Here is a 144,179-nt window from a genome sequence, read left to right on the forward strand (position 1 = left end):
AAGCACACACCCCTGAAGGGCCCCTGTGTTGATGATCAGTGTGGCAGATGTGTTGTTACCAACCGTCACCACCTGGGGCCGGCTGTCAGAAAGTCCAGGATCCAGTTGCAGAGGGAGGTGTTCAGTCCCAGGGTCCCGAGCTTGGTGATGAGCTTGGAGGGGACTATGGTGTTAAACGCTGAGCTGTAGTCAATGAACAGCATTCTCACATAGATATTCCTCTTGTCCAGGTGGGAGACAGCAGTGTGGAGTGCAATAGAGATTGCGTCGTCTGTGGATCTGTTGGTGCGGTATGCGAATTGGATTGGGTCCATGATGTCGGGGATGATGGTGTTGATGTGTGCCATGACCAGCCTTTCAAAGCATTTCATGGTTGCAGATGTGAGTGCTACGGGACAATAGTCATGTAGGCAGGTTCTTGGAACATGTGGTCTGCTTGAAACATGTTGGGAGATTACAGACTGGGACAAGGAGATGTTGAAAATGTCTGTGTAGACACTTGCCAGAGGGTGTGTGCATGCTCTGAGAATCACATCAGCCACGGAGAGAGCGATCACACAGTTGTTTGCCTCGAAGCGAGCATAGAAGGCATTCAGCTCGTCTGGGAGGTTTGCGTCACTGGGCAACTCATGGCTGGGTTTCCCTTTGTAGTCGATAATAGTCTGAAAACCCTGCCACATCCGACAAGCTTCGGAGCCGGTGTAGTAGAATTCTATCTTAGTCCGATATTGACCTTTTCCATGTTTGATGGCTCGTCGGATGTCGTAGAGGGCTTTCTTGTAAGTGTCCGTGTCCCGTTCCTCGAAAGCTGTAGGGGGAGGGACAAAAGCAAACAATGCCCCCTCCCTGATAGTGGAGTGGTAGATGCCCACTTTACCTTTTTTCTCAGCTCAGGTGCCTAAATACAACATAGACATATACACTGAGTGCACACAACATTAGGAACACCTGCTCTTTCGATGACATATACGAACCAGGTGAAAGCTATGATCCCTTATTGATGTCACCTGTTAAATCCACTTCAATCAGTGTAGATTAAGGGGAGGAAAGCCATTCAGAGGGTTAATGGGAAAGACAATATTTGTGTGTCTTTGAACGGAGTATGGTAGTAGGTGCCAGGCGTGTCAAGAACTGCTGGGTTTTTCAACATTTTCCCGTGTGTATCAGGAATGGTCCTCCACCCAAAGGAGATCCAGCCTACTTTACACAACTGTGGGAAGCATTGGAGTCAGCACGGGCCAGCATCCCTGTGGAACACTTTCGACACCTTGTAGAGTCCATGCCCCGATGAATTGAGGCTGTTCTGAGGACAAATGGGTGTGCAACTCAATATAAGGAAGGTGTATATAATTTACACACACATACACACACGTCAGCTCAGACAGATCCAGGTCAGAGAGGCCCAGGTCATGAGCTCCATCAGCAGCAGAATGAAAAATTAATGTGTTTATGCAACAAATGTTAGTGCATTGAATTGTATCGCGTCAAACCGAATCGCATTGATTCGTTCCTCTAATCAAACCGAATCGCACCGAATCGTTTCAGACTAAAATGTATCGTTCCTGTATATTATCGGAGTCCCTGTATCTAATCATCTTGAAAGGCCTTTAGTCTCCCATTGACATCAATGCATGCTGAAGCCAATAATTTGTTATCGTCCCCTTTCGGTCTGTAAACTTGTCATTGATCCTGCGGTAGGTAGCACGTCAATTCTCTCACTATCTCACATTAGATAATGGAATGTTAATTATGCAGTGTCTCAACATGAGAAAGTGCTGCGGTGACATGCTGTAGACTAGGTGGCTGCTGTAGCGCCAGTGTAATACCAGTGTCTATTCACTAGACACCAAACTGAAGAAAACAAACCAAAGCGGGGTTGGACTACCTTGTCCAATAAGAAAGGTGCATTTATGTTTTCTGTAGCAAACTGTTTTTCAACTGAAAATGTTTCGCAACAAAAATGAGATTCTTATTGCCTCCCACAATTTACCATTTGGCTAGGGTTCGGGTTGCCTAGGGTCCGAGACTGTTAATAAATATGACCCTGGTATTAAAGCTCCACTCTGGAGACTAGGAGCTAATGTTTGGTCTGGGGTGGGGGGTGTATTGTGAGCGCCGTGGCTCCCCAGCTGACAGACAGATAAACACGCAGCACCAGGCTGATGCTTATCTTCTGTTAGGCTGGGGAAATGCCAGCAGCAGCAAAATGAGACACACACATTCTCTCACACACACATATACGCACGCACGCACGCAAACACAGTCACAGTAATACATGCACACTCGTACACACGTCACTGCTGCTGGAGTCTGAGGATGAAAGACGCCCACAGTCACGGCTGCTGAAGTTTGAGGTTGAAAGTGCACTTTGAGCCCTAGTCATGTGATGAGGTAGTCTGCTCTACAGACAAACGCAGCACCAAACTCCCTCTCTTGCTAGACTATGTGAAAGACTTTCTTGGAGTGACTATTCAATGCCCTGGTGACAGCATGTTTCCTAGTCAAAGCTGTTTGTAGTGTAAATGTATCCTCAGTACTGGGCGTTGTCACTTTGAACACTGTTCTTCTCACTGAGAAATTGGACTAAACAGAGAAGTGGTATGGTGTCCACGACACTAAGGTTCCAGGTCTGAATTGTAATTACGCTTTAATTCGCCGTTGATGTAGAAATACCCTCATAGGATATTCTGAATGGTCTGGTACCACAGAAGGTTGTTAGTGTATTGTGAATGTTACTTGCAGGTCTAGGGAATAATAGAAGCATGCCATTTAAGCCTAACAATATATAGTATATATCAGTGTTTCTCAACCTCCGGTCCATGGTATGGTGCTGAACGGTCCCTGAGACTCTAATCTGGTCAGTTATACAGAGCTAGTTTTAATGTAAGCTGTCCCGCAAGGAGGGAAAAACGGATACAAAAAAGGTTGAGAAACATTTATCATTATGCCTTCGTTTTCTTTGTATGAGCGCCATTTTAGGCCTTCCTCAGAATCATTATTCTTTTGAATATTGCTAATCTTTTTTAACATTCATACCCTCAGTTACCATTTCAGTTTTGTTTGTTTTCAAGGGTGCGTTATCAAAAACAAGTACTATTTGCAACAAAATTCAGACTGTAAGGTGCATAGTCACACTGGGGAAGTGTCTTTTTTTCTGTCATTGTTTATTTTCGCCTCCCTCCCAATGTTTCCTTTTTGATTTTCTTGGCTTTTGGTGTTTTTTTCCCCTCTGTGTGTCCTGGTTGTGTTACTTTACCATGTGTACTGTCTGTCGTGTTGTACTAGACGTGCCTGTGCAGCAGACTGGCTGTGTAGTAGCCGAGGGAATCCCCTCCGAGTCCTGTGGTAAGATGGTCTAAACGGCTGTGTTTCAATAGTCTTTGAAATGACCTCCTTTCCTTTTCCTGTCATTTCCTTCATCTGACATGCGGTAACTGGCCAGTGGACAGGTGAAAGCCAGATTCACCAGGACTAGGCTTTTTTCACATTTCACCTATCACTTATCCAATCTGTTAAATTCAGTGCAAACTAAGGGAGGCAAGTAAAAGTGGACATTTTGCTCTCCTATTGAGATATACCCCGTTAGTGTGTGGTGACTGTTTTGTGTGGTGAAGTTCCCAGTCCTTCTGCCATTCACTCACGCCCTAACACGAGTCCTACACCTCCTTTGTTCTCAGTTTATTTTATTTTGATTACACTCAGCCTTGCCTTTTATTGCCCTGGCAGTGAACTTTCCCACAGTGTTTGACAAACATTGTCTGGATGTTTTAGTGTTACCTGGCCAGAGTAGCGTGAAGGAAGATGTTTGGGTTGATGAAGGAACGCTACCAGGAGGGTTTGAGGGGGTAAAAATGCACCTGTTTAAGTCAATGTATGAAGACTCCTATTTAGGCCTGAAAATACATTTCACTCTAAAATGTTAAAGGGGCAGTTCAGCCAAATGACCTATTTATTTACATGCTTTGCTGTCATTAAGCTAGCTACTGCCACCAACCGTTAATGTTAGCATTTTGTAACCAAAAACCAATGTATGTCAATGTCGCCCAGTTGGCATGCTTTCAATTTCATGTCCAGCTCATATCTGAAAGGGATTGTGTAGCCCAATAACTTTGTGATTTGGGCATGACATTTAATTCATGCTAACTGGGGGACTTGTGAATTTGAAATGTGAATTTACTTTGGTTCTTGGCTAGAAAATGCTATTATAGCAGGGGTTTTTCTGGTTCAAGGGGGGGGGGCTTAGATGGTGTCTGTGGCGAATGGCGTGGTCACCCACCACATTTTTTGACGTCCTCCTCTTGGCTGCGGAGATAAAATGCAACTCAAACAACTCCAAATCTGTGTTCAAGCAAACATGACAGGGGGTGTTGTTGTCACTTATATCAATGTTCCCCAAACAATGTGTCCTTATATGAGTGTCAAACTGGGTTCTTAGAGGATCATGTGTTATGCCATTATTCATAACAGCCTATCTTGGGATCCTACTGATATTAAAGGGATAGTTCAGCAAATTTGATTAGATATTTGTTTCCTTACCTTAAAGCAGTCTATGGACAATGAGTGACTGCAATCCACACATTTGTGTTATTCTGTCCTTGTGCATAGACTGCTTTCAAGTTCAGGGAAAAATATCTAATATGCAATTTAGCTGAACTATCCCTTTAACAACAATAAGCACTTTTCAAAATGCATCCATGTGTTAAAGGCTTTTGAAGAAGAGAGTGAAGTGCTATAATAACTGGGGCGTATTAAGTATTTGAAAACGGGTATCAATCATTCATTGCTGCCACTCAATAGAAGCTTCAAAAGCAATTTGTCAGGCCTCGTCAACATTTTATAAAAACTACTAGCAATAAATACAGAGCTGAGCTATTGAAAGAGTACCTCCGCCACCAAGCAGACACAGAGCGCGTATTATGCCCCGTCACACGCACCGTGTCCCACATCGCCAGCCTTGTTTCCTCTCACTGTGCCAACCCGTGAGTTGTGTTGTGATGGTGTGTAACCCACCATATCTTTCTCTTCTGTCTGTGTAGGGCTTGTCCAGCGTTGTGTGATCATTCAGAAAGATGAGAACGGTTTTGGGCTGACGGTGAGCGGAGACAACCCTGTATTTGTGCAGCTGGTCAAAGAGGGTAAGGCCTTTTCCATCCTATTCTAATCTACACCTTCCTGTGCTGTAGTCAAGGAAATGATGATGATACCTATTGCGCTAACGCTAGTTAGCATTGGCCCTCGAGAAACTACCTCTAACTTCCTTCATTCTGGACACAGAGACATAAATGGTATCCACAAGTTCATCTGACTCTGGGGAAGTAGATAACGGCCCTCATTGCCAATAATCCCGAAGTATTCCTTTAATTGGTAAAGCATGGTGCTTGCAACCCTAGGGTAGCTGGTTCGATTCCCACTAGGGCCACCCATATAAAAATGTATAATATATATAATGTTTTAAGGAAATGTAAGTACATATCTTGGGGGTGTAAACCTTTGACGTTAGATCAACATGTTTGATTGGGAACAGAATATTAATATATATTCTACATCATATAGTCTTGATATCCAAGGCAACAATACAATGTATTGGATTTATCTCTGAATGTGTCATTACACAGTTGGATACAGTAATATCGCTAACCGTTTATAATTCTCATTCCCATTACGTGTCCTGTCCTGTACTGTCTTCTTCTGCAGATGGCTCTGCCATGCGAGCAGGCGTCCAGACGGGTGATAGGATCATCAAGGTGAGGCTCATTCCATCTCTGGGGCCCATTACATTCTTCCTAGACATTACCCTGGGCCTAATCTTTCATTGACAGATGCATGTAATGTAGTGCATGTAGTAGCATCTGTCAATAGACTGTAGGATGGGACAACTAACGAGGAACTTTGTTCCGGTACACTACTCGTGTCTGATCATTTTGGACAAATCACAATTTCGCAGGTTCTATTTGGCCCATAGACTTGCCCGAAACTTGCTGAGAGTTTTTGTTTAGAGGGGTGGAGACTTCGCTAGTGTCATTAGTTAGTACATTTTCTAACATGTCTCCCCCCAGAACTTAATTAAGCATCTGACGCAATTCCACAATAATTTTATTATTGTCCGAGATAAACTGATCCTAGATCTAAGGGTTATCTTTCCAAAATCTTACCTTATGCATTTCAACCAAAATGCTTAACCAAACTTAGATCAGTGTGAAGGGGGAACTTCATTCTGCCACTGTCTCTTAGAGAGAGACCGATCAGGGTGAAGTTTCCCCTAGGTACAGATCTAGGATCAGTGTCCCCTAAACTTAACCATTAGCAAGGAAAATGCTAAACTGACCCAAGATCAGTGTGTTGTGGCAACTTCATTCCGCCTCAGACAAGAGAACCCTGCAGGGTACAAAGGTAGGTTGTGGGTCATGGATTAGGCCCCCTGCATACTTTCCCACTCTGCCCCCTGCTGGGTTGATGAGGAGCTACACCATAACATGGCAATGTATTCCAATGTCATTGGAAAGGGCAGGATGCCTTCATGCTGTGCGTAGTGTCAGTGCAGAAAATGAATTGTTAGTCTGTGAGGGGGAATCCCAACTTTCTCCTAATGGGTTAGTGTGAGACTTTGGCAATCAAGCCATTTTTCTACTTACCCAGAGTCAGATTAACTCATTGATACTATTTTTATGTCTCTGTGTTCAGTTTAATGAAGTTGAAGGTAGTTTTGCGAGACATTGTTAATTAGCGTTTCTGCTATGAATGGAAGTCTATAGGTACAGCTTTCCTTTAAGTAAAATCTTCACTTAGTCATGCATGGATGTATGGATATTTACACTTGAATGAGCAGGTTGGGCCAGTTTACCGAAAGGTAGCTGGTTCGAATCAAATCAAATCAAATCAAATTTATTTATATAGCCCTTCTTACATCAGCTGATATCTCAAAGTGCTGTACAGAAATCTAGCCTAAAACCCCAAACAGCAAGCAATGCAGGTGTAGAAGCACGGTGGCTAGGAAAAACTCCATAGAAAGGCCAAAACCTAGACAGGAACCAGGCTATGAGGGGTGGCCAGTCCTCTTCTGGCTGTGCCAGGTGGAGATTATAACAGAACATGGCCAAGATGTTCAAATGTTCATAAATTACCAGCATGGTCAAATAATAATAATCACAGTAGTTGTCGAGGGTGCAGCAAGTCAGCACCTCAGGAGTAAATGTCAGTTGGCTTTTCATAGCCGATCATTAAGAGTATCTCTACCGCTCCTGCGGTCTCTAGAGAGTTGAAAACAGCAGGTCTGGGACAGGTAGCACGTCCGGTGAACAGGTCAGGGTTCCATAGCCGCAGGCAGAACAGTTGAAACTGGAGCAGCAGCACGGCCAGGTGGACTGGGGACAGCAAGGAGTCATCATGCCAGGTAGTCCTGAGGCATGGTACTAGGGCTCAGTACCTCCGAGAGAGAGAGAGAAAGAGAGAATTAGAGAGAGCATACTTAAATTCACACAGGACACCGGATAAGACAGGAGAAGTACTCCAGATATAACAAACTGACCCTAGCCCCCCGACACAAACTACTGCAGCATAATACTGGAGGCTGAGACAGGAGGGGTCAGGAGACACTGTGGCCCCATCCGATGATAACCCCGGACAGGGCCAAACAGGAAGGATATAACCCCACCCACTTTGCCAAAGCACAGCCCCCACACCACTAGAGGGATATCTTCAACCACCAACTTACCATCCTGAGACAAGGCCGAGTATAGCCCACAAAGATCTCCGCCACGGCACAACCCAAGGGGGGGGGCGCCAACCCAGACAGGAAGATCACGTCAGTGACTCAACCCACTCAAGTGACGCACCCCTCCTAGGGACGGCATGAAAGAGCACCAGTAAGCCAGTGACTCAGCCCCTGTAATAGGGTTAGAGGCAGAGAATCCCAGTAGAGAAGCTCCAGAGCCTTTCCGTTCACTTTTCCGTTCGAATCTCTGAGCCAACTAGGGGAAAATCTGTTGATGTTATCTTGAGCAAATCACTTAAGCCTAATTGCTCCTATAAGTCGCTCTGGATAAGAGTGTCTGCTAAATGACTAAAATGTCAATTTAAAATGAATGAACATTTAGAAAGAAAGAAGGTATTTCTTTGCATGGAAAGAGTTATGTACGCCTGCTCCTGTTGAATGTACCCATTAACTAATATGGGGCTTCTAATCTGGGACAGAATGCATAGTCCTCCCATAGAAAGTGTTGTATTTCATTTGATTGATGTTGTGACATATAGCAGATGTTCTGTTTTTGTTGCAGGTTAACGGGAGCTTAGTAACACATTCAAACCATGTCGAAGTCGTAAAGTTAATCAAATGTAAGTCAAAGATGCAGTTTTATATCTAATTGTTCATAGACATGAAAAATCACAGGCTCTTCAAGAGACACACCTTCTTAAAGCTAACAAGTACTGCTTGAACTGCTTATAATGTAACCAAACTCTCTTGTCTCTCTGTGTCAGCGGGCTCCTATGTGGCTCTCACAGTGCTGGGGAGGCCCCCGGGACTGGCCCAAATCCCCCTGTCAGAGGGCGAGGGTGTAGACCCAGGGGTCCTGTCGTCGTCCCTCTCCTCACCCCACTCTCCAGGAACAATGGGGGGAACAGGGGAGCGCTGCTCCACCTCCACCAGTCCCCAGGACCACATCATCTCCCCGCTGCCCCTCTGGGTACGATCGACGGCCACCTTGCTCTGTGGCTGCAACTGAAGTGGCATCCTTTTCACTATATAGAGTAGGGTGCCATTTCAGAAGTGTTTCTCTTTAGTTCTCTCTCTCTCTCTGTCTCTCTCTCTCGGCCTCCACAGTTCCACATCCCTTCTTCACCCCTCCCCATCCCCCCGTCCTCCACCCACCCCCACTCACTCTACCTCTTTCACTTTCTAATTGGATCTGTATTATCACGCTTCTCTCACTAGTTTCCTCAATTTTTTCATAAAGCTGTCACTCTCCCTCTGCTGCACTTGTCGCTGTCCTGTCCGGAAGCAAACACTCTTATAATTTCTGTTTTTCTTCATTTTGGTTGGTCCCTAAGGAGGAGAATAACGCTGTACACAGCCAGAACGTGGACATCTTACAGAAGATGCTGTCCAAGGAGCAGCAGGACGTACAGGCAAGTCACACACACATAGTATCACCATACTCTGAAGTTTTCTACATGAGGAGATGAGACAGTCATCTAGTCGAACTTTTAATCTTTGATTTGAATGAGATAATTCAAATTCCGAGTATTCTTTGGAATTGACAGTGTTTTTTATATAGTTAGGTTCATAGGCCCTGGAGCCATGTTCATAAAGCATCTCAGAGTAGGACTGCTGATCTAGGATGAGGTCAGCCCTGTACATCTATGATACTATATGATTTCTATTTTATTTTTTACCTTTATTTAACTAGGCAAGTCAGTTAAAGAACAAATTCTTATTTTACAATGACTGCCTGCCCCGGCCAAACCCTCCCCTAACCCGGACGACGCTGGGCCAATGTGCGCAGCACTATGGGACTCTCGATCACGGCCAGTTGTGATACAGCCCGGGATCGAACCAGGGTCTGTAGTGATGCCTCTAGCACTGAGATGCAGTGCCTTAGACCGCTGCGCCACTCAGGAGCCCAAATACAGACCCAGATTAAATAAAAAATCATTCACACATTAAATTGTCATCAAACGCTTAATGATGTCATTGCGCATGTTGCTGCTTATTCATTATGTTAATTTACAGCACGATTCAGTTCCTAGCCGCATCCATAGCAGTGGCATCATTCCAGTGTAGCATAGAATACTCACTGAGTTTCCTTGAACGCCATGTGACCGCCCCCATCTCTCTTCAGTCTTATGTTCCAAAATGTGAAATTGGGGAAGTTATGCTGCTTTAAAAATGTATACATTTGTAATCCCATTTTGGAGAAAAAGGCATAAAAACATTTTTCTCCGATTTTTACGCTTGCTCTACATGAATCCTTGGGAAACATATATTTAGAGAAGGAATACTTTCACCAAATTGCCTAAATGGATTCTCTGAACATTCTCACCAACTTCCCCCACTAGGCAAACCATTAACAGTATTAAATTGTCTATTGTTGTATAATAAAGATAACCTTTCACATTGAACAGCTACAGTGCTGCTCTTTGTTTATGCCCATTTAGCATTGTTCACACCCTCTTAAGCCTTAGACTCACCTAGGGTTGTTGCGGTGACCTTATTACCACTATACATTTACATTTTTGACATTAGCAGACGCTCTTATCCAGCATCTGCTGGTCCCTCATGGGAATCAAACCCACAACCCTGGCATTGCAAGCACTATGCTTTACCAACTGAGCCACACGTGACCGTCACGGTAATCTCCTCTAATGCCCTCTGGACATGCATTGGTAGTACCCAACTCGCTTAAAGAGTTAGCCTACATTTATAGTGAATTTGTATTTGATTTTGAATAGCCTAGTAATAGTTTTTATTTTTCCTCATACAGGATGAGACATTACCTTTAGCTACAGAATATCTGAACACCATGCGTTTCCATCTCTCTCTCCTTCATTCCTTTCTCGAGCATGCAGAGAGAGGGGCTGTCAACAGTTGAATTAAATATGTTTCCTTGTGAAAACATGTTACTATCAATGTTCCCGAACATATTTCACTTGGTTTCCCAAATTAAGCACAGGGTAGCTGCAGGAACAGGGTTGGAGAGCCCATGACAAACAGAGTTTGGGAGGAATATCACCCGTCGCGTAGCGAGAGGCTACATGCTCCTCAAACAGTGGTTGATACATGTAGTGAAATAACATGAGTAGCCTACCCAGCATGGAAAAACTAACTGTCAGGAAAGCGGCCTCCATTCGCTATTCGAGTGCATATGAATGTCCTGCCCATTTCTACACACAGTATTAATAAAGACAAGATTAAATTGAGAATAGTCTGATGGTTGAAAATATTATCACTTGATAAGAGAACAGTGTTTGCAGCCTGAGGCAAGGAACATAGTGCAAGCTTTTTTTTGTGACTTTTTCAAATCATTAATAGCCTACAGTCGCATCATGCAGCCCATATATGTTTTGATTTCTAAGGTTTATATCATTCACAACTAAAGTTGCCAAATAATTCTAAATCTAGCATATAGGACCTGTTTCAAATGATCACTTTTATGCTCCAGGTAGCCACTTCATATGCAGACTTGCTCCTGAATAGGAAGAATATCCTCTTTTATTTTATTCAGCTAAGTTCAGTTATATTCTTCTTACTGTAAAATCATATAATATAAAATAATGACACGGGACTTACAGTGCATTCGCAAAGCATTTTTACAACATTTTGTTACGTTACAGACTTATTCTAAAATGTATTAAATCGTTTTTTCCCCCCTTATCAATCTACAAACAACACCCCATAATGACAAAGCAAAAACTTTTTGGGGGACATTTTTACAAATGTATTATAAAAACCAGACACACCTTATTTACCTAAGTATTCAGACCCTTTGCTATGAGACTCGAAATTGAGCTCCGGTGCATCCTGTTTCCATTGATCATCCTTGAGATGAAAAAGCGGAGGGGTCTGAATACTTTTCCGAATGCACTGTATAAGCGTATCTTGTCTGATAAATGAACAAGCCTATGGCATGGCGCATAGCCAGATAACATACAGTAGGCCAACTCATATTCTGTTCTCCTGAAAAAGTATCTTAAACAATCCTCCTGCTCACCTCAAATAATACATTTTTTAAAAACACTTAATCAACACTTGCACTTGACCCCCCCCCCCCCCCCCCCCCCCATTCATTGACTACAGCTCAGTATTCACCACCATAGTGCCCTCAAAGCTCATCACTAACCTAAGGACCCTGGGACGGGCCGCCCCCAGGTGGTAAGGGTAGGCAACAACACATCTGCCACACTGATCCTCAACACGGGGGCCCCTCAGGTGTGCGTGCTTAGTCCCCTCCTGTACTCCCTGTTCACCCATGACTGCATGGCCAAGCACGACACCCAACACCATCATTAAGTTTGCAGCCGACACAACGGTGGTAGACCTGATCACAGACAACGACGAGATAGCCTATAGGGAGGAGGTCAGAGACCTGGAAGTGTGGTGCCAGGACAACAACCTCTCCCTCATCGTGATCAAGACAAAGGAGATGATCGTGGAATACAGGAAAAGGGGGCTGTGGTGGAGCAGGTTGAGAGCTTCCAGTTCCTTGGTGTCCACATCACCACCACACTATCATGGTCCAAACACACCAAGACAGTCGTGAAGAGGGTATGACAACACCTGTTCCCCCTCAGAAGACTGAAAAGATCCTCAAAAAGTTATACAGCTGCACCATCGAGAGTATCCTGACTGGTTGCATCACTGCCTGGTATGGCAACTGCTCGGCCAATGTGCTACAGAGGGTAGTGCGTATGGCCCAGTACATCACTGGGGCCAAGCTTCCTGCCGTCCAGGACTTCTATACCAGGCGGTGTCAGAGGAAGGCCCTAAAAATTGCCTAAGACTCCAGCCACCTTAGTCATAAACTGTTCTCTCTGCTACTGCACAGCAAGCGGTACCGGAGCGCTAAGTGTAGGTCAAAAAGGCTTCTTAACAGCTTCTACCCCCAAGCTATAAGACTGCTGAACAGCTAATCAATTGGCTACCCTGACTATTTCTATTAACACCCCCCTTTTGTACACTGCTGCTACTCACTGTTTATTATCTATGCATAGTCACTTTTCCCTTACCTACATGTACATATTACCTCAATTACCTCGACTAACCTGTACTCCTGCACATTGACTCGGTACCGGAACCCTCTGTATATAGCCTCTTTATTGTTACTTACATTTTTTAAGTATTTTCTTAAAAGGATCGGACCCTTTTTTTTCAATTTTCACCTAAAATGACATACCCAAATCTGTCTGTAGCTCAGGACCTGAAGCAATATGCATATTCTTGATACCATTTGAAAGGAAACAGTTTGTGGAAATGCGAAATTAATGTAGAAGAATATAACACATTAGATCTGGTAAAAGATAATACAAAATAAAAAACATGCGTTTTCAAAAAAAAAATGGTTCTATCATCTTTGAAATGCATGAGAAAGGCCATTATATGACTTAGGACTCTAGGTGCAATTTAGATTTTGGGAACTAGATGGCAGCAGTATATGTGCAAAGTTTTAGACTGATCCAATGAACCATTGCATTACAGTTCAAAATGTTGTATCAAGTCTGCCCAAATGTGCCAAATTGGTAAATTGATACATTTTCAATTATAGAGAACATACAAAAATGATATGGTAATACAAAATTTAAGTTTACACAATCCCAGGAATATAATAAATGATGTTTAATTAGCTTCCCTACAGAAAAGGCACTAACCTTCACACATCTAGATGGGGGGTGTGGGGCCAGACACAGCAGGGGTTCAAACTGTAGATCCAAGGTCCTACATTTGAATATAAAAATGTATTTTATCAAACAAAACTATGCTACATTTTATCTCTGGGACCCTCAGGATGACAAATCAGAGCAAGATTACTGAATATAAGTATATTATTTACTTTCAGAGGTGAATGTATCAAACCAGTTGCTGTGATACGTTTTTGTTGTACTCTCCTCAAACAATGGTATTTTTTCACTGTAATAGCTACTGTAAATTGGACAGTGCAGTTAGATTAACAAGAATTGAAGCCTTCTGCCCATATAAGACATGTCTATGTCCTGGGAAATTTATTTTTACTTACAACGTCATGCTAATCACATTAGCGCATGTTAGCTCAACCAGCCCGCAGGGGAGACACTGATCCTGTAGAGGTTTTAACTCGTATTTTTCTTAAAATTGCATTGTTGGTTAAGGGCTTGTAAGTAAGCATTTCACGGTTGTATTCGGCGCATGTGACAAATAACATTTGAATTGATTTTAGCGTCGGAGCTGGTGTAATAAAATTCCACCTTCCTCCTAAATATTCCTTTTGCGTGTTTGATGTGTCGTCGGAGGTCATAGCAGGCTTTCTTGTAAGCTTCCATGTCCCGTTTCTTGTAAGCGGTAGCTCTAGCCTTTAGCCCAGCGTGGATACTGCCTGTAAACCATTGTTTTTGGTTTGGATACGTTCGTATAGTCACTGTAGGGATGACATCGTCTATGCACTTACCTATGTACCTACATCGATTCGGCCAAGGTCAATACTTGTAAATTAAAACATTTCAATTATTAAACGCTCACCTTGTACCTATGGTTGTGCTCTGTACAATGGTTCCTCCTGTAAAAGCTGCGTCATACTGCAGCACACCTTGCGGGCTGCCGCAGAATTATATGGCACGTTATTTAAGTGTCAGTCATTGTTTCCATTAATGCTAGTTAGTGCTAGTTTGACCACCAGAGGGAATCTTTGAGAAGCATTTGACAGTCTTTAATATTGGCTGTACAAGAGAATTTAAAACCTTTTTTGTAAGAACATAGTATATGAGATTGATTTTAAGAAATGTAGCTTAATTTGATAAATATTAGGGTGTTTCTATTACAAGAAAAAAGAAAAATTAAACCCTCAGAAAATATGGCGCTGTATAACGTGACCGGTCGGGAGTAGGCTACAGTACTAAGAGTAAAATAATAACATTTCCACACCCTAATTGTAGTCTAACCAATACCCAAACGGAGATTCAGTGAAAATAAAATCTCATTGATTTATCAAGACCAGTTGCCATGCTTGTCCCAGAGCAGTGTGAAAAGGTGCTGAAATAGTTGACCACACGTGGGTAGGCTATTTCTTAAAATCCTATTGCACTGCATATTAAACTGACATTCTTATTGCTATATTCCACGCTATATTCCACACGTTACTCTCTCTCTCGCACACACACTTGCTGTCTTGAACTCTGAATGCTCGGCTATGAAAAGCCAACTGGCATTTACTCCTAAGGTGCTGAACGGTTGCACCATCTATAACCACTGTTTATATTATTTGACCCTGCTGGTCATTTATGAATGTTTTGAACAGCTTGAAAAATGATCTAGCCTTCATGGCCATGTACTCTTATAATTCCCAACCAGTTTGGATTTAAGTATAACTTTTGTATGACTGACGCCTTTAGTGAGAGGCCTAATGCTTTAATATTTAATAACTTCTACCCTGTGAATTCATATTCATTTTATAAATAGGCCCATGTGCACCTTGATATTGGGGGTGCGCTATGCAGCCGTGCCTAACGGGGAAAGGGGGTGCGCCATGCGGCCGTGCCTAACGGGGAAAGGGGGGATGGAGCCGGTCGGGCGCAACCCAGGCGACATGGCGATGCGGGGATCGGAGCTCGTGTGAGAGCCGAAGCCACCCTCCCGACCCAGAACACCACGCCGAGGGAAGGGAGAAGCGGAGGGTGTGGGCCCTCTACCCAGTCCTCAGAGTCATAGATACTCCCGCCGTTTATCCGTGCTTCATTGGTCTGTTTCGCTTGATGGCCCTCCGATCTGTACTTGTTAGATAGCCCTCCGACCTGCAACCGTTTTCTACGGTTATATACAGTTGAAGTCGGAAGTTTACATACACTTAGGTTGGAGTCATTAAAACTAGTTTTTCAACCACTCCACAAATGTCTTGTTAACAAACTATAGTTTTGGCAAGTCGGTTAGGACATCTACTTTTTGCGTGACACAAGTAATTTTTCCAACAATTGTTTACAGACAGATTATTTCACGTATAGTTCCCTGTATCACAATTCCAGTGGGTCAGAAGTTTACATATACTAAGTTGACTGTGCCTTTAAACAGCTTGGAAAATTCCAGAAAATGTCATCATGACTTTAGAAGCTTCTGATAGGCTAACTGACATAATTTGAGTCAATTGGAGGTGTACCTTTGAATGTATTTCAAGGCCCACCTTCAAACTCAGTGTATCTTTGCTTGACATCATGTAAAATCTAAAGAAATCAGCCAAGACCTCAGAAAAAAATTGTAGACCTCCACAAGCCTGGTTCATCCTTGGGAGCAATTTCCAAACGCCTGAAGGTACCACATTCATCTGTACAAACAATAGTACGCAAGTATAAACACCATGGGACCACGCAGCTATCATACCGCTCAGGAAGTAGATGTGTTCTGTCTCCTAGAGATGAACGTACTTTGGATGTGAAAAGTGCAAATCAATCCCAGAACAACAGCAAAGTACCTTGTGAAGATACTGGAGGAAACGGGTACAAAAGTGTCTATATACACAGGAAAACGAGTCCTATATTGACATAACCTGAAAGGACGCTCAGCAAGGAAGAAGCCACTGCTCCAAAACCGCCATAAAAAAGCCAGACTACGGTTTGCAACTGCACATGGGGACAAAGATTGTACTTGTGGGAGAAATGTCCTCTGGTCTGATGAAACAAAAATAGAACTGTTTGGCCATAATGACCAGCGTTATGTTTGGAGGAAAAAGGGGGAGGCTTGCAAGCCGAAGAACACCATCCCAACCGTGAAGCACGGGGGTGGCAGCATCATGTTGTGGGGGTGCTTTGCTGCAGGATGGACTGGTGCACTTCACAAAATAGATGGCATCATGAAGAAGAGAAATTATGTGGATATATTGAAGCAACATCTCAAGACATCAGTCAGGAAGTTAAAGCTTGGTCGCAAATGGGTCGTCCGAATGGACAATGACCCCAAGCATATTTCCTGAAAGCTGAAATAAATCATTCTCTCTACTATTATTCTGACATTTCACATTCTTAAAATAAAGTGGTGATCCTAACTGACCTACGACAGGGAATTTTTACCAGGATTAAATGTCAGGAATTGTGGAAAACTGAGTTTAAATGTATTTGGCTAAAGTGTATGTAAACGTCCGACTTCAAATCAAATCAAGTTTATTTTATATAGCCCTTCGTACATCAGCTGATATCTCGAAGTGCTGTACAGAAACCCAGCCTAAAACCCCAAACAGCAAGCAATGCAGGTGTAGAAGCACGGTGGCTAGGAAAAACTCCCTAGAAAGGCCAAAACCTAGGAAGAAACCTAGAGAGGAACCAGGCTATGAGGGGTGGCCAGTCCTCTTCTGGCTGTGCCGGGTGGAGATTATAACAGAACTATGCCAAGATGTTCAAAATGTTCATAGGTGACAAGCATGGTCAAATAATAATCATGAATAATTTTCAGTTGGCTTTTCATAGCCGATCATTAAGAGTTGAAAACAGCAGGTCTGGGACAGGTGGCGGTTCCATAACCGCAGGCAGAACAGTTGAAACTGGAATAGCAGCAAGGCCAGGTGGACTGGGGACAGCAAGGAGTCATCATGCCCGGTAGTCCTGACGTATGGTCCTAGGGCTCAGGTCCTCCGAGAGAGAGAAAGAAAGAGAGAAGGAGAGAATTAGAGAGAGCCAAGATTTTCAAAATGTTCATAAATGACAAGCATGGTCAAATAATAATCAGGAATAAATGTCAGTTGGCTTTTCATAGCTGATCATTAAGAGTTGAAAACAGCAGGTCTGGGACAGGTAGGGGTTCCGTAACCGCAGGCAGAACAGTTGAAACTGGAATAGCAGCAAGGCCAGGCAGACTGGGGACAGCAAGGAGTCATCATGCCCGGTTTGCCGTGACGTATGGTCCTAGGGCTCAGGTTCTCAGAGAGAGAGAAAGAAAGAGAGAACGAGAGAATTAGAGAGAGCATACTTAAATTCAAACAGGACACTGGATAAGACAGGAGAAGTACTCCAGGTATAACCAACTGACCCTAGCCCCCCGACACATAAACTACTGCAGCATAAATACTGGAGGCTGAGACAGGAGGGGTCAGGAGACACTGTGGCCCCATCCGATGATACCCCCGGACAGGGCCAAACAGGAAGGATATAACCCCACCCAATTTGCCAAAGCACAGCCCCCACACCACTAGAGGGATATCTTCAACCACCAACTTACCATCCTGAGACAAGGCCGAGTATAGCCCACAAAGATCTCCGCCACGGCACAACCCAAGGGGAGGCGCCAACCCAGACAGGAAGATCACGTCAGTGACTCAACCCACTCAAGTGACGCACCCCTCCTAGGGACGGCATGGAAGAGCACCAGTAAGCCAGTGACTCAGCCCCTGTAATAGGGTTAGAGGCAGAGAATCCCAGTGTAGAGAGGGGAACCGGCCAGGCAGAGACAGCAAGGGCGGTTCGTTTCTCCAGTGCCTTTCCGTTCACCTTCACACTCCTGGGCCAGACTACACTCAATCATAGGACCTACTGAAGAGATAAGTCTTCAATAAAGACTTAAAGTTTGAGACCGAGTCTGCGTCTCTCACATGGGTAGGCAGACCATTCCAAAAAAATGGAGCTCTATAGGAGAAAGCCCTGCCTCCAGCTGTTTGCTTAGAAATTCTAGGGACAATTAGGAGGCCTGCGTCTTGTGACCGTAGCGTACGTGTAGGTATGTACGGCAGGACCAAATCGGAAAGATGGGTAGGAGCAAGCCCATGTAATGCTTTGTAGGTTAGTAGTAAAACCTTGAAATCAGCCCTTGCCTTAACAGGAAGCCAGTGTAGGGAGGCTAGCACTGGAGTAATATGATCACATTTTTTGGTTCTATTCAGGATTCTAGCAGCCATATTTAGCACTAACTGAAGTTTATTTAGTGCTTTATCCGGGTAGCCGGAAAGTAGAGCATTGCAGTAGTCTAACCTAGAAGTGACGAGCATGGATTCATTTTTATGCGTCATTTTTGGACAGAATATTTCAGATTTTTGCAATGTTACGTAGATGGAAAAAAGCTGTCCTTGAAACAGTCTTGATATGTTCATCAAAAGAGAGATCAGGGTCCAGAGTAACGCCGAGGTCCTTCACAATTTTATTTGAGACGACTGTACAACCATCAAGATTAATTGTCAGATTCAACAGAAGAGCTCTTTGTTTCTTAGGACCTAGAACAAGCATCTCTGTTTTGCCCAAGTTTAAAAGTAGAAAGCCATCCACTTCCTTGTGTCTGAAACACAGGCTTCCAGCGAGGGCCATTTTGGGGCTTCGCCATGTTTCATCAAAAAGTACAGTTTGTGTCATCCGCATAGCAGTGAAAGTTAACATTTATGTTTTCGAATGATATCCCCAAGAGGTAAAATGTATAGTGAAAACAATAGTGGTGCTAAAACGTAACCTTGAGGAACACTGAAATTTACAGTTGATTTGTCAGAGGACAAACCATCCACAGAGACAAACTGATATCTTTCCGACAGATAAGATCTAAACCCGGCCAGAACTTATCCGTGTAGACCAATTTGGGTTTCCCATCTCTCCAAAAGAATGTGGTGATCGATGGTATCAAAAGCAGCACTAAGGTCTGAGCACGAGGACATATGTAGAGCCACGGTGTGACGCCATTAAAAGGCAATTTACCACCTTTACAAGTGCAGTCTCAGTGCTATGATGGGGTCTAAAACCAGACTGAAGCATTTCGTATACATTGTTTGTCTTCAGGAAGGCAGTGAGTTGCTGCGCAACAGCTTTTTCAAAAAAAAATTGAGAGGAATGGGAGATTCGATATTGGCCGATAGTTTTTTATATTTTCTGGGTCAAGGTTTGGCTTTTTCAAGAGGCTTTATTACTGCCACTTTTAGTGAGTTTGGTACACATCCCGTGGATAGCGAGCCGTTTATTATGTTCAACATAGGAGGGCCAAGCACAGGAAGCAGCTCTTTCAGTAGTTTAGTTGAAATAGGGTCCAGTATGCAGCTTGAAGGTTTAGAGGCCATGATTATTTTCATCCTTGTGTCAAGAGATATAGTACTAAAACACTTGAGTGTCTCCCTTGATCCTAGGTCCTGGCAGAGTTGTGCACACTCAGGACAACTGAGCTTTGGAGGAATACGCAGATTTAAAGAGGAGTCCGTAATTTGCTTTCTAATGGTCATGATCTTTTCCTCAAAGAAGTTCATGAATGTATTACTGCTGAAGTGAAAGCCATCCTCTCTTGGGGAATGGTGCTTTTTAGTTAGCTTTGCGACAGTATCAAAAATAAATTTTGGATTGTTCTTATTTTTCTCAATTAACTTGGAAAAATAGGATGATTGAGCAGCAGTGAGGGCTCTTCGATACTGCACAGTACTGTCTTTCCAAGCTAGTCGGAAGACTTCCAGTTTGGTGTGGCGCCATTTCCGTTCCAATTTTCTGGAAGCTTGCTTCAGAGCTCAGGTATTTTCTGATGCACGGGGGATATGGTCACTAGTGTAAACAGGAGCCGAGGCCTCAATTAACACAGTAAATTCATCAGGCTTAAGTCATGTTTCAGTCAGGCCAATCACATCAAGATTATGATCAGTGATTAGTTCATTGACTTTAACTGCCTTGGAAGTGAGGGATCTAACATTAAGTAGCCCTATTTTGAAATGTGAGGTATCACAATCTCTTTCAATAATGGCAGGAATGGATGAGGTCTTTATTCTAGTGAGATTGCTAAGGCGAACACCACCATGTTTAGTTTTGCCCAACCTAGGTTGAGGCACAGACATGGTCTCAATGGGGATAGCTGAGCTGACTACACTGACTGTGCTAGTGGCAGACTCCACTAAGCTGGCAGGCTGGCTAACAGCCTGCTTCCTGGCCTGCACCCTATTTCATTGTGGAGCTAGGGGAGTTAGAGCCCTGTCTATGTTCGTAGATAAGATGAGAGCAGCCCTCCAGCTAGAATGGAGTCCGTCAACAGGCCAGGCTAGGTCCTGTTTGTGGGTGAGTCCCAGAAAGAGGGACAATTATCTACAAATTCTATCTTTTGGGAGGGGCAGAAAACAGTTTTCAACCAGCGATTGAGTTGTGAGACTGCTGTAGAGCTCATCACTCCCCCTAACTGGGAGGGGGCCAGAGACAATTACTCGATGCCGACACATCTTTCTAGCTGATTTACACACTGAAGCTATGTTGCGCTTGGTGACCTCTGACTGTTTCATCCTAACATTGTTGGTGCCGACGTGGATAACAATATCCCTATACTCTCTACACTTGCCAGTTTTAGCTTTAGCCAGCACCATCTTCAGATTAGCCTTAACTTCTTATGGCTGCAGGAGCAGTATTGAGTAGCTTGGATGAATAAGGTGCCCAGAGGTGCCCAGAGTAAACTGCCTGCTACTCAGTCCCAGTTGCTAATATATGCATATTATTAGTATATTTGGATAGAAAACACTATGAAGTTTCTAAAACTGTTTGAATGATGTCTGTGAGTATAACATAACTCATATGGCAGGCAAAAACCTGAGAAAAAAATCCAACCAGGAAGTGGGAAATCTGAGGTTAGTCGTTTCAACTCATTCCCTATTGAAGACACAGTGGGATATTGGTCATGTTGCACTTCCTAAGGCTTCCACTAGATGTCAACAGTCTTTAGAACCTTGTTTAATGCTTCTACTGTGAAGTGGGGGCGAATGAGAGGGGAATGAGTCAGAGGTCTGACAGAATGCCTTGAGCACGTGATGCTCGTTCACGTGAGAGCAAGCTCTGTTCCATTGTTTTTCTACAGACAAAGGAATTCTCCGGTTGGAACATTATTGAAGATTTATGTTAAAAACATCCTAAAGATTGATGCTATACTTCGTTTGACATTTTTCTACAGACTGTAACGGAACTTTTTGACATTTCGTCTGCAAATAGTGAACGCGCTTCGTGAGTTTGGATTTGTTTACCAAACGCGCTAACAAAAGTAGCTATTTGGACATAAATGATGGACATTATCGAACAAAACAAACCTTTATTGTCGAACTGGGATTCCTGGGAGTGCATTCTGATGAAGATCATGAAAGGTAAGTGAATATTTATAATGTTATTTATGACTTCTGTTGACTGCACAATATGGCGGATATCTTTTTGGCTTGTTTGGGCTCTGAGCGCCGTACTCAGATTATTGCATGGCTTGCTTTTTCCGTAAAGCTTTTTTGAAATCTGACACAGCAGTTGCATTAAGGAGAAGTGTATCTAAAGTTCCATGTATAACACTTGCATCAACATTTATGATGACTGTTTCTGTAAATTGATGTGGCTTTATCGAACAAAACATACATGTATTGTGTAAAATGAAGTCCTATGAGTGTCATCTGATGAAGATCATCAAAGTTTAGTGATTAATTCTATCTCCATTTCAGATTTTTGTGACTCCTCTCTTTGGCTGGAAAAATGGCTGTGTTTTTTTGTGACTTGGCTCTGACCTAACATAATCGTCTGTGGTGCGTTCGCCGTAAAGCCTATATGAAATCGGACACTGTGGTGGGATTAACAAGAAGTGTATCTTTAAAATGGTGTGAAATACATTTGAAATACGAAATATGTTTGAGGAATTTGAATTATGAGATTTCTGTTGTTTTGAATTTGGCGCCCTGCACTTTCACTGGCTGTTGTCATATCGATCCCGTTAATGGGATCTCAGCCATAAGAAGTTTTAACGTTGGTAGCCCTGTTCCCTGGTAAACAGTGTATGATTGCTGGATGATTCGTTTTAAGTCTAATAATGTGGGTAATGGAGTCGCCAATGACTAGGGTTTTCAATTTGCTAGCGGTGGGAGACTTTGCAAGCGGTGGGAGACTACGGGTCTCAGACCCGTAACGGGAGGAGTAGAGACCAGAGAAGCCTCGGCCTCTGACTCCGACTCGCTGCTTAATGGGGAGAACCGGTTGAAAGTTTGTCGGCTGAATGAGCGACACCGGATGAGCATTCCTACAGCATTTCCCTCCAGAAGCCATGAGAAAGTTGTCCGGCTGCGGGGACCGTGCAAGGGGATTTATACTACTATCTGTACTTACTGGTGGCACAGACGCTGTTTCATCCTTTCCTACACTGAAATTACCCTTGATCTGCAAAAAGCCAAAGAGCCCAGTCTTAAACATATGATGGGCCTCTCTTAGTAGCTTACCTAGAAACCCCATTTGGATTTAGATACAATTCATTTTTGGTCGCATTTTTATATTGAAGGTTTAGGAAAAAACATTCTCCATCAAATGTTCTCTTTTATTTTTTATAAATGAAAGCTAATTTTCCTGAATAAGTTCCTCAAAGTCCTTTTGTTTTGCCTCTAGAATATTCAGTGCTTCTGTATTACATGTATCTTCACCATTGATGTGTAATGTTAGATTTTCTATTTCTGCTGTAAGTCTGTAACTGTTTGTTGTAAGTCTTTTTTATTATGAATTCCTTTCGTTTTTGTTAAGAAAGTAGTGGTTACATTTCCCAAAAGCCAATAATTCTTCCACTGATAAACACTGACCACATCTTGCCCTCCCCTTAGTTTCACTTCTTTCTATGATAGACCATGAACTAAAACTAGGACTGTGGGAAATGGACACACAAACACGCATGTACACTCACACACACTCTCCCTCTCTCTTTCACTGACTGACTGACTGTCTCTCTCACACACACACACACACACACACACACACACACACACACACACACACACACACACACACAGACTTAGAATACACCTCCTCTTCTCTCTTCCCCCCCGCTCCCTCCCTTCCTACCTAATTCCTCTCTTAACCTGTGCTCTGTCCTGTGTTATGTCACGTTATGTCCAGGCTATGAAGGAGGAGTACAGCAGGAACCCCACAGCCAAACTACTGAAGGACATCCAGGAGGCCAAGAAACACATTCCTCTGCTGCATGGCCAGCTCAGAAAGACCACAGGCACACCTCAGGTATACACACCTACGTATACACACATACATATGTTCACACACATGTACGTGCATATGTATACAAGCACACACAAAAACAAACACACTCTCCCATAGACACAAACACTCTCTTGCTGTCTCTATCTCACAGGTACAGACGCACTCTCAAAGGGACAGCGCAGTTACTGCCACCCATTTATAGTAGGTGTGTGTGTTTTCAGGATGGCTCCCTCTCCCCCTGGAACGGTGAGGGGGGGGGTGTTGGGGCGGCCGATGGAGAGCAGACCCCCTCCTCGCAGGTAGAGAGCGGCAGCAACGGAACCTGGACCAATAACACTGTGAGTCAACCTGGCCAATTAGCCTGTCTGTTATTATCACCACCAGATGCTCCATGACAACTACATGTGAATTGGCATTCTCAATACAATACCATTGTACTGGAATAAAGAAAAAAGTAATCATCATATGTTTTATTGTCACATACACCCAATAGGTGCCGTGAAATATGCCTTATACAGGGTCAGCCAGGCGCCCCTGGAGCAAATTAAGGTTAACTGCCTTGCTCAAGGGTACATCAACAGATTTTTCACCTTGTCGGCTTGGGTATTCGAACCAATGACATTTTGGTTACTTGGCAAACGCTCTAACCGCTAAGCTACTTGCCAACCAGGGTTGGGGTCCATTCCATTTTTAAATTTGGTCAAATCAGGAAGTACACTGAAATGCCAAATCCTATTTTCCTCCATTTTTTAACTAGGCAAGTCAGTTAAGAACTAAATCTTATTTATAATGACGGCCTACCCCGGCCAAACCCAGACTACACTGGGCTAATTGTGCGCCGCCCTATGTGACTCCCAATCACGGCCGGATGTGATGCAACCTGGATTAGAACCAGGTACTGCAGTGACATCTCTTGCACGGAGATGCAGTATTTAGACCACTGCGCCACTCGGGAACCCTGAATACTTTTCTATCAGAAAATGTGAGTGGAACGTGTGGTATCACTACCACAATGCCCATTCAAAATCGGAGACTGGCAAATTTTATACAGTATGTGAATGGTGTGTGTGTCTCTGTATTTCAGGTGTCTCCCAGTCCCCTCCCTGAGAGTCCGTGCCAAAGAGAGACCCCCTGCCATTGCCCAAAGACCACCCCCCGAGACAGCCTCAACTCCTGCACCTCGCCTGACGCCGAGGACACGCTGGACTTGGTGAGACAGAGACGCACACACACAGTATATTTGTTGTTTACTCCCAACACTAGATTTAGAAGGAAGTCATGTTCATGTCTGTGTATGTGTGATTCAGAACTGTAACTTCCAGTGTAGTGTGGGCAGGCCCTTGTCCCGTCTCAACCCCCAGATCATCGGAGCAGAGGACGACTACTTTGACACCGAGCAGGAACAGGTACTGGTGGACTACTGCTAGACTGCTGGCTAGCTGTCGTGTCTGTCTGGCTCTGACTGTCTGGCTCCGTCTGACTGTCTCCGGTTGTCTATTTCTTTCTATCTCTCATTTTGTGCCTGTCTGTCTCATTCTCTCGATGACTCTCTCTCTCTCTTAGCAAGCTTGGGAAAATAAAGCCAAGCCAGTAGCATGAGGCAGCTTGATGTAAAAGTACACCCCCCGGACAGGATGCTAGTCACAGCACCTTACCGCAATCCATCTAATTAATGCTGAATGCCAAGCAGAGAGGCATCAGGTCCCATTTGTATAGTCTTTGGTATGATTCGACCGGGGATCAAACCGCCAACCTCTCAATCTCAGGGTGAAAAACACTTTAACCACAAGACAACGGAGTTGGTATCTCTCTCTTACTCAACTCTATCTTTCTGTTGATCTCTACCCTGTCTCTCTATCTCCCTGTCTCTCAGATCAATGGTCAGTGTTGTTGTTTCCAGAGTATAGAGCTGCTCAAGTCTCGGCCCGCTCACCTGGCCGCCTTCCTCCATCACGTGGTCTCTCAGTTTGACCCTGCACCTCTGGTAAGACCACCACATACATACACACTCACTGTACATATACACACACACGCGCACACCAAGGTTATTAAAGTGTTGTGTTTTTCTATTAGATTCTCTAGTTACGTTGTATAAAAATAAAATATATTTTTCTATAATTTAGTTTAGGTGTTAGGGACATAACATAGCGTGGAAGGCTAGGAAACATTTGGGTTGTATAGTTTTTTTGTGTTTTTTTTTTTTTAGATGTCACTTCTTTCAACGGGGGGCAGTAATACATAAGGTGACGGGTCATGTCATAGGTTTGGTTAGCCCTTGTCATGAATCCAATACTACATTGGACTCATTCTACGCCCCTTTTGATTAGCTGAGGGGATCTGGTCGAATGTGAAACGCTCTTTCTAGAAACGTTATCTTTGGTTGCGATATGGTTTTGGAAAAAAAACATTTGCTTTTCTTTCAAAAACAAAGACATTTCTAAATGACCCCACACTTTTGAATGGTAGTGTATATATTGGATCCAGCTACTGTGAAAAGTTTGGATGTGTGTAAAACCCTCCATAGTCTGCGTCGTTTTAATATTTTATACCCACGAAAAGAAATGATGGTGCCTGTAAGTGTGACATAGCCTATTTAAAACAAGTTGTTGTTTATTTTGTTTAGAATTTGATTAAAATTATTATTTAATCTTGCTTATTGACAATGTTTGGCATGTTCATGCTCAGCCATAATGCAATTGACAGTAGGCCTAGCCTCTATACCATGTGATTAATTAGAACAATGTGGACTGCAAATTGGTACAAGTTAACGTATTTAGCAAACATAGTTCTACATTTTGTTATTTCATTGCTGTAACCCATTTAACAAACTATAATGGAATAACATTGGAATTGGGGTTGATCCCAAAGCAATACATAAAAGACCGTAAGTACACAACTTGAAGCAACCACATATGTGACCGACCGCCTCGATTCGGTCTTATGTAGCAACATTTGAAATTGTGTTTTTTACATTTGATAAAAGTACAGACTGAGAGCTAGAAAATGGTATATCATATACTGCAGTTGAGGAACAATGGGAAAGTTATTCTGCTTTGAAAGTTAATAAACTTGTAACCCCAGTTTTGAGAAAATGTTTTGGTACAAGTACTGGAGAGCTCTTCTTTTTCTACACATATTCAGCATCGTTCACACCCTCTTAAGCCCACCCATCTTTTTAAGGATTCACATGTTAGACCATGTGGTAAACACACGCTATATCAAATCTAAGTTTATTTGTCACATGCACAGGATACAGAAGGTGTAAACGGTACAGTGATAGTACTTGTGAAAAAATGGCGCTGGAGCAGAAGGCAAGTGTTTTACGTGCCCCCAACCGATTGTGTTTTTTAGTTTGTTTATCTACGTTGTTTGTAACTTATTTTTTTACTATTTTTGAACATAATGTTGCCGCTACCGTCTCTTATGACCGAAAATAACTTCTAGACATCAGGACTGTGATTACTCACCACGGACTATCAGAATCCTTTTTCTTCTTTAATGACTCTGACGAGCCCGAGGCGGAGGATATACGGCTCCCTCGGGTACAGGCCCTGACCCCAGTGATCTGCATGAAGAGGAGGCGGAGAAAGAGAGGCCGGAGGGCGGGCTGCCTTCTGAGGAGTAGGAGGCGATCTAATAAACCCCCACTCCCCTCAATTCTGCTCGCAAACATGCAATCTTTGGACAATAAAATGGATGAGTTATTGGGAAGATTAAACTACCAACGGGACATTAAAAACTGTAACATCTTATGCTTCACGGAGTCGTGGCTAAACGACGACTATATCAACATACAGCTGGCTGGTTATATGTACCAGCAGGATAGAACGGCGGCGTCTAGTAAGAGAAGGGGCGGCGGTTTATGTATTTTTGTAAACAACAGCTGGTGCACGATATCTAAGGAAGTCTCGAGCCATTGCTCGCCTGATGTAGAGTTTCTCATGATAAGCTGCAGACAACATTACCTACCGAGAGAGTTTTAATCTATATTCTTTGTAGCTGTTTACATACCACCACAGTCAGAGGCTGGCACCAAGATAGCATTGAATGAGCTGTATTCCGCCATAAGCAAACAAGAAAACGCTCACCCAGAGGCGGTGCTCCTAGTAGCTGGGGACTAATGCAGGGAAACTTAAATCAGTTTTACCTCAGTTTTACCTAAATGTGCAACCAGAGGGAAAAGAACTCTGGACCACCTATACAACACACACAGATATGCATACAAACCTCTCCCAAAAATTAAAGCAGGAAGCACCAATGACTAGATCAATAAAAAAGTGGTCAGATGAAGCAGATGCTAAGCTACAGGACTGTTTTGCTAGCGCAGACTGGAATATGTTCCAGGATTCCTCCAATGGCATTGAGGAGTACACCCCATCTGTCATTGGCTTCATCAATAAGTGCATCGATGAGGTCGTCCCCACAGTGACCATACGTACATACCCCAACCAGTGCATCCGCATTGAGCTAAAGGCTGGAGCTGCCGCTTTCAAGGAGCGGGACTCTAACCCGGAAGCTTATAAGAAATCTCGCTATGCCCTCAGACGAACCACCAAACAGGCATAGCGTCAGTACAGGACTAAGGACGTGTGCAGAAAGTAGCCCATCACTTTTTCCTACTGATCTGTCGATAGCGCCTGCTAAATTCAGGGCATCAGTGTTGTTGAGAAAAGTAGCAAAACTTTTGTAGGTCTCAATGGCTAATGTTATGTCTTTCAAAAACGGCTTGGTAGAAAGGACTGTCACACATACTTAACAGCTCGCGTTATAGACAGAAGTGAGCTACATGGCAGACCAATCCAAACTTATCTCCCGGCATGTCCAGCCCATCCATTATCTCAGCCAATCATCGCTAGCGGGAAGGTTCCTGTCTTTTTCCGTGGCTAAACCAACTAGGCTCATAATTTAACAATTGTATTTGTATTTATGGATGGAATACAAGTTTGTTATTAAGTCACATGAAAGGCATTCCTGCCCAAAAATGCATTTTGATAAAAAAATGTATGTTCAAATGTCTCTCCTGTGAAGTAGTGACGTGCACCATATGCCTGTTTCCTGAAACGAGTCACATATTTCGCCATGGAGCACGTTCTGATTGGCCAATGAAGGGCCTAGCCTCGACACACCCACAACTTGTTTATTCATCACAACCCAGCCCTTTCACCGCAACGGCAGCAAGTGCGCCGGAAATTGTAATAGTGAAAATGGCTAAAATATTTCTGACACAGTGTTACTGTCTGCGCTTAGATTTACAATGCGTTAGGGTTGTTAAAATAGAGCCCTAGGTGTACAAAATTCTGGTAACTGTCCCAAAATAAAATTAAAATCCAGAAAATATGGGGACATTTTGCATCCCTAATAAACAATTTTTTTCTAATAGGGTACAGCAGTTACTCTCTAGCACTTTGGTGGTTTGACCCAAGAAGACATTGGTCAGTATTTAAGACCTAACGTTGTCCTTGTCCTCTCCTAGCTGTGCTACCTTTACGCCGACCTGTACAAGCAGACCAACTCCAAAGAGACCAGACGGATCTTCACGGATTTCTATACTTTCTTTATGGACCGAGCAGCGGTAAGACACACATGTACCCATACATTATGTGGGAGCACACGCAAAGGCACGCATGGACGCATGCCATTACACATGCATACAAACAAACTGGCGGTTAGAGAGGCGAGCCTGCAACCAGAAGGTTTCCAGTTCGAATCTCCGGATCCGACGGGGAAAATCTGGCAGGAGATGAGCTGGCAATCGGAGGGTTGCTGGTATCAAACCCTAGATGTCATTGCCTGCCGTTGTGCTCTTAAGCAACACACGTAACGTCCCACAGTGACAGCTCCCCCGCACCTATGATTTTCTGGACAAAATGTTCAAATTACATCAGTTTGACCGGTTGTAAGGAAATAGAAAGCTGTGAAAACGACCCAACATGTTCTGATAAGATTTCAGTTTGGCTTGGATGCATATTTTATGTGTGGTTGAAATACTATCAGCTGCTGATAAAGATAGCACCTCTACAGACGGTATCTAACTGTGCATTCACATTTTCTCGAGATGCTGAAAGAAAGAAATCATATTTCTCCACTGCTGTTCCAGAGTACATTGTTTTTGCCTACTTTTGGTATATAATTTTACTGCAAGAAACGCTTACTTCTGTAGGATCCTGAGTGGCGTAGCGGTCTAAGGCACTGCATCTCAGTGCTAGAGGCGTCACTACAGACCCTGTTTCGATTCCAGGCTGTATCACAACCGGCCGTGATTGGGAGTCCCATAGGGCAGTGCACAATTGTCCCAGCGTCGTCCGGGTTAGGGTGTCATTGTAAATACGAATTTGTTCTTAACTGACTTGTCTAGTTAAATAAAGGTTCAATCAAATAAAAATATTAACACTATGTTAGAGGTTATAGACCTGCAATCAGTGTCCTGATTTCATTTTCCATTTAACCGATCTGAACAGTAGGCTATAGTTTCCTTGACGTTCCATAGGCCTACTTGAAGTCCCTGTCTTCTGACTGTCGAATTTGTACAGCACGTCACAATCATCACACATAACATAGCCGGCAATGCTATCATCCTCTTCTACCACTTAACCAAATCTTTTCCAAACATTATTTTTCTGGCCCTCCCTTCACTTTATTTGCAACTCTCCATTTCTCAGCTTTTTTCTTATTCAATTAAAGACTAAGTTCTTTTTTAGCGGCCGTGGATTGACGTTAACTTTTTCTGCCCGTTCCCAAAAGTATTTGGCGATTGGCCTGCAGGCTATTTGATGCACGTACTGTTAGGCCCTAAATCTTAGGCTTATGCACTGGTACCAGATAGTGTCACATAATTAAAGAAATGTAGCCTATAGATATAAATTGCATAAGAATGATACATTTATGGACTTTTTAACGTATTGTTTTCTCTTTATTCAACCTGCCAGCCACCCACCCTTCATCCACATAGTATTTCATGACCCTAAACCGGCCCCGCGGATATAACCGCAGGGCCTGCGGGTTATGAGTCAACCCGCACATTACTAGCGTGTGTGAATTAAAACCCCAGCACCATCCATCAGATCCTCTTTTTTTCCTCGCTTCTGCTCTTATATCTTTTCTCCAGTCTTCCTGATGTTGCTTGAGGAATCTTTGTCCACTAGGTGTGAGTGTGTCTGAACAGCCAAGTTCCTTTACTAACGGTGTGCTTCTGCTGATCTGCAAGATGCTTAGTATTCTGTTAAATGTACAGTCTTTATCTGCTATGTTGGAGGCAAAGGAAATTATATTTGTGTTTGTTGGGGTTGAATTGCTGAAAGTCTCTATTCTTTTTTTTTGGTTAGATATTTGACTCTTTTTCCCTTGCAGAATCTGAAAGTAGCTGTGCCTGAGTCTATTGCCTCTGAACTAGGTAAGCTGTTTCAACTATTTTTGTTTTCACATACTCCTTTCAGGTCTTGTATAAGTTTAGCAACAGTTATAGCAATACAGTAGTGTATCGTCTAGTGTAATTGATTAGAACGTTTCCAAAAAAGGAAGACAGCTTGAGACTATGTGTGTGTGTGTGTGTGGGCTAACATGCTGTTGTGTGTTCCCAGATCGGCGGAGACCTGAGCTGATCCCAGAGGAGCTACACAGACAGTACACACAGCTGCTACAGGACACACTGCTACCAGACATCCAGGGGAACCTAGAGGACTTCAGGTCACACACACACACGCATTTAGACAGACACATGTACACCAGTGGCGGTCAGTGCCGTTTAAGATGAGGGACGACATTTTTTTTTCATGAGCATGGCCTTATTTCTATTACAGCATATTGGATGACTGTCATTCATATTCAAATCAAACTTTGTCACATGAGCCGAATACAAGAAGAGTAGACTTTAACTTGAAATGCTTACATACAAGCCCTTAACCAACAGTGCAGTTCAAGAAGATGAGGTAATTTTTACATGTGGGTGGGGGTGAAGTGACTATGCATAGATAATAAATAATTATAATAATAAATTCCATTCACCCAGTTCAATGTAACAGCAATAGGTTTAGGCTACAACATGATACTAACATTTTCCCTCGACCCATCATGAGGTTGCTTCAACCTAGCCTATGAATGAAAGTTTACAACATAGGTGCACACAGGTCGTGAGACAAATTTGAGGTGAGAACCAGTGACACATGGACAGACAGTGAAATTCAATACCACCTTGCTCACTCTTGCCCGCATCTGGCTGATATAGGATGTAATCATTAGTCCAACAGTTGCAAATTTGAGTTTCTATTGGACAAATACAAATATTTTATTCACATTCTGTTCCGTTTAATAAATTTTTTTTGAACAGCATCGGCAGAATGAATACACCCCTGATCACGCGTAAACACAGTCACGTTGTATTCCTTCTCGCATCTATGCGCTCTCCTCCTCTCACCTCTTCCCTTCACTTGTGGACTTCAATGCACAACACATCAGCTGTATGTGACCAGGAAAAAACCTTTCCAAGCCAAACCACTACACACAGCCTACATCGTTGTCACCATATTAGCTAAAGTAACGTCATAGTCAGCATAGCTATTAGAACTAACTCGTTAGTAAACCTGCTACAATCAGGCAGTAATCAGTTACTACAGCGTAAAACCTGAAGCTTACCTTGACCTCATAGCCAGCTAGCTAACATAGCATCCCTCTGTTTGAGCAGGGTGTTTCAGTAGGCTAAACTAGCTAGCTGCATTTGCTAGATAAGTAAGTGAAACTGAAAGTGAAAAAAATTACATCTCTATATATTTTTTTTCCTCTTGCTTCTCCTTCATTTTGGAAGAAATGTATTTGTTCAAAACTGTTCAACTATTGTCTTTCTCTCTTTGAGTCAACTACTCACCACATTGTATGCACTACAGTGCTAGCTAGCTGTAGCTTATGCTTTCAGTACAAGATTAATTATCTGATCCTTTGATTGGGTGGACAACATGTCAGTTCATGCTGCAAGACATTATAATTACTGTATAAGTCTATGAAAAGGGGTGAGCACCATGAGCCTCCTAGGTTTTGTATTGAAGTCAATGTGCCCAGAGGAGGACGGAAGCTATCTGTCCTCCGACTACACCACAGTGCTACCCTACAGAGTGCTGTTGTGGCTACTGTAGACCTTCTTTGCAAAATAGTGTTTTAATAAATTATTTGGTGATGTGATTATATTTAGTATATTTACAAATCCACACATACACCATAAATGCAAACTACAAACACACACGTGCACACACTCACTTCTCAAAGATGATGTGCACATAATTAATGCATGGATTAATCATTTGTATGTGTGTGCGCGTTCGTATCTGTCTGTGTGTCTGCCTGTTTTTGTCTATTCATCTGTGTGTGTCTGCCTGTATGTGTCTACAGGCAGAAGCGCAGCATGGGTCTGACCTTGGCAGAGGGGGAGCTGGCTAAACTGGACACAGAGAGGGTGAGAGACCGCGTGGCGCTGGATAGAGAACGCTCCTGTGCCGAACATATCATCTCCAAGATAGAGGACGTCTTGTAAGTCTCTGAAATACATGTACACACACACAGGGACACAGGACGCGCGCGCCAACACACACACACACACACACACACACACACACACACACACACACACACACACACACACACACACACACACACACACACACACACACACATACATACATACACAGACGTTACCAGCATCATCAAGATTATTGAATGACAACATGGCACAAGAGTCAGGTTGAAGAAAGCTGTTGTCTCTGTGTTCCACTTACCCTTTGAGATAGACAGGAGGCGAGTGTAGTGTACAATTGCTCATTCTTTCTTACACACACATTATTTGTCACACACACACACATGCCACTACACACACAGTAGCATGACGTTATCAGCTCCATAAGGATTATCTAGTCTAGTAATGGCATAAGGTGTAGGTTAGAGTACAAAAGTGTGTTGTCTCCAGTTACACAGACACACACACACAGCCATTCTGGTGGTTATTTCCAGGTCAGTGAGTGCTTACGTGTCTCTGTTCTCCGGGCCTCAAACACTCCGAACTGGACAGATTACAGGGCTGTAGATAGATAGGATAGCCTGGCTTTTGGGGTGTTTTTTGATAAGAGAAAAATCCTCAGTCGGTGTGTCTACTTACTGTAGTGAGTTTGAATAGTAGAATACACCAGGTGCAATTTCAAAATTTGTTTGTGCATCAGCAGTTTTTCTCTTGTTATGTCAGTCACTGATAGTCACTCAATTAGCCCATGTTAGCATGTCAGCACAGCCCAAAATTTTGGGGACTAGTAAGTTAGTCTAGCCAGCGATCTAAACTTGTAGTAATCATGGTTGAATGGGGGCCCCCATTGATTTTTTTAGCCACTCTCACTCAGATATCATATTAAAAACTGCAAACATTTCTCTCCACCCTATTGAAAAATGTGAAGACTTGCAGGAAATTAACTTTTTTCTCTCTGCTGTCAAGAGGGGGGCCATTAAAATGTTGGCCTCCTCAAAAAAAATTCCCTTAGCGCCCCAAAATGTCTAGTGCCAGCTCTGACTGCATATGCGGTTATGGATGTGGGTACGCAGACCCGCGAGCCACTGCGGCCCCTCATGATGAGTTCAGATTCTTTTGTGGCCCCCACCCCTATCAAAGTTGCCCATCCCTGACATAAACCCATAGGCTAATGGAACTGTATTACCATTACACCAGCAGACTTCACATGTGTCTTTTTGTAGCAGAAGGGAAGCTGTGTGTGAGCGTCAGTTCACCCTGAGTGTGTTTTTATCCTTCCAGGCTGACGTCACAGCCCACAGAAGAGGAGAAGTGGTAAGAAGTGGGATTTTTCTATGTTCCATCTAACTATAACCACATGATGTCAGAATAAGACTTGATAGGTCTGCTGTCATGCTAGAGTTTACTCTAGACAGTGGAAGTAGCGGTGTTGATTGTGTGTGTTGTCATACTGGGGTTGTAGCAGGGTTGGGGCGGCAGGTAGCCTAACGGTTAAGAGCGTTGGGCCAGTAACTGAAAGGTTGATGGTTCGAATCCCTGAGCCAACTAGGTGAAAAATCGATCAATGTGCCCTTGAGCAAGTCACTTAATCCAAAATGCTGCTGTAAATCACTCTGGATAAGAGTTTCTGCTGAATGACTAAAATGTAAATGTATGTGTTCAATTACTCGTGAAGGTCAAGGTGAATCACACATACTTTATCTGGGCCAGTATTCTCTGAGTAGGAATGCTGATCTAAGATAATTTAACCTCTTTTGGATAATAATGAATATTATTATATTGACAGGGGGACCTGATCCTAGATCAGCACCCCTACTATCAGATGCTTTGTGAATGCGGGCCCTGTTCTGAAGTTAAAGTGTATTGGAATCATGTTCTCTGATACTTGGTTTAATACTCTATTCAGTGATTATTAGCAAGCTGGACACAGTCAAGAAACTGTATGAATGCAGGTCCTTATAATTTCTACATAGTTTCGATTTGGTTTTAATCATTTTAAAGTATATTGAGTTCCATGAATTCCATCAGCATGTTGTGTATCCATCCTGTGAGAAAAGCTGTTGGCGTGGCACAGGTTACTTTTACCCAAAAGTATTGCGCTATATATGGAATAGGGTGCCATTTAGGATGCATCCTGAGAGTCTGCCAGCAGTGGTTATCATAGAGTCCTCTCACTCTATCTGCTGGAGATCTGTGGTACTACACACTTTCAGTTAGTCCTGGGTCTTGTTCGTTAGGCACCAAATGGAAGAGAACTGACTGAAATGGCAAGGGACTACCTGGTCTTGTCCAATGCAAAAATACAATTTTATTTTCGGTTGCACTCCCTTATGAACTCGACCCTGTTCTGAGATAATGAATCGTATTGAAGAATACGGTGATAGTAAAAACTGATCAGGTCAGGATTGAAGAAACGTGTCCTAAGCTTTTCATTAGATTTTCCCCAAATGTACTTCTAGTGATTGATAACGTGTCATATTATGACTGTTTTCAAAGAGCCTTGAGAGACATTTATGTATCATGAGACTTTCTTTTAAAAAGTATAAATATTATTGCAGCTAATCAATATGATGGTTGAATGATCGTAAATGATTTCATATTATTAAGATCAAGACGGCTGTACTGGACCTTTAATGTTAATTGAAAGTGTATTTATGGTAATATTAACAGTTAATTAAAGACATGTTCCTTTGGCGACTAAGTATTTATTTTTTAAACCTCCCGCTTTGGGCTGAATGTGTCAATGTGTAGTTCATACATGCATAATCTATGAGCAGAATTATTGTCTTACTTCAATTAGCCACAAAATCCCTAGTTTCAAAGCAACTGTTTTTCTGGAAGATGTGCTACACTATTTTCCCCCATGTGGGCCAGCCCCCTAGCATTTTGAGTTCAACCAATGAGCTTCAGCCCCTCGCCATTAGAGTGAGTAGCAAGATACACATGATGCACCAGCAGCAGAACAAGAGAGAAAGCAATGACATGGTGCACATGAACTCAGCAAAGAAATGTCCTCACTGCAACTGCGTTTATTTTCAGCAAACTTAACATGTGTAGATATTTGTATGAACATAACACGATTCAACAACTGAGACATAAACTGAACAAGTTCCACAGACATGTGACTAACAGAAATGGAATAATGTGTCCCTGAACAAAGGGGGGTCAAAATCAAAAGTAACAGTCAGTATCTGGTGTGGCCACCAGCTACATTAAGCACTGCAGTGCATCATCTCCTCATGGACTGCACCAGATTTGCCAGTTCTTGCTGTGAGACGTCACCCCACTCTTCCACCAAAGCACCTGCAAGTTCCCGGACATTTCTGGAGAGAATGGACCTAGCCCTCACCCTCCGATCCAACAGGTCCCAGACGTGCTCAATGGGATTGAGATCCGGGCTCTTCGATGGCCATGGCAGAACACTGACATTCCTGTCTTGCAGGAAATCACACACAGAACAAGCAGTATGGCTGTGGCATTGTCATGCTGGAGGGTCATGTCAGAATGAGCCTGCAGGAAGGGTACCACATGAGGGAGGAGGATGTCTTCCCTGTAACGCACAGCATTGAGATTGCCTGCAATGACACCAAGCTCAGTCCGTTGATGCTGTGACACACAGCCCCAGACCATGATGGACCCTCCACCTCCAAATTGATCCCACTCCAGAGTACAGGCCTTGGTGTAACGCTCATTTCTTCAACGGTAAACGCAAATCCGACCATCCCCCCATGTGAGACAAAACCACGACTCGTCAGTGAAGAGCACTTTTTGCCAGTCCTGTCTGGTCCAGCGACGGTGGGTTCGTGCCCATAGGCAACGTTGTTGCCGGTGATGTCTGGTGAGGACCTGCCTTACAACAGGCCTACAAGCCGTCAGTCCAGCCTCTCAGCCTATTGCGGACAGTCTGAGCACTGATGGAGGGATTGTGCGTTCCTGGTGTAACTCGGGCAGTTGTTGTTGCCATCCTGCACCTGTCCCACAGGTGTGATGTTCAGATGTACCGATCCTGTGCAAGTGTTGTTACACGTGGTCTGCCACTGCGAGGACGTTCAGCTGTCCGTCTTGTCTCCCTGTAACGCTGTCTTAGGCGTCTCACAGTACGGACATTGCAATTTATTGCCCTGGCCACATCTGTAGTCCTCATGCCTCCTTGCAGCATTTCTAAGGCATGTTCACGCAGATGAGCAGGGACCAAGTAGAAAGGCCTCTTTAGTGTCCTAAGTTTTCATAACTGTGACCTTAATTGCCTACCGTCTGTAAGCTGTTAGTGTCTTAATGACCGTTCCACAGGTGCATGTTCATTAATTGTTTATGGTTCATTGAACAAGCATGGGAAACAGTGTTTAAACCCTTTACAATGAAGATCTGTGAAATCATTTGGATTTTTACAAATTATCTTTAAAAGACGGGGTCCTGAAAAAGGGACGTTTCTTTTTTTGCTGAGTTTGTGACATAGTACGCAATTTTCTAAAACCACTTTTGGCTCGTGAGCGCTACTTTCAGAACTACTGGCTAAAAAGTATACAAAAGTACCAGAGAATCCCTTTAATAGTGTATTGTGTTGTGTTCCAGCACTACTATGCAGTATGTTATCCTCACATATATGAAACACCTGGGAGTTAAAGTGAAGGAACCTCGTAGCCTAGAGCCCAAACGAGTCCGCATCAACTTCCTGCCCAAGATCAAGGTACAACACCCACACACCTAGACGCATCAATTATGCATTTCAGTACAATACTGTAGTCCTTTACTGCTTGTAGAAACTTCACATTTGATGTAGCATAAATCATTCTGTTTCTTCCCATGGTGGCACTGTTTTACTCACACTTCTTGGTGTGAGGTCTTTCTTGGTACCAAGCACGGTAACATTTTGGCCCACTTGTTAACAGCTTTCCAGGGCAGCATTCAGCAGGCCGTGATGTTGGGCAATGTTCAGATAGTAATATAGCATAGAACAAACATGTCTCTCTGACATGTAGAATGTGTAATGTAGAATAAGGAATCACATCAGCTCTATTCATGAAATGTCTATCTGCAACGTTCCACAACGTTTGCCTACTAAATTTGGCCCAGCTTTAAATTCTCTGACTGGGTGGTTTGAATTTGTTTTGTTCTATGGAGCAGAAGAGCATCAAAACTGAGAAAGAGGGGGAGGATAAGGTGAAGAAGCCTCGTTTTCCCAGCATCCTCGGCCCTCCTCGTCGGCCCAGCCGTGTGGACTCCACTTCAAGTAAGTGTAGAAGACTACAAAGTGCTCCCTCCTAGTGTGCAGCACCAGTGTGGAACAAAAAAAACACAATGGTTAGTTTGAGATGCGTTACAGGCTCTGTAGTGACGTCATATATGAAGTTGAGATATAATATTACTACTGAGCCTGAATACACTACTACAGAGCCTGAATCTCAAACTAATCATTGTAAAAAAGAAGATGAAAAAACTATTGAACTTCTTTTGAGATTCTCAACGATTCCATTTAGATTCAGTCAATTCAGGAAGTAAACTGAAATTAGGATTTTCCTCATAGAAAAGCATTGAGAAAGTTCTGCGTTTCAATTTGAGTTCACTTCTTGATTTTACTGAATTGAAGTGTAATTGACCCAAACCCTGAGAGGAATCCACTTAAAAAGGCCACATTTACTCTTTAAAATATTTGTCCTACAAGAAACAGTAATGTCGTAACGCAAATATGAAGACAATCTGCCAGCCTACCTAGACCATTATGTCTTGAAGTAAAAAATAAAATAAAAAAAGATTTAAAAGATTTAGAAAAACAAGACCACATCCCTATGTCCCAATATCCCCACTAGTATACTACTTTGCATGCATGGCCAATACATCACCAGTAGTATGGAAGTGTTGATATTTTAACTTAGTTCGGTGGAATGTGTCCTGGTATTGTACTGCGGACAGACGCCAGTGGTGTTGTTACATCCAGCGCTGTAAAGAGATTGTGAACTTCCGCAGCAGGAAGTGCCTGTCTGGAGCTGTGAGTCAGCTCCCCATTACATTGTGCTGCTCCCACCATATATACTGTGTGTGTATGTATGTGTGTATATATACACTGTGTGTGTATGTATGTGTGTATATATATATATATATATATATATATATATATATATATATATATATATATATATATATATATATAGTCAGGTCCATAATTATTGTCACTTGATAAAGATTAGCAAAAAATGCTGTATAAAATAAATGCAAATATTGAGCTACGTATATTGTATGCTCCAAAAATTGGGAAATTATATTATTTTATACTAATACAACTGCTCAGAGAAAGAGATTTTGATTAACAAATAACAACAAATCTCAAAAAGATAGGGGTCAATTTTTGGCACCCCTGTTTTCAATACTTTTGCACCCTCTCCTTGCGAGAATAACAACACTGTGATTATTGTGGATAGTCAGGTTAATATAATAGTTTAAAACTTTTAGATGCTTTGCAAGATTAACAATATCCCTAATAATCCTGTTTATGTGGACACATCTGAAATCCGTCTACCTGATGGGACTTTTAATAAATGCAGAAAATCGGCAATCAAAATAAACGTTCTACCACAGTGACCATGTTATTTTTTGTGAAAACTTTGATTCTGAGTTCAGACATATAAGGTTTATGTAAAACTACTTATAAGATGCATACTTTCAGGCAGAAAGGTCAGAACCGGGAAGACTAGAAACAAAACTTGAAAACTTGAAGCACGCTGGTACGACCTGACAAGACCTAAATACACAGGGGATAATGGGGAAAAATGGGAGATACCTGGTGAGGGGTGGAGACAAGCACAAGACAGGTGAAACCGATCAGGGTGTAACAGTACCCCCCCCCCCCGTAGGTGCGCCACCTGGTGTCCAACTCGGACACACACCTGGTTGACCGGGGTGCCGGCAGTGGAACTCAGTGATGAGGGCTGGGTCCAGGATATTCATAGTGGAGACCCAGCACCTCTCCTCCGGGCCATAACCCTCCCAGTCAACCAGGAACTGGAATCCCCTGCCCCCAGGTTGAACACTCAGGAGGCGCCTCACCGTGTATGCCGGATGGTCGTCGATGAGACAGGGGAGAGGGTTGGGCCTGGAAACAAAGGGCTGTGAGACAGAGGTTTATTCCTCGACACATGAAAAGTGGGATGTATATAGAGGGTGCGGGGCAACAGAAGACGAACAGCAGAAGGGCTAAGGATTTTAGAGATAGGGAAAGGGCCGATAAAACGGGGGGGAAAGTTTACGGGACTCCACCCGGAGGTGTAGATCCCGAGTGGAAAGCCATGCCCTCTGCCCGAGACAATAACGGGGAGCAGGGGTCTGATGGCGACCCACCTGTCACCGATACCTGGAGGTGGTCTTGAGAAGAGCGGACTGGGCTATCTTCCAGGTACGGTGACAGCGGTGGACAAAAATCTGGGCAGATGGTATGCTGACTTCTTCCTCTTGGTCAGGGAAGACCGGGGGCTGATATCCCAAGAAACACTCAAAGGGCGAGAGACCAGTGGCAGAGCAGGGAATGGTGTTGCGGGCATATTCCACCCACACAAGTTGCTGGTTCCAGGTGGTGGGGTTGGCGGAGATGAGCCAACAAAGAGCCGTCTCCAGGTCCTGATTTGGCTCGCTCTGACTGACCGGAATACAGGCTGGCCGACGACCCAATGAGGGTGCAGAACGCCTTCCATAACCAGGACGAAAACTGAGTACCGCGATCGGCGACCATGTCGACCCGAGAGTGCATGGATTCGGAAGACGTGCTGCACCATGAGCTGGGCCATCTCCTTGGCTGAGGGTAACTTGGTAATGGGAATAAAATGGGCGGCTTTGTCCACCACCGTTAGGATGGTTGATTTGATTTTATTAGGATCTCTTTTAGTCCTCATTTTGGACTAATCTTCCAAGAGTCCTTAAACATTAAAATACAATTTATAATACAATCACATTTTCACATATAACACACTGTTACAGACATAATACACTTACATATTGACCAGATAAATACTCGTAACAGTCTGAAAAGATAGATTGATTGGTGGTGTTGCCATCTGACTGAGGAAGACCAGTGACGAAGTCCAGGGATATATGGGACCAGGGGTGGTGAGGAACAGGGAGTGGTTGAAGGAGGCCAGCCGGAGCTTGCCGCAGATTCTTATTCTGCTCACACACAGTGCAGGCCGCAACAAATGCGGAGACGTCAGGAACCATGGTGAGCCACCAAAAACATTGTCGGACGAAAGCCAGGGTCCGACGGCAGCCAGAATGGCAGGTAAGTCTAGACGAATGTGCTCATTCCAGGACCGGGAAACGGGACAAACATCCAGTTAGCCGGGCCCCCCTTACGGACCAGGCTTTCTATACCCCAGATGAGTGCAGCCGCTAGACAGGAGGTAGGGAGGATGGTCTCTGGGTCAGATGGTGTAGCAGGGGGGCTATACATGCGTGAGAGCGCGACAGGCTTCACAATCTTGGGCCCAGGGCGGTAGGAGAGTAAAATTAAAACAAGTGAATAACAGGGCCCATTGAGCCTGAGTTGAGGCGCTTGGCGGTGCAGAGATATTCCATGGTCAGTCCACACTAAGAATGGATGTTCCGCCCCTCTAACCGGTGCCAACACTCCTCCAACGCCGTCCTAACTGTGAGTAGTTCTTGACTTCACACGTCATAGTTCCTGTCAGCGGGGTAAAGACGATAGGAAAGGAAAGCGCAGGGAAGCAGCTTTTAGTCTTGGGCAGGACGCGGACAGGACGGCCCCCACGCTGACATCCGAGACGTAGCCCTCCACCACAACCTGACGGGACGGGTCCGGATGGATTAAGATGGGAGCTGTAGTGAATTGATGCTTGAGGTCCAAAAACACCCGGTCAGCTGCTGGAGACCACGTGAACAGAACCTTGGGAGAGGTGAGTTCTGAGAAGGGGGAAGCCAGGGTTCTGTAACCCCGGACGAAGCGGCAGTAGCAGTTAGCAAACCCAAGGAAACATTGCAGCTGCACTCTGGATGTGGGTTGAGGCCAATCCACCACCGCTCTCACCTTGTCAGAATTATTTGAATATTTCCTGCAGCGATGAGGTATCCTAGCAAGGAGATGCTGGCGCGATGGAATTCACAATTCTCTGCTTTCGCAAAAAGCTGTTTCTCCAGGAGGCCCTGGAGGACGTGCTCTTGAGCTGAATGGGGAAAAAACGATGTCGTCGTGGTAGAAACCGGTTCAACATGTCACGGAGCACATTGTTGACCAGGGCCTGGAACACTGGTAGCGTTGGTCAGTCCGAATGGCATCACAAGGTACTCGTAGTGCCCGCTAGCAGTGTTAAAGGCTGTCTTCCATTCGTCTCCTTCCCGTATCGAAACCAGATGGTTGGCGTTCCGAAGGTCAGGCAGGTACAGGACGGCAGGTAGGCTCAGGACAGACAGAAAGGTCAGAACCGGGAAGACTAGAAACAAAACTTTAGAACAGGAAAACGGGAAAAACGCAGGTTTAAATACACAGGATAATGGGGGAAAATGGGAGACACCTGTTGGGGGGTGGAGACAAGCACAAGACCGGTGAAACAGGTCAGGGTGTGTTAAAACAGAATCTTTCCAGATCCTTGATATCCTTCGTCTGCTCTTATGGACTGGCTGATTCAATTTAAACCACATGTTTTCCTTGTGGTTCAGTGGAAGCAAAATGGCTCCGTAACATCAAAGATCCACCACTATATTGTACTGTAGGTATGAGGTAGTTTTCTGATGTTTTTCAACACCAAACCCATCATTGGTGTTTGTGGCCAAAGAGCTCTATTTTCATATCCTCTGACCATAGCACAGGTACCAATCCAAGTGTCAATGACATTTATCAAACTCCTGGGGGCGCTATGGTCAGATTACATGAAAATAGAGCTCTTTGGACACAAACACCAGTGATGGGTTTGGTGTTGAAAAACAGAAGCATATGCAGGAAAGTACCTCATACCTACGGTAAAATATGGTGGTGGATCTTTGAAGGTATGGCGCTATTTGGCTTCCACTGGTCCTGGGGCCATTGTTAAGGTCAATGGCATCATGAACTTTATTACCATGGATTGCCCATGGCTATGTGAGCTACAGTACTGACTGTAGTTTATTTTAATGCGGGCGTGTCTGTTTGCTTGTTTGTTTGCTTGTGTGTGTGTGTGTGTGTGTGTGTGTGTGTGTGTAGTCGGCAAGGCCATAGAGATGAACAAGCAGCGGGGCCCCCAGAAGCAGCTCTCCCAGCCCATCTTAAGCATCCCCGATCACCCAGAATCCTCGGCCCGCGGCAGCCAATCAAGGGATCCAGGCTCGGATGTGGCCACCCACCCCTCGGCCTTCATCCCATCACCCCCACACAGTGCCCCAGCCAGCCAGGGCTCCGACCCAATGGGACGCGATTCTGACTCGGGTAAGGACCCCTTGTCTCTTCCCCATGCTTTTCCTCCTTACTCTCTCTTCCTATTTGCCTTTTCCTCTCCAATTTCTCAAATAATGATAGAAGGAAAAGGAAAGGATTATGTTATAGCGCTGTAGTGCTTTTCCAAGTGCTCAAATTGCTATATATTTGAGGGGCGGACTCACCTCATCCAATGTCAACTCTCTCCCTCTCTCTCCCTCCATGTCTTGCTTCCATCTGGCTTCCTCTCTATATTTCCATGCACCACCCCACCCTCTCTCTCCCACGCTGTTTGTTTGCCTTTGTTCTGTGGTCCACTTACCTCCTCTCCGACAAGTTTGCTCCCTGGCCTTTGTTGTCAGGACTTCATTACACTGGGTTAGCCTGTCTTACAGTGGCCCAGCCTTCTGGAAAATAATTGCCTTCTTTGGTTTCTTCTTGTTTATTCCTAATTGGGGGGCGGCCTTCTTGTCCGCATGTCGTCTTTGTCTGCATATGATCTGTCGAAACAACCCCTCTCTATTTTAGTTTTGAACGTCTTGCTATATGTCGTGCGGATATTCTTTCTTGCACTGCTTTTCGACTAAAGGGGATCTCGATTTTTGAGCTTGTTCCATCGATAAACACGATAAAACAATGAACAAAGCGTAAATGTGGACTAACGTGCTTCTCTTCAATGGAGATCTTGTTTGACCTTCCGAATGAAGAAACTTCTGTGAGCCTTCGCCATATTACTTAGGACCGTATTGCCTCCTGTTGGATTTATGTGGACTTAAGTGGAGTAGAATATAACTTTATTAATTCACATGGAGAGGAACATTCACCCTGGTAGAATTGAATAGAACTTTATTAATCCACTTGGGGAGGGACATTACCCCTTTGCCTTTGGATTATTGTTCTAATGTGAGGACTACCCTCTGGGGCCATATCAAGTGTCTGAGTAGGACTGTTGATTTAGGATCAGTCTTGCCTTTTAGATCACAACGGAAATAAGATTACAGGGCCAGTTGGGACCAGATTGTAGATCAGCACTCTTACTCAGAGATTATTTTTACATACAGCCCCTGACCTCTCCTCTCCTCCTTTGTTCTCTCCTCTCCAGGTCTCACTCCCTCCTCCGCCCTGCCCAGACTGAGCTCTGACTGGCTCCACCCAGGCGACACCCAGGACAGGATGGCCCACCCAACCAGCACCCACTTTGATTTCAGCCCCTGCACCCTGGACCAATTGCAGGAGGAGGAGCGTGAGAGTGACGGGTAAGGGCGGGCACAAGGTCATGGTGTCAGGGGTTGGATTCAAACTCATGCCGACTACGCGGTGCTAACTGTTAGACCACACAGGCCACAGGGTCTATACACTTTTGATAGTGTCTCTCTTACTGTAAAACACACAGCTAGGTATTGATTAGACTTTGGGAAATATACAACTTAAATATGGAGGTGAATTCAGGCTAATGGGGCCATTGAAGTCAATTGACTCCATGAGCCTATTTCACGTGACCTTTCTTTAGCACTTTTTTTTTTACTAAACTATGAGGTAAGCGAGAACATGAATCAATGTATTTTACAACCAATGCAACAAAAAATAAATACAAATTGTATGATGATAATTTCTTTGCTTGCATTGGCGTTTACCCCCCCTCAAAAATCATATTGTTTACATAGTGAGGTTATAGTAGGATAGGCTTATTGACTTGGTGACAGCACCTTTCCATATGATGTGCTAGTTACTTAGCCTACATGACCATTGAGAAGTATACCACGTAGAAATACAGAGGGCAGATCTGCTGTAATCAAATGTGATGGTTTCGTCAATATATAGTGAATGTCTAATCTGTTTAAGGGTTGAGAAACTCTAATCTATACCATCCTTTCATCTCGAACAGTTTATCTAATCGAAGTCAGGACTGTCTTCTGGGTCAACACAAATCTACGCTAAGTCTACAAACCAAATGGCACCCCATTCCCTATATAGTCAAAAGTAGTTCACTAAATAGGGAATAGTGTGCCATTTGGGACACACACTAAATCTCATGCTGGGTGAATTGCATGATCACTGAAATATTGGTCCGAGGAAGGAGCAAGCTTTCCCAGAAAAAGCCTTCCAAGGCAGAACGTTTTGCTGATGTGTTGGTCCACTGCCAAGCTCATTTGTTATCATCCGACATGACCGGTCGACAGCAAAGTCTGCTGTCTCACAGTCACAGTCTCATTCGGCCATTGTGCCGGGATACACAGCCCATACCCAGCCATCATACTCAGAGCCATATCTGTTCTACTACAGCACTCAGTGACATACTGAAGACTGGAGCCATTGAACTCCCTTTCTTTGTCTCTCTGATCATTTATTACCTCATTGAAATAAAATGTCCTCTTATGGTGTATGAATTCCCCGCTTGGAGACGGGGAATTCTCCAACCTATGCCTTAGGACCTCCGGGATTTGGGCTCGGTAGAAAGTGTGTTGACGGGGACTGTGATCTTCTCTCTCCAGAGTTCAAGAGGGAGGCACACCCAAACCAGCCCGGAGGTGAGTCTTTTTTAACTTTTATTTGTGTTGTCTATTTCATGTGATGTTGTTTACAGACCTGGGTTCAAATAGTATTTGAAATCGTTCAAATACTTTGAGCAGTTGCACTAGTTTGACTGTTCCATTGGTCAATTTAACCAGGCAAGCTCAATCAAGTACGGATAAAGAATTTGAAATGATTTCAATTAGTATTTGAATCCAGGTCTGTTTATTTTGTTTATAATTTGTTTTTGTCTCTGTAGTCGTATGAAGGTTTGACATGAATGAGAACTGATTTTCCTCAGTTGTTCTGTGGCATCAGCTATTCAAAGGGTTTGCGTTTCCCACACAATTTAATGAACTGAATCAGTGGTGCTTGATTAATCATCATTAATGTGATTAAACTATTTATTTAACGAGGCTAGTCAGTTAAGAACAAATTCTTATTTACAAGGCGGCCTACCCCGGCCAAACCCTCCCCTAACCCCGGGCCAATTGTGAGCCACCTTATGGGACTCCCGATCACGGCCGGTTGTGATACATCCCGGGATTGAACCAGGGTCTGTAGTGACGCCTCTAGCACTGAGATGCAGTGCCTTAGACCGCTGCGCCACTCGGGAGCCTCTTAACTCTGGCAAAATCTTTGAATAGAATTGATTGAGTTACTAGTCCACCTCTACCTATTATTGCACTTAGTAACTTGGTAACTTTCCCAATTAATCACACATTGATCTCAATTGGAGACTTGCGCTTTAATGTTGTTTAAGTGACCCCAGGGCCGTGTTCATTAGGTCAATAAAACCAACCAGAAGAAGACTGACTGAAATAGGGAGAGACTACTTGAACTCTTGTCCAATAAGAAAGGCTTGTTTTCATTTTCAATGCAAAAATGTTGCCACTGCATGCCATAATGAACACAATCCAGGTGTCATCATCAGCGACTTGTTGTTCTCATGTCAGGATGCAGGGTTTAGGCTGTGCAGATGTGCCGAGTGAGGACGACCTGGGGAATGAGATCGAGTGCAAGCAGGACTCTCCCAACTGGCAGACACTAGTCAGCCGAGAGGTCCTGGCGGGCCTGACACCACAGGAGATCAAGAGACAGGAAGTCATCAACGGTGAGGCCGGTCACCATTTTTCTTCCCCAAAATGTACAGCTGCCTGGGGATCAATCATACAGATCGAGTAGTTTCATGCTATCAGTCTGCTAAAGATACATTTGTTGAATGTTGCAAGTAGTTTCATGTTAGCTGTTAAGAGACATGGTTATTGAGATGGCAAGTATGATGTGCTGTATTAGAATGTGTCCTTTATATTTTCATACATAGCTTTATATCCTAGCCGCCCCAGCCTGACCTAATTAGTTATTTGAGATTGTGTCCATGACCAAGGCTACTGTGTCCATTCAAGTGGTGAACTTTTTCACTATGAGTATCAGTGATTGTGGATCCGCTAGCTAAACAACAAGCCACTAAAGTTTGCGTGATGTTTTCGTAGAAAAGTGTCCAAATTCGACAACATATGTTGTGTAGATCCTGATACCAGGGAATTTGCAGGCCTCAATCCCAAAAGAAAATCTTGTGTCCACCTCATTGTTTTAAGTCAGATGTGGTCACGTTAGAATGATGCCATCTGCCGGGAAGAAGATGGGTTCCACCTAGTTTATGACCATAGAGATATATTTAAGTGACAATGCCCTCGAAGCCGGTGATTGGAGGATATATTGGCAAGGCTTCGAGGGCATTATCACTGTTATACAATGGGTTACCAACATATTCAAATAATGATTGATGACCTAATGATATATTTTCATTAACTTTATTTTGATGAATTTATTCATACTATTTCATCCTTCCTCAAGATATAGTCCCGCAAACAAATCTAGGGTTGCTAGCCAAGCCGGCTGGTCGTTTGTTCTATTGGTTCTGTATCTATGGACGCGACCCAGTCGTTCAGTCTTTTTGTTCTGTATCTATGGGTGCAACCCAGTCGTTCGTGCTAAATGTTCCATTGCCATACTGGCTGGCAACGTTCTTATACCTTGCTTGCTAGCTAGCCAACTACGGCTAATTTACAGTCACGTCAAACAGTGCAGACAGAATAACAACAGTAGCTGCATTTGTTTAAGCTGTTTTCTAGTGACATTTATTTGGATACATCGATAGCAATAAGCTAATGAGGAACGATTTCGCCTGGCATAGAAAATGTGCTCTCTCGTTAGAACACGGTTGTTCAGAGGAGTTCGCCTCTGCACAACACAATAACTTCAAACTGAAGCTGGAAAGACTGCAAACTAGCTGCACTTCGTTTCATTTGACCTTTTTTCAATTGACATTTCTTTGTATATATCCATAAAAATGTTGCCAGCTCATTCATGATTTCGAATGGCTGAGAAACTCTGCCTGCCTCTCTCTCTCTCTCGTGTGACCTCCGACCCCTACACATTCATTGAAACAATGTTGCAAATGTCAGAGACAGACAGCAAGGTTTATACAAATCTCTGAATGTTGAAAACTAAATGTTAGTCTAAAAGAAATGTGAGATAATGTTTAGATGCTTTTTATAGTGGAGATCAAGTTTATAACTTCCCTGTCTGGGCTGATGAAATAGTGGATTGCGCAGTCAGATGGAACAGAGGAAATAGGCATTTTAACGTCATGGATTTAGGATTACGATTAGACACACCCGTTGTATAAAATACACTAGTGGCTGATGTCATAGGCCTGCATAGCTTTAGAATGTGCTGACAGCTGTCTTGTTCTGATTAATTCTTTGGGTCTGACTTTGTGCGTGTCTCCACAGAGCTGTTCTACACAGAGCGAGCCCACCTGAGGATGTTGAAGGTGCTGGATAACGTGTTCTACCAGAAACTAACCCGAGACAGCATCCTGCCTCCTGGAGACATTAAACACATCTTCACTAACCTAGAGGAGATTGTCCAGCTACATGGTACGCTGTGTGTATGTCAGTGTCGGTTAAACTCCTCTCTCAGGGCTAATCCTAACTTCCACTTCCATTTTCACTTCCTAAATCATTGATATGGACCTATTCCCAAACAGATGTATTATTTTCCCTGACTTTTTATGTTGTGCATATCCAATCCTTGCTATCTCATTTCATGTAATCGCTTTTCTCTTTCTCCCTAGTGTCGATAACAGAACAGGTGACAGTCATTCGGAAGAAGAATGAGACGTCAGTGATAGACCTGATAGGAGACGATCTACTAGCTTGGGTAAGAAAAGACTCAACTTGCATCCTAAATGGCACCCTATTCCCTTTTATAGTGCATTACTTTTGACCAGAGCCATATGGGCCATTTGGGACAAACTTTCCGTCACTGCAGGAGAGGAGAGGGGGGAGTATTACTGTACATCCAAAAGCCATTGGGATAACATTGTTGTGTGTGTGCGCGTGTCATTTTCTGTGTACGTGTGTGTGTGTTTGTCTGTCCATGCCCGTGCGTGTGTTTGTCTTTGTGTCCCTCCGTGCGTACGGGTGTGTCCATGTCCCTCCGTGCATACGGGTGTGTCCATGTCCCTCCGTGCGTACGGGTGTGTCCATGTCCCTCTGTGCGTACGGGTGTGTCCATGTCCCTCCGTGCGTACGGGTGTGTCCATGTCCCTCTGTGCGTACGGGTGTGTCCATGTCCCTCCGTGCGTACGGGTGTGTCCATGTCCCTCCGTGCGTACGGGTGTGTCCATGTCCCTCCGTGCGCACGGGTGTGTCCATGTCCCTCCGTGCGCACAGGTGTGTCCATGTCCCTCTGTGCGTACGGGTGTGTCCATGTCCCTCCGTGCGTATGTGTTTTTGCCAATGTTACCATGTCCCTCTGTGTGTGCATGTGTAGTTCAGTGATGGGGAGGAGGAGAAGATCAAGCGGGCGGTGGGCACCTTCTGCAGTAACCAGCCCTTCGCCCTGGAACTCATCAAGACCCGGCAGAAGAAAGACCAGCGCTTCACCTCCTTTATGCAGGTACGACACAATATACTTAACTATACTATGTTATAATAAACTAGTCATGGGTTGCATGTTGCGTCACAATTTTGTTGTGAAGGTTCTCTTGAGGACTGGACAGATTTTGTCTAAAGTGCATTATAGTGGCTTGGACACACAATTAGATTTCTATAGGAAGCTAAGCATTTGTAGGGGAAAAAATTACTTGTCATCATTGTGATGTCGTCAGATTGACTTTAGATTTAGTATAACGTTAGCTAGATAGGTAAGATTGAGGGGAAAGCACCGGATTTTAGCTAGCTAACTTTTCGATTGCGAATGACAATATTTTTTAAATTAAATTTGAAGACATCCTAATATTATTTTTGTTTCCTACTAACTATTCATCTACTTTAGCAATGTCATCGTATTTCCAACCCACTATAGTGTAATTTAGACTAAACAATCATTAGCCCCCATGGATGAGCCGTCTTAAGTATGTTCAGAACAATGACATGAGGTGCAACCCATGAATACCAAACTATACTATGCTTTTCTAAACTATGTTATACTATGTTATGATGTACTATACAATACTTTATTATACTATAATAATATAGTGCAATATACAGTATTATACTATACTGCACTACACTATACTTTGCAATTCAATATAGAACAATACAACGTTATTCACTCCCTCAAGCGCGACTTAGAGGGCATCATCGTAACCATACAAGCTCAGTTATAGATGGGGAGATTCAAGACATGGCTGAACTGAGGTGATCTGGAGTGAGTGACTGTAGTATTGACTCGGGTGTGTCTCTCGTCCCGAAGGAGGCTGAGAGCAACCGTCTGTGTCGCAGACTGCAGCTGAAGGATATCATTCCAGTGGAGATGCAGAGGCTGACCAAGTATCCACTACTGCTGGAGAGCATAGCCAAGTACACAGGTACAGTAGACAGACACCACTATGAAACACAATGTCTGTCCACACGACTAATAAAGGTTGAGACTTGGGCCTGAAAATAATTTGGAATAAGTTGCATCGCTCTTCTTCTGAGTCCACCTGTTGGAAGATAAGTATTGTATTTCTTTACGGTTGATTGAAGAGGGGTGTATTTCCAAGCCCTATGATCTTCTAATATTTAATAACATTACTGAACTAAAGGAAAGCCTTTTTCAATGGCAGTACTGCAGATTTAGCTACTCAAACTTTTACAACCAGAGATTGTAAAATCTGAAGAAGAAATGATTCTGAAGATTAGGCTATAAATGAAGCCGGCATCATCATCCCATCCCTTCACATTCTTGGTCTTGTAGTGCACTTATTTGGCCCACTCCATAAGACTGTATTGCACTTATTTGCAGGCCCAGCTCCAGGATGACATGCCTGAGGGGGCATTTTAAATCCATGGAAGTGCACAACAAGTATTGCATTGCTTTAGCGCCTTAATAACACAAGGTGGATTAGTCCTACTACTGTTCAAATGTACAAAATGTATCTGAAATGTAGCCGTTCACATCAACAACCGTGGCTTTATATAACAACAAAAGAAAGATACAGTATGCACCCCACTACAACATGTGCACCCGAAATGGAAACATAGCTGCATTAGGCCTACACATCATTTGCGCCTACCGACACGCACAGATCAACTCGAAAGGGTGAGCACCACTAGCTTATCAAATATTCCTACAGGCTTCATCGCTTAAACTTCAATAATTAGAACTATAGGCTTCGTTTCTGTCGAATTTGACACACTACGCAATGAGCGTAACCACTTCTCCAGGTGTGCAATATTTTCTGTGTGGGAGCTAGGAAAACTAAATCAAACTAAGTGCATAGGAAAACTAAATCAAACTAAGTGGATATTCTATAGTAATAGCTGATGTTACATTTCCTACATGGCAGTAGCTAATTTGCAGTGGTGTAAAGTACTTAAGTTTAAATATTTGAAAGTACTACTTAAGTAGTTTCTTGAGGTGTCTGTACTTTACTATTTATATTTTTGAAAATATTTTACTTTTACTTCACTACATTCCTAAAGATTTTTAAAAGCGTTTTATTCCATACATTTTTCCTGACACCCAAAAGTACTTAACTGGATATTGGAAAATTGTCAATTTCACACATTTACCAAGAGAACATCCCTGGTCATCCCTACTGCCTCTGATCTGGCGGACTCACTAAACACAAATGCTTTGTTTGCAAATTATGTCTGAGTGTTGGAGTGTGCCCCTGGCTATCTGTAAATTAACAAAAACAAATAATGTATAGTTTTACTTTTAAAACTTAAGTACGTTTTTGCAATTGCATTTACTTTTGGTACTTAAGTCTATTTAAAAGCAAATACTTTTAGACTTTTACTCAAGTTGTCATGGTTCCTCCTATCACCAGAGGGCGGCAGAGACCGTCCTAGAGACAATGACACAGGTGTGTTCACTAATTATGATTTCCCTGTTAAGAGAGGTGTGTTTTCTGTTTCCCTTTGCCATATACGTTTGTCTCCTGAGTGAGTTTTTCGAGCTCTAGGCTGCGGTCCAAACATTTAAAAGACACCCTATCCCCTCAGCCCTCAAATTATGTGGACAGTTCTGATGACATATCATGACGTCTGACGAGTATATACTTGTAGGGCAAGGAGTGAGGGAGGGAGGGAGGGAAGAATGGATGATTTTTAAATGGACCACCCTTGGCCGGAAATTTGTTACTCGCTCATCCCGTGATTATTGTGTTTTCAGCCACAGGTAGCTTGTGGGTGCTTTATATGCGCTACAGTCAATTATGAGTGCATGTCTACTTATATTAAATTTAGAATTATTAATATACACCTACTGTATGATAGCTCGCAAATTAATTAGCTAACTAACGTTAGCCTGCATAGCTGGAACTTCTGAAGAAGGAAAATGTTTTATTTCTACAATTTCCAAAATTGCAATCAAAAACATATTTACTTTTTACAAGACGTGTTTGTGCCGTCATGTGCATTAGTAGCACAATTTCTAACTTATTTGCATTCGTTTTTACTTACACTTGTATGCTGACCTCTCCATTGATGTTGTTTTAAGTTTTCGCTGACTTTTCTTACCGGATGTAGAATTGGCGCAAATTGAATTATGGGGAGTTTCAGGCCCCGGAGTGAACATAATTGTACACTCGCAAAGCCGACTAAAAACGAGGGCTGAGGGGCTTATTTTGCAAACTTCCCTTGCTTGGCTAATAATTTAGACTACCCTCCAAGATGGCGATGGGGATTCCTCCAAGGGCATAAGGCGAGGTTAAGTGTACAAGGGTGTGTCTTTTGTGTTTGGACCACAGCCCTAGTATTTGTTGTTTTCCCAGTGTTACTGTGATCCTTCTGTTGCCGTTTCTCAGTAAAGTATTTACGTTTATCGTAAACCACTGATTCCTTGTCTGGTCTCTTCTCTGCTCCTGGGTCCAACCTCATCACGTCACACAAGTAGTATTTTACTGGGTGACTTTCACTTTTACTTGAGTCATTTTCTATTAAGGCATTTTTACTTTCACTCAAGTATGACAATTTGGTACCTTTTCCACCACTGCTAATTTGAATTTGCTGCGAATAAGAGTAAATGCCTATTCTGAGAGCAACACACACACTATAGCAAGAGAGCAGGTATTGGGCGAAAAAGTAGGCTTTGTGTCGTTTTCGTAGTATTGACATCTCTTTTACAGTAGCCTATCACACAATGACTGTGTACTGCAAATTAATTATAAGAGTGAAAGTTTGCCTACTTGTTTTAGTAGGCTACACATGGTATTGGTCCTACATAATGTACAGAATGTTTAAAAAAAATAGACCTATCTGAAATGCAGCCATATACAGTGGATTCGGAAAGTATTCAGACCCCTTCGCTTTTTAAAACATTTTGTTACGTTACAGCCTTATTCTAAAATGTTTTTTTTTAAAACATCCTCATCGGTCTATACACAATACCGCATAATGACAAAGCAAAAACAGTTGTTTTTTTTTATTTATGAAAAATGTATAACACACGCATTCAGACACTTTGCTATGAGACTCGGTGCATCCTGTTTCCATTGATCCTCCTTGAGGTGTTCTACTACTTGATTGGAGTCCACCTGTGGTAAATTCAATTGATTGGGCATGATGTGGAAAGGCACACACCTGCCTATATAAGTTCTCACTGTTGACAGTGCATGTCAGAGCAAAAAACAAGCCACGAGGTCGAAACAATTGTCCGTAGAGCTCTGAGACAGGATTGTGTTGAGGCACAGATCTGGCGAAGAGTACGAAAAAATTACTGCAGCATTTAAGGTCCACTTGAACACTCTGGCCTCCATCTTTCTTAAATGGAAGACGTTTGGAACCACCAAGACTCTTCCTAGAGCAGGCCACCCGGAGCAGGCCACCCCATAGAGCCGACTCTGCTTATTTGGTCCACTCCTTAAGATAGCAGTGCACTTTTTTGGTCCGATCCATAAGACTTACATCAGCTTGTGTGTTTTTTCCTGACAGAGGATGCAGCGGAGAGGGAAAAGGTGAAGAGGGCCGGGGAGTGCTGCAGGAAGATCCTCAACTATGTCAACCAGACGGTGAAAGAGGCAGAGAACAAACAGGTAACTGACTATGGAGAGGAGAACCACTGGGACTAGACACGTGCACACAGCTGCGCTACACCAACAGTTGTCATGGTGCAGTCATGTTGATGGTGTATATTAAATGAATCGGTTGAAAACTGTTTGACACTTGCAAGCAAAATTAAGCGAAGCCAGTTCCGATGGGAAACTCAAGTTTTTGGGATTCAAACAACACTTCCTACCTTAGTATGGCAGTCTATTTAAGTTGACCAGTTGTGCACACATATCCTAGCTATGCGATTGGTTTGTCTTTTCTGCTTAATATTGCTGCTGCTGTAACTATTGCTGCCACCTGCTATGCGTTGTCTGTTTTCTGCTAGTCTACCACCACCCCAGCCTCAAATTGTATTAAAATGTTAATAATTGATGTATTGCTCTGGCGGTGAGCTCACCTGAAGGAGCACAGCCTAACACCAAGACCAAATGGGTTCTCTTCTATTTTATAATAAATGGTTAAACGAATACATGAGTTTCCTGTGTAAACAGTGCAACTCTTATGCCTACCACCTTTCTACCACAATATATCAGCTAAGGGACTGAATAGGTCCTGTCTAGCCAGTACTGATAAGTCTGTGTGCTCCTCTCCCTACAGAGGTTAGAGGACTACCAAAGACGCCTGGACCTGTCCTCACTCAAACAGAGTGAGAACCCAATGATCTCAGAGTTCAAGGTGAGACTCAACTCCTCTATTCCTCCACTTGTCTCACCATTTATTTACATGCATGTACCTTTATTTGACCAGGGAAGTTGATTAATGACATATGCTCATTGGCAACAACCCCAGTTGGCATAAAGCTTTAGAAAGGTGCCTGTTCTGATGTGTACACACGTGTTAGTGTCATCAGCAGCATACCACCCTACGTCCCACTGCTGGCTTGCTTCCGAAGCTAAGCAGGGTTGGTCCTTGTCAGTTCCTGGATGGGAGACCATATGTTGTTGGAAGTGGTGTTGGAGGGCCAGTAGGAGGCACTCTTTCCTCTGGTCAAAAAACAAATATCCCAATAGAGCCCACAGTGGAGGCCATATAACCTAGCATTCAAACAGGGAAATGGTTCCAATTGTTTTTTCCCATAGGGGATATTAGAATCACTTAAAATAAGGGCTGTGTTTTGTGTAGGCTCACCCTGGCGTGACGTTTTGATAACCATGTAAATCTCTCTCGGACAAGTTGACTTTTATCAATATATTCCTCTCTATTTACTCTCAGATTTGAAAATGCTAATTAGCATCAAAGTAGACATCATGCAAGACTACAAATCCCTGCAAGCTCCTGCACATCATTTCTAGTTGACACCTTTGCTAACAGGTATTGTGCCAATTTAAAACTTCCACAAGATAGTTCACAGATTTGTCAATTTAAATACATTTAGCCAATTTATTCATTACTAAATTTAGCTAACATTAGTTAATCCAGAGATTCTTACATTTTCCTCGGTGTCAGTCTCGTCCAGATCATGGCATTTGTAGTTCTTTATGATAGCCACATTGGCAGCCAATTAGCATTTCATTTTTGGGGGGGTATATACAGGCGGCCAATATATTCATAAAAGTCATCTAGTCCTATTTGCACTGTTATCAAAACGTCACGCCAGGGTAAGCCTACATGGAAGATTATTATTTTAAGTCTTTCTAAAAATCTCTATGAGAAAATTGAATGGTGGAAAAACGATTGGAACCATTTCCCTGTTTGACCACTAGAGTTTATGGTTATTATCACTCATACTGTGGTACTCTATGCCCCCAGGGCAGTGATTGGGGACATTGCCCTGTTTACGGTGCGGTCTTTCAGACGGGATGTTAAACTGGTGTTCTGACTTCCTGTGGTCACTAAAGATTGCATGGCACTTATACTAAGAGTAAGAGTGTAAACCTTGGTGTCCAGGCTAAATTCCCAATCTGGCCCTCATACCATCATGGCCACCATACCCCAGGTCGTTGCTGTAAATGAGAATGTGTTCTCAGTCAATTTACCTGGTAGAATAAGGGTTAAATAAAATGAAGTGTGTGTGTGTCTGTAGAGCCTGGACCTGACCAAGAGGAAGATGGTGCACGAGGGACCTCTCTCCTGGAAGGTCAACAAAGACAAGACAATCGGTAGGTGCCCACAATTTAACATAATGTGTTTTAGCGGTGTAGAAATGTTGATAATATAGAGTCTATATATTTTTTTTTTAACCTTTAGGACAATGTCTAATATCATTTTCAGCTTAGCCCTTTAGTACACTTGAGTTGTCATCATCTAATGCTGAAAAACTAAGTAGGCTACAACATACAGTAGAAAAACAAAAGGGTACACATGCTAGTTTTAGCCTACATAAGCACTAGCTTGTCCTCTCTAGTGTAAGTGCTTTTCTGTGTGTTGTAAACCATCGGCTCTCTGTACCAAACGCCAGGACTGAGAGATACACTCTACCGCACCTGCTGTCTAACTCTGAATGCTCGGCTATGAAAAGCCAACTGACATTTACTCCTGAGGTGCTGACCTGTTGCACACTCTAAAACCACTGTGATTATTATTATTTGACCCTGCTGGTTATCTATGAACGTTTGAACATCATGGCTGTTATAATCTGTTATAATCTCAACCCGGCATAGCCAAAAGAGGACTGGCCACCCCTCATAGCCTGGTTCCTCTCTAGGTTTCTTCCTAGGTTCCTGGCTTTCTAGGGTGTTTTTCCTAGCCACCGTGCTTCTACACCTGCATTGCTTGCTGTTTGGGGTTTTAGGCTGGGTTTCTGTATAGCACTTTGTGACATTGGCTGATGTAAAAAGGGCTTTATAAATACATTTTATTGATACAAAATGTTCCCATACATTACTACCAATTAATCAACACAAAGTAGCATGAGTACCCTTCTGACATCACCAGGCAGTAAATTAGTTAAGAGACCAATAAGAAAGAGTTCCAAACCTCACTGCCAATAACAGCTAATTTCCCACTCAGACCATTCCCAGACAGTCCTAGCAAAATTATTGCTTGAGACATTTTTACCAATTTTATTGCAAAACAATTACAGTAAGGTACTTAATTGTTACCCATCAATTATTTGATATTGAGAGAAAAATGGCTTCATTGGACCTTTATCTATTGAACTTCCTCCTGTGCCCTCAGAGCTGTACACGCTGCTCCTGGAGGACATCCTGGTGCTGCTGCAGAAGCAGGACGAGCGGTTGGTCCTCAAGTGCCACAGCAAGAACCTGGCGGGCACCGCCGACACCAAGCACATCTTTAGCCCCATCATCAAGCTCAACACTGTGCTGGTGCGCTCGGTGGCCACCGGTGAGTCCATTGAATTCAGTTTATTGTCCCCACAGGGAAATCCATTCTGCAGGAGTACATAAGACACGATACATGAAGATACACAAGCAAGCACTAACAAGCCACGTCCACTTAGTTTAATTAAGAGGGTTGTTCAGGAGTGTGTAATGTTTTTAAAAATTCTGAAATAGATTGTGTAGAACAGATGTAATTTTCTGTTATGCCGAATGGAGATTTGTGTCAGCTTTATATGTTCCATTTCTATCTGTCACATTCTGAATGTAGGGTCCCACTGAAAAGTCTCTTGGAATCAATGTCCAATAAAATTGCTTCAAACAACATATCTGTGGTAGCCTGGTCCCAGATTTGTTTGTGCAGTCTTGCCAACCATCATGTTTGGAATGACAATGACATTAGACTAGGTTTGGTTGGAACCTGTTTGATCTTGCGATAGCTCACATTCTGTTTTACTGAAGTGAGTTGGCTATACAGCACAAACAGATCTGGCACCAGGCTATATCTGGTGGGCTTTGGAGAGGAAAGACAACATAGCAGACTGTCGTAATATATGTTCTGATGATATGCTGTCTCTTCCGCTGACAGACAACAAGTCCTTCTTCGTGCTGTCTATGTCCGACAACGGAGCCCAGATCTACGAGCTAATGGCCCAGACCGTGTCCGAGCAAAGAACGTAAGTCTGTTTGTCTGTTCATCCCAAAGTCACTTATTTCAAGCTTCCCATTCAGTTGTCACCTGTCTGGAACTAGGATTAAAACATTCTGGACACTATCAAAGTTCCCAGGTTTTCCAGAAATTCCAGTTGAAGGATTCCAGGGAGAAATAAGCAGGGACAGGATCCTCCAACTAATATTTCTGATAAAGCAGAATTTTCTTGGTTTTATTTGTATTTTAAGTCGTTTCCCTCCAGGCTAAGTTGCACTCATAGAGATAAATGGCACTTGACAGAAAGACGGGATGGGCTCTATCTCTCTGGTTGCTGTTTCTCATTAGCTCCTCCCATCCACTAGGTGGCAGTGTCTGATAACGCAGAGGGCAGACACCATGAAGACAAAACCGCACAACATCATACCTTTACCTCAGACCGAGTAAGTTAACTGGCCTTTTTTGGCTATTTAACTTGTTATATATTCTGCTGTCAAATGAAAAAAGGCTCCCGTTTCACATCGCCCTAGTTTATAATTTACGCGTGTGTGCGTGCATTTTTCATGTGTATTGCAGTGCTGAGCGAGACGCAGTGGAGGTGATCAGCACAGGGATACCCAAACTGAGCAAAGACCCAGACCGCCTTTCCACGGGAAGTATCCAGTTCGCAGGTATCAATTCCAAGACATTTAATCTAGTTTTTCCACCCTATGAAAAGTCATGTGCGTTTGACTATGCTTCATGCAGCTTTAAAACAACTTCATTACCCATGTTTCTGTGTCCCCTAGAAAAATATGTCACTTCCTCGCCTGGTCTGCAACCCACGCCCACATCAATCAACCCATTCGACAGCATCAAATCAGACGACAAGGAAGAAGAGTCGCTGCTATTGCTAGACAGAAGAGAAGAGGAGGAGGAGGAAGTGGAGGAGGCAGACGAGGAGGAAGTTGAAGCGTTTCTGGTTGGAGAGCTGGCAGACAAACTGCCCTTACTCCAGGAGAGGTCATGCCAAGGCATTGCCATCGACGACCAGGAGCCCCATGACGCCTTCGTCATGCCCCCCTCCAGAGCCGAGGAGGCCCTAAGAACCTGTGAGTTTACTACCTTGGCCTTAGTTAAATCAATATGACACATAGTGATTGAATGACACTATCATGTTTTGCTACGGAAACTAAAAATGTGTTTCTTATTGTCCAGTGCTGAGCGATTAGTGCTTTTTGAGGTTCAAATCAAATGTATTTATATAGCCCTTCGTACATCAGCTGATATCTCAAAGTGCTGTACAGAAACCCAGCCTAATACCCCAAACAGCAAGCAATGCAGGTGTAGAAGCACGGTGGCTAGGAAAAACTCCCTAGAAAGGCCAAAACCTAGGAAGAAACCTAGAGAGGAACCAGGCTATGAGGGGTGGCCAGTCCTCTTCTGGCTGTGCCGGGTGGAGATTATAACAGAACATAGCCAAGATGTTCAAATCTTCATAAATGACCAGCATGGTCAAATAATAATAATCACAGTAGTTGTCGAGGGTGCAGCAAGTCAGCACCCCAGGAGTAAATGTCAGTTGGCTTTTATAGCCAATCATTAAGAGTATCTCTACCGCTCCTGCGGTCTCTAGAGAGTTGAAAACAGCAGGTCTGGGACAGGTAGCACGTCCGGTGAACAGGTCAGGGTTCCATAGCCGCAGGCAGAACAGTTGAAACTGGAGCAGCAGCACGGCCAGGTGGACTGGGGACAGCAAGGAGTCATCATGCCAGGTAGTCCTGAGGCATGGTCCTAGGGCTCAGGTCAGGACTGACACAATGTCATCTCGTCGTACTTGGTAGTTCCTCAACCTCCAGCGGTTCAGCAGCATCATGTCAGACCCTGTCACATTCCCCTCAGGACACATTGAGGGCTGCAATGACGAGGTTGTTTCAATTATGAAAAAATAATCCGGTTTCAATTTCAGTTTCGATTACTTTGGGTTGAATGCTGTAACACAGAATAAAACAATGAATAAAAGTCACATGATTGTAGTGACTGCTTATTAACCATCATAGAGCTGCTGCATATGCTGTTTGACAAAATCATTATTTGGTCGTTTTTCAAAGTAAATAAGGCATACTTTTATGACTGCTGAATACCAACTATCAATCACTTAGATCGTGTATTTTCAGGTAGAGATACCTCGCGAAGCAACAGCTGCTCTATATGCCCTTACGATCGAGCATTCTTCTGCCTCTTCTGTAGCAGGCATAAAAGAAACACGGACCGTGCAAGTAGATGCCCAATGGATTATGGTCATTGTAGTTAATTACCAAATGTTATGCGCTAAACTTTGTATAATATTGGCCTGTTGAAAATTACAACTCCCTACTACATCGCCAGTGGCGATTTTTGCATGTAAATCTTGGTGGGGCAAACTCAAAAATTTTGGGGGATGCATACTAGCACACCAAAACACAACACTAAACAATACATCAATTGCACTATAACGGTGACAAATGGTGCACACAAACTTTTAGGGCCTACATTTTTTTATTTTACCAGTTAAGTTGACTAAGAACACATTCTCATTTACAGCAACGACCTGGGGAATAGTTACAGGGGAGAGGAGGGTGGATGAATGAGCCAATTGAAAAACATAAAGCTGTCCCGACAGCAGAGCTTTCTTTTCAGCACCATGGAGTGAATCCTTACCACCGCTACACTTGGCTATCAGCGGGGCCTTGTCTGGCAGCGAAACAGTTCATTCACCCTCATTAACCTCCTTTTTTGAAAAACATAGCTGATATGGCTGACTTGCTTAAACAAATGTGGTTTCTACTGACTCCCTGTGGATTTGTGTAAGTCGATAAGAACCTCATTGTCCTTAATAATACTGAACGCCAACATGAGTTTTGACTTTTGAACCATTCAAACATTATTACATTTATGTTCAGTAAATTCATGTTTGTTCTTATATAATTAACACTTAGCTCTAAGTATAAGCAAGTGCAAACAAACGAGCTGCAACGAGGTAGGCCTGTTTGTTCAGCACTTTCAAAATGGGCACCGACAGAAATTCAGATGTTAGTTCAGATAAGGCCTCAACATCTTGCTGAATTTGACTCTTCGAGAGAGGAGTGGTTCGCTTACTATTTGAAGGAAAATACAATCACGAGGATCCACTTTTATAGACAATATACCGACGCATAGACAGCGCATTGCGCAAACAAAACAACCCTCGCAATATCAACTGGAATTACATGGGTCTATTACTGAACTTTTTGTTGAAAACAAATATTTTAATGGGAAGAGACTGTCATTGGCAAACATGGTTACAGACCCAACAACATATAGTATCTCCTCCTCGTGAAGAAAAGCACATGAGCTTATTTATGCAGAAGCCTACAAGACATTTTTGGACTCAACATTGTTGTGCTGTGCTCACTTGAACAGGAAGGTGGCGTGGCGGTTGTTCTTGTGGGCAAAATTTGTCATCAAGGGTGCTTTCAAGACAACAGGGAACTCTGGGGGGGGAAACAAGGTCAAATCATGACATCAGTTTTCTTTAGTTCGCAGCTGTACAAAGAGGCCTGAGTTCCCGGCTTGGAATTCTGAGTTGGATGACCGTTCACAACATATTTTCCCAGTCGGAGCTAGTTTTTTTTCCCGAGTTCCCAGTTGTCTTGAACTCACTGAAGTTGAGATTTCCCAGTTCCAAGTTTCCAGTTATTTTGAACGCGGGCAGAAGTCATGCTGGATTGACAGCATGGCCAATGTATTCAACGTTTTCTCATCCATGGTGTTGCATGTGAATGTTAAGCTTGGAAAAGAGACCCTTAAACCCAGACTTGGACCACACACCCACTCCACTGAATAGCAGGCTAGTGATTGCTTTGCGACGCTTGCAGGTAGCCACTGATTCCTTCCAAACCACTCATTGTTGAATTTGCAATTTCCGACTTGTTGTGTAATGTTTATGTCCATTGCCGATGAGCACCGATACCTTTTATCTATACTTTTTTTTCATATGACAAGGATTGAAAAGGATTTGCCAGTAATTGTCAACGTGATTCATGATGATGACTGCCTGTCTAGCTTGCTAGACACACCACAGTTATGGAATACCTTAAAAAACTGCACCTGGATTACCTGATGCCAGTAGGGCAGTTTAAACTCAGTTAAATGAGTTCACTGAAGTGTGCAATTGATTGTTGTAATAACCTGAGGTAATGTATTTATACTGTTTTGTAGTTTTATATATTTTTGTTGTTTTGATGACTTTTTTTGTCCTCAAGGCACCATTGTAAATGAGAAACTGGTCTCATTTGGGTTCCCCTGAATAAATATGTTTTTTTTTATTAACTGCCCTCTGTCTCTCCTTCTCCTAGTGGCAGCCCTGAGGCAGGTCCTTCTCAACCACATAACAAGCAGAGAGAAGGGCAGCGACAAGAACAATGAGAATAGGAAGGAGAAGGAGCAGAGGAAGGGCTTGGCCCATGGCTCCCGCCTGCTGAGGACCACGTCACTGAGGGGCCCAGAGGACAGCAACAGCAGTACATTGGGCCCTAGGAGCGCAGCAGCATCCTCTCCTGGCTCCTCGGAGAACGGCACCTCGGGGAGGGAGGAGGGGGCCCCAGGATCCTCGGAACTCCCGTCTGGGGACACAGGCTTCTTCGAGACATCTGAGGACTACGGTGAGCCAACTGGGACATTCAGGGAGCTGGACAAGTCATGGGAGGGCAGAAAACTTAGTGGCCAATCCCCTTAAATTTTCACATAGTCATGTTTTGATGTCAATAGGAGAACAAGTTTGAATTTGACTTAAGCGGAAGTTAGGATTCACCCTGTAAGGTGTATTGTTCAAATATCCTCATAGCTGAACAAATTGTGTTTATAGCCATTTTATTGATTTTATAGCAAGTTGTTTTATGATATCATTATGCATGTGTGAGGTTCTTCCTTTTTAATTGTGAACGTTAAAAGTTCTCAGGTGGGCATAATTTACACTTTTCAGAGATTATCAGCTTTATGGCTCTAAACCGGCATTTCCCAAGCTAAGGGTCGCTACCCCATATGGGGGCACCTGATTTGAAAATGGGGTCACGAGAAAAACTCAAATAAAATAAGAAAATTGCGCTTGGTTCATTCTTCCTACAAATGTGACTATCTTTTGAACGGTTTAAATTACAAAATAGTATGACCCCACCATTGAAGGATAAGGCTCTAAGGAAAATGTATGTGTCTTCTGTTTCCCTCTACAATGTCCACAAGCCATGCATTACTCATTAGAACAGAGTGGACAAGACCCGGCAATATATCAGACTCTAGCGCTCTCTCTCTCCCTTTTCAGGCAGTTACATTGTCCTGGGGGGCTCGGGGGAGAGCAGCACAGACGACGACGGTCAGGCGAGTGGCAAGGGTGGAGGCGGGGCCCAGTGGGGCTCGGACATCGACCTAAAGAAGCTGCTCTCCTCATCCTCGCAGACAGGGGATGCTGGCCCCAACCTCAGCCGTCAGGTCATGACCCACATCCGCCTGCTGCAGGCCAACCTGCAGCACTTGAAGGTACACCATCAATCCCCCTTTGAGTACCATGAAGAAGTTGCCCCCCTAGATCAGACCTGGTTTCAAATACTATTTGAATTCATTTCAAATATTTTCTGTGCTTGATTGTGTTCGCACTTCAGGCAGGCTATAGTAAACGCTTAAAGTCAGGTCTGATCTAAGGTCAGTTTTAACGGCTCTTTGATGGATGCCTCAGGGCAGCTTCGGCACAAAATCAAATCATATTGTATTTGTCACATGCTTTGTAAACAACAGGTGTGGACTAACAGTGAAATGCTTACTTGCATACTGGCCCTTCCCAACAATGCAGAGAGAAAGAAAATAGAGAAATTATAGAAAAGTTTAAAAAAAATGTAATAATAAAAATAATAGATGGAATGAATAACTATAACTTGGCTATATACAAGGGGTACCAGTACCGAGTTGATGTGCAGGGGTACAAGGTAATTGAGGTAGATATGTACATATAAAGTGAAATAAAAAACAGTAGCAGCAGCGTATGTGATGAGTCAAAAAAGTTGGTGCAAAAAGGGTCGGGTAGCTATTTGGTTAACTATTTAGCAGTCTTATGGCTTCGTGGTAGAATCTGTTCAGGGTCTTGTTGGTTCCAGACTTGGTACATCACTACCGCTAGCTTGGGAGTAGCAGAGAGAACAGTCTGACTTGAGTGGTTGGAGTTTTTGACAATTTCTAGGGCCTTCCTCTGACACCACCTGGTATAGAAGTCCTGGATGGCAGGAAGCTTGGCCCCAGTGATGTACTGGGCCCTATGCACTACACTCTGTAGCGTCTTGCGGTCGGATGTCAAGTGGTAATGCAGCCAGTCAAGATTCTCTCAAGGGTGCAGCTGTAGAAACCTTTTGAGGATCTAAGGGCCCATGCCCAATCTTTTCAGCCTCTTGAGGGGAAAGAGGGTTTGTCATGCCCTCTTTATGTTGGTGTGTTTGGACCATGATAGATCCTTTGATGTGGACGCCGAGGAACTTGAAGCTCTCGACCAGCTCCACTTCAGCCCTGTTGATGTGAATGGGGGTGCGCTCGGCCCTCTGTTTCCTTTAGTCCACAATCAGCTTCTTTGTATTGCTGATATTGAGGGAGAGGTTGTTGTCCTGGCACCACACTGCCAGGTCTCTGACATCCTCCTTTTCGGCAGCCTCAACGTCGTCAGTGATCATGCCTACCACATCGTGTCGTCTGCAAACTTGATAGTGTTGGAGTCGTGCACGGCCACGCAGTCGTAGGAAAACAAGGAGTGGACTAAGCACGCCCTGAGGGGCCACCGTGTTGAGGGTCAGTGTGGTGGATGTTTTACCTACCCTCACCACCTGGAAGAGTCCCATCAAGAAGTCCTGGATCCAGTTGCAGAGGGAGGTGTTCAGTCCCAGGGTCCTTAGCAATGAGTCAACGAACAGCATTCTCACATGGGTGTTCCTTTTGTCCAAGTGGGAAAGGGCGGTGTGGAATGCAATAGAGATGGTGTCATCTGTGGATCTGTTGGGGCGGTATGCAGATTGGAGTGGGTCCAGTGTGTCTGGGATAATGTTGATGTGAGCCATGACCAGCCTTTCAAAGCATTTCATGGCTACAGATGTGAGTGCTACGGGGCGATAGGCAGGTTAACTTGGCGTTCTTGGGCACAGGGACTGTGGTGGTCTGCTTGAATCATGTAGGTATTACAGGCTGGGTTAGGGAGAAGTTGAAAATGTCAGTGAAGACACTGGCCAGTTGGTCAGCGCATGCTCTGAGTACACACCCTGGTAATCTGTCTGGCCCTCCGGCCTTGTGAATGTTAACCTGTTTGAAGGGCTTACTCACATCAGCTACGGAGAGTGTGATCACACATTCATCCAGAACAGCTGGTGCTCTCACGCATGGTTCAGTGTTGCTTACCTCAAAACTAGCATAGAAGGCATTTAGCTCATCTGGTCGACTTGTGTCACTGGGCAGCTCACGGCTGGGTTTCCCTTTGTAATCCATGATAGTTTGCAACCCCTGCCACATCTGACGAGCTTCAGAGCCGGTGTAGTAGGAGTCGATCTTAGTCCTGTATTGATGCTTTGCCTGTTTGATGGTTCATCAAAGGGCATAGCGGGATTTCTTATAAGTGTCCAGGTTAGTGTACCGCTCCTTGACAGTGGCAGCTCTAGCCTTTAGCTTAGTGCGAATGTTGCCTGTAATCCATGGCTTCTGGTTTGGATATGTACATACTTTCACTGTGAGAACAATGTCATCAATGCATTTATTAATGACATTTCACATTCTTAAAGTAAAGTGGTGATCCTGACTGACCTAAGATGGAATTTTTACTAGTATTAAATGTCAGGAATTGTGAAAAACTGAGTTTAAATGTATTTGGCTAAGGTGTATGTAGACTTCAACTGTAGATAAACTCTTGGTAAATAGTATGGTTTGCAGCTTATCATGAGGTTTTCTAACTCAGGCGAGTAGAACCTCAAGACTTCCTTAATATTAGAGATTGGGCACTAGCTCTTAAGAGACGCACACCTCCCCCCTTTGAGCTTACCCGATGCTGTCGTTCTGTTCTGCCGATGCATAGAGAAAACAGCTAGTTGTATATGATCCATATCCTTGTTTAGCCATGTTTCTGAGAAACATAGGATATTACAGTTCTTCAGGTCCCGTTGATAGGATAGTCTCGAATGGAGTTCATCCAGTTTGTTCTCCAGTGATTGTACAATCGCCAATAGAAAAGAGGGTGGAGGTGGTTTATTTACTCACCGCCACAGTTTTATCATGGTGCCCGCACGTCGTTCTCTATATTGCCGTCTCTTTCTCTTCCGAGTGTCGGGTATTGGGGTCTAGTCGGGGTGAGCAGTATGTCCTGCGCCGCCGACCTGTTGAAGTAGAAATCTTCATCCGAATCGAGGTTAGCAATCACTCTTCTGATGTCCAGAAGTTATTTTCGGTCATAGAAACATTATGTAAAAAAATAAAAAAAATAAAAAATAATAATAATAATAATTATCAGCGCAACAAACAAAAAAACAGGAGCCCGTAAAGCGTCTACTATACATTCCAGAACTTCATGGTACCAGAAATGTATGAGAAGCGCTTTGGGTAAAGTCATTCAAATTCTATAATTTCAGTCCCTCATGCTTTTGCCCATACTATTAAATGTTTCTATTCATCCATTCACCCATCCATCTACACACTAATTTTATCCATCGCTTCTGTTCTACCAGAGATAAGTTTGTCAACAATTTATTTTCAGGAAGTGGAAACCAAGTATAATGAACTGCGCCAAAGGCTGAGTGAAACAGCTACTGACACAGAGGAGAACAAAGGTACTGTGAATTATTGATATTGCGTCCCATATAGCCTTTAATAGTGCACTATTTTTGACCAGGTCCCATAAGGCTTTATAGGTAATAGGGTGCCATTTGGGACACACCCTGATACTTTACTGATCATGAACAGATACAAGAGTAGTTTGCATGCACAAGATGCTTGAAAGGGCTTTTGTAATACATGAGCATAGATATCTTGTGCTCCACCAATGCATTGTAATTTCTGCAAGCATTGAAGTGTGAGTAAACCATACACACGGGACAACAAACATAATACGTATCACAACTTGTAACTAGATTTGTTGTTGGATATCCTAAATTTATACAACGGGTGGGTCTAATCCTGATTTTGTTAAAAAGCACATCATAGCCGGTGTCTATTCCACAAGTTACTGCCAGATAAATCTATGATGTTAAAATGCTTATTTCCTCTGTTCCATCTGACTGCGCAATCCACTGTCTCATCAGCCCAGCCAGGCAAATTATAAACTTGATCTCCACTATAAAAAGCATCTAGACATTATCTCACATTTATTTTAGACTAGCATTTAGTTTTCAACAGCAGAGATTTGTATAAACCTTGCTGTCTGTCTCTCTGACATTTGCAACATTGTTTCAATATTCAAATTTGATCTCCAACTGTCCCATAGTAATGAACGTGTCGGAGTCGGGATGAGAGGGAGAGGCAGGGAGTGTTTTTCAGCCTGTCGAAATCATGAATCAGCTGGCATAATTTTTATGGATATATACAAAGAAATGTCAGTTGAAAAAAGGTTGAAAAACGAAATGAAGTGCAGCTAGTTTGGAGTCTTTCCAGCCTCAGTTTGAAGTTATTGTGTTAGCTGTGTTGTTGGCTAGCTCCTCTGAACAACCGTGTCCTAATGAGAGAGCACATTTTCTATGATGGGCAAAATTGTTCCTCATTAGCTCATTGTTATGGATGTATCCAAATAAATGTCACTTGAAAACAGCTTAAACTAATGCAGCTACTGTTGTTATTCTTTCTGCACTGTTTGACATGACTGTAAGTTAGCCGTAGTTGGCTAGCTAGCAAGCAAAGGATAAGAATGTTGTCAGCCAGTATGGCAATAGAACATTTAGAAGGAACGACTGGAGCGCATCCATAGAAACAGAACAAAAAGACTGAACGACTGGGTCGCGTCTCTAGCAACCCTAGATTTGTGTTGTGGAAGGATGAAATGGTATTAATAAATTCATCAAAATAATGTTTATAATGAAAATATGTCAATCATTATTTGAATATGTTGGTAACCCGTTGTATAAAAGTGATAATGCCCTCAAAACCGGTGTTTGGAGGATATATTGGCACGGTTTGGCGGCCCTCGACTCGGGCCTAACAACACCCGTGCCAATATATCCTCCAAACACTGGCTTCTCGGGCATTATCACTTCAATACGTTTTGTGGTCAGATATCAAAGATGCAAAACAAGATGAGGAAAGCAAAATGGAAATATGTTTTCACTATTTCTCTCTTTGTTTTCTGTCTATCTTCAGATGAGAGTTAGTGGTGACAGAGCCCCTAATCCTCCACCACAAGAGAACAAAATAGTGACATTGACAGGGAGGGGGTCACCTCTCCCTGTCCTCTTGATGCCCCCCACATCACCCCCTCACCCCTCCAATGCTGCTTTGACCTAAAGTGGAGACAGACACCCTGCAGGCACTCCCAGACACACACGGCAATCAGGGAAGAACGCCACAACTCTCCACAGCCTTCTCACAAGGACCATTGGACTATACCCCCCTCAACCACCAGATATTTTTTCCTCCTGTGGATAAGAGTGTCATCTTCCCATTGCTCGCATGCATTGGGCCTTTGGAACTCATCACTTTCAATTTATCCAGCAGGGTCCAGAAACACAACTGTACGTGATGCTATAGTCCAACTTAAAGCACTCCCGTGTGGTGGCTAATGCTTTGGGCCTAGAGGATCATGTACCATAGCAAAGCCATACCAAAGTGAGAAGTGTGCAGACGATCGATCAAATTCCGCTAGAACAAAACATTTTAAGTTTAGAGAATGGTCATTGAGATTTTAATCAGTGGTTTCTACTAAACTTCAAAACATAATAGTATGTTAAGTTAGCCCACCATCATGCCTGTTCTGAAGTGATTCTTTAATCACCTAGGGGTGAATCCTAACTTTCACTTAAGTAAAATGTTCCCTTCAGTATGTATAGATTTGGAAGTGGAAGTTAGGGTTATCCCATTAAGAGGTCCTCAAGTAATTTATTGGATCTCAAGAAAAACAAGCAGTTCTCCAAAAAAAGGAAAATGTTGTGCATCTCAAGAAAAAGGACTAGTTCATTCGGTCTGCTTGATAGGTCTATTTTGCCAACCCAGTGAAATACTGTTAGTAGGTAGTAAGAGCAATTTTTCTTAATCTTTCAGCGTGGATGTTTCTCCTCTGGCTGGCATAAGTGGCACTTGTGAAGCACTTGTGATATAGCAAAATACGAGAGGACAGTCCGTCGTTCCTGTTATTGACTTTCCCCTGAAGTAATGTGGTATTCATCCATTCCTAATTGACAGTGACCCTCTTAGATTGGGGGAACACCCCCCCCCCCCACCTATGGGCCCAGTTGCTGTACGTCTTCCTTTTTCTGTTTTTGGAACTCCAAACTCTGTGTTACTGTACATCATCCTTTGGCTACAAGCTACTGAGGAACTCTTCACTCACAAATGTAGCTTCTGGGGTGAGAACACAGAGCTCTGTGATTTCATGGTTGGATTGAGAAAGTACTGGCACAACAAATACTGTATATTAATTTCAGTCCAATGTTAGCCCAGCTGGAAGAATGTTTAAATATGAAGTTGTGGCTTGGATTCTTGGATGGAAACAAAGACGTGAACAACAACAAAAAAAGAGACTTCTATGGACTATTTTAAATGTAAAAGAAATACAATTATGTACAAAAATGACCAACACTGTATCTCTTAAAGTAAGAGCAATCTTCATATTTCCTTGGTTTTGTTGGTTTTTTCCTTCTGCTTTCTACATCATACATTATTTTAACAGAAACTACTAAAACATTTGAAAAAATAAGACTTCTCCCTAAAATATTAATGTAATCTGTGTTTTTATTATTTTTGTCTAGACTTTACTATATTATTATGAGCACTATTATTAATATGGACTCTGGCTCTGAAAACATACATTTGACTGATCTATTGTTTAAAATGAACGGAAAGATTGCAAAATGTCTTCATTTTGTTTCAGTTTATCTTACTGGGTAGAGGGAGGGAAATGTGAGTTGGAAATATGATTAAAGAAGCTGGCTGGAAACACTGATGGTGGAGTATTATTCTTGGATGTGAAAATACTGCAGCATATTTTGGTATACCTTCTTGTTTCGCATGTTTATCTTTCATTTTATTCGCAATGCAACCACACACATTTCACAAATACTTGTTAAAGACACTTAAAAGGGAAGTTCAGTATTGCACAACTTCATATCAGATATGAAAGAACCCTGGCATACCTTGAAAAATAGTCTGTGTAAAATACTGTCAGGGTAAGGAATCACATAACATTAAGGCCAGGATTCAATCTGATCGCGCTTTGTCAGCTATACAGCTTTAAAAGGCAATGTTCCCGTGTTCACAGAGACTGCATTCACAGTAAACACTGAATATGTTGGCTCAGTCAGAAATTACATTTAAGTAGCCGACAAAGCATGATCGGATTGAATCCTGGCCTTATTGTTATGTGATTCCTTACCCTGAAAGTATTTTACACAGACTATTTTTCAAGGTATGCCAGGGTTTTTTCATATCTGATCCCAAAAAGATCCCAACATTTTTTGTTGTGAATTAACAGCGTGTATTAGGAAGGGGAGTTTCAATCAGCCGCTTTGGAATTTATATATTTTGACCAAGTAAATTCAAACTTCGTTGAGCATTTTTTAGAATACGCCCAAACAGAGCCCTGTAGTACTACATGTGTTGATTGATTGATTGATTGACATGGATTTTATTGGGGGAAAAGATGCGCTGAGTACAATCGAGGGGATAACACGTTAAAGTGAAATTCACTTGTCTACAACATGGTCCTGTAACGTCTGCTTCCAGCTCACACTCTCAAACACATAGATCCCCTGAACGCAACTCCCTCTCCCGCTATTTAGTTCAGTTCTTTGCAGCCCATCATTGTGAGGTATTGTTTGTTTTGTGACACACTTCTATTCGAAGCTATGTTTCTCCGGTAATTGAATCCTCCCGTGTATGATAGTTTTTGCCTGCCTCACTAACAACTCCTTTTTACCTATGCCCTGCTTGTACTTTAGCCTATCGTATTTCCTGTTATCAACCTATTGCCTGATCTCCCGGACGACGTTACTAGCCTTTTCCCTGTTGCCTTTTTGGACCCCCTGTGTATGACCTTCCTGCCCCTGGACCCAGCTACCTGCCTCCTCCTGTGGTCCTTTACAAATAAACACCTGCTGTGCCCTGCGAAACCAGCTCTCTGTCTCCAATTGTGTTCATTACAGAATACATCGCCATAAAATGACAGGTGGATTCAGCGGAGCTGCAGCTATGTCTAGCCCGACAGGAGGACCAAATCGATGAACTCCGACCTCCTTCGCCAGTCCATTCCTGCGTCACCGATATCAGGTGCCACAGCCTCCTCTCGTTCATCTCCCCCATATCCATGCCTAATAAATGACGGCTCCCCAGGGAAATGTCAAGGATTTCTCATGCAATGTAACCTGTACATAGACTCCGCTGACTTCACCTCAGACAAAGACAGGGTGGACTTCGTCATCTCCCTACTCACAGGCAAAGCTCTGGATTGGGTCACAGCCCTGCGGACTGCTCAAAGTTCTAATCTGTCCTCTGAATCACGTTTCCACACCCTCTTCAAGGAGGTGTTCGACCATTCAGTTTCAGGTCGTGACACCGGGGACCTGTTATGTGAGCTGCGACAGGGCCGTCGCTCCACCACTGAGTATGCCCTTGAGTTCCGCACCATGGCTGCCGGCAGAGGATGGAGTGAACCAGCTCTCCTTACAGTCTACCGAGGGGTCGTAATCGTAAATTACAGACCAAACTGGCCTGCAAAGGAGATTTAACGGACCTAAACCAAAACATCCGGATGTCCATATTAGAGGTCGACCGATTATGCTTTTTCAACGCTGATACCGATACCGATTATTGGAGGACCAAAAAAAGCCGATGACGATTTTTATTTTATTTATTTATTTGTAATAATGACAATTACAACAATACTGAATGAACACTTATTTTAACTTAATATAATACATCATTAAAAATCAATTTAGCCTCAAATAAATTATGAAACATGTTCAATTTGGTTTTAACAAAGTGCTGGAGAAGAAAGTAGAAGTGCAATATGTGCCATGTAAAAAAGCTAACGTTTAAGTTCCTTGCTCAGAACATGAGAACATTTGAAAGCTGGTGGTTCCTTTTAACATGAGACTTCAATATTCCAAGGTAAGAGGTTTTAGGTTGTAGTTAATATAGTATTTATAGGACTATTTCTCTCTCTACCATTTGTATTCCATATACCTTTGACTATTGGATGTTCTTATAGGCACTTTAGTATTGCCAGTGTAACAGTATAGCTTCCGTCCCTCTCCTGCGCTCCTACCTGGGCTCGAACGAGGAACACATCGACAACAGCCACCCTCGAAGCAACGTTACCCATGCAGAGCAAGGGGAACAACTACTCCAAGTCTCAGAGCGAGTGACGTTTGAAACGCTATTAGCGCGCACCCCGCTAACTAGCTAGCCATTTCACATCGGTTACACCAGCCTAATCTCGGGAGTTGATAGGCTTGAAGTCAAACAGCGCAATGCTTGAAGCACAGTGAAGAGCTGCTGGCAAAATGCACGAAAGTGCTGTTTGAATGAATGCTTACGAACCTGCTGCTGCCTACCATCGCTCAGTCGGACTGCTCTATCAAATATCAAATCATAGACTTAATTATAACATAATAACACACAGAAATACGAGCCTTTGGTCATTAATATGGTCGAATCCGGAAACTATCATTTCGAAAACAAAACTTATTATTATCGCATATACCCTGACTCTGCGTGCCATGAACGCAAGAGAAGTGACACAATTTCACCTGGTTAATATTGCCTGCTAACCTGGATTTCTTTTAGCTAAATATGCAGGTTCAAAAATATATACTTCTGTGTATTGATTTTAAGAAAGGCATTGATGTTTATGGTTAGGTACACGTTGGAGCAACGACAGTCCTCTTTCCGCGAATGCGCACCGCATCGATTATATGCAACGCAGGACACACTAGATAAACTAGTAATATCATCAACCATGTGTAGTTAACTAGTGATTATGATTGATTGATTTTTATAAGATACGTTTAATGCTAGCTAGCAACTTACCTTGGCTTCTTACTGCATTCGCGTAATAGGCTGGCTCCTCGTGGAGTGCAATGAGAGGCAGGTGGTTAGAGTGTTGGACTAGTTAACTGTAAGGTTGCAAGATTGAATCCCCGAGCTGACAAGGTAAAAATCTGTCAATCTGCCCCTGAACAAGGCAGTTAACCCAACGTTCCTAGGCTGTCATTGAAAATAAGAACGTGTTCTTAACTGACTTGCCTAGTTAAAAAAAGGTGTAGACATTTTTTTTTTAAATAATAATAAATCGGTGTACAAAAATACAGATTCCCGATTATTATGAAAACTTGAAATCAGCCCTAATTAATCGGCTATTCCGATTAATCGGTCGACCTCTAGTCCATATCCATTGGCAACCTACTGGTGGACCACTGACCTATACAGTCGCCCATGGGCTGCGTGTCTTCCACACCCTTCATGGTCTAATAGCCCTGATCCCATGCAACTCGGACGCGCCCCTCTCACGCCTGTCGAGAGACATCGGAGATTATGTGAAAACCTGTGCCTCACTTGTGGTGAGAGTAACCACCTACGCAATAGCTGTCTTATTCGCCCCCCCCACTCAATGGCTGTCCGATTCGCCCCCCACGAAGGGGTGACCACAACCCCTCCACTTCCGCCCGGGTAAGCACCTCTACGTTTTGAATATTACCAAAAGGCAGTTTGGTATCCCAGCTCTTCTTTCTGCTAAGGGGTTCACTCTGTTTGTGGAGGGACTAGAGGACTCGGGGGCGGCAGGTAATTTCATTGACGAAAAATTGCCACAACAGTTAAGAGTCAAACTAATCCCAAATTAATCCTCCCTTTAGGAATAATGCGCTGGACGGACAACCTCTCGGAACTGGTCTTGTGACTCGCATGACCGAAAGTATCACCCTTCAGATTGGCCTCCTTCACTCTGAGGTCATTCAGTTAATGGTGTTGTCTTCGCTTAGAGAACCCCTCATCCTCGGTCACCCCTGGCTAAGCATTCACGACCCTGCCATCAAAAAGGATGGTAGTCTCCATCCCTGTATAGATTACCGACCCCTCAATGACTTTCCCATCAAGAATTGCTTCCCTCTTCCTCTGATTCCGGCCACACCAGAACAAGTTGGACAGGCTACCATCTACTCCAAACTGGCCCTACGTAGTGCTTACAACCTGGTCTGTATCCGAAGTGGGGATGAGTGGAAGACGGCGTTCATCACCGCTAGGGGTCACTATGAATACCTCGTTATGCCCTACAGTCTCACCAATGCTCCCGCAGTCTTCCAGTCCTTCATGAATGAAGTTTTCCAGGACATGATCAACCTGTTCCTCATCGTGTACATTGACGATATGTTGATCTACTCTCACTCCATTGCAGAACAAGTACAGCATGTGCAACAGGTCCTCCAACGGCTACAGGACCACCATCTTTATGTCAAGGCTGAGAAGAGCGCCTTTCACTTTACTATGGTAACCTTCCTAGGTTTCGTGTTGACACCAGGAGGGGTCAACATGGACGAAGGCAAAGTCACGGCCGTGCTTAACTGGCCCAAACCTACCACCATAAAGGAACTACAACGTTTCCAAGGATTTTCCAACTACTACCGCCAGTTCATCCGAAACCGCAGCAGCGCAACCGCTCCTCTCTCAGCTATCACCAGTCAAAAAACCCGTACCCTCCAATGGACCGACACCGCCCTTACTGCGTTTGAGCCCTTGCAATGCCTCTGCACCTATCCTTAAGCAGCCAGATCCTACCCTTCCTTTTGTTCTGGAGGTTGATGCATCCGAGGTTGGCGTAGGAGCGGATAGGGACACCTCCCAAATTACACCGATGGAGCTTCTTTTCCAAGAAACTGTCACCCATCTGAGAGGAACTATGATGTCGAGAACCGAGAGCTCCTCGCCATTAAGCTGGCTATCGAAGAGTGCCGCCACTGGTTAGAGGGAGCTCATCACCCATTCCTTGTCCTTACCAACCACCGCAATTTGGAGTACTTAAGAGCCTCAACCCCAGACATGCTCGCTGGGCACTCGTCATCACCCGATTCAGTCAACTTCACCCATCTGCCTGGCAATAAAAATGTGAAGGCTGATTCATTATCCCATCTATTTGACTCCCCTTCCTCTAACCCAGCTCCCGAGTCCATCCTGCCTCTGTCTTGTGTCGTGGGACCCATAGGGTGGGAAATCTAATCAGCCGTCCAAGATTTCCTACGCCACGACCCAGCACCTCCCAACACCTCTGCAGGCAAGACCTACGTTCCGGCGTCCATCACACCTCAACTAATGCAGTGGTGCCATACCTCGCTGAGTTCTGCCCATCCCGGGATCACCCAGACCATGGAGCTACTGACACGCAAGTTCTGGTGGTCATCCCTAACAGCAGACGTCTGAAATTACATTCTTTCCTATCCCGTCTGTGCATGGGCAAAGAGCCCTCGTCAACTACATGCCGGTAAGCTTAAGCCTTTACCTACACCACGTAGACCATGGTCCCACATCGCCATGGATTTCCTCACTGATCTGCCAGACTCTTCGGGCTTCACTACTATTTTAGTTGTAGTGGACTGGTTCTCCAAGATGTGCCGACTCATCCCCCTTCCGCATCTACCTAATGCCATGGAAATGTCCGCGTGCATGTTCCAACAGGTGTTTCGTCTGTATGGGATCCCGGAAGGACCACTATTGTTTTCACTATATATTTTACCTAAGACCTGGGTTGTTCAGAACAACATATTCAAATAATGATTGACCTTTTTTAATTAAAAACGTTATTTTGATTAATGTATTCATACTATTTCATCCTTACACAAGATATAGTCCCGACACAAATCTGGGGTTACTACCCAAGGTTTATCTACCCAAGCTGGCTGGTCATTCTATCGGTTTGGGTGCCAGAGACATGATTCAGTCTTTTTGTTCTGTATCTATGGACACGAGTCATTCGTTCTAAATGTTCCATTGCCATGCTGGCTGGCAACGTTCTTATACCTTGTTTTCTAGCTAGCCAACTACAGTTAACTTATTCTGGCTGCACTGTTTGACGTGACTAACAGCAAAGTAGCCGCATTTCATTTGTTTAAGCTGTTTAGTGACATTTATTTGGATACCTCCATAACAATGAGCTAATAAGGCGCGAATTTGCCTGGCATAGAAAATGTGCTCTCTTGTTAGGACATGGTTGTTGTTCAGAGGAGCTAGCCAACAACACAGCTAACACAATCACTTCAAACTGAAGCTGGAAAGACTGCAAATTACCTTTTTTCAATTGACATTTCTTTGTAAATATCCATAAAAATGATGCCAGCTGATTCATGATTTCGACTTGCTTAGAAACGCTGCCTGTTGGTCTCGTCAGTCGTCCCGACACGTTCATTACTATGGGACAGCAGGAGATCGAATTTGAATATTGAAACAATGTTGCAAATGTCAGAGAGACAGACAGCAAGGTTTATACAAATCTCCGTTGTTGAAAACTAAATGTTAGTCTTAAGGAAATGTGAGAACGTCTAGATGCTTTATATAGTGTAGATCAAGTTTAAAATTTGCCTGGCTGGGCTGATGAGACAGTGGATTGCGCAGTCAGATGGAACAGAGGAAATAGGCATTTTAACATCATAGATTTCGCCTGTGGTAACTTGTGGAATAGACACCGGCTGGAATGTGGTTTTAACCAATCGGCATTCAGGATTAGACTCCCCCGTTGTATAATGACATTTAACATCTATACTTTTTATACAGCAATGCAACATCAATAGTGATGTACATGTCACATCAATGTCAAGAGTGTTAATCAGGGAAGTTTATCACCATAAGACCATTTACATCACATTTTTCTCTCTCTGGGGTAGGGCTGAGCATGGAGAATATAGGTGGGTCCTGCTGTCTGGTCTACTGCTAGCGGTGTTCATTGTGGGGTTGGAGTTTGCCTTGGTGCAGCAACACACTCTGGGGTCAGAGGTGAGGGGTTATCCATATCTGCTCTCCCAGCTCAGCAGCCCTCTTAGGAGCAAATCCCAAAATGTCAATCCAAGGGCGTTATGGAATAGCGCACTATACAGCCGACAATGCATCTTTTAAAGCCATTTTCCCTGGTGTTAGATTGCATTCATGGTAAAAGCTGCTCAACCGTAAATGACCTTTAAAAGATTGTTATAGTGTGCTGCTGTATAACAATCATTGGATTGTATCCTGGCCTTAGTCATGCATTGATGTCAATGGGAGACTAAGTGAAAATTCAACATAAGTGAAAGTTAGGCCCCTTAGTAACCTCATTACAAACCAGCCTGGCTGAGACTGCACATAGCTCCCTAACAGCTAGCATATTTATAAGGCTTTGTTTGTTATTCAGTATGTAAGATTTCACACCAGCTTGACAATGTAACTTTACATGTGACTTTAAACAAATTGGAACCTAGACCTCACAAAGAATGCAAGGCGGAAGAAAAAGTCTTTAAAGCACTGAAATCAATCCTTCTCTTCTGTTCAAAAACATGTGTGTATAGTACTTCAGTTGGCTCAATAAAATCTGACGAAGATACACTTATCGTTTTTCCCTTTCCTGTTCCCTCCTAGCTCTCCATGTGTACAGAGATGCTGAGGGCTCTCCATGGGATCCAGCTGTGCGAGGACAGTATGTCACTGTGTGGTTTACGAGGCCCAGGGACATAACTACAGACACTTCCAGAGGCCCGGGACAGCCACTTGCACCCTCAGTAACAGCATGATATGTGGGATGGGCAACAGTAGCAGCAGTCCTATGGCACCTCTGTCTCATAGACTGGTACAGGAAGCCATTTTGGCTCCGCGTGGCTGTGCTCACGTCCACATCTGCCCAGGGTGCAGGGGATATAAAGGACTGCAGGTGCAACCACCACTACCCAGAGAACACTCACCAGATCTCAGAGAGGAGAATGTGTAGGTAGGGTGGTCAGAGACCTCAGTGGATCTTCGTGAACCATCCCCGAGCAGTGACCCTGGGCCACTTGTCTGTCTTTCCACTTGGTTTAGTTCATTAGATGAGACATCAGGTCTGACATTCTGACACACCTGTGTTTCATCCTCAGCCTTAATCTTTGGGTTCGGGGGTTACTACCCGCTCTGAAACGAAGCATTTGCCCTGTGGAGGAAAAAGCGTACCAGTACTGCTGTGCTCCAACTGACGGCTAATGCCGCTCCCCACATTGCACTACATCTGTGAGAGAAACAGGAGTGTGGCTGTAGTCCAGTTCATTATTTTATTTGGAAACATTTAAGTGGCAAAAACATTGGCCGGGATTCAATCCGAAACGTGCTATAGAGAGCTTCACATTTAAAGGTGATTTCCAATTGAGCCAACATCTTCAGCGGTTACCTTGAATGCTATCTCCGCGAACGCGGTAACATTGCCTTTTGAAACCGCATTGTCTATGAGTGCGATCGGATTGAATCCCTGCCATTGTTGTTCTTGTACAATGGAGTACACAAGATGCTAGCATGGACCTTATTTTGAAAATGTCATCGACCTTTGTGGATCCTTTCTGGTTCAGGTAGTCATTGAACTTCAAAATAAAAGGTCCCCCATGTTACAGATGGGTCAGCTGACAACGTCACGAAAACAATGCTCACACTTCAGTGGGACCAGGGTTGCCAGGTCAGGCAAAAAAAATGTGTAGCCGTTAGACCACTCAAAACCTGACCAACTTATTTTTTCACAGCAAGAGAAGAGTTGCCATATCTATACATTAACCTCTTTTTCCATAACGTTATCGATCCAATTGAGGAATATTATAACTTGTAACAACGTTAGATTCAAAATTCGGGTTTCTTCAAAATAATAATTGCAAGCCAAGGAATATGAATGTGACAAGAGAAAAGATAATTGGCCATATACCACAAACCCCCGGGGTGCCTTATTGCTATTATAAACTGGCTACCAACGTAATTAGAACAGTAAAAAGTTGTTTTGTCATACCCGTGGTATATGGTCTGATATACCACAGCTTTCAGCCATTCAGCACAGAGTTTGAACCGGGTGTATAATTGTAAATAAATACCCTTTGCACATGTGCATAGATAAATCAGATAGGAGAGTTTGAGTGATGAAAGTTGGACAGAAGATCTCAATCTCTGAGCATGAAACGCATAAAAAACTAATGTTCGACTATTTTCTGGCAATTGTGCTGTTAAGACTACAAACTGTTATAAATGTCCCATTTGCGAGATTGACTTGTCATTTCAATAGGCATAGGCTACAGACTCAAATCTATAGGCAAATTGACTTGCAATGACTCCAGTGATATCGTATTTTCAACATATTTATTGTATCAAATGGTAGTCTACAATGGCATATACATTAATAGGCTACTTGATGACCAACAGAGGCAAATGTATAGTTCTCCACATTTAGCCTTCAGTTTCATTGAGGACTTTTCCCCCATAAAAAGAACCATGCGAGGGGGTTCCATATCTTCCATTCAAAATGTCTACTCGGGCAGCCCCCGAGACCCTAGAACTGAGCATGCATAAAGCACTTTGTTTGATACCATTTCTTTAAGCAGTCAACATTAGAATGCAGTTTAAACCACCTCCGAACAGATATATGTAATGCGCTCTAGTGCGCCCAAAGCCGTTTTCCAGTGCTTTGTCTCCATTATTTCTTGATGTACATCAGTTCTAGAGTATTCATACGTTTTATGGAAAAAGGTTTGGAAATAAATGTCTCGATAATGACAATCTAAATAGCCTACCTACAACTGGTAAAAAGTTGTCACAACATGAGTGCATGCCACGCTCTCTCTCTCTCTCAGCATATGTGGGAACTCCTTCAAGACTGTTGGAAAACCATTCCAGGTAAAGCTGGTTGAGAGAAAGCCAAGTGTGTGCAAAGCTGTCACAGGCAAAGGGTGGCTACTTTGAAGAACCAAAAATATTTGGATTTGTTTTACACTTTTTTGGTTACTACATGATTCCATATGTGTTATTTCATAGTTTTGATGTCTTCACTATTATATAAAAAAATTAAGAAAAACCCTTAAATGAGGTGTGTCCAAACTTTTGACTGGTACTGCATGTGTACTGTGTGCATCTTCTCATGGACTGCACCAGATTTGCCTGTTCTTGCTGTGAGACGTTACCCCACTCTTCCACCAAGGCACCTGCATGTCATGTCAGAATGAGCCTGCAGGAAGGGTACCACATGAGGGAGGAGGATGTCTTCCCTGTAACGCACAGCACTGAGATTGCCTGCAATGACAACAAGCTCAGTCCGATGATGCTGTGACACACCGCCCCAGACCATGACGGACCCTCCACCTCCAAATCGACCCTGCTCCAGAGTACAGGCCTCAGTGTAACGCTCATTCCTTCGACGATAAATGCGAATGGTGAGACAAAACCGCGACCCGTCAATGAAGAGTGCTTTTTGCCAGTCCGGTCTGGTCCAATGACGGTGGGTTTGTGCCCATAGGCGACGACGACGTTGTCGGTGATGTCTGGTGAGGACCTGCCTTACAACAGGCCTAAAAGCCCTCAGTCGAGCCTCTCTCAGCTTATTGCGGACAGTCTGAGCACTGATGGAGGGATTGTGCGTTCCTGGTGTAACTCGGGCAGTTGTTGCCATGATGTTCGGATGTACCAATCCTGTGCAGGTGTTACACGTGGTCTGCCACTGCGAGGACGATCAGCTGTCCGTCCTGTCTCCCTGTAGCACTGTCTTAGGCGTCTCACGGTATGGACATTGCAATTTATTGCCCTGGCTACATTTGCAGTTCTCATGCCTCCTTGCCGAATGCCTAAGGCACGTTCACGCAGATGAGCAGGGACCCTGGGCATCTTTCTTCTGGTGTTTTTCAGTCAGTAGAAAGGCTTCTTTGGTGTACTAAGTTTTCATAACTGTGACCTTAATTGCCTACTGTCTGTAAGCTGTTAGTGTCTTAACGTCCGTTCCACAGGTGCATGTTCATTAATTGTTTATGGTTCATTGAACAAGCATGGGAAACGGTGCTTAAACCCTTTACAATGAAGATCTGTGAAGATATTTGGATTTTTACGAAGACAGGGTCCTGAAAAAGGGATGTTAATTTTTTTAAATAAATGCTATGGCGGCCGCTGGGCAACTTAGAAATAGCCCAAAAACCTGCAACTAATAAATGTTCACCTGTGATATCGTTTCAAAGTTGCCCAACTTATCAGGAAAACCGCAAACATGCCAACACTGAGTGGGGTAGAAGTCCGTGGTCTGGACTAGATGGGATCCAGCTTTTGTCAACATTTTCCTCAAAGTAGATTTTTTTTGTGCATTTTAGTTAACCTAATTCTCCTAACCTGCTGAGTAAGTTATCCTTTGCTCTGGATGGTCAATCTGACATCTGCAGTGGCCGTACAGCATTTACTGTGATGCAGCCTCAGCATTCATGCTTCTTGCTGTCATACGCGTCCAATAAATTGGTCTGCACCGCACCACACGTAGTGATTCAGGGCTAATCTTTATTCATCCAGCGAATTACAAGCAACTGGCAATATACAAGAAGACAAGACCTTACCTCTTCTGAGATGTTGGAGTCCGTTTCCAGGTTCTTGACATAGCTCAGCCAAGACAATACCGTTTTCCCAGCTGCATCTCCATCCCGAATCTCCCCATTGCCCCCAACAAAATGTTCATGTCATCAATAAACTGCATTACCATTAACTACCACCACCAATTTCTGCATGCTAGCTATGCTACCAGCTTATACAAACGGGAGTAAGCATTAGCAGTCACTTTTTCTAAACCTGAAAAGGGACAGCTTCTAAATGTTATGCAGCAAATACAGCCAAATCAAATTTTAGTAACCACATTGTGGGCCTGTTACATTAATCAATTGATGGATTTGACAAATATCCAATGTTTAATGTGCACCGATCCAGTGTCTTCTTCACCCCATCTATCCCATTACCTCCCTGATCTCTTTCCAGGAGTTCAAAGTAATGTGTCTGAAAAATGTTTTACATTTGTGAACTTGTTCTGATAGCCATTCGTCAAAGTACTCCATATTTGTTGTCAAGGAAGTGAGTTTATACAGGATGTACCACCTGTCAACCAATCATGTCACATGCGGAGCTATATGGAGCCCTCCACATTGTTACATTTGGGAGGCGCCATGCAATGCAGTACAGAGCTCTATTTAGCCTCTGCAGCAGGCAACCCTGTTCCTGGAGTGCTGCAGGATTATTCTTCCAACTAGACACCACACCTGACTGAGGTAATTAAGCAGTTCAGTGATTGACCAAAGTCAACACACCTGGTCTCCCAGGTTGGTTAAATCAAAGACAAAGTGCCTGCAGCACTCCAGGACCAGGGTTGTCTACCCTGCATCACACCCGCCGCACAGAGCCTCCAAATCAAGTATTAATTGGCTTTAAACCAGCTACAAAAAAAGTATGTTCTGACAAGCTGGATCCCTTCTAATTATGATTCTGGATGGCTAGATAGCTACCAACAATGACATGAATCTACCATTTGGGGAATCATAAATGCTTAATTTCAGATGGTTTCATGTCAATGCTAATATGGCTAACAAGCAGCAATCTAAGCAAACCCCATCCGTTTTGACCCATAGTTGCGCACATGTAGATTGCGTTGCTAAACAACCAACCCATCTATTGTAGATTCGTTTTTTTACTATTCATCTTTATACATGCAAAACAATTATATTTATTATTAATATCTATCAGCCAACAGATGATAGTAGATAAACAAGTGGTGTTACTTGATGCATTTTTATTTTCAAAACAAATCCGAAAGTACAGTTAGTGATATTCATACACACACAAATGTCTGAAAAACATTAGCACACCCCCAAAATCCATAACATACCCAAAAAATATACAGTCTAAGGAAAACATAATTGAAGTGCAGCTGTTCACTTATCCATTATCAACAGCCATCGATGCCCCTTGCATCACAGCCAATGTCGCAAGGTCCCACCTCAGTTTGGGGTAACCACTAAGGCACAGATCATAGCGAGAACAAAGTTTGAATCATATCTGTCAAATAAGAAAAAAAACATTTGTCAGTTACATTGGTGTGGCAAGCTGTACCTGACAGTATTTCCAGCTCAGTATGAAAAATCCTCCTGTTCAACCACTTCCTTAGCCTCATTTGAAAGCCTGGCCCAAAGTCTGGCCCATACATTAGTATAAAAAATTACTGGTATGTACAATGGTGGACATGATTGGGTCATCGACATCCAATATTAATCAAATACAGCCCTACATATGTAAATAGCAAGAAAACAATGTCCTCTGTCACCCCCTAATAAGACAGCTCTGCACATGGAGGTCCTATAATTGAATTCAATGGCTCCATGTGTAATTCTATGACTATGCCATCTGAAACTCACCAGGATTATTCATGCTTCGCTTCAACACTTTGTACGAGTCCCCGGTAAGGGTGTGGATTTCATCCCTCAGCCTCCGGCGCCCTTCCAGAGTCAGGTGCCACAGACAGGACTTCCTCTTCCCCTCGCTGCACACCTGCTGGGGGGTCTTACGAAAGCTGTTGCTGAAACACAGGTTGTGGCGGATAGTGTTCTTCCAGCCGTCAGGGGCTGTCTGGAAGAATGGAAAGTGCTCTCTGGGAGAGGGAGCCGTGAGAATTTCACACAAAATCATCCTCCATTACACGTTCAAAGGACTGCGACCTCAAGGTGTCCCAACAATGACAGATGGAAATGTTAAAGATGGCACAATAACAAACAGATCCCTAAACTCTTCTGTATTCACTTGTGAAGCACTGAGAGGATGTTATTGATATAAGCAATATGGTGAAACTTCCACCCTTAGGCTATCAGAGGACAAGGTGGCTCCATTACATTCTTACTGTACATCTGTCAAATCCTCTCAGCTCTTCACAAGTACTTAGGGGTCGATTTGGGAATCGGTATAGTTTCTCCAGCTTCAACAAAATAGTAACTGTAGTGTGTTACTGGTCTGGTAATCTCCACCCATCAGTTCAAAAGCACATGATGCTTCTGTGGTCAGTAGGTCTTACCTTGTGAAGTTATAGATCTGCTGGACATTGAGGCTGCCAGTGCGGCTGCTGCCAATAGCCATGGCGATTAAGATGCAGTAGTTGACAGGGGGACGCAGCCAGGCGCCGCTCTTCAGGTTGTTGCTGTCTTGAAGGACCCGCTGGAGGCGCTTGCTTTGGGCCAGACTAAGCTTTCGTGGTCCACCCTTAGGGGCCTTTGCCTTGCGGGCAGTTTTGACTTTCCGACAAATGGGGACATCTAACGAAGAGGCGTCATCCTCATCTGTAAGCTATGAAAAATATGTCACAAGATGTAGTTATTGAAGCAAGAGATCAATTGAGTGCAATATGTCCAATGTACTCTTAAATGCTTATACATATTGCACTGATAATCTTGTTTGAAATCCATGGACTAAATACATATCTTTTTGCACTATAAGTGCGCTCTCCTGATCAGAGTTTACCTACCATGTACTCACTGGAGGACGCGTCATGTAGAGAGTCGGCCAAGCAGGTGTCCTCAGTAGGTGAAACTGGAAGCACATTTGGGATAGACTTGGGTTTGACATGGGTGACTGTGGGCTTGGGTACTGGTGCCTTGGTTACTTTTTTGGGATACTTAATTGGGCAGGCTAGGTTGGGGTTGACCATCAACCACAGATTTGGCTGTATTGGAGAGTCTGAAATGCAAGTACATTTTAAGATAGCATTGAAGCACCAAAACACATACATGAAACATTAAAATGGGGCTAAGACTAAAGTTAAGTAACGTCTCTATTAGGCATGTTACCCTCACCTGATTGCTGATAGTTTTGAAAAGAGAGGTCGTCCTTTCTTCTCGATATTCTTGCATACTGCCACTGAACCAGATACTGATCATTCCGTTTGTCTTCTGCTAATTAAGTAATAGACAGACAGGAGTAATAGACAGACAAAAAAAACTAAGTGTTACACCACAACTTTTCAGGGTAGCATGACATCATTAATCCCCTTCTGAGTGTAAATTGCACACAGGTGTTTTTCTTACCTTGGTAAAATTGGTCAGTTGTTGTGGTCAGCTTGATCTCTTCATCCATATCCCAGTCATTAAGGCTGTTTGAAAGATGGAGCTCAAGAAACCTGCTTCGAGTTTGGAATTGTAGAGACATTCTCGTTATGTCTATAGAGTTGATATGAGTAGCGTAAAAAACACTTTTCTGAATATATCACACACTCCAAAATACCCCCCTCTTGAAACTCTGACTGAATTCACTCAAATCTCCAATTATAGGTAAGGCCCTTGTCACAGCATTTATGCCAGGTGTGAAGAATTAGCCATTAGTGCTTTGTTCAGTTCTGGCTTTCTCTCCCATAAAATGTTGAAATTACATTTGGTTAGGGCTCATAAAAAAGATTGTATTCATTTAGTAATTATGATAAGCGTCCTAATTGTCATCAAGAAATACTTTAAATGTTTTATAAAATGTATTACCACATTTGTGTTTTCTAATAGCCGTCATCCACAGGCGGCTGGTGGCACGTTAATTAGGTAAGACGGGCTCATAGTAATGTTTTGAACAGAATAAATGGAATGGTATCGAACATGTCAAACACATGGTTTCCATATGTTTGATGCCATTCCATTCACTCCATTCCAGACATTATTATGAGCTGTTCTCCCCTCAGCAGCCTCCTGTGCGGTCATCACTGCAAAAGAGATGCTCAATTAACTTCCTTGATACTGTAGCTAACGGTGAAGCAGGTAAGCGGAGAGTCACTGGTGTGAAAGGCAAAGACCCTACACATCGCGCTAATAGATGGAAATTGTAACATGGCTCTTATAGCAAGTATAAGAGCCACGTTCCAATAGGAAGGCACGGCCAGTGCTTCAACTTCTCAGCCCCCTTACATGTCCAGGCCTAATGACCGCCATCCCGCTTCTGACACCACTGTAGGGAATGGTGGGGCGGGGAAGTAAAACCGGGTTGCTGGCGTGAAAGGCAGATATCCTATAGGGTTCACCAATAGGGTGAATAGGGTGAACCTACTTGGTGGAATTTGGAACATGGCTCATACAAGGATCACTTCAACACAAAATTATAATTATCAAGCATATTTAAACAAAAGAAAGTCATGGTACCGATATTAGCATTTTTTGCGCATCAACTACCAAAAAATGCTAATATGGATACCATAACTTGAATGGGATTTGTGCCACAAATGCAAAATCGTTAGCATTTGGAAACAGTATTGCCGTCATACCTTGTCAATAGAGCTGCTTACATGGTAAGGAAACCAATGTGTCTTTTTGTAATTTAGGTGAACTATCTCGTCAAAGATTCTAGTTTTGACAATAGAAAACTGTCTTGAGATCCGAAACATCCATGAGAAATGCCGAATGCCAACCAAGTTTTATTATGCTCCGTCTTCTCTGCCTGTCACTGGATTTCCTCTCACCACTATATTTGGTGGTAAGTGGAATCCCCGACCAGATGCTTCAGTCTTTTACCCATAGAGATGTATAGAGATCAATAAATGGAAATAAACCGTTTTTGCATGACCATTACCATTGAGGGCATTCATCATTTTAAGGTAGTCAACTGGGTGGGGATTCTTATGGGTTGGGAGTGATCAGCCAATGATCAGATCATTGTCTTCTTCAAATTGTTTTGCCTAGTTTGTAAATGTCTTTAAGCTATATGGCCGCCATCTAGTGGCCACAATAAATGAATGACACGATTTGGTTCAACTCCAGCACTGCATGTGGTGGTAAGTCACCAATATTAACTTTACACTTTTTCAAACATCAAAAGAAGAAGAAAATGTACTACTTTAACATGGAGATAGCATGGGAAGCCCCATTGATGCTGTCACAGACGCCATGATGCCACAGACCCCTCCTCTCTCGCTCCCTTTCTCTATTTCTCTCTCTCTCACCTGTTGTCTCGACCTCTGAATGCTCGGCTATGAAAAGCCAATTGACATTAACTCCTGAGGTTCTGACCTGTTGCACCCGCTATAACTGTTACTATCATCTATGAACGTTTGAACATCTTGAAGAATGATCTGGACTCTTACAATCTCCACCCGGCACAGCCAGAAGAGGACTGGTCACCCCTCGAGCCTGTTTCCTCTCTAGGTTTCTTCCTAGGTTCCTGCCTTTCTAGGGAGTGTTTCCTAGCCACTGTGCTTCTACATCTGCAATGCTTTCTCTTTGAGGTTTTAGGCTGGGTATCTCTATAACCACAATTCTCCTGTCATTGTGGTTAAAGTAGAGTGGAAAGAGGAAGCGAGAGACATCCCAATCCTACATTTTTTCTGGTTCAGTCAATAAACTAAGCAGACCAGACCCAGCTGCTAATGCATTTGTGTCTATGGGAGCCACCCCGCTAAAAGCCAATTTATGCTTCATACGAAAATGTGCTCGAAGGCTCTGTATGGAGGGTGTGATGCAATTGCGGTGCCTCCAGAGGCACGGAGAGGCCATATTGAGCTCTGTACTGGATCGCTATGCGCCTCCATATTTTTTTTTACATGACTGGTTGAAAGTAGGTGGGGGCGGGAGGTCCTGTATAAACACAAACTCACTTGCTTGACATCTTCCTTCACAACAGCTCTAATCAACAGCTCTGCGCTGCTCCACGAAGCGCAAGAAGTATGAATGCACTGAGTTCTGCAGAGGCCAAAGGAACATAAAGTACTAGTCAAAAGTTTGGGCACACCAACTCATTCAAGGGCCCAACTGCCTAGCCAGTTGTAGTTCAATCTTGGGTGCAATGATCACGTTCCCGCACTGACTGACTGTGTGGAGGCTCATTGATTTAACATTACGTTAGCCTACATGCTACACTTACATATAGCTGTCGGCTATATTTGCCACGACTTGCCATTCTTTGTGCAACTTCAAATGTCGAACAAAGTTGGAAGTTGTTGCTCCTCCGTCTGTAATTTTCTTCCCGCATGTTTTGCAAGTTGCAATCCGTTTTTTGTTGACTACAGCATAGTATACAAATATCCGAAAATAATAATTTGGGGTATCATCTTTCCAAGGGCTCTGATTGAATTCACCTTCCCACGTTCCTCTGCACTGCCACGCACAACTTTTTATCCGCTGGCACAATTTGATTGGCTGCTGTCCGATTCAAACTGCAATCCGTTAAATAAATCCGCTAAATAAATCCGCTGCACATTTTTTTTAATAGCATAATTTTTTATATTTGGGTATCAAGTCAGTTCGAGTCAAAAGGCTGAAGTCCAAGTTATGTCACGAGTCATTGGTGTTAAAGTCAAAGTCGAGTTGCAAGTCTTTTCTGATTTTGTCAATTTGAGTCTAAAATCATCATATTTGTGACTCGAGTCCAAGTCATGTGACTCGGGTCCACACCTCTGGTACCAGACAACTTTCCTTCAATTTTCATGGCTGACACTTTCTCACCGGAGAAAGCATCTGAGCGAGCAAACAGCACCCCTATGTAGCCCATGTATCTGATGCTGTCTGGCCAAAAGAGTATGACATGCCATACTCTTTTTTGACCAGACAGTATCAGATACATGGGCTACACATACTGAGACAGAGGGGCGCTGTTTCGCTCGCTCGGATGCTTTATCTGAGATTGATGCGTCTTTCTGTCGGCGCTTGTCTCGGTCAAATAAATTATCAATTATATTTAAATATTTTATTAAGACAGGCAAGGAGGTATGGTAGAGCAGACCATGCCCCCTAAGGCCTGCCCATAACACCGGCCCTGTGCACTATACTTATTTGTATACATAATTTATTGAGAAATATATTTTCACAAGTTACGTAACTTGTCTCTTGTGTTTATCTTCTTTTGTTAATTTAAAGATTGGGATTTAGATTTTGAAAATCTGCATTTGTTGTAAAAGTAGTTGTCAATTGCCACCTTTCTGGAAGTGTAAAAAAAAGATTGAATGAACAAAGTCAGCAATATCTTTTGCGTAGGCCTAGAGGCATTCTAGTGGGTGTCTTCTTAGAAACTGCCCTCACAAAGGTAGTTTTGACAGAAAGATTAGCTTTAACCAATATTTTTACTAAATGTACAAGGGCTCTTCTCCACTCCAGTCTCAAACTGTGAAAGAAGAAACACACTTTTATTAGCATAGATACAGTATATTGCTGTACTTCTCCTACATTCCAGTTTCTATGCCTAATTCATAGCTTCTGTTATTGAAACAGATCCCATTTATCTGATTAGAGACTGTCTATTATCCTAAAGATAATCACAACAAGATAAGTTCAAAGTCTGTACTTTGAATTAAATCATAGTCAGTATGATTAAACCCCCATGAATAGAAGTTCGGATTCAATGACAAATTCAATATTATTTCCAGTGTAACTCCACTATTCTTAAAAAAGACACATTTTTATTGTGATTGCTTTGTTGTCAAAGCATGTTACATTTGAACAAAATTAATTGCATATAGGTCTTAGATCTTCAATTTTCTTTATTTCAATTTGTATTATTGTATTATTCCATTATTCCATTCCATTATTGTATTATTATTATCTTTCCAAGATGGCGTAGCAGTGTAGACGTGTTTTGTTTCGTCCTCTCATGTACGTTTGTATTTTTCGTATTTCTTGTATATATTTTTTTTATTTTTAAATTCTATCTCTTTTCGATTTTTAATTCGATTATACCTTCCGGTAACCTACCTCACCCAATGTGATACGGAATCGCTATTATTTTTTAACTTTGGAACACATTCAAGAACCCCCAGTAGCTAACCAGCTAATCAGCTACAAGCTATTTAGTCATTTTTAGCCGCTGCTAGCAGCTTTTACCTTCTGCACAGACACCAGCCCTGTTATTAGCCTGGATATTACTCACCAATTTACCAGCATCGGACTGTCTCTCGACAACAACGCCGGATTCCTGCCGTAATCCCTGAGCCACTACTTCTGATCCTCACAGCTAGCTTGCAGCTAGCGCAGCTAGCGCCACTGCCACGAAGCTAGCACCAGTTAGCAAACACAATTCTACAATTACAACCTCTCTTTCGCCATTGCCATCCGGCTTGGATTCTCTGTCGACACGACCACGTCTGGTCTGCAGACGAATACCCCATCCGCTGTGCCCTCAACCGGCCTCCGTCTGAGCAGACCCCCTCCGTCTGAGCAGACCACCCCCCGGGCTACTAACTTTAAACGCCGCGTGCTAGCGTAGTGGCGGCTTCCCTGCTCCATCTACGGCTGCCCCCTGGACACTATGATCACTTGGCTACATAGCTGATGCCTGCCGGACTGTCCGTTAATTCACGGTACTCCATTCTGTTTATTTGTGTTTTATCTGTCGGCTCTGTGTTTTAACTCAGGCTCTGTGTGTAGTTAATCCGACCCTCTCTGCCTAGTCGTCGCCATTTCTACCTGCTGTTGCTGTGTTAGCTGACTAGCTGCTGTTATCTCACCTGTTGTTTTAGCTAGCTCTCCCAATCAAGACCTGCAATCACTTTATGCCTTACTGTATGTCTCTCTCAAATATCAATATGCCTTGTATACTGTTGTTCAGGCTAGTTATCATTGTTTTGGTTTGCAATGGACCCCGTAGTTCCACTCTCCGTACCTCTGATACCTCCTTTGTCCCACCTCCCACACATGCGGTGACCTCACCCATTGAGACCAGCATGTCCAGAGATACAACCTCTCTTATCATCACCCAGTGCCTGAGCTTGCCTCCGCTGTACCCGTGCCCCACCATACCCCTGTCTGCACATTATGCCCAGAATCTATTCTACCACGCCCATAAATCTGCTCCTTTTATTCCTTGTCCCCAACGCTCTAGGCGACCAGTTTTGATAGCCTTTAGCCGCACCCTCATCCTACTACTCCTCTGTTCCTCGGGTGAAGTTAATCTCTCCAGAAATAAGTCTCTCACTGTTGCCGCCTGCTACCGACCCCCCTCAGCTCCCAGCTGTGCCCTGGACACCATCTGTGAATTGATCGCTCCCCATCTAGCTTCAGAGTTTGTTCTGTTAGGTGACCTAAACTGGGATATGCTTAACACCCCGGCAGTCCTACAATCTAAGCTAGATGCCCTCAATCTCACACAAATCATCAAGGAACCCACCAGGTACAACCCTAAATCCGTTAACATGGGCACCCTAATAGACATTATCCTGACCAACTTGCCCTCCAAATACACCTCTGCTGTCTTCAATCAAGATCTCAGCGATCACTGCCTCATTGCCTGTATCCGCTACGGGTCCGCGGTCAAACGACCACCCCTCATCACTGTCAAACGCTCCCTAAACCACTTCTGCGAGCAGGCCTTTCTAATCGACCTGGCCCGGGTACCCTGGAAGGATATTGACCTCATCCCGTCAGTTGAGGATGCCTGGTCATTCTTTAAAAGTTACTTCCTCACCATATTAGACAAGCATGCTCCGTTCAAAAAATGCAGAACTAAGAACAGATATAGCCCTTGGTTCACTCCAGACCTGACTGCCCTCGACCAGCACAAAAACATCCTGTGGCGAACTGCAATAGCATCGAAGAGCCCCCGCGATATGCAACTGTTCAGGGAAGTCAGGAACCAATACACGCAATCAGTCAGGAAAGCAAAGGCCAGCTTTTTCAAGCAGAAATTTGCATCCTGTAGCTCTAACTCCAAAAAGTTCTGGGATACTGTAAAGTCCATGGAGAACAAGAGCACCTCCTCCCAGCTGCCCACTGCACTGAGGCTAGGTAACACGGTCACCACCGATAAATCCGTGATAATCGAAAACTTCAACAAGCATTTCTCAACGGCTGGCCATGCCTTCCTCCTGGCGACTCCAACCTTGGCAAACAGCCCCGTCCCCCCCCGCTGCTACTCGCCCAAGCCTCCCCAGCTTCTCCTTTACCCAAATCCAGATAGCAGATGTTCTGAAAGAGCTGGAAAACCTGGACCCATACAAATCAGCTGGGCTTGACAAACTGGACCCCCTATTTCTGAAACTGTCCGCCGCCATTGTCGCACCCCCTATTACCAGCCTGTTCAACCTCTCCTTCGTATCATCTGAGATCCCCAAGGATTGGAAAGCTGCCGCGGTCATCCCCCTCTTCAAAGGGGGAGACACCCTGGACCCAAACTGTTACAGACCTATATCCATCCTGCCCTGCCTATCTAAGGTCTTCGAAAGCCAAGTCAACAAACAGATCACTGACCATCTCGAATCCCACCGTACCTTCTCCGCTGTGCAATCCGGTTTCCGAGCCGGTCACGGGTGCACCTCAGCCACGCTCAAGGTACTAAACGATATCATAACCGCCATCGATAAAAGACAGTACTGTGCAGCCGTCTTCATCGACCTGGCCAAGGCTTTCGACTCTGTCAATCACCATATTCTTATCGGCAGACTCAGTAGCCTCGGTTTTTCTAATGACTGCCTTGCCTGGTTCACCAACTACGTTGCAGACAGAGTTCAGTGTGTCAAATCGGAGGGCATGTTGTCCGGTCCTCTGGCAGTCTCTATGGGGGTACCACAGGGTTCAATTCTCGGGCCGACTCTTTTCTCTGTATATATCAATGATGTTGCTCTTGCTGCGGGCGATTCCCTGATCCACCTCTACGCAGACGACACCATTCTGTATACTTCTGGCCCTTCCTTGGACACTGTGCTATCTAACCTCCAAACGAGCTTCAATGCCATACAACACTCCTTCCGTGGCCTCCAACAGCTCTTAAACGCTAGTAAAACCAAATGCATGCTTTTCAACCGTTCGCTGCCTGCACCCGCACGCCCGACTAGCATCACCACCCTGGACGGTTCCGACCTAGAATATGTGGACATCTATAAGTACCTAGGTGTCTGGCTAGACTGCAAACTCTCCTTCCAGACTCATATCAAACATCTCCAATCCAAAATCAAATCTAGAGTCGGCTTTCTATTTCGCAAACAAAGCCTCCTTCACTCACACCGCCAAACTTACCCTAGTAAAACTGACTATCCTACCGATCCTCGACTTCGGCGATGTCATCTACAAAATAGCTTCCAATACTCTACTCAGCAAACTGGATGCAGTTTATCACAGTGCCATCCGTTTTGTTACTAAAGCACCTTATACGACCCACCACTGCGTCCTGTATGCCGTAGTCGGCTGGCCCTCGCTACATGTTCGTCGTCAGACCCACTGGCTCCAGGTCATCTACAAGGCTATGCTAGGTAAAGTGCCGCCTTATCTCAGTTCACTGGTCACGATGGCTACACCCACCCGTAGCACGCGCTCCAGCAGGTGTATCTCACTGATCATCCCTAAAGCCAAAACCTCATTTGGACGCCTTTCCTTTCAGTTCTCTGCTGCCTGCGACTGGAACGAATTGCAAAAATCTCTGAAGTTGGAGACTTTTATCTCCCTCAACAACTTTAAACATCTGCTATCCGAGCAGCTAACCGATCGCTGCAGCTGTACATAGTCCATCGGTATATAGCCCACCCAATTTACCTACCTCACCCCCCATACTGCTTTTATTTATTTACTTTTCTGCTCTTTTGCACACCAGTATCTCTACTTGCACATGATCATCTGATGATTTATCACTCCAGTGTTAATTTGCTAAATTGTAATTATTCAATTTATTGCCTACCTCCTCATGCCTTTTGCACACATTGTATATAGATTCTCTTTTTTTCTACCATGTTATTGACTTGTTTATTGTTTACTCCATGTGTAACTCTGTGTTGTTGTCTGTTCACACTGCTATGCTTTATCTTGGCCAGGTCGCAGTTGCAAATGAGAACTTGTTCTCAACTAGCCTACCTGGTTAAATAAAGAATAAATTATTATTATTTTTTTTTAAATGCAATGATGTGATATTTCACACCAAACAAAGCTGTTTAGTTTAGTATTTTGTGTGTTATGGACTGCTGGTGACTAATTCATAGTATCATAGTATTTGTGTGACGGGTAGCCCATGGGTTCATAGGGGAGGGTTTTGCAATTGACTTCACAACGTGGGCATCACATGAATTCAAAGTATTCAAAGAGGAAGGAGGTTGCATTGAGTGTATCCTTTTGGCTCACCAGCTAGCACTCCTCTGTGTGTGTGTGTGTGTGTGTGTGTGTGTGTGTGTGTGTGTGTGTGTGTGTGTGTGTGTGTGTGTGTGTGTGTGTGTGTGTGTGTGTGTGTGTGTGTGTGTGTGTGTGTGTGTGTGTGTGTGTGTGTGTGTGTGTGTGTGTGTGTGTGTGTGTGTGTTGCACCACCCTTTCAAAATAAGTTAATTTCCCAAACATCCTGCTGCATCCTGTAAGTGTAAACCGTTTTTGTTTACAGTTCATTAATTTGTGAAATGAAGTATCAAAACCCAATTCTCAATGTCTCATTTACTGATAACAATGCTGACAGGACCGCACATTCATCCTGAGAGTGGATGTCTCTTCCCTCTCTACAGAAATCCAACCTAGTCTATCAACAACTAATATTTGAAAGAGGAAGCACACAGCCAATAGGAGTTTGTTTGGGTTTCCAAACAGACTTCTTTGTTCCTTTTTATAAAATGACTAAACTTTTTGAAATCACAAACCTTGCTGACATTTTGTGTTGCAAAACTCCTGGTGAAACCTCACCTTTGTGTGGTAGGAGGTTGCTATGAACAACATTGAGGAAAATAAAAGTACATTCAGTGCTACTATGACCAGTGGTGGAAAAAGTACTAAATTGTCATACTTGAGTAAAAGTAAAGATACGTACCTTAATAGAAAATGACTCAAGTAAAAGTTACCCAGTAAAATACTACTTGAGTAAAAGTCTAAACGTGTTTAAGCAAACCAGACGGCATTATTATTATATATTTTTTTACGGACGGATAGCCAGGGGCACACTCAAACACTAACATAATTTACAAACGTATTTAGAGAGTCCGTTAGATTTATTGGTAGATAGGTAAAAAACATTGAATATCCCTTTGAGCATGTTGAACTTATTAATTACACTTTGGATGGTGTATCAATACACCCAGTCACTACAAAGATACAGACATCCTTCTTAACTCAGTTGCCAGAGAGGAAGGAAACCGCTCAGGGATTTCACCATGAGGCCAATGGTGACTTTAAATATATAATGGGAGTTTAATGGCTGTGATAGGAGAAAACTGAGGATGGATCAACAACATTGTAGTTACTCCAATAAACTAATCTTATTGACAAAGGGAAAAGAAGGAAGCCTGTACAGAATAAGAAAAACATGCATCCTATTTGCAACAAGGCACTAAAGTAATACTGCAAAAAATGTGGCAAAGCAAAACATTTTTTTTCCTGAATACAAAGTGTCACGCCCTGACCTTAGAGAGCCGTTTTTATTCTCTATTTGGTTAGGTCAGGGTGTGACTTGGGTGGGCAAATCTATGTTTCTATTTCTTTGTTGGCCTAGTATGGTTCCCAATCAGAGGCAGCTGTTTATCGTTGTCTCTGATTGGGGATCATACTTAGGCAGCCCTTTTTCCCACCTTAGATTGTGGAATCTTGTTTCTGTGTAGTTGCCTGTTTAGCACTGCATTGTCATCACGGTTCGTTGGTTCTTTATTTTGTTTTTTGTATTTGCTTAAGTTTCACTTTCATTAAAATTATGTGGAACTCAACGTACGCTGCGCCTTGGTCCGATCATTACTACGAACATCGTGACAACAAAGTGTTATGTTTTGGGCAAATCCAATACAACACATTACTGTCTACCACTCTCCATATTTTAAAGCATAGTGGTGGCTGCATCATGTTATGGTATGGGTCTGCTTATAATCGTTAAGGACTGGGGAGTTTTTCAGGTAAACATTTTTACGGAATGGAGCTAAGAACAGGCAAAATCCTAGAGGAAAACTTTGTTCAGTCTGCTTTCCACCAGACACCTGGAGATTAATTCACCTTTTAGCAGGACAATAACCTAAAACACAAGGCCAAATCTACACTGGAGTTGCTTACCAAGAAGACAGTGAATGTTCCTGAGCGGCTGAGTTACAGTTTGACTTCAATCTACTTGAAAATCTATGGCAAGACCTGGAAATGCTCTAGCAATGATCAACAACTAATTTGACAGAGCTTGAAGTATTTTGAAAAGAATAATGAGCAAATGTCGCACAATCCAATTGTGGAAAGCTCTTAGAGACATACCCAGAAAGACTCTATAATCGATGCCAAAGGTGCTTCTTCAAAGTTTTGACTCAGGAGTGTGAAACATGTTTTCACTTTGTTATTATGGGCTATTGTGTGTAGATGGGTAAGAAAAACATATATTTAATCAATTTTGAATTCAGGCTGTAACACAACAAAATGTGGAATAAGTCGAGGAGTATGAACACTTTCTGAATCATTAACCCAATAAGTGAGACATGTAACTTTCTACAGAGCATACAGATCTATAACCACAACAACAACAACAAGACCCTTAGTGATCTGTTTATTTATTTGAATCAAATGTTATCTGTGAGTATGTTGTGAAATGCACTGTATCTATTCTTGACTATGACAGCTTTATAACTTAAATAAAGGAAATAGCTTTGAGATGATGGCCTTTGAATGACCTCTGAACTCATGGAAGATTCATTAAGGAAACAGCTCTGAAATGATGAATTGACCCAATGAACTCGTGGATGATGCAATTGAAAGGATCTATATGCAACCAAAGTTATTTCCATTTCTCATTAAATGACCAGTGATAGCTACGTGAGGAACCCAAGGTATCTGTTGGGGACCTCCTACTACAGGGGCTGGCTGCTTTCTGAGTGCACACTGTTGCTATAAAAGCCCTTCCCTTTTCACTTTTCACTCGGCACATTTGTGGACTTGATCATTACTCTTCTGCATCTTACAATGGAGGAAACCTATGTCAGGCATGTGGAGTTTCTGGGCTTTGAGAAACGCTTCTTTCCCAGTCAGCACTATGTGAGTTTGAGTTTGATCATTGTTGACCAAAATACCAAATGGTTCAGTGGAGGTTAATGCATGAGGTTGTTTTCCCAGACATAGATTAAGCCTAGTCATGCTCAATGGAGATTCTCTATTCAAAGTGCGTATTAGTCCGAGTCTCTTCTTAATAGTAAAGACAATTGCTTAAAAAACTATAATGACCAGGTTTATTAGTTAACATTCAATTGCTTTCATACCATTTTAATCCTGCAAAATAGCTGTAGAGGATTTGATGGTTCTTCACTTATCTTTTTGACTACTTTCTCAAAGGTCTACATGCTGATGGTGAAATGGAACAACCTGTCTGAGAAGTTGATCTATAGAGGGTATCCGGAGATCTACACATTTCATGTGAGTCTCTGCTCACATAATTTAATAGCCTGGAGGCAAAAAGTAGAAAGGTTGGACAACTGTGTATGTGTAGTGTTTGTCTGTATGAAAATAGCAGGCGAAGGGATTTCATTGCTACCTCAATAACTGAAAGCTCGTAATATAGATAAAGGCTGTGAAGTGCCTGCCTTACTATTAGACCCACTGATCTGCAGTCAGTTGATAATGTGTCTGGGTTATAGAAATCCCTAAAGGAGATGTTCCCAATTGAGGCTGGTGACATCGATAAGAAAGACAAGATCATCCCTGCATTACCAGGTAAGGACATGTATCTGCTCTATGGCTTACCTATCCACAATGATAACTGTTGTGTGGTTAGCGTTCTGGCACAAATGGTTGCTGTGCACCACATTGGTGGTGGATGAGGTGAATTTCCACCTTACCATGTAAAGGGCATTGAGCACCTAGATGGAAAATCATGTATAAAGAAAGTATTGATCTCTCGACAATTTACTATAGCAGTGATGTTGTAATTCTAGTATCCGTTGCCTTTTTGCTTCATTTGAAAACAAAAAAAGTGTAGGTGTTGTATGCACTTGGGTGAACAGACTAGGTAGTGCTTGTTGTCAGTCAATGCTTTGCATAAGGAAACACCTGCTGCTGCTATCCAGATGTGACAAATGTACTTCTCTTTTTTTGTATAAATGCTTATCAGTAAACCATAGCATCCTGTCTTGTTTTAATATTTTTTTGAAAATAACCTTATTCAATATTTTTTTTTCTTTCTAGAATTGAATTTAAGCATCAATTATTTATAAAAAATATATTCTTTAAATTACAGTGTATCTTATTCTTATGCAGTCTAAATAGTTATATAGTATATTAATAACTTCAATTGTTGTGCTGTACAGGTAAAAACTGATTGGTCGGGATTCTGTATGTGTATTACATATTTTACACTTTTGCTTTTTGTTAAACAGTTTGCACTTTCAGTTCTCACTAAAGGAAGCATATTTTTAATCCAAAGGCTGTGACCACTAGTGATTATTTAGTACGAAAGCTAAATTAACTAACACAGTTATTCCCAAACTGGGGAATGGCGTCGGGGGTACGCCAAATAAAAATGTGATTCACATTTAAAACATTTTTTTTTTTCAAACAGTCCCTTTATATTTTCCAACGGGGCTATGGTGAGTTTTTTTCTCTCGCCTGATTAGCCTCCTTTCACTGCCAAAATTAATGACACCATATACTGTTCAGCAAAATAAGAACACAATGTCAAATACAGGTAGCCTAGTCAAATAATTAACATCCAATCACATTAACCGTTACTCTCTCACAGGAATTCCACTAACGGTCCGTATGTACCCAAACGTAGCTGCTGTTCATGTTGGTATCTGTACTGATGGTGCAAAAGCCATAACAGGGAGACATAGTGGGGTGGTACCGCGCGTGCAAGCAGTTGCTCCCGACGACCACTTGGGTACACCGCAGCATTCACGAGAGGCTCTTGCTGCCAAGGGAATGCCTGACTGCTTGAAAGACATTTTGGACACTACAGTGAAAATGGTTAACTTTGTTAAAGCAAGGCCCCTGAACTCTCATGTATTTTCTGTAGTATGCAATGATATGAGCAGCGACCATGTAACGCTTTCATAACATACAGAAATGTGCTGGTTATCAAGGGGCAAAGTATTGACACGTTTTTTGAAATTGAGAGATGAGCTTGAAGTTTTCTTTACTGACCATAATTTTCACTTGTCTGACCACTTGCATTATGACTAGTTTCTCACACGACTGGCCTATCTGGGTGATGTTTTTTCTTGCCTGGATGATCTGAATCTAGGATTAAAGGGACTCTCCGCAACTATATTCAGTGTGCTGCACAAAATTGAGGCTATGATTAATGTAACGGCTGTCCTCCTCCTCTTCGGAAGAAGAGGAGGAGTAGGGATTGGACCAAAGCGCAGCGTGATAGTTTGACATAATGAAGTTTTATTAAAGTAAAAACGAACACCGAAAACACTTCAACAAACTACAAAATAACAAACGAACGTAGACAGACCTGAATCATGAGAACTTACATATAACACGAAGAACGCACGAACAGGTACAGACTACAACAAACGAACGAACAAACCGAAACAGTCCCGTGTGGTGCAACATACACAGACACAGAAGACAATCACCCACAAACAAACAGTGTGAACAGCCTACCTTTATATGGTTCTCAATCAGAGGAAACGTCAAACACCTGTCCCTGATTGAGAACCATATAAGGCTAATTACCACTAACCTAAACATAGAAACACAAAACATAGAATGCCCACCCCAACTCACGCCCTGACCAACTAAACACATACAAAATTAACAGAAAACAGGTCAGGAACGTGACAGAACCCCCCCCTCAAGGTGCGAACTCCGGACGCACCACCAAAAGTCTAGGGGAGGGTCTGGGTGGGCATCTGTCCACGGTGGCGGCTCAGGCTCTGGGCGTGGTCCCCATCCCACCATAATAAATCCCCGCTTTTTTATCCCCCTCACAATGACCACCCTCCAAATAACCCCACCTAAATTAAGGGGCATCACCGGGATAAGAAGCAGCACCGGGATAAGGGGCAGCTCCGGACTGAGGGACGGCAGCTCCGGACTGAGGGACGGCAGCTCCGGACTGAGGGACGGCAGCTCCGGACTGAGGGACGGCAGCTCCGGACTGAGGGACGGCAGCACCGGACTGGATGGCGGATCCTGGCTGGCTGGCTCTGGCGGATCCTGGCTGGCTGGCTCTGGCGGATCCTGGCTGGCTGACGGCTCTGGCTGGTCATGGCTCGCTGACGGCTCTGGCTGGTCATGGCTCGCTGACGGCTCTGGCTGGTCATGGCTCGCTGACGGCTCTGGCTGGTCATGGCTCGCTGACGGCTCTGGCTGGTCATGGCTCGCTGACGGCTCTGGCTGGTCATGGCTCGCTGACGGCTCTGGCTGGTCATGGCTCGCTGACGGCTCTGGCTGGTCATGGCTCGCTGACGGCTCTGGCTGGTCATGGCTCGCTGACGGCTCTGGCTGGTCATGGATCGCTGACGGCTCTGGCTGGTCATGGATCGCTGACGGCTCTGGCTGGTCATGGCTCGCTGACGGCTCTGGCTGATCCTGTCTGGCGGAAGGCTCTGGCTGATCCTGTCTGGCGGAAGGCTCTGGCTGATCCTGTCTGGCGGAAGGCTCTGGCTGATCCTGTCTGGCGGAAGGCTCTGGCTGATCCTGTCTGGCGGAAGGCTTTGGCTGCTCCTGTCTGGCGGAAGGCTCTGGCGGCTCCTGTCTGGCGGAAGGCTCTGGCGGCTCCTGTCTGGCGGAAGGCTCTGGCGGCTCCTGTCTGGCGGAAGGCTCTGGCGGCTCATGGCAGACGGGCGGCTTTGCAGGCTCAGTACAGACGGGCGGCTTTGAAGGCTCAATACAGACGGGCAGTTCATGCGGCGCTTGGCAGACGGACAGTTCAGACGGCGTTGGGCAGACGGGCAGTTCAGGCGCCGTTGGGCAGACGGGCAGTTCAGGCGCCGCTGGGCAGACGGGCAGTTCAGGCGCCGCTGGGCAGACGGCAGACTCTGGCCAGCTGAGACGCACTGTAGGCCTGGTGCGTGGTGCCGGAACTGGAGGTACCGGGCTAAGGACACGCACCTTCAGGCTAGTGCGGGGAACAACAACAGGGCACACTGGACTCTCAAGGCGTACTATAGGCCTGGTGCGTGGTACCGGCACTGGTGGTACCGGGCTGAGGGCACGCACATCAGGGCGAGTACGGGGAGAAGGAACAGTGCGTACAGGGCTCTGGAGACGCACAGGAGGCTTGGTGCGTGGTGCCGGGACTGGAGGCACTGGGCTGGAGACACGCACCACAGGGAGAGTGCGTGGAGGAGGAACAGGGCTCTGGAGACGCACTGGAAGCCTGGTGCGTGGTGTAGGCACTGGTGGTACTGGGCTGGAGCGGGGAGGTGGCGCCGGAAATACCGGACCGTGCAGGCGTACTGGCTCCCTTGAGCACTGAGCCTGCCCAACCTTACCTGGTTGTATGCTCCCCGTCGCCCGACCAGTGCGGGATGGTGGAATAACCCGCACCGGGCTATGTAGGCGAACCGGGGACACCATGCGTAAGGCTGGTGCCATGTAAGCCGGCCCGAGGAGACGCACTGGTGGCCAGATATGTAGAGCCGGCTTCATGGCACTTGGCTCAATGCTCAATCTGGCCCGGCCGATACGAGGAGCTGGTATGTACCGCACCGGGCTATGCACACGTACAGGAGACACCATGCGCTCTACTGCGTAACACGGTGTCTGCCCGTACTCTCGCTCTCCACGGTAAGTACAGGGAGTGGGCGCAGGTCTCCTACCTGACTTCGCCACTCTCCCTCTTAGCCCCCCCCAAGAAATTTTTGGGGTTTACTCACAGGCTTTTCGGGTTTCCAGCCACGTCTCCTTGCTGCCTCCTCATACCACCGCTCCTGGGCTTTAGCTGCCTCCCTCTCTTCAACAGAGCGGCGATATTCCCCTGTCTGAGCCCAGGGTCCTTTTCCGTCCAATATTTCCTCCCATGTCCACGAGTCCTGGTTTTTTTTCTGCTGTTGCTGGTTCCTCTCACGCTGCTTGATCCATGGTTGGTGGGTGGTTCTGTAACGGCTGTCCTCCTCCTCTTCGGAAGAAGAGGAGGAGTAGGGATTGGACCAAAGCGCAGCGTGATAGTTTGACATAATGAAGTTTTATTAAAGTAAAAACGAACACCGAAAACACTTCAACAAACTACAAAATAACAAACGAACGTAGACAGACCTGAATCATGAGAACTTACATATAACACGAAGAACGCACGAACAGGTACAGACTACAACAAACGAACGAACAAACCGAAACAGTCCCGTGTGGTGCAACATACACAGACACAGAAGACAATCACCCACAAACAAACAGTGTGAACAGCCTACCTTTATATGGTTCTCAATCAGAGGAAACGTCAAACACCTGTCCCTGATTGAGAACCATATAAGGCTAATTACCACTAACCTAAACATAGAAACACAAAACATAGAATGCCCACCCCAACTCACGCCCTGACCAACTAAACACATACAAAATTAACAGAAAACAGGTCAGGAACGTGACAATTAAGAAGTTGGAGCTGTACTCTGTCTGCATTAACAAGGACAACACACAGGTCTTTCCATCATTGTATGATTGTTTGTGTGCAAATGAACTCAAGCTTATGGACAATGTCAAATGTGATATAGCGAAGAACCTTAGTGAGTTGGATGCGCAAATACGCAGGTACTTTCCCGAAATCGATGACACAAACAACTGGATTCTTTATCCCTTTCATGCCCTGCCTCCAGTCCACTTACCAATATCTGAACAAGAGAGGCTCATCGAAATTGCAACAAGTGGTTCTGTGAAAATTTTATTTAATCAGAAGCCACTGCCAGATTTCTGGATTGGGCTGCGCTCAGAGTATCCTGCCTTGGCAAATCAGCTGTTAAGACACTGATGCCCTTTGCCCCTTTGCAACCACGTACCAATGTGAGAGTGGATTCCCGGCTCTCACTAGCATGAAAATTAAATACAGGCACAGACTGTGTGTTGAAAATTATTTAAGACTGAGACTCTTTCCAATACAACCCAACATTGCAGTTATGTGCATCCTTTCAAGCACACCCTTCTCATTAACCTGTGGTGAGTTATTCACAATTTTGATGAACAAATAAGATTTTATATGTAAGATGGTTAAATAAAGAGCAAAATGATTTATTATTATTATATTATTATTTGTGCCCTGGTCCTATAAGAACTCTTTGTCACTTCCCACGAGCCGGGTTGTGACAAAAACTCACACTCATTCTTATGTTTAATAAATGTATCGTATAGTGTGTGTGGCAGGCTTATAATGATGGCAAAAAACAACATTTGAGAGTGCGCTGACCATGATGATAGAGGGGGTACACAGCTGGAGGTTGAATGTTTGTAGGGGTATGGGACTGTAAAAAGTTTGGGAACCACTGAACTTACACAACAAGGACCCTCAACAGGGCTCAAGTGGTTAAGCTTGTGTTGATACAACATGGGGAAGCAGAAGTTGTGAACAAACCTCAAAGTACTATGTAATACCAGAATCTTCCCCAGAAAATAAGAATACCTATGAAGATTTTACTCTAACCAATATGATGTATTGACTGGATTTGGCTAATTTGGAAGGTGTATAAGGGCACAAGACGAGACCCAGATGCAGACACAAGAGGCAGATGGTTTGTGTCTTTGATATTTATTAATAATCCAAAAGGGGTAGGGAAGAGAATGGTCGTGGACAGGCAAAAAAATAAATAATAATCTGTCATTCTGCCCCTGAACAAGGCAGTTAACCCACTGTTCCTAGGCTGTCATTGAAAATACGAATTTGTTCTTAACTGACTTGCCTAGTTAAATAAAGGTAAAATATATATTTTTTACAAGTATCTTTAATGACAGTGTGATACATACATTAAGAGGAAACTGCAATATGCGTTTATTTCCTTGTCCAACGCAAAGGTCCACCTTTTCAGAGATAAACATATAACATCTACATCCAACACTGTAGTGTGCTATTTTGAATATTCCATTTTAATTGACCTGCAATTTTTTTTATTTTCCTTCTGTCCCTCCTATCCTCAGCGCCAAAATGGTTGGACAGCCAAAAGAGCACCGAGACCAGGCAGAGCACTCTGGCTGAATACTGTCACTCTCTCATCAACCTGCCCCCCAAGATATCACGCTGCCAGCTGGTATGCAACTTCTTCAAGGTCCGATCGGAGGACGAGAACCCACCCGCTCAACAGCCGTAAGTACAACAACAAGCAATGTCTCACTACTAATCTGTAAACACTGTGGCTACATTATGACTCTTTACCCTTCTCCTGAAGTGTGCACTCGTAGACTCCCCTACATGGATTTAAAAAGAATGGACTGGTGTGAGGAACATGGTGTAAACTCCCTCCAGCCATGTATGACCACACCGCTCGCGTTGCAAAATGAATTTACACATACAGTACCTGTTATTCAATCATTGCACCCACACTGCTCGCTCGCGCCAAGGCGCGTCTGCGTTGCCAGGCGCTAAAATAGAAGTTGCTTCTATTTGTGGCGCAGAACGCGCTGCAGGTCCTGCCTCTCCCATCTCCTCATTGGTTTATAGAAGCAAATACCCACGTGCCATCTCATTGGTTACACCCACATGGGTGAATGAAAGACGAACTGAGGAAAGTTGTTGTCATGGTAATACTATGAAAGTTATGCCAATCGTCATATAAAGTCCAAAGAAGAAAAAGCCTGGAAGGAGGGGAGATGACTAGAAACGATTCGGTTGACCGTTTTATGTGTGGATTAATTGTCGGAGTAGAGGACCTTGTGCATTTCAGGTAAAATAACAACTCAACGTTTATATCCCAGGATAAATTGGCTAGCAACAGCAAGCTAGCTAGCTAAATTACCATAAATGTTAAATCTTTTCGACCTGTCCCCAAATTAATATCATTGGTTCAGAGTTTGTTTTGATATTTTAACCTACGTGTCGTGATCGCATTTGGTGTGGGGGAAAAAAATCTATTTGCGCACGATAGCGCACGTGCGCAGCCGGTGTGGGTATGGCGTAAGTCTCTAGCATAAACATACAGGGAGCTATTTAAAATTACATCACCGTGTGACGTGCCAGCGCGTCAATCGACTTTAAGGTTTCCACACATTTAACCTGCTTAGATCTACACGGGTGCGTGCGCTGGGTGTAGTCTTATTTTAGACCAATGTGCACCTTTTGGTAACATGACACGACATGTTACAATCTTCATGTGGCACGGGAGTACATAGAATGTCCGACCACACTACAAGGATAGGAAGATGTTCACTCTCCTCCAGTTCACTCCCCTTCCCAGATCTGATAGGACTGGATGGGGGAAAAGCAATATGGTGATAACTAGGTGGCGTTATTGCTTACGCCTACCCAGTTGTATCAGATCCTTGAATGAAAATGAACGAGGGAATGAAACTCAGCCTTTGTGTTACCTTTGCTTCTGGATTGATATACCCTGAGTTTGCAAAACATTAGAAACACCTTCCTAATATTGAGTTGCATCCCCTTTTGCCATCAGAACAGCCTCAATTTGTCAGAGCATGGACTCTACAAGGTGTCGAAAGTGTTCCACAGGGATGCTGCCCCATGTTGACTCTAATGCTTCCCACAGTTGTGTTAAGTTGCCTGGATGTCCTTTGGGTGGTGGACCATTCTTGAGACACACAAGAAACTGTTGAGTGTGAAAAACCAAGCAGCATTGCAGTTCTTGACACACTCAAACCAGTGTGCCTGGCAACTACTAGGGGATCATAGCTTTCACCTGGATTCACCTGGTCAGTCTACGTCATGGAAAGATGTTTTGTCCACTCAGTGTAGAATAATGAGTGAGTTCTCCATGTTTCCCCTGTAGATTCAAAAGAAATGAGACCATTGTGATGTCCACGGACAACGCCAGAGGCAGCACTTCTGGTAAGACCCTGTCTTAGTCTTTACCCTTTTATAAACCCACTAATAGAAACACTTTTCCAGCCAAACTTGTGAGGGAATATGGGCTATAGTCCTGTTATAAAGAGATCTACCATAGTGATTTAAAGTGGCAATCAGCAGTTGAAGCAATAACAAAGCCCCTGTTTCAGTAAAAAGCTGAGGTATAGGGCTGGAGAAATGTAACCACTCTCAAATTCATACAGAGCTATGGATACAAGGACCGGAGTAAAACAAGCTTATATTTTGGGTTCTGATGGAGTACGTCAGTTGAACTAAGCTTATGATACCTTTATAAGTTATATTCTTCAAGAATCTATGGCTACACATCATTAATGTATAGGTCCAAATATGGATGTAGCTACTGCAGATTGTCATTGTCATTTTTGTCATCTGATCAGAAATCTCTGGCCCCATCATATTGGAAAGCTACAGGGTGATCTCTGACTACAGCAAGACCTCCAAGTATGAGATCAACCTTCTTACTGGAGACTTAGTGGAGATTGTGGAGAAAAGTCCAAACGGTGAGTGACAATAAGACCCAACATCACTGACCAAGTGATTGGTCCCAGTCAGAACAGAAGCCATCTTAAAATACAGTTGCTCTAATATCAGGGTGGTGTATTCACTAGTGTGTACACTAGATGGCAACACCAAGCATTAACATTTGACATTTACCATGAAATAATAGGCACAAAAGTGTGCATGTGACAATGTGAACTGGATGCAACATGGGCCTTTTCTCATTTGGGAATAAGTCTGTCCTCCACCTTCTCTTCTCCGTGACCCGGAAACCGTTAAGTGATCAAGGAGATGTCAATTTGTTAGTGTCCTCCCCTCCTCGATAGCCACCTTTCATTGAGGATAGTCATGTGCATCCTACCTAAGCCCTTTGCGGAATAGTTTTTAATTTGTCAGAAGAGAAAAGCATGCACACGTTTAAAAACAATATTCTACTTATCGTTTTATCTATAAAATGTGTTGCACAACTAACTTAATTTGTTTTTATTACTTTACACGATTGTTTTGGGGTCCACCCCTGTAAGTGTAATTTGCCTGATGACGCGCGAGTGGAGAAGGAGTCCAATTTCATACAAGTGCATTTTCGGCCAAGTTCCGTCTCCTCGCCGCCTCTCTTCGATTACCTTTGACATTTTTCAAAAAGAGGCGACAGGACGGAGGAGTTGAGCAAATCCTATTGAGAAAAGGCTCTAGTTATCCCTCAGGTATTCCTGATGAATCAACTGCTGCTCCTTCTGGGTCGTGTTAAGTAGGCACGAAACAAAAGACAACCGACTGACACAGGGAGAGAGTACCTCCTGCCCAATAAGAAACACATATTTTCGTTTTGAAATGTTTACCATTGCATGCCCTACTGAACATGGTTTCTGTGCTTAGTGCTCACTTGACCTTTGACCCCTCTACCATGGCAGGTTGGTGGTTCTGCCAGTGTGATACCAAGCGGGGCTGGGTGCCCGCCTCTTACCTGGAGCCCCTTGATGGACCAGAGGAGCCTGAAGAAGCTGATCCCAACTATGCAGGCAAGTCTCACCACCTACTAGGGCTCTAACTAAAATAAGAGCAAGGGAGGCTAGTGGTGACCAATCTACATTTTTTTATTTATATTTGTATCTAATATCTATGTGACACTATTTTCAGTGAGGTCACAGGTGATGTGTTTGTTAGGTTTTGTGTTGGCTGTCTGTATAATATTAACCTAATTCTAAACAAACTTTGAGAAGCTAGTGAAGCCTTTCCTCTAGGTCAGGTATTCCCAAGCAATGTCGTCGGGGGTACGCCAAATAAAAATGTGATTCACATTTTTTTAAATTTTATATCATCACATTTTCAAACAGTTCATTTTATTTTCCAACGGGGCTATACATTTGTGTGAGTTTTTCTATCTCACCTGATTAGCCTCCTTTCACTGCCAAAAATAATGAAACCATCTAGTGTTCAGCAAAATAACAACGCATTGTCAAATACAGGTCGCCTAGTCAAATTATTAACATCCAATCACATTAACCGTTACTCTCTGTTACTCTACTGATGGCACAAAAGCCATAACAGGGAGACAGAGTGGAGTGGTACCGCGCGTGCAAGCAGTTGCTCCCAACACCACCTGGGTACACTGCCAAGTTTTCACTTGTCTGACCGCTTGCATGACTAATTTCTCACACAACTAGCCTATCTGGGTGATTTTTCTTGCCTGACTCTCCGCGACTATATTCAATGTGCGGCACAAAATTGAGGCTATGATTAAGAAGTTGGAGCTCTTCTCTGTCTGCATTAATGAGGACAACACACAGGTCTTTCCATCGTTGTATGATTTTTTCTGTGCAAATGAACTCAAGCTTACGGACAATGTCAAATGTGATATAGCGAAGCACCTGAGTAAGTTGGATGCGCAAATACACAGGTACTTTCCCGAAATCGATGACACAAACAGGATTCTTTATCCCTTTCATGCCCTGCCTCCAGTCCACTTATTTAATCAGAAGCCACTGCCAGATTTTTGGATTGGGCTGCACTCAGAGTATCCTGCCTTGGCAAATCGCGCTGTTAAGACACTGATGCCCTTTGCAACCACTTACCAATGTGAGAGTGGATTCCCGGCCCTCACTAGCATGAAAATTAAGTACAGGCACAGACTGTGTGGGAAATTATTTAAGACTGAGACTCTCTCCAATACAACCCAACATTGCAGAGTTATGTGCATCCTTTCAAGCATACCCTTCTCATTAAATTCACCTGCGGTGAGTTATTCACAATTTTCAATGAACAAATAAAGTTTTATATGTAAGATGGTTAAATAAAGAGAAAACATATTTATTATTATTGGTGCCCTGGTCCTATAAGAGCTCTTTGTCATTTCCCACGAGCCAGGTTGTGACAAACTCACACTCATTCTTACATTTATTAAACATATGGTATAGTGTGTGTGGCAGGCTTACAATGATGGCAAAAAAACATTTGAGAGTGCGCTGACTCTGGTGCTAGAGGGTGTACGCAGCTGGAGGTTGTTTTCCTTTGGATTGGGATCCACTGCTCTAGGTGGTACGAAAGTGCTTTGAGTTTGAGCTCATAATTCCATGTGTGTTTGTCCCCACAGGAGAACTCTATATCACCACCAAAGCCTACAATGCAGAACAAGATGATGAGCTAACTCTGGAGACTGGGGAAACTATTGAGGTCATTCACAAGCTGCTGGATGGATGGTGGGTGGTCAGGTATGTAGGCTGATTCTGTACTCTTCCCTGCTCTCTATTCATCTCTGTAATAAGTTCGGACCACAGGCAGGCAGCTGTGTGGATCAGTAGTAGCTTACATATTTGCTACTGTTGTATCATATAGCCACACACACACAGTCTTTCTAAGTGCTTTTTGGGCGCGTCTCGTCTTGAATAGGAAAGGAGAGGAGACAGGACACTTCCCCTCCATGTTTCTCCACAAAACTGGAGAGAAGAAGGAGATGGAGGAGAACGTGATTAGAAGACAGACACCACCACCCAGACGGTAGGCCTACAAACCTCTGGACATTTATTTTGGATGACATCCTCTATGGATAAAGACAAAGATATAAAAGCATAGAAACTCCGACAAAGACCTTGTCTTTACTGAGTTAAGAAATTAAGAATTCAAATGGGCTTCTTATTGTATTGAAGCCATTGGACGAATGTTATCATAGTGCACTACCCTTTTTTACGGGCGATAGGTTCAGTACACATCACTGCCTTCTGTATCAGAAAGTAGACTGGCCCTCTTTGAAGTCTCATAGATTGATGCATTGCACTCTTTTTGTTTATAAAGCCCTCCTGCATCAACTTCCGCCATACCTTACTGCATTATTAATTTGAAGTAAGGTATGTAAGGACTCAAGTAAAAGTCTCCCAGTAAATTACTACTTGAATAAAAGTATAAATGTATCTGGTTTAAAATTAAAGTACTCAATTGTCATACTTGAGTAAATGTATATTTGTCATGTTGGCATGAAGGATCAGGAGACAGGTACAGGAATGCGTAATAGGGTTTTTTATTCAGCCCAAATTACAGCGTGCCATGTAAAGGCACGGGGACGAAGACCAAACAAACACGTAACAAAACACAGGGTAGAAACCCAAAACAAAAGAGCAAAAATAACACATGCGAACAATGATTAACTCACGGGACGAGACCCGTAATCATGCGATCCACAATGGCACGAAAGCCAAGACACACAGCACAGGTACTCACACGCATCAACGGACTTTGGAACAATAATTGACAGCCCAATGGTGAAACAAAGAGCACATTTATACAATTACAGTCAGTGGGAATTGGGACCAGGTGTGCGTAATGACACAGTTCCGGAGGGATCCGTGACAACATTCTACATCAAATTCCTTATATTAAGCAAGCCAGACATCACAATTTTTTATTGTTAAAAAATATATATACGGACAGACAAGGGCACACTCCCACACTCAGACTTCATTTACAAACGCAGTATTTGTGTTTAGTGAGTCCGCCAGATTAGAGGCAGTAGGGATGATGCATTATATTGATAGGTGCTTGAATTGGACCATATTGCTGTCCTACCTTAGCGTTCGAAATGTAACGAGTACTTTTGGATGTCAGTGAAAATGTATGGAAGCAAAAAAGTACATATCTTCTTTAGGAATGTGGAAGTAAAAGTCAGAAATATAAATAAAGTACAGATACCCCCACCCCCAAAAAAACTTTAGTACTTCAAATTATTTTTACTTTACCCCGCTGGACGTATGAGCTATCAGACCCGGTCTTAGGGATGGCTAACTCTGGAGAGTTGGGTAGATCTGCTTTTAGTTTTCTTGCACCTTACATGTGGAATGATCTCCAATATACTTTAACATTGGAGGAATTGGTACCTCTAAGGCATTTCAGATCTTTTAACTGAAGAATGCTTTTTTTTGCTTTTCATGTATTGTTGTGTATAATAACGTGTATATCAAAGTTAATATGGATGCGTAGTTTAATGTGTATATTGTATTTTTATATGTATTGTTGTGCTAAACAGGGCTCATCTGGAAAAGAGACTTTGGTCTTGGAATTGACTCCCTGTCAAAATAATGGTTAAATAAAATATTGACACTTTTTAATGGTTTGTTTTAACTTCTCTTTTCCTCTTTTGACATATATCTCCTCTTGGCTTTCAGGTCTACAATCCGCAATGCCCAGAGTATTCACGGTAAAGGGCGCAAGGGCATCAGCCAGAACACGTACCGCAGGAACAGTCGCCGCTTTCTGCTGCAGAAAGGCGACTGGCCCAATCAGCCCAGGAAGACCTCTAATGATGCCAGACAGTCTCCCCTGCAGGAGAGGAAGAACGGAGGTACACCATTTTGATGCAGGCAGCCATTTTTTATACTGTATGAAATCATATTGGGGCAGACCTGGGTTCAAATATTGCTGTATTTGTTTTCTTTCAAAGCTTTATTGAGCTTGCCTGGAATGCAGAATGGAACCAATGAAATAGTCCCAAAAGTTCAAACCCCGTTTATGTAGCACTCTAGGCAAGCTCAGCTCCAGGCACTCCTTTACAGCTCGGCTGTAAAGCAGCAGTGACAACTGCTGATGTAAAAAGGACTTTATAAAATTTGATAGATTGATTGAGCTCAAGCAAACACTGCTAAGAGTTTGAAAGAATACAGATACTATTTGAAGCCAGGTCTCCGGTGGGGTAGTATTGGCTAGAATACAGATACTATTTGAAGCCAGGTCTCCGGTGGGGTAGTATTGGCTATGGCTTGCTCCCACAGTAAAAGCCTTCAATCAGACAGCAAAGCTGTATATTGTCTCCATAAAAGCAGTAATGCGCATGCCCCGATCACCTGAGGATTTCTCCTTTTCTGAAAACAATTTCCTGTGTTTGAGGGGTGCAAATTCCATTTGTCACTTAAATTTCACTGGATTGATTGCTTTCATTTTACTCTTGTTACTCTTTCCTACTCTCACTTGTGCCATTCGTTTTTTATGTTAACATTACAACCGCGAAGATGTTTGTAATGACCTTTCAAAGACTCCGGTAATGACTGAAATGCAGTGGCGTGCCGTGGGCCTGGGGCCTGGGCCTTCAGAGAGGTCCTACACAGTCCCACCCGAATTAATCCACCTCTTATTACCATCATTATGATGCCATGGCTCTAGACACTATACATTTAGACAGAAATGCAGTATAACCAGGCGTTGCGTCACCTTGAAATTGACATTTTTATTCAGAGAATTGCAGGGGAAGAGTACAATACAGTACAGTTCAACTAATAGGCAAGAACATAGTCGAGTGCAACAGAGTTATATTAATATTCTTCTTCTATCCATTTCTGGTCCACAAACTTTGAGCTTTAAGTCCCCCAAAAAATAAATACAGTGTGTTCACTAAACAGCGCATTGTCGCACCCAAAGCAGTTTCACCGTGATGATAAAGACACATAACTATTCACTGAAAATAAAAATAAAAATAAATAATTTGCAACATAGGCAATTTGCCATTATATTTTGTTAATATATAGGCTATTTAATATTAACGAAATAAAATGCGAAACATAAATACACATTTAATAAAAAATAGCATGCATTGTATGCCTACTCACCAAAGACTGATTATTTGAAAACAAAATCCTTCCTCCTTTCTTTCCTCAAGAAGACTTCAATGACTCTGTTGTGCAGTCTATCTATGCGTTTTAGTTCCACCAATAAGTCCTTTTCTATCGACATGGAGGCTAATGCTGAAAGCCGAGTCTGTCCAGTAGCATTTCTGGAATACGTTTTGATTCGCTTTAAGGCCGAGAATGACCGCTCGACAGAAGCCGTGGACACAGGGATAGTCACTGTCACACATGCCAATGTGTAAAGTTGCCCCATGTCCTCATTCAGATTTTTCTGCTTAAGGAGATCAGAGGGACTTTTCCCTTCAAAATCAGTCATAGCATACATTACAGTCAGTTCTGTTTTTAGCTTGGATAGGTCGAACAGTGTTCCGTGACTCTCTGTTAAGCTGGAGAAGGCTGTTTGCGGGAATTTTTTTCCGGTAGGTCTGAAAGTGCCGGGGGTCCAGGAGGGAGAGAAACATTAATTTTTCGTGGTCTTGAAACCTGTTTCGTATCTGGCAAAGAATGTTGTCCAGAATATTGCTGTGGAGTTGTTGATAGTATGTGCGAGGGTCTCCGTGCGCTGGGTGAATTTGAGATGCGCGCTGTGTCATCGTAGATTTGACTGAACCTGCACCTCTCTCGCTCAATTGTGTCACAAAACTCGTTCACCCTTGTCAGGCAGAATTGTACATCCAAAGTTTGTTTCTGTAGAATTCCAAAAAGCACATCCGAATAATTAAAAATCCCATTGAATGTTTCAAGCAAAAAACAAAACTCAAAATCATCCAAACGTGCATTAAATCCATCAGCCATAAGCACAGTATCCCCGTCATGGTCATCATGATGTTCCAGTAAGTGGTTAAACAGCTCCTTTAGGGCAACTCTCTTTTCGAAGACTGCATTGACCAATCTAGATGTATTAGGAAGACGACGCTTGCAGATGTCATCCATCAGTTGCGTGCGCTTAGGGGATCGTGAGAAAAATGCTGCAAGGCCATTGAGGTTGGCAAAGAAGACCTTGCATTCTTTAAGCTTTGAGGCTCCTTGAGTCAGTACTAAATTTAGTCGATGTGCATAGCAGTGAATGAATAAGGCCATCGGTGCCCTCTCCTTAACTTTAGCCTGCACCCCATTGAGTCCAGATGCCATGACTGCTGCGCCATCAAAACACTGTGCCACAACTTTATCCAGACTACATTCATTTTCCTCCAAGAAACGGAAAATAAGAGCGGCAATGTCATCAGCTCGCTTGCCGCTTGTCACATCTTCAAATCGGATAAATCGCTCCTTGACCTCTCCTTACAATGTCTAACTTTTCTTGAAAAGTTCGTCTTGAGAATGGCGTTATAATTATATCCTCGAACAAATCGATATCTTCTCCTCCTTCCGCCATTGTGGATTGAAAAAACAGTTTAGTAGTACGCGAATTAATTCGTTTATCAAATTCAGTTTCCTAGTTCTGAAGTTCTGCATAGACCTGCCCATAGGACCTGCCTCTCAATATTGGTAATCCAATCAAAAGACGTGCACGCACTACGCCTGCTAGCTGGCTCCTGTGTAACACTGGAGCCAGCCAGCAGGCGTACAATAGCCAACTCTAAAGCTGATTGGTTGACACTAAATTTTCATTTCCATTCACTTTAAGCTACAAGCGCCCGCACTGTTGATTCTGAAGGCCTGAGGGCAGATTTTAGACCCCTGGCAACACATGATGGCAGAATATGATTGGATAAAAGATCTAACATAAAGACCAGCCCTCCAAATCTCAACCTGGGGCTGGAAGCAGTGCAACCAAAAGGAAAGCTATGAAATGAAGAGTATAACTCTTACTCTGGGGAATAATTTAATACATATTTGTGGGAAAATATATTTTAAAAAATATATATATATTCTGATGATGTTTAGGCCAGCAGAGAAGGCCTTGCTGGCCCTGACGGCCCACCACTGCTGAAATGGGCTTAATGGAATACATTGGTTTTCTGTTACATCTATAAGGGGACACTACTCATCCGGGACTGGGGTACGCACCAATCTAACAGTTCAACTTCACCTGAATTCAAGCAACAACGACACAATCGTTTTAATAATTAAAAAAACATTTTTTTTTATTGATGCCGTCGAAATGTTGTGATGAATATTCATATCATCGTCACCAGTCAACTCTTGCGATGGCTAGCTATCCTGCCAGTCTGTCATAATGAGTGTTAGCATGGTAGTAGCATACCCTGCATACAGCATTTTTTTTTTTAAGGGGCATGCAGTAGGTTAATGATATCAGCCAAATGATGTTAAATCGGACATTTCAAACAACATTCCCAGCTACAGTCACGGTATTTAGTTTAAGACAATTAAAGAGATTGAACAAGGCAAACTTGGAATAATTTGAATGGATGTAAATCGCAGACTTTTTCATCCCTACCCCCAGTAGAACCACATTACCCTATAAGAACGCTAACTCCTGGTCGGGATTTAACGCAGCATCTCGACACTTACATTACCAAAAAGAGATTCAATAATTATTTTGGCGAGTGTTTTATGAGCAGTTAACAAATTAAATGCGCTGAAATAAAAGCAACTTTCGTCTGTTTGGGTTTATTAGCTACAACTCTCTTCGCGTTTTGTTTAGCCCAGGCAGGTACGGTGTCTCCCGTAGGACCTCTAAGGTGAGTCAAAAGGAACACACAACAGTCATTCCCAGGGGCTACATAGCGAACATAAATACAACAGTTTATTATGGATTTTCATGGCAATAAAGTTGGCATGCGCTACACATCGTATGTGAATTGACACTCCCTACTCTCAAACACAAATGTCATGCTGTTGACGGGCGTCTCTCCGTGTAATTTGGGTGATCATTCATAAGTTCTCTCTCTGAACCTGCTCGGAACGCACACTGACCGTGATGAAGTTAGCCCAATAGAGATATCCAACATCAAACAAATTTTGCCGCAGTCGCACACAGGCTACAGCTAATTGGCTACAGTTGGCTAGCTTGCTAGCTACCTCTTGACACAAATGAGAGAACATCACTCTGACCTCTTTACTCTCCCTAGCAGACTGTTTTCACGTTATAGACGGGTGAGTGACTAACTGTGTTGAAGTTTTGCCAGAGTGAATGTACGAAAAAACCCACAAGGAACACACCCACATCAAAGCACACCTCCAAGATGCAAATCTTGTCTTTTCAGTTGCATTTCTTAACGAGGAGGGCGGAAAACCGAGGCGAAATCAGCCAGTTCAGACCCCTTTAATTATTTGTCTCTGCCAGTACAATGTTGTATGTGCTATAATTCAACCAATATCTGATGGGAATTCAAACGTTTGGAGTATCTTGATCCATTGTCCAACTGTTATAGTTCTCATGATTTTTTTTTTTTACCTTTTACCAATTTCAATGACCGTTTCTAAAATAAGGCCTTCATAGTTTTCTACCGATTGACTTTCAGACAACCTCCCAAAGCCAGCAGGCTCTAGTCCAGGGGGCGAGCTGAAGAAAGGGGCTCCCCTCATCCCCCCTCGGCCCACTCCTGAACTCATCATGGAGCGCTGCACGGAGAACACCTGCAAAAAAGTCAGCGTCCGCAAGTCGAACTGAGCTTTAAACTTTGTGTCAGTAATGCAATGCAAGGAAAGATGGGTTAATGTGTGCAATACAAACTGATCAGCAGATAAAGCCAACCATGTGTACCATAGAGGGCACTTTGCATGTTGTTCTAAATTTAACCACTTAGGACTAACTAACTGCTTGGAGAAAGTAAAACAATAGTGAAATGTAAATGTACACACCTCTACATATTTATTTGGACATTAAAGCAAAAACATTTAATTTGGATATAGAAATATGACGCGACAGTACAGAATGTCACCTTTTATTTTCATATCTGTTTTCTTTATGTATACTGAACAAAAATATAAATGCAACAATTTCAATGACAGTTCATAGTTCATTTCAGTTACAGTTCATAGAAGGAAATCAGTTAATTGAAATACATTCATCAGGCCCTAATCTAGGGAGCCTGGCCCAGCCACTCAGAATGAGTTTTCCTCACAAAAAGGCTTTATTACAGACAGAAATACACTTCAGTTTCATCAGCTGTTCGGGTGACTTGTCTCAGACAATCCCGCAGGTGAAGATGTGGAGGTCCTGGGCTGGCATGGTTACAAGTGGTCTGTGGTTGAGGCCGGTTGGACATACTGACAAATTTTCCAAAATGACGCTGAAGGCAGAATGGTAGAGAAATGAACATTAAATTATCTGGAAACAGCTCTGGTGGACATTCCTGCAGTCAGCATGCCAATTGCACGCTCCCTCAGCACATTTTAGAGTGGCTTTTTATTGTCCCATCACAATTTCAGGGATCTTTTATTTCAGGTCATGAAACATGTGACCAGCACATTACATGTTGTGTTTGTATTTTTGTTCAGTATACAATAAGTTACCCTAAAATGACACAGGTGTATTACAAATTTTTAAGTGTCCATTTTCTCTGTTACTTTTTTATAAAGTGTGTGGTTAGTAAATGTGTTTGCGACGCCATATGCAGTTTTTGGAATATAAGCTTCTTTAATTGTTTGTTGAAATAAGCTATTTGTAACCTACACAATAAATAATATATTCCGAAATGATTTTGTGCAGTATGCTATTTCATCGTTAGCGACGATGTCCTCTCAGTGACTATATGAATGCATCCAAACCAAAAACCATGGATTACAGGCACTATCCGCACTGAGATAAAGGCTTGAGCTACCGCTTACAAAGAACAGGACGCAGACATGGAAGCATACAAGAAAGCCCACTATGACCTCCGATGAGACATCAAACATGCAAAAGGAAAATATAGGAGAAAGGTGGAATCCTATTACACCGGCTCCGACGCTCGTCCACAGATGATGCAATCTCAATTGCACTTCACACTGCCTGCTCCCACCTAGACAAGAGGGGAAATAACTGTGAGAATGCTGTTCATAGACTACAGCTCAGCGTTCAACACCATAGTCCCTCCAAGCTCATCTCTGAACACCTCCCTCTGTTACTGGATCCTGGACATCCTGACGGGCCGGCACAGGTGATGAAGGTTGGTACAAGACATCCGCCACGCTGAACCTCGGGGTCCCCTCGGGTGTGTGCTTAGTCCCCTCCTGTACTCCCTGTTCATCCACGACTGGTGGACACGCATGACTCCAACACCACCAACAGCAAAAGCATTAGCCTATGTCAATCTACTATCCCCCATAGTACAAAGGTTGACCTATTCTGTGCGAGAAAGAAATATTCCAAACATAGTCTGGGACAGTTGTGGGATGCGATAGATCCCAAATTAATGAAACCACTAGCATAAAAAAATAACTTTTTTATGCAATGAGGCTGATGCAACAGATCAGAACGTTTAGCTTAAAATGTTGATAAGCTATTAGGCTATTTCTTCACATTATAAGCGCAACAATGCCCGCACGGCAGTAGGCTGTAAGCGCAAATGTTCCATTAGCGAGAAAACACCATTATCAAAAGTGACCGCAAATGTGATTATGCATGTAATGCTTTTATTATAAAGGTGCATTTTTATGGTAAATTATCTTCCCCATACTTGAAACTCTCATGCTGCGTATGTATGCAAGTTAAGCTCTATACCCAATGTAAAGCGGATTAATGTGCTTCATTTTAAGAAGTTATTTGGCCACTTTAGTTGTGATACACCTTTATACCTTTATTTAACTAGGCAAGTCAGTTAAAAAACAAATTCTCATTTTCAATGATGGCCTAGGAACAGTGGGTTAACTGCCTTGTTCAGGGGCAGAACGACAGGTGTCATCTCAGGGATTCAATCTTGCAACCTTTCGGTTACTAGTCCAATGCTCTAACCACTAGGCTACCTGCCGCCCCGTCATACTCTATTTTTATTTGAAAATGTGAGGCCTATGATCTGTGTGGCACTATGATTTGAAAAAGTTGCAAAAAAAGCTATGCATTGTTTATTGCCTTACGCTGGCATCATTCCCAAGTGATAATATATAATTTGATATATAATTCAAAGTGATAGGTTAATCTTGTCACCCATCAGACTGTTCTTAATTTAATCTTGTCTTAACATATTCTAAATAATGTGTGACATTATATTTATAATGGACCATTATCATGCACCTGTCTCGAAACGGGTAGGGGCAAAAAATACATACCAATACTATGCACTTAAAAAGCGAATGGAGGACTCTTTTCCCATGGTTCATTTTCTTGCTAGCCAGGTAGGATAAGAGAAGCAATGTGCTTAATATTAGGAAAGTTGAGAAATAAATATAGTACTGCTAGCCTATAGAAAGCTGATGGGATCCTCCTCTTTTTAATAGAAGCCAGCCATTACTCTTTTTTTCCCCTCACACAATTGACTAGCCTATAGAAATGTGTCCAACACGAGCTCATGGGCTCTCATTAAGTGTTTGATTAGATTTTCGAACACATTTGCATTGATGTCAGAGTGTCTAGAGGGACAATAGAGTGCTGAGTACCAGGCAGTTAGCAAGTTTGGTAGACTACTAATGACCATCAGCAGCAGCAGCCTAATTACCGTGACTAAAACGGTCCCGTAGAAATTGACTGTCTTTATGATTTTGGCATTGGTGTGTAAGATGACTATTTCACCAGCCACGTTGGCGGATGGTCAGGGCTCCACAGTGCAAGCATTTCATTCACATTTTCTAATAAAAATAGATTGAGAAGTTAAGTATGAGCACATTTATAGCAAAAAAATAAATGCTGTAGTAACTGTTTTCAAAGTGTTTCTGTCGTTTTGTTTCATAGCTGGTAGCTAATCACACAAAGGATTACAATTCCTATAATATACAGTACCACTCAAAAGTTTGGACACACCTACTCATTCAAGTTTTTTTTATTATTCTACATTGTAGAATAATAGTGAAGATATCAAAACTGTGAAATAACACATATGGAATCATGTAGTAACCAAAAAAGTGTTAAACAAATCCAAATATATTTTATATTTGAGATTCTTCAAAGTATCCACCCTTTGCCTTGATAACAGCTTTGCAAACTCTTGGCATTCCCTCAACCAGCTTCATAAGGTAGGCACCTGGAATGCATTTCAATTAACAGGTGTGCCTCGTTAAAAGTTAATTTGTGGAATATCTTTCCTTCTTGATGAGTTTGAGCCAATCAGTTGTGTTGTGACATGGTAGGGTTTGTATACAGAAGATAGCCCTGTTAGGTAAAAGACCAAGTCCATATTATGGCACGAACAGCTCAAATAAGCAAAAAGAAACGACAGTCCATCTTTACTTTAAGACATGAAGGACGATCAATAAGGAAAAGTTCAAGAACTTCGATAGATTCTTCAAGTGCAGTCGCAAAAACCATCAAGCGCTATGATGAAACTGGCTCTCATGAGGACAGCCACAGGAAAGGACGACCCAGAGTTACCTCTGCTGCAGAGGATAAGTTCATTAGAGTTACCAGCCTCAGAAATTGCAGCCCAAATAAATGCTTCCAGAGAGTTCAAGTAACAGACACATCTCAACATCAACTGTTCAGAGGAGACTGCATGAATCAGGCCTTCATGGTCAAATTGCTGCAAAGAAACCACTAGTAAAGGACACCAATAATAAGAGACTTGCTTGGGCCAATAAACACGGACAAAGGACATTAGACCGGTGGAAATCTGTCCTTTGGTCTGATGAGTCCAAATATGAGATTTCATTTGGTTTTGAACAGAAAAATTACCCAAGACACCTCCAGGCTGTGTAAGAGGTATTTGACCAAGAAGGAGAGTGATGGAGTGCTGCATCAGATCACCTGGCCTCCACAATCACCTGACCTCAACCCAATTGAGATGGTTTGGGATGAGTTGGACCGCAAAGTGAAGGTAAAGCAGCCAACAAGTGCTCAGCATATGTGGGAACTCTTTCAAGACTGTTGGAAAAGCATTCCAGGTCAAGCTGGTTGAGAGAATGCCAAGAGTGTGCAAAGCTAACATCAAGGCAAAGGGTGGCAACTTTGAAGAATCTCAAATCTAAAATATATTTTTATTTGTTTAACACTTTTTTGGTTGCTCATGATTCCATGTGTTATTTCACAGTTTTGATGTCTTCACTATTATTCTACAATGTAGAACATAGTAAAAATAAAGAAAATTCCTTGAATAAGTAGGTGTGTCCAAACTTTTGAGTGGTACTGTATTTCCCACCTGGTATGACACACAGTAACACTGCCTGCCTGGGGAACTAAGCACACTGTGATTGATGATTTATTTTTAGAAGCACTTACACAGGCATAAAAGTTGGTCTATTTTACAAAAGTCTACTAAAGTGATAGTTTGTCCTTGTGTTTCTTGGCAATTTACATTGTTTTTTTTCCACAAGCTAGGTTGTTTCTCAATGTTTCAATTTGCTTCAACTGCCAGCAAAAAAATTGGCTCATGGCTACCAGTCAGATTCTCTCACAGGCACATTGTCAAGGACGACTCGAGCAGCTTGAGTGCCCGTGATGCCACAGTAACCTCCCGCCCTTAAAGGGGCAGCTGAAAATCTTTGTCTCGTGTGATATTTTGGTCAAATACCCCATATAGAACCTATCAGTCGATATAATCGAGAACTATCATCAGAAATCACAAGAAATTAATCAGACAGTGAGGCACCGCCTGACCCACTAATTGTTCAGAAGGTTCAAATCAACTTTTCATGTAGTAATTTCTGAGTGCAATGTTTACAGTAGGCAAAAAGCCTCAACCTCGGCTGTTATTACACCCTGTTCAAGTTGGTGGCGTTAATTACAATTTTTATTGCGTTTTATTGTGTTGTAACTTAAACTAGAAGAACTTCTGACATCCTTTCCCTTCATGGTCAAAGATAAGCAATCACATTTTTTAATTCAGGCTAGGGTCTTTTTTCCTCAACTTCCTGTCTGACTGACGTGCCCAAAGTAAACTGCCTGTTACTCAGTCCCAGAAGCTAGGATATGCATATAATTGGTACCAATGGATAGAAAACACTTTTGAAGTTTGTAGAAATGTTAAAATAATAATGTATAACACAATTGGTATGGTATGAGAAAATCCAAAGAAAAACCAACCAGATTTTGTTTTGAGAGGGAGCCCATGCTCTTTTAATGGAAAGCTATGGGTCCTATGCAATTCCGGCTCCCAGATTGCAATTCCTATGGCTTCCACTAGATGTCAACAGTCTTTGTTCAAGGTTTCAGGCTTGTTTCTTCCCAAACAAGGAAAAATGTAGAGTTTTGGTACTGGGAGTGAGAGTTGGAGATCAGTTTGTGCGCGCGCGACGAAGAGGACGCGCACTTGCTAATTTTACTTTTCTATTGAACATACTTCTTTCCGTATGAAATATTATAGTTTAATTACATTTTAGGGTACCTCAGGATTAAGTAGAAACGTATTTTGACTTGTTTTAACAAATTTTAACGGTAGCTTTTTGAAATCCTTTCTCTATATTTTGAACGAGTGGATTACTCAAATCGATGGCGCCAACTAAACAGACTTTTTGTGATATAAAGAAGGATTTTATCTAACAAAACGACCATGCATGTTGTAGCTGGGACCCTTGGTATTGCAAATCAGAGGAAGATTTTCAAAAAGTAAGTGAATATTTTAATCGCTATTGAGATTTTACGAAGCCTGTGCTGGTTGAAAAATAATTTGATGTGGGGCGCCTTCCTCAAACAATCACATGACATGCTTTTGCTGTAAAGCCTATTGTAAATCAGACAATGCAGTTAGATTAACAAGAATTTAAGCATTTAACCGATATAAGACACTTGTATGTACCTAGATGTTTAATTTGGGATAGGTGGGGCGCTAGCGTTGCAGAGCACAAAATTTAAAAAAAAAATATATCGTAATATTAAACATTCATGAACATACAAGTGTCTTACATTGTTTAAAAGCTTAACTTCTTGTTAATCCAACCGCGTTGTCAGATTTCAAAAAGGCTTTACGGCAAAAACATACCATGCGATTATCTGAGGACAGAGCCCCACACACAAAAGCATTAAAAACATTTTCCAAACCAGCAGAGGCGTCACAAGTCAGAAATAGCGATAAAATAAATCACTTACCTTTGAAGATCTTCCTCTGTTTGCAATCCCAAGGGTCCCAACTACACAAAAAATGGTCGTTTTGTTCGATAAAGTCCTTCTTTATATCCCAAAAAAGTCAGTTTAGTTGGCGCGTTTGATTCAGTAATCCACCTGTTCCACTCGTTCAACGTGCATACAAAGGAATCCCAAAAGTTACCAATAAACTTTGTCCAAACAAGTCAAACAACGTTTTTAATCAATCCTCAGGTACCCTAATATGTAAATAAATGATCAAATTTAAGACGGAATGTAGTATGTTCAATACCGGAGATAAATAACGACGCGCGCCCTCATCCACGCGCGCCACAAGACTACAGTCTAAAATGAGAGCCACCTTGAAAAACTACAATTACTAAGTCATTTTTCAAAAAACAAGTCTGAAACCCTTTCTAAAGACTGTTGACATCTAGTGGAAGCCATAGGAACTGCAATCTGGGAGGTATTCCTTTGAATCTCCCATAAACAAGCATTTAATGGGCTGTGTCCTCAAAAAAAAAAAAAATCCGATTGGATTCTCCTCGGGTTTTCACCATCCATATACGTTCTGTTACTCACAGACATTATTTTAACAGTTTTAGAAACTTCAGAGTGTTTTCTATCCAATACTACCAATTATATGCATATCTTAGCTTCTGGGCCTGAGTTACAGGCAGTTTACTTTGGGAACGTCATTCATCCGAATTTCCGAATAGCCCTAAAAAGCTCATATCACAAATTTGTATGATTATTTATTTATTCGAATTGCGCGCCCTCCAATTTTACCGGAAGTTGTCGACAGGTGTCCCGCTGGTGGGACGCCTATCCCAGAAAGGTTTTAACCTGTGATTTACAAAGCTAATGTAATGGATTGTAAAAGGTGTGATAGCCGCTAATATGACCCATAGTAGGGGAGACCATTTATTGAGTGACTATTTTATCAATTTCACATGATAAGCAATTTTGCATGAGCACTCTTTTCGGCTTACATTTCTCAAGAACTATGGCATAGGTCGTCACTAGTTACCACAGCCACAAATTCCTAATTATTCCTAAATACCACCTATTTCTACAATTTCTCTTCTCCAAATCTGATTTTAAAACTAACCTTAAACCTAAAGTCGTTCCACCTCAAAAAGTACAAGGAAGAGGATTTCGACACTCACCATCTCAGATTGTTCTGAAAATAATTCTGTTAGAAAATGGTAAGAATAGCATTCCTGCAACATTATTTTGTTGAAATATAATTTGATCTCTGAGAAATTAAGCTAATTGATTGCACCCAAATTGTGCATTTTAATTTATAGGATTTTCCTATAGGAAAACCTGGTTGACTGCTTTCCACCAGACACTGGGAGATTAATTCACCTTTCTACATGACAATATCCTAAAACACAAGGCAAAATCTACACTGGAGTTGCTTACCAAGAAGACAATGAATGTTCCTGAGTGGCCGAGTTGCAGTTTTGACTGAAAACTACTTGAATACCTGAAAATGGTTGTCTACTGTAGCAATGATCAATTTACTAACATTTCTAGAAAACTTTTCACTTTGTCATTATGGGGTATTGTGTGTAGATGGGTGAGAAAAAAATCTATTTAATTCATTTTAAAATCAAGTTGTAACACGACAAAATGTGGAATAAGTCAAGGGGTGTGAATACTTTCTGAAGGCACTGTATATTAGCATTTTCATGCTTCTTGTCCAAATCATCCTAAAGTATAAAAAAAGTATTGTGGTACTCAATGATGATACTTTTTGATTATTTCGATTTGAAGTGCAGAACATGAAAATATTTGGCATGGGTTCTCAGATCCTCAAAAAGTTCTACAGCTGCACAATCGAGACTGGCTGCATTACTGCCTGGTATGGCAACTGCTTGGCCTCTGACCGCAAGGTGCTACAGAGGGTAGTGCTTATGGCCCAGTACATCACTGGGGCCAAGCTTCCTGCCATTCAGGACCTCTATACCAGGTGGTGCCAGAAGGATCTGCTAAAAACTGCCAAAGACTCCAGCCACCCTAGTCATAGACTGTTCTCTCTGCATCTGCACGGCAAGCGGTACCAGAGCGCCAAGTCTAGATCCAAAAGGCTTCTTAACAGCTTCTAACTCAAAGCCATAAGACTGCTGAACAGCTAATCAAATGGCTACCCGGACTATTTGTATTGACCCCCCCTTTTTTTACACTGCTGCTACTCGCTGTTTATTATCTATGCATAGTCACTTCGCCCCTACCCACATATACATATTACCTCAATTACCTCAAGTAACCTGTTCCCCCGCACATTGACTCGGTTCGGTGCCGGTACCCGCTGTATATAGTCTCGTTCTTCTTCTTATTATTTTTTACTTTAGTTAATTTAGAAAATATTTTTATGAACTGTTATTTACTTAACATCATTGTTGGTTAAGGGCTTGTAAGTAAGCATTTCACGATAAGGTCTACACCTGTTGTATTCGGCGCATGTGACAAATAAAATGTGATTTGTTTTTTATTTGATTTGCTAGAATAAAGTTAGGTCCAAATCGGATGTTAGGTACTAAATTTATTGAATATTATACATTCAATTTATTGAATACTGTACAAAAATATAAACGTAACATGCAACAATTTCAAAGAATTTAAAGAAATCTGTCAATTGGAATAAATTCATTAGGCCCTAATCTATGGATTTCATATGACTGGCAATACAGATACGCGTGGATCAGAAAACCAGTCAGTATCTGGTGTGACCACCATTTGCCTCATGCAGCGTGACACATCTCCATCTCATAGAGTTGATCAGGTTGTTGATTGTGGCCTGTGGAATGTTTACCTACTCCTCTTCAATGGCTGTGTGAAGTTACTGGATATTGGTGGTAACTGGAACACATTTGTACACGTTCAATGGGTGACATGTCTGGTGAGTTTGCAGGCTGTACAGATTCAGGTGCCTGGTCTCTGACGTTTCCGCAAGTGAAGAAGCCGGATGTGGAAGTACTGGGCTGGTTGGAAACGCTGCCAAATTGTCTAAAAACAAAGTTGGAGGCGGCTTATGTTAGAGAAATTAACATAAAATTATCTGTCAACAGCTCTGGTGGACATTCCTGCAGTCAGCATGCCAATTGCACGCTCCCTCAAAACTTGAGACATCTGTTGCATTGTGTTGTGTGGCAAAACTACACATTTTAGAGTGGCCTTTTATTGTTCCCAGCTCAAGGTGCACCTATGTAATGATCATGCTGTTTTATCAGCTTCTTGATATGCTACACCTGTCAGGTGGATAGATTATCTTGGCAAAGGAGAAATGCTCACTAACAGGAATGTAAACAAATGTGCACAAAATTTGAGAGAAAAGCTTTTTGAGCGTACGGAAAGTTTCTGGGATCTTTTAAACATGAGACCAACACTTCACATGTTGCATTTATATTTTTGCTCAGTATATGAATCATATAAATTCAAATGGCCAATTTTGGTGCAATAAATGTACTTAATTTCTTAGATAAAATTATATTTCAACAAAATAATGTTGCAGGAATGCTAATCTTATTTGTTTCTAACGACAGAAATGATTTCAGAACAATCTGATTTGGTGGGTATCATGGCTTGCTGAAATGACATGGATCGATCCCCTAACCTTAACCTCACTGCTAACCTCATGCCTAACCCTAACCTTAAATGTCTAACCATACTGTGCCAGTAAGCAGGACCTTTGGTCATTATGACGGGGGAATTATTATTAAACAGACTTTCCAAACGTGGGTCTGTTGTAGACCCACTTTCTCTCTGTCTACCTCATGTAGAAATAAACGTCCCCCACATGTTATTCATTTTCTGTCCACATATGCCGCGCATGCAGGGATTTTATTTTGACATGAAGTAAGCAGAAAGGAAGACTCACGTTTGGAAAGTCTGTTTAATAATATGATCCTTAAAATATTTTGTATCAAATTCCCCCCGTCATAATATCCAAATGTCCTACCCACCAGCACAGTAAGTTGAAATGGCGTGTGTAGATTTTAGAAATTGTGTGTAGATTTTAGAATAAGGTTGTAATGTAACAAAATGTGGAAAAAGGGAAGGGATCTGAGTACTTTCCGAAGGCACTGCATACCCATCTACAATACGTTATTGTTTGTCTCCATCTGTCAAACTGGCTGTCGGCTCAAGTCTGCCAGTGGATTCTCTGTGAATCCCAAACGAACCCCCTGACCCTGCTTGGAGGGGTTGCATTAATTTTGGATCTATCATCCCAGAACTGTCCCAGTCTGTTTTGAACAGCTACATATTTATCATCCTCGGGATGACGGGATGCCTATCATTTCGAGCCCTGAGTCACAGTAGCAATTGTTGTGTGTTTATCATGTTATCATGTCCGTTTGTTTAAAGTGTGCATTCATGTTTTCTCCTAATTTGCGCCTGTGTCATCTCATTCTTGACCATAGGACTGCTTGGAAAATATATTGTCAATTCTCAGAGGAATTCTCAGTTGTGTCTATCATTTGGTATATGGCTCTTTATCTGGGTATAGACTACGTTTCGTCTTTTTTCGACTTCGTTATTGGACTCAAACATGACCTTTTTTTGTAAATATATTCAGCACATATTCACTGCTCTTAGCCTATAATAAAACCTTAATTCCATCTTTATCAAACCAACTATAGTTATAAACCCCCTCTGCATAAGCTATATTTTTGTTAAATATTATGTTTCTGTTTCTTTGTTCCTTGTTTCTCTCTTCTCTGTGCTGGAGTTCTTTTAAGAACGTGATGGCATAGCAATAATAAACTTGATATTAACTTGAATCTACTCTTCATTTTACCCACAAACAATCACTTATAGTTTAGTAAAGCATACTGTTTTTTATTATTGCCAGTATAATTTAGCTAATAATCTTGTTTTCCATTCAAATTCGATGTTTAAACTCATTTGGTTAGCGTAATTCAAATCGTGTAGTGAAACATTATTTACAGTCTCCCACATGCCTTTTGGCGAACACCAAACGTGTTTGCTTAATTTTTTGCTTAATTGCTTAATTTTCTGGCAACTCTTCCATAAAGCCCAGCTCTGTGGAATGTACGGCTTAAAGTGGTCCTATGGACAGATACTCCAATCTCCGCTGTGGAGCTTTGCAGCTCCTTTAGGGTTATCTTTGGTCTCTCTGTTGCCTCTATGATTAATGCCCTCCTTGCCTGGGGAGAGCTCCTTGGTCTTCATGGTGCTGCTTGCTTGGTGGTGCCCCTTTCTTGGTGGTGTTGCAGACTCTGGGGCCTTTCAGAACAGGTGTATATATACTGAGATTATGTGACAGATCATGTGACACTGAAATAAAGTCCACCAGTGTGCAATGTAACTAATTATGTGACTTCTGAAGATAATTGGTTGCACCAGATTTTGAAACAACACATTTTTTAAATTTCACTTCACCAATTTAGACTATTTTGTGTATGTCCATTACATGAAATCCAAATAAAAAGCCATGTAAATAACAGGTTGTAATGCAACAAAATAGGACAAATGCCAAGGGGGGTGAATACTTTTGCAAGGCACTGTAGGTAGCTATGAATATTATGATTATATCAGTATCTAGGTGTCACTCTTGCATTGAAGCTTGTGTCGTAAAGATTAAAAAGGACCAAAGTTAAAACCATTTACAAAGCTACTGTAGCTAACTTTATTTTTATATGATGATGAGTGATTATACTAGTTAGTGGTGATAGCTAGCTAAAGGAGTTTTTTTTAGCTGTTTACAACGATCTAAATGCTGCTTGCAAAAATTCAATTAATCACTGCACTGTTACTAAAATGTTAACGTTAGATTACTAACGTTAGCCCTGTTAGAAGAAGGGTAGTGCTGTGGTTGCCAACGTTTACCTTGGTTATTTAGCTAGTTTCAAAATGGCTGTATTAACTCTTTGAAATTATATATTTTGTGCACATTAGTACTATAGAGCTAAACCCCATTTACACAACTCTGATTCTAGCAAGACTCTCTCCTCTCTGTCAAATTTCCAATGACAACCCAATATCTGGCTTATTATGTTTTCTGTTTCATGATTTCTCAGGTGGCTGAGGGGTGGAGATGTCATTGGCGTGCCTTCGAGTGTATGCCCGACACAGGTTAGCACTTGGAGCTCAGGAATATGTGACCCCCACCAGTGCCTCCAGGCCTCGGGAGCGAAAGAAGAGGGTCCAGTGCTTCAGTATGTGGGGAAGCTGAGAAAGCCCAACCACAAAGTGTTCGTATGTGGTTTTAGCTACACTGGAGCCTTGGGCATCCCCAGCTTTGTGGTTCCGGACAGTGGCAGAAAAAAGCCCAGGAAATACCAGCTCACATCTTACTGCCTGGAGACAGAGCAGCAGGTAATGTCTCTCTTTAACCACAGAAATACTTAACTGACACATAGACATGTTTCTATACAATTTATGCCAACAGCTTATGTTCCAGGCCAGTTGGTCTACACTCGGGCTGTGATTGTTCGGTAGGGCTGGGGCACAAAATGTTTTGCATTGGAGAACCAAAATCTGACTTCTTCTTGGACAAGTTCAGGTAGTAGGCTACTTCTCTTATCAAAGTGTTTTCTCCTGTTTTGTGTCTACTGAACAAGAACCCGATTCAGCTAATTGAGGTCTTGATATGCAGTTAATTGGCTAAATCAGTTGTGTTAGTACTGGGCTGGAGCAAAAGCCTGCACACCCAAGTCTCAAGGACCAGAGTTGGTGACCTGACCACTGCCTGACGGCACTGCGTTTTGGCCTCATATGTACTCATTCTCTGGGCAATGCATCTGTACCCATGGCAGGTACGCATATTTGCCATACATGCATTCCGTTTCTAACATGATATGCAAACTATTGAAAACACAATTGATGTACTTGAATAGATGACACTGACTGACAGACAGTGAGTGACTGACTCCCGAGCTGGTCTCTCTCCTTAGATCTCCTCTGCAGCCTGTGGGTACATCTTCACACTTCTCTCCTTCTCCACCAAGGACCTCACCAATGTGTAGGGCATGATCCTCAACAGAGACTCCCAGCTGGGCTTCCAACGCACCCAGCAAGGCTGCCGTAATAGTCATTCCCTCTCTCACTCCCCCCATCCTCCATGGCAAGCACTCTCTCCTCCAACTTCTTTATTTAAAGGCACAATCTGGGATCTTGCTGTTTCAAATAAGAATACACACCCATTGATTGATTAATAAAATAACTTATAGATGCTTCATGAGTTTAGTACAACTGCCTTTTCCAAAAATGTTGTTTAACTCCATTGCTTGTAAACATTGTCCATCCCTCAGCTTTATAGCAAACCAAGTGGCGGGGACTGCAGGTTGTTGTTTTTTTGCATCAAGGACTGCAGCTTGAACCTATTCATCCATAAAAGTGCCCCAGCTTGTCAACCAAGAAATATTGGAGGATGTACATAATTTGCTCGATGATGGGTGTATGTTTTCAATGACTGCTGCACACTTTCACCAATCTCGAGTCTATATGATGTAGAGTCCCATCAGCAGCTTTAGTCATCTAATATTCAGATGAATTTGTGCAGCGCCTGCCCTGAGCTGATACCTGTGAACGAGCAAATGGTATGCGTCAGACTAGCCTGATTGCCAGTCTGTCTCTGCTCTCTTGCCAAGGCTTGAAAATGACAGTAATGGTGTTTGCAAGAGCACAAACAAATCTGGGACCAGGGCTACTGTCAAACCGTCCCAGTGATGTATAAATCTCCTAGTGTTCACTCTAGATAAGAGCTATGACTATGTGCTGGAGCCCTCCCCGGTGCCTCTCCCCCTGGCCAGGCCCAGGAGAACAGGGTTGTGTAGGTGGCACATTGCCGTGCCCACTCCCTAGTGCTCACCGACTCAGAGGGAGGTAAGAGACGGCACAGAGGGTGACATTTTATTTTCCTCATGTAAAATGGCAATGAACTGTTACGAAAATGCCCATATAACTTACAATACTTTTAGCAACAACGATTTGTTACACCTTCCTTTTATTTTTATTTTCTCTGCAATTTCGTGATGTCCAATTGATAGGTACAGTCTTGTCCCATTGTACGGACTCAAGAGAGGCAAAGGTCGAGAGTCGTGCATCCTCCGAAACACGACCCGCCAAGTCGCACATCTTCTTGACACAATGGTCGCTTAACCCGGAAGCCAGCCGCACCAATATGTTGGAGGAAACACCGTACACCTAGAGACCGTGTCAGCGTGCAGTGCGCCCAGCCCGCCACAGGAGTCGCTAGAGCGCGATGGGACAAGAACAACCCCGGCCGGCCAAACCCTTCCCTAACCCAAACGACGCTGGGTCAATTGTGCGCCGCCTCATGGGTCTCCCGGTCGCGTCCATCTGCAACACAGGTTACACCTTCCTTTTATGATATACCTGAGAAGGGGGCTTTTATTTAACAGTAGTCTAAGTAAACTTGTTTTGGATAAGCTCTCGTGAGACATTCACATAAACGTAAGGAAATGAAAATCAACTAAGCTAGCTAGTGCAAGATATAGGTTCCGAGATGATAATTTATACATTGAATAATGTGCTATCCTGTCTATTTGGGGTTATGTTGCTCACTGTGTGTGCTTTTTTGCAACAAAAAAAAACTATTTGGATGAAAATATTACCCAAAAAATAGGAAAAATAGGGGGGAATTGATCTGGCAGTTGGAGGATTGCTGGGTTCACATCCTTAAGACATTTCCCAACCGTTGGGACCTTGAGCAAGGCCCTTAACCCAACAACTTGCTCTCCATCCAGGGGCCCCGCAGCTTGACCCTGTGCTCGTCTCAACTGTATGTCTAGGGGGGGGGATTGAGAACAGAGAATTTCCATTGAAGACACATTTCCATTGTTCGCTGTGACATGGACAATAAACGTTATTCTAATTAGTTAAAATTACTGCTCATGGATGCAAGCCAGGGCACTCCTATAACTGACCAGGTCAACCCAGTAATGTTAAGATATCAACATGTGGTCCCTTACGTGTTGAAAATATTGATGTTGATCCTTCCTGCTATTTTCAGTCAATGTGTAATTTGAATCCTGACCTTCGCTTATGCAGTTTGCAGAAATATGTTAGAGCCAATGATCGACAAAGAGGGCGTTATAGTAGCTTTTACGATCCTTTTTTTGGACTTAAGTATACGGTACTCTTTCCGCTGATATTTACTAGGAAATTATGTGGTAACAATCAGTACTTTGAGGTACTATATATAGTAATCTAACAATTGGTGCCCTGTTATCCTTGTTTTATTTCATCCCAAAGAAACAAACATATAATGTATAGATTAATACTGTGTTATTTATATCTTTCTAAGAAAATACCTGGTCATTTCTCTACTTTAAAATAAAGTGCCACCGTTAGTTTTACAGACACAGTATCACAGTAATACAATGCAGCTGAAATATATGTGGCATTAAAATCAGTGCAGTAAGCATAGGTCCTGTCTTATGCTGCACTGTGCTCCATTTTACTGTTAATCTAAGCATATGGATCATCCCCCCACATGTTTCATGTCTCTCTTTCTCTCTATCAATGCCTGTGGCCAGTGTGGGAGGAACATTGTTGAAGATGAAATCTACAGGTACCACACGCACACATATTTCGCTATGAATTGTTTACACGCCATATTACTGACGCAGTTGATCAGGCTCAAACAATGCTCAAAATGCAAAGGAAAGTCTGCCTCTCTGCCGTTGTCATGCAACACGGCCGGGTGTTTGTTGAGTCATGCAAATGACTCACAGTGTAAAATCTATGCAGGCTGGAAATGTATTCACTCTCCAGGAATTTCAGACTGTGCTGTTCTGCCGAATGACTTCCTATAAGCGTTCGAGTTGAACTACAATCCTATTAGAAATGTGTGTTCAGAGGCCGTGTATATGAATCGTCTCAGAGGTGGTGTGCTGATTTAGGATCAGTTTAGCCTTTTTGATCACAATGAATACGATTATATGGACGCTTGATACATACGGCCTCTTTAGAAGTCTACTTAGAATGAATGCCTTTCCTGATTAGTAGGTTCTTGGGCTGTTTGTATGGGACATTAGGCGAAGGGACTGGGGTCTTTATGCAAAATGGCCGATGGAGTTGGATGGGCAGAGGTGACCTTTTCTGGACAGACCGGCCTCCTTGAATAATTGATTGTTGGCTGTTCTCCCTCTCTCTCTTTTAACCTCTCTCCATTGCAGTGCCAGTCACATCATTCACAAGATGGAAGGCTTTGACAGCCCAGTGACCCAGCTGTGTTTAGTCTGTATTGTGTATCGGGGACAGTGAGACACCTCAGCCATTATTGCTCCATCTTGGTCAGGTTGTTATTGTAAAAGAGAATGTTTCTCAATGACCCTGATTAAATAAAGGCTACATTTTTTTTAAATGATTAAAGTTAGGATTGGAATAGGGAATGCTGATCCTAGAACTGAACATAAGGAAAACTTCACCCTGGAGCGAAAATGCATTTTGTGACTGTTATTGGTGACTAGAACCTGCAGATGCCATGTCTGTCCTGTAGGTGGTGTGCGGGCAGGACCACAGTCTATTCCTGACTGAAACGGGCAAGGTGTATGCCTGTGGCTGGGGTGCAGACGGACAGACAGGTTTGTTGCCCCCCCCCCCCACGCGCACGCACGCACACACACACACACACACACACACACACACACACACACACACACACACACACACACACACACACACACAGGGTCCCTTGTAAAAACAGTCTATGGTATATTATCAGTATTTCCACCTTTTTGTGTACTTTTCTCTGATATCAGTAAGCTAATCAGTGTATTTCTAAGCAGGATAACCCACGTTTTCGTAATCGAAATTGTGTGAATCTAGAGCGTGTGTCTCCTGTCATGTGAGCTTTACACATTTGTAGGTCAAGTCTCACTGTTCACTGTTTCATGAAGAAAAAGCTATTGTATTTGTTGCAGGTCTGGGCCACCACAACATCGTTTCCAGGCCGGGTGGCTGTAGGGTGGGACCTGGGTGGGGTGAGGGTCCAGCAGGTGACCATCTACGGAAACTGCAGCCTGGCCGTGTCCCAGGACAGCCAGCTATTAGGCTGGGGCAACTCTTGAGTACCTCAAGCTTTCCTCGGTCACTGAGGCCATCCAGGTGAGGAACCAATATCGCCCCATCACAATGCAAAATAGTTGGGCGTTGAAATAAGGTTGATTAAGGGATACAATCGCTGAAGGTAGTTTTGAGTAATACCACTCATTAAAGACATACAGTGAGGTCCAAAAGAAACAAAAGTTCAACCAAAATGACACAATAGATTATTTACCATTAATTTCTATTGGGCACAAAATAATCTGAAACATAACCAAACAAACTGCAAATGTATCCAGCAACTTTGTAAAGTTACAGGCTTGATGTACACTGAGTGTAGACAACATTAAGGACACCTGCTCTTTCCATGACATAGACTGACCAGGTGAATCCACGTGAAAGCTATTATCCCTTATTGATGTCACTTGTTAAATCCACTTCAATCAGTGTAGATGAAGGGGAGGAAAGAGGTTAAATAAGTATTTTTAAGCCTTGAGACAATTGAGACATAAATTGTGTATGTGTGCCATTCAGAGGTTGAATGGGCAAGACAAGATTTGAAGTGCCTTTGAATGGGGTATGGATGTAGGTGCCAGGCTCACCGCTTTGTGTCAAAAACTGCAACGCTGCTGGGTTTTTCACGCTAAACACTTTAACGCTCAACACTGTATGTATCAAGAATGGTCCACCACCCAAAGGACATCCAGCCAACTTAACACAATTGTGAGAAGCATTGGAGTCAACAAGGGCCAGCATCCCTGTGGAACGCTTTCAACACCTTGTAGAGTCCATGCCCCAATGAATTGAGGCTGTTCTGAGGGCAAAAGGTCCGTGTCCCGACCCCTCCTGTCTCAGCCTCTAGTAATTATGCTGCAACGGTTTGTGTCGGAGGACTAGGGTCAGTCTGTTATATCTGGAGTAGTTCTCCTGTCTTATCCGGTGTCCTGTGTGAATTTAAGTATGCTCCCTCTATTTCTCTCTTTCTCTCACTCTCTAGGACCTGAGCTAGGACCTGAGCCCTAGGACCATGCTTCAGGACTACCTGGCCTGATGACTCCTTGCTGTTCCCAGTCCACCTGGTCATGCTGCTGCTCCAGTTTCAACTGTTCTGCCTGCAGCTATGGAACCCTGACCTGTTCACCGGACGTGCTACCTTGTCCGGGACCTGCTGTTTTCGACTCACTCTCTCTACCACACCTGCTGTCTCTAACTCTGAACGATTGGCTATGAAAAGCCAACTAACATTTACTCCTGAGGTGCTGACCTGTTGCACCCTCTACAACCACTGTGACTATTATTATTTGACCCTGCCGGTCATCTATGAACGTTTGAACATCTTGGCCATGTACTGTTATTATCTACACCTGGCACAACCAGAAGAGGACTGGCCACCCTTCAGAGCCTGCTTCCTCTCTTGGTTTCTTCCTAGGTTCTGGCCATTCTAGGGAGTTTTTTCTAGCCACCGTGCTTCCACATCTGTATTGCTTGCTGTTTGGGGTTTTAGGCTGGGTTTCTGTATAGCACTTTGTGACATCGGCTGATGTAAAAAGGGCTTTATAAATAAATTTGATTGAAAAGAGTGGGGTGCAACTCAATATTAGGATGTTTTGTACACTGAGTGGAGTCATTGCATGCTTGGAATATGAGACCAAATACTAAACGTTTTACTACTTTAATACACAAGTAAATTTGTCAAAATATTTTCGGTTCCCCATATTGAGGGGGGACTATGTATAAGAAGTGCTGTTATTTCTAAACAGTTCACCCGACTGGGATGTCACTAGAGATTCATGGATAGGGGAGCTAAGCCTCTATTAGGGGAGTCTGGGCATACTCCCCCAGGATTTTTTTTTTAAAGCCCGCAAAAACATATTTTCATCATGTATTTTTGGAGTAACAACGGGTGTAAAATCTATCAAAATAAGGTTATTTTTGGTCAAGGTTGTTCAAAAGTATACCTGCCTCATAGTTTGTGTTAGATACTGATCAAATATGACTTACTTAAATTCTATCCCAAAAAATTAATTAAAGTCTACTCTGTCCCCATCCATCCAACACCAACAAAACGCACAAAAATGGCTGTACAATGTAACCAAAATACTTTTGGGATTTATTGAGTGAGAGAGAGAGAGACCATATTATACCATTAGAAAAAAATCTTTATTTAAGTTTAACCCTTTTGTTAATTTTGCTCAAAATTAACCCAATAATTCAGACACATGGAACATCTTAAACCGTATCATCCACAATGGGGCAAAACTAAATTCAACTAATGAGCTGAATAAAATATAGAAATGGAAAAATAATTAGGAATAAAATCTGATTAAGTAAGATCCCAAACAAATATTACAACCTATATTACAGAACTGCTCCTCCTGCTTACCTCTTGATGCTTATTTTGTGGGTGGACTCATCAAAGTGTCCCTCCTATTTTTAAAGATGGCAAAGAGGTCAATGACACTATTGTGGCTTAGTGGCCCAAGCACTTCAGCCTCAATGGACATGGCTGCAAGACTTGCAAGTTATTTGATGTGTATCTTTTTTGACACGCAAAGACCCAAACGGCGTTCCACAGAAATCTTGGTTGAGAATGAAACGACTGAACAAATGAACAACGAAACAGAACAGCAAGTAAGTGAAAGAAATAGGTTTTGATTATGTATTACTGGTAATGGGGACATACGTAAATGGCAACAAAATAACTTGTTGGTCAGTGTGTGTGTGTGTGTGTGTAACCTTTATTTTTAACTAGGCAAGTCAGTTAAGAACAAATTCTTATTTACAATGACGGCCTACCCCAGCCAAACCCGGACAACGCTAGGCCAATTGTGCGCCGCACTATGGGACTCCCAATCACGGTTGGATGTGATACAGCCTGGATTCGAACCAGGGACTGTAGTGACACCTCTTGCACTGAGATGCAGTGCCTTAGACAGCTGCGTCCATGTGTGTGTGTTAACTATTTAACTGTACTAGAATGCTTAAAAGGCAGCTAAGGCAAGGAAAATATCGGATATTGGTATCGGTCAAAAATGTCATATCGGTGCATCACTACTTGCAAGCCTTTTCTGACCCATTGTCTTCCGCAACCAGGAGTGCAGCTGGCGCAGTGCACTAAAGGACCTTTGACAGGAGCAGCTGCTCACAGGAATTGTAAGGCAACCTGAATGATTTCCTTCAGAGAAGGATACATCATCATCCAGGAGGTTATGCAGAGCAAGCATATCTTTGGGAGGACATCCAGCCTCTCTTTTCCGGGCAAGAAAGTTTCTGGCCACCAACATCTCTTCTGTTTTAACATCAATACCGTAGTGCTTGGCAAACTCAGTTAAGCATGATGTATCTAGGAAGTTTTTTGAGTTGGGGCTGCATGCCTGTGTGCCTTTGAGCAGACCTTCATCTAGAATCACTGGTCAAGCCCACAAACCATCCTGTCCAAGCAGGGGAGCAACAACTCTGTTTTCATTGTTTGGGAACGTGACAATTCTGTGCCTAAACCCAAGGACATCTACACCACAAAATCTCAAATTTTCCTTTGTTTGCGCTTTCTTGCTGCATCTGCCTCTAGAATATTGTGAATTTCACAGAGTGCTTTGGTTCTGTCATAAAGTTCTGTGGCAAATGCATCTGTGCGTTTGCCTATCAGTGTGTCACATACTGCTTGTATGCCAAAAACAAGCTTCTGCCAGGTCTACAGTCTCTTTCTGGAGGAACTTGTGTAGTCCCTCGGTTATAGAAAGAAGGGACTGAAACATCAGTAGCAAATACACGGTGGAGAACTTACGAAGCTTTGCTCACAGACCAACAGCCATGTGGGATCCAATGGCAGATAGACAATCAAAAATAGCAGTTAAAGTGTCCATGACTGTATTTATGGACTGCAGCTAACATGCCCAGCGAGTGTTTGAGAGCTGTACAAGTTCAGCTGATGCTATTCCAAGTTTGGACTGAGCTTCTTTGAACTTGTGGTTAACTAGGGATGTACTGAAAAACGAATAAACATTCTCCAAGAAACTGAAAAACTCAGCAGCCTCCGGAATAGCCCTGCAAGTACGGCACTACACCAAATTAAGCTCATGAGCATAGCATTGTACATAAATTGCCTCCGGATGCAGCACTCTGAAATGTGCTTGCACACCTCCTTTGAACCCACTCATAACAGCTGCACCATCAGAGGTCTGTGCAACGTACTTTAGGCCTGCTACCCCTCTCATTTGAAGCTACTGTTGCTACTCATTTGCTATCGATTGGGCATCAAATGACTTGATTTCTGCAAGTGTTAGTAAACACTCCTTAACTGTCCCCTCTGTCACATACCTAACACACAGAGCCAACTGTTCAGACTCCCCATCCCTGGCCTCATCCGCCATAATGGCATACATTCCAGACTTTGACATCTCAGAGACTATGGTGTCCGTAGTCTCTTGAGCACAGCATTCGATCATGTCATTCTGAGATTCCGGAGAGAGATACGTCGCATTTGATGGAGTATTGTACCTTTGCAGGGAAGGGTCAAACTCCTTCAAAAGCTCCATACATTCAAGAAAGTTCACTCTATTTGTGCTTTCACTAGATTCATCATTGGCATGGAAAGAGAGTCCCTGTCTTCCTAACATTGAGTTGACAGCAACAATTCTCCTCAGATACTCCCTTCTCTCCGCAATATCACTAGCAGTGGCAGATGTTAAAATCTGAGCAATGTTCCCATGATTGCTAGTTGCCTGGTAGCTTTGCCATGCCACAATACTGTCTTTTTATACTGCCATCAATACTGCCATCTCATGTTTACCGAAGATAAACAGAGCTTTTTCCCCATTTTTGCAGCCATTACTGACAAAATAATAAAATGTAATGTTTTTGCCAAAACTCTACATGGAAAGCAGAAAGCTGCGTTTTTGTGGACAGAGTACTCTACCCTATTGTATTTCTCAAACCAGCAGTGCTGAAATGCCCTTTTCTGTGTACCAAAACTTTCATGTGGGTAGCTATTCAGCTTCACTTGTCTGGGCCCAGTGTCTTTGTCACCTACATCGCTCTCATTTCTGGAAGGAGTTGCTGCAGCTGCTTAATTACTTTCTTTCTCTTGATCTGTTTGTTGTCCCTCTCTGAATCTGTTTGTTGTCCCTCCCTCTCTGGATCTGTTTGTTGTCCCTCTCTCTCTGGATCTGTTTGTTGTCCCTCTCTTGATCAGTTTGTTGTCCCTCTCTGGATCTGTTAGTTGTCCCTAGCTCTCTGGATCTGTTTGTTGTCCCTAGCTCTCTGGATCTGTTTGTTGTCCCTAGCTCTCTGGATCTGTTTGTTGTCCCTCTCTCTCTGGATCTGTTTGTTGTCGCTCCCTCTCTGGATCTGTTTGTTGTCCCTCTCTCTCTGGATCTGTTTGTTGTCGCTCCCTCTCTGGATCTGTTTGTTGTCCCTCCCTCTCTGGATCTGTTTGTTGTCCCTCTCTCTCTCTGGATCTGTTTGTTGTCCCTCCCTCTCTGGATCTGTTTGTTCTCCCTCCCTCTCTGGATCTGTTTCTTGTCCATATTTCTCTGGACATGCTTGCTCTCTCTCACTTATACAGCTCGCATGTTGATCCCTGCCTTGCACAGAAGCCTCTCTTTCTGCATAACCCTTTAAGATATCACAAACATCATTTATTTATGCCTAACAACATTTTGTAAGACATATGCTGTACAAATTTAACTGAACGCTTGAACATCTACTAGCTTTTTTTTATCACTAACCTTCATCAGACATGCTCCCTCAGCCCTGTCAGCCTCCAGCTTCTTTGCCTCATTCTTGTCTGCTGTGTTTTGACATGTATTGTTATTAAACTCATATTTACAATAACTCAAGGATTAATAGGTGATTAATCAGTTTAAGTTTTAATGTGTTTGTTTGAACTGGTAAAATCTTCATTTTTCACCGGATTGGCCTTCGGCAGAGCTGCTGGCACTGCTTCTCTTGAATCATTTCCCGTATATCTATCTAACGTCAGTCGTTAGCTAGCCTACAGTTGAGAAATTGAGGATAATACAATGACATTGTGATCAACACTATGTGACCTTTCTACACATGACCTACTGATAATTTCTTAGCTTTGATTATGACCCAAGTCTGTAGTAGTGAATTTTCTCTCTCTCTTTCTCTCTCTCTCTCTCTCTCTCTCTCTGTACCACAAATGTACTGTTAGCTAGCAGTCTCAAGCCACAGAAGTAGCTAACATTAACCATAATGTTAGCTACAAGTAGGCCTAACTAGCACGTGCAGCAGCCTCCCCCAGGTCCTAGTGCCCACCGTAAGAAGATTAAGATACGATGGAACGGTTGAAGAAAAAACAAGAAATCACAGAGAAAATATATTGACTGATATATTGATTTCTTTAGGGGGGCTAATGAATAGGCCTAGCAACATCCCTATCACCCTATATGGATGAAATAACCTTCAAATTAAAGCTGCCATTCTGCACTTTAACCTCATAGTCATTGTATCAGTACATAGCCAAAACAACCAAAAATGTGTTGCGGTCCAAATACTTTTGGATCTCACTGTAGGCTCAAACAGTATCAATGAGGACGAATGCCAGACTGATATGTGAAGTGAAAAAATGCAGTGATGAGTCTGGTTCCACCAGGCTATACTATATGTACCATTAGGTGTTCTAATCATTTTTCTATGGGTGGTCTTTTGTCCATGTTCTTACTTCACGTTCCCTCTCTCCTCAGATTAACTCCCCTTGACTACTTCCTTTTGAAATGGTGGGCAAGGTGACCCAGAGGGCCTGTGGAGGCACACACGTGGCCATTCTGAACGGTGAGTACCAGGCCCCGTTACATTTTGGACCCTAGCCACTTCCCTTTGCTCCTACCCCTTCCATATTTACCAATCTGAGAAGACTGGGTATGTGAAAGCAATATGGTGGAATCTCTAATTAATCTATAGGAAGGAAGGTTTGGCGTCACCATATTGCTAAAACTGATTGAGTCCTTTCAGATCTGTGATCATAAGGGGGGTATCAGCCAAAATGCAACTTGTCAGTGAAATAATAAATCACTTGCATCACCACCATCCAAGCACAAGTAATATTGCTGGACTTTATAGCATAGCATCCCATTCAGTAGACTTGTTTATCATATCCTTTGAATAAATAATATGTATAGTGTCAGTAAAGGTAACGTTTGTCTTTGCAGAGAGAGGGGAGGTGTTTGTATGGGGCTACAGCGTTCTTGGAAAGGGCCCTATCTCTCTGAATTGGTCCCTCCTACACTGTTCGGTTGTGCCGAGTTTAACCCTGCGGTGACAATGAACCGCATCCACTGTGGACTGAACCATTTCGCTGCTGTCACAGGTGGGTTAACTCATGATTTTCAGTATGTGAAATTGGTTATGTTGGACAAAAAACTACAATCCCTCTTTAGAGTCACAAGAACTCACAATAATGTTACAATTCAAGCTGAATATGTTGACATATGGGAAGTATGACTTCTCACCCAGGAACTAGTCATGTGGTGCTGTATTGTTCAGTGGATGATGCAAGATATGAAACCTTTCATGTTCTTGTATGTTTTCATATTGTTCACAATTTATTACCCCATTCCCAGTTCAAGCCATTTGATGATATAATAAAATCAAATATGTCGATTGTCTGCCTATTGTAATGGTGCAGGCAGGCAGTGTTGATGGAGCTTGTGTTGATTCAGATCGGGGTGAGCTCTTCATTTGGGGAAAGAATGTGAGAGGATGTCTTGGTATTGCAAAGAAGTTGGACCAGTACTTCTCATGGCGGGTGAGACCAGATAAATATAGTTTACTTATCAACTTCTTTGTTGTTATTGATAATAGACATTGGTGTTTTATGCAAACAACTTAGTCCAACTTCTTTGTCGTTATCGATAGACATTTGTTTTATGCAAACAACTTAGTGATAGTCCACTACAACAGACCTCCTTCTATGTGTAATGCTACATAGGTGTGTCTTACGGTAATATTTTTTATGGCATACTGTATTCAATGTATTTTAGGTGACGTTGCCAGGTCATGTGATAGATGTAGCATGCGGGGTGGACCACATGGTGGCGCTGGTCAAGTCTGTCATCTGAGTGTCCCCAGCTGGCATGGACAGAGCCAGTACTCCCTGCTCTTCCCCATGACCCTCCCACCTACCCATAACAAAGAGGGGGATCTATCCCTGTTTAGCCACCCTGTTCACCTCATGTCCCCTGGCCGCCAATGGAGGCCTGAACCCCAGAGCCAGCTGTCCTCCATGGGTGGTAGAGAACCTCTGGATCAGGCGACTGTGTCCGCCACCAAAAGCTTCAGGCTGCTCCCTGTGTCTCTAGCTAGCACAGCTGGGATAACATGGAGGCTGAGTCTGCAGTATTTCACAAATCTCTATACAGTATTTATTTGACGTCAGTGTTGGATGATGTGGAGATCAGTGGAGCAGCACTAGCTGGCTCAAGGCTGACACGATTCTGCCTAAAATGGACTCTGTGGAGCCATGGATTGTTTTTCCAGCAGAGAAGTTCTGAAACGAGACTGGGTTGTCAGATCTCCCTCCAGAACCATGGACATTTGGCATTTTACCGTCACTGTTGATATTTTATATACACACACACACACACACATGTACGTGGACACCTGCTCGTCGAACATCTCATTCCATATTCATGGGCATTAACATGGAGTTGGTCCCTCCTTTGCCGCTATAAACAGCCTCCACTATTCTGGGAAGGCTTTCCACTAGACATTGGAACATTGCTTCGAAGACTTGCTTCCATTCACCCACAAGAGCATTAGTGAGGTTGGGCGATTAGGCCTGGGACGCAGTCGGCGTTCCAATTCATCCCAAAGGTGTTTGATGGGGTTGAGGTCAGGGCTCTGTGCAGGCCAGGCAAATTGTTCCACATCGATCAAGACAGACCATTTCTGAAACAGGAAAAGGCCTTCCCCAAACTGTTGCAACAAAGTTGGAAGCACAGAATCATCTAGAATGTCATTTTACGCTGTAGCGTTAAGATTTCCCTTCACTGGTACTAAAGGGCCTAGCCCGAACCATGAAAAACAGCCCCAGACCATTATTCCTCATCCACCAAACTTTACAGTTGGTACTATGCATTGGGGTCAGAAAGGCCATTCTGCTGCCAATGTTTGTCTATGGAGATTGCATGGCGGTGTGCTCTATTTTATACATTTTATGTCAGCAACGGGTGTGGCTGAAACAGCCGAATGCACTAATTTGAAGGGGTGTCGACATCCTTTTGTGTGTGTGTGTGTGTATACGAGTGTATATTTCAAGGTGTTGTATAGCCCTGGAAATAATCTCAATTCATGTAAACATAAATTCTGAAAACATAGCTTGTCCAAAAAATGGTGTCTTGGCACGGTAAATTGTGTCACCTTTCAATGTGCCAATTTATAGGCTATTTATTTCTCTGCATTTGAGGCTACTAAGCCCATGAAACTGGTCCGCGAAATTCTTGATATGTTTAGCAAGCTCAGACCTTTGGCTCTAATTTCGGCTGGCTTTAACCCAGCGTAATTGTCAAACACGCTCGTTTGTCATTTCGACCTGATAAAGCCGGCACTGTTCTATTTTCAAACCCTAGCGTCAGGATAGGTGATTTACCTGTTTTATTTGCTTACGCTGAGGTGGGAGGGGTGGTATTATATAAGGTGTGCCCTTAACATGTGCCAAAGTGCCAATTTCAGTATGCGCTGGTGAGGATATTTAAGACCAATCAAAAGCTGGTTTTACGGGTAACACATTTGTTTATGGCATAGATTGACAACAGAAGTGCAGCCTATCCAGCCATGACACACACTGCCAATATGCACATGGAATAAGATGTGCTTTTTGTGCCCTTAACCCTTGTTAAACATTGTTTAATTTTTTTTAAACAAGCAGAGCTTCCTCCTCAAAGGCTGTGTTTTTTGTCATGCCCAATGCATTCGCCAAGTAGTCAAGACTATCGATAACGGGTTTGGCTCGTGAGACCCGTTTGAAATAAATCTTAAATCACCAAAGCTT

The 144,179-nt window shown here is 43.0% G+C and overlaps 3 protein-coding genes and 1 pseudogene across 3 annotated transcripts; 3 read left to right on the forward strand and 1 right to left on the reverse strand.

Moving 5' to 3' along the window:
- Nucleotides 1-3,257: 3,257 nt before the first annotated feature.
- Nucleotides 3,258-70,613, forward strand: LOC120043885 (rho guanine nucleotide exchange factor 12-like). Its single transcript, XM_038988489.1, has 37 exons — nucleotides 3,258-3,345; nucleotides 5,037-5,135; nucleotides 5,695-5,744; nucleotides 6,682-6,697; nucleotides 8,476-8,681; nucleotides 9,046-9,123; nucleotides 23,494-23,613; nucleotides 23,814-23,930; nucleotides 24,677-24,802; nucleotides 24,900-24,998; nucleotides 25,466-25,576; nucleotides 29,066-29,164; nucleotides 30,940-30,982; nucleotides 31,170-31,275; nucleotides 32,968-33,105; nucleotides 34,370-34,402; nucleotides 37,661-37,775; nucleotides 38,213-38,318; nucleotides 43,266-43,487; nucleotides 44,578-44,731; nucleotides 45,968-46,003; nucleotides 46,943-47,100; nucleotides 48,785-48,931; nucleotides 49,129-49,214; nucleotides 49,830-49,955; nucleotides 50,754-50,868; nucleotides 54,422-54,522; nucleotides 55,136-55,213; nucleotides 56,562-56,637; nucleotides 57,656-57,823; nucleotides 58,406-58,493; nucleotides 58,831-58,908; nucleotides 59,042-59,136; nucleotides 59,254-59,556; nucleotides 62,821-63,126; nucleotides 63,783-63,997; nucleotides 68,822-70,613. Exons 1-37 carry the CDS (start codon nucleotides 3,258-3,260, stop codon nucleotides 68,963-68,965), a joined length of 4,446 nt encoding a protein of 1,481 aa, XP_038844417.1. The 3' UTR covers nucleotides 68,966-70,613.
- Nucleotides 70,614-84,031: 13,418 nt separating this feature from the next.
- foxr1 (forkhead box R1) lies at nucleotides 84,032-85,828 on the reverse strand. The gene is made up of 5 exons (XM_038988490.1): nucleotides 85,708-85,828; nucleotides 85,471-85,572; nucleotides 85,149-85,360; nucleotides 84,702-84,970; nucleotides 84,032-84,284 (listed from the first exon to the last, which is right to left on the reverse strand). The coding sequence occupies exons 1-5, from the start codon at nucleotides 85,826-85,828 to the stop codon at nucleotides 84,032-84,034; spliced, it is 957 nt and encodes a 318-aa protein (XP_038844418.1).
- An 11,606-nt stretch (nucleotides 85,829-97,434) lies between these two features.
- On the forward strand, nucleotides 97,435-117,382 carry LOC120044378 (neutrophil cytosolic factor 1-like). The gene is made up of 11 exons (XM_038989004.1): nucleotides 97,435-97,533; nucleotides 97,828-97,908; nucleotides 98,130-98,205; nucleotides 104,569-104,734; nucleotides 106,371-106,429; nucleotides 106,846-106,968; nucleotides 107,878-107,985; nucleotides 109,557-109,674; nucleotides 109,853-109,960; nucleotides 111,619-111,794; nucleotides 116,499-117,382. The coding sequence occupies exons 1-11, from the start codon at nucleotides 97,462-97,464 to the stop codon at nucleotides 116,645-116,647; spliced, it is 1,236 nt and encodes a 411-aa protein (XP_038844932.1). The 5' UTR covers nucleotides 97,435-97,461; the 3' UTR covers nucleotides 116,648-117,382.
- Nucleotides 117,383-129,349: 11,967 nt separating this feature from the next.
- LOC120044379 lies at nucleotides 129,350-142,248 on the forward strand (annotated as a pseudogene).
- Nucleotides 142,249-144,179: the final 1,931 nt, after the last annotated feature.

Source organism: Salvelinus namaycush, chromosome 3 (genome assembly GCF_016432855.1).
Source record: "Salvelinus namaycush isolate Seneca chromosome 3, SaNama_1.0, whole genome shotgun sequence".
NCBI lineage: Eukaryota > Metazoa > Chordata > Actinopteri > Salmoniformes > Salmonidae > Salvelinus > Salvelinus namaycush.

What these genes read in the sequence shown, in the direction of transcription:
- LOC120043885 (XM_038988489.1), top strand. Translation starts at nt 3,258, where the DNA reads ATGTGTACTGTCTGTCGTGTTGTACTAGACGTGCCTGTGCAGCAGACT. An exon ending in GGTGCGCTCGGTGGCCACCG is followed by an intron (nt 57,824 to 58,405) that starts GTGAGTCCATTG and finishes TTCCGCTGACAG; the next exon opens with ACAACAAGTCCTTCTTCGTG. An exon ending in GGGAAGTATCCAGTTCGCAG is followed by an intron (nt 59,137 to 59,253) that starts GTATCAATTCCA and finishes TGTGTCCCCTAG; the next exon opens with AAAAATATGTCACTTCCTCG.
- foxr1 (XM_038988490.1), bottom strand. Translation starts at nt 85,828, where the DNA reads ATGTCTCTACAATTCCAAACTCGAAGCAGGTTTCTTGAGCTCCATCTT. An exon ending in AACTGACCAATTTTACCAAG is followed by an intron (nt 85,573 to 85,707) that starts GTAAGAAAAACA and finishes CTTAATTAGCAG; the next exon opens with AAGACAAACGGAATGATCAG. An exon ending in CTATCAGCAATCAGGTGAGG is followed by an intron (nt 85,361 to 85,470) that starts GTAACATGCCTA and finishes CTTGCATTTCAG; the next exon opens with ACTCTCCAATACAGCCAAAT.
- LOC120044378 (XM_038989004.1), top strand. Translation starts at nt 97,462, where the DNA reads ATGGAGGAAACCTATGTCAGGCATGTGGAGTTTCTGGGCTTTGAGAAA. An exon ending in CAGACACCACCACCCAGACG is followed by an intron (nt 109,961 to 111,618) that starts GTAGGCCTACAA and finishes CTTGGCTTTCAG; the next exon opens with GTCTACAATCCGCAATGCCC. An exon ending in GCAGGAGAGGAAGAACGGAG is followed by an intron (nt 111,795 to 116,498) that starts GTACACCATTTT and finishes ATTGACTTTCAG; the next exon opens with ACAACCTCCCAAAGCCAGCA.